Here is a 144,179-nt window from a genome sequence, read left to right as displayed (position 1 = left end):
CAAATCCCAGCTCCGCCAATTGTCAGCTGTGTGAATTTGGGCAAGTCACTTAACCTCTCTGTGCCTCAGTTACCTCATCTGTAAAACGGGGATTAAGACTGTGAGCCCCCTGTGGGACAACCTGATCACCTTATAACCTCCCCAGCGCTTAGAACAGTACTTTGCACATAGTAAGCACTTAATGAATGCTATCATAATTATTATTATTTCCAGGAGCAGAAATGGAAGTTGGTTGTGTTGCAACAGCTCCCTTAAACTCTCCCTGCACCCCACCCCACCTCCAGGGAACTAGACTGCTTGCAGTTGTAAGAACAGGGAATAACTATTAAAGGAAAATTCCACATGACGGGGGCAGAGGGAAACTCTTTTCCATTCTCCACCTGAGAAACAGCTATTCCCTCCTGCCCAGGAGAGAGTCAAGCTTATAATGTCAGCAAGAAAAGACTCCTCAGGCTCCACATATGTAAATTCACCTCCACCCTCATCCTGAATTGATATGATGTACTGAGATTCAAATGAAAAAAACAATGAAGGAATATTGACAGCAAATACACAAAGAGCTTCTCTTTGCTGTCTAAAGATGTTGCTTCATAGTAAATTACATTTTCTTGTGTGTGGCTGAAAGCACTGTGGATCATCTTTAAGGACCCTTACCAAGTTGGGGTGAGACGTGCATGTATTCCTGATTTCAGCTCTTCTGACAAAAGGAGCATCATAATAATGTTGGTATTTAAGTGTTTACTATGTGCCAAGCACTGTTCTAAGCGCTGGGGTAGATACAAGGTCATCAGGTTGTCTCACCTGAGGCTCACAGTCTTATTCCCCATTTTACAGATGAGATAACTGAGGCCCAGAGAAGTTAAGTGACTTGCCCATAGTCACACAGCTGACAAGGGGTGGAGCAGGGTTTACAACCCATGATCTCTGACTTCCAAGCCCATGCTCTTTCCACTAAGCCGAATGAATATCCAAGCAATCATTAATTTCAAGGGAAAACAAATTGAATGGATGACTAGGAACCCAAGAACACAGCCAAGATGAAATCTAGATAATATTAGCCTTTCTCTAGGGAAACATGCAATCAGTTTTCCTTTACTAATATATGAGAAATTAGTCAACTGTTTTTCTGATCTTATTATTCAGTTTGGGCATGATTTCTCACCTATCTCCTATTACCTTCCTAAGCTTTCACTGTGTTTCTATCAGAGTTTTTCACAGGGGAAGGGAGGGAAATCATGTAATCTATTTTGTTCTTTGCTTCTTCCCATCCACTTAGTGAATGTTTTGGTGGAGGGAGAGAAGGTTGAAACTCCCTAGTCGGCAGACTTCTAAGAACATTTGTGGAATCGATGTCTCAATTCTGCCTTTAGCCTGCTAATAACAAAATTTGAATTTCAGAAGGACATTTATTTTCTAAAGGCATATATTATCAGCTCTGCTATACAAGTGAGGAAACTCAAAGATAGGAGGTGTTAAAAAATTTGTCCAAGTTCACTCAGCAAGCTAGGGCAGAGCAGAAACTAGAACTCAGGTTGTCAGTGTTCTTTCCACTAGACCCAGTATTGGAAAACCATGTCTTGAGGGAGATCTTCCTCTTCTTCCTGACAGATGTGATTCCCAACAGAGTTGGTAGGCATGATCCTTGCCAACTAAGGTGTTTACAGTCCAGAGTGGGAGACAGACATGATGATGATAATGATGATGGCTTTTGTTAAGCGCTTACTATGTGCAAAGCACTGTTCTAAGCGCTGGGGGGATACAAGGTGATCAGGTTGTCCCACGTGGGGCTCACAGTCTTAATCCCTATTTTACAGATGAGGTAACTGAGGCTCAGAGAAGTGAAGTGACTTGCCAAAGGTCACACGGCAGGCGTGTGGCGGAGCTGGAATTCAAACCCACGCCCTCTGACTCCAAAGCCCGGGCTCTTTCCACTGAGCCACGCTGCTTCTCTAACATTGGGACATTGGGATAAGCTACATATAGGAGAAATAACTGTGGGAGTCTCTCAAGGCTCAGTTCTGGGTCCCCTTCTAGTCTCCATCTATACTCACTCCCTTGGGGAATTTATTCACTCCCATGGCTTCAACTATCATTTCTATGCAGATGATTCCCAAATCCACATCTCACATTTCCTCTTGACTTCAGGACATCTCTATTTGGATGTCCCACTGACACCTCAAGCTTAACATGTGCAAAACAGAGCTCATCTTCCTGCCCAAACCCTGTCTGCCCCGGGATTTTTCTATCACTTTAGACAGAACCACCATCCTCCCTGCTGCACGAGCATCATAACCTTGGTATTTCCCTCAACTCATCTCTCTTTTAACCCACGTATTTGGTCTGTCACCAAATCTTGTCAGTTCTACATTTACATCAACCAATCATATTTACTGAGCCCTGTGTGCAGAGCACTATACTAAAGCTTGTGAGAGAACAAGATATGAGAGTTGGTAGATGTGTTCCCTTCCCACAATGAGCTTACAGTCTAGAGGGTAGCACTACTAAAATCCACCCTTCCTCTTTAGCCAAATGGCTACCATGTTGATCTACTCAATTACACCCCGTCTTGACTTCTGCATCAGCCTTCTTGCTCACCTCCCTGCTGCCTGTACCACTCCACTCCAGTCCATATTTCATTCTGCTGCCCAAATAACCTTTCTAAAACAATGTTGCCCACATCTCAAGAATGTCCAGTGATTGTCCCTCCACCTCTGTATCAAACGAACTCTTTACTACTTGTTTGAAAGCACTCCATCACCTTGCCCCCCCCTGCTATCCTACCTTGCTGATTTCCTTGTACAATCCAGGACATTCACTGTACCCTTCTAATGCCAGCCTACTCATTATACCTCAATAGCATCTATCTCACTGCCTACCCTTTGCCTGTGGAATTTCCTCCCCCTTCAAATCTGAACTGATGATCAATCACTCTACTTTCAAAACCTCATTAAAATCACATTTCTATCAAGGTGACTTCCCCATTTAAGCCATCATTTCCCCTACTCCCTCTCCCTTCTGCATTATCCTTGTACATGGATTTGTACCCTTTATTCATCCCATTCTTAGCCTCACAGCACTTACGTACATATCCATAATTTATTTTAATATCTGCCCACCCTCTATAATTGTCAGCTTGTTGTAAGCTAGGAACATGTCTACCATCTCTGTTATACTGTACTCTCCCGAGCAGTGTTGAGAGAGTTGGTTAGCATGTTTCTTGCCCACAGTGAGCTTAAAGTCCAGATGGGGAGACAGACATTAATACAAATACATTGCAGATATGTACACAAGTCCTGTGGAGCTAAGAGTGGGGTGAATATCAAGTGTCTAAAGGGTACAGATCCAAGTACATTAGCAGTACAGAAGGGAGGTGAAGTTTGGGAAAAGAAGGCATAATCAGGGAAGATGTCTAGGAGGAGATTTGACCTTAGTAAGTATTTGAAGGTGAGGAGGGGTGGTCTGGCTTACATAAGAGCAATGTTTCCATCTCTGTTGTATTATAATCTGCCAAGTGCTTAGTACAGTACTCTGCACACAATAAGCGCTTAGTAAATGCCATTGATTGACTCTCTTCCTGGTTGCTTAGGCTCACATGGGGGCTTGGATCACCAGCCAGCAATCTTATTGACTCCTATGGCAACTTTTAAATCTGTTTTAAGTTTGTGGTTTGCTTTGAAATGATCCAGCACCTAGCAGCAAAGACAAGGTACGGGATTCATGCATTCATTCAATCGTATTTATTGAGCGCTTACTGTGTGCAGAGCACTGTACTAAGCGCTTGGGAAGTGCAAGCTGGCAACATATAGAGACGTCAGATAGAACTCTTTGGTAGCCTCTTTGGCAAATGTTTAGCACCCATTCAAATTGCCAGCACCTTGGATATCCGTCATTCAGTTGTAATTAAGTGGAGAAAGCAATAGACTGTGGCCATTTCTAGTCTAGTAGCTACTAGGACTTGTCTTGTCTTATGCTGTCGAGTCGTCCCCGACCCATGGAGACTCCATGGACACATCTCTCCCAGAATACCCCCATTTCCATCTGCAATTTTTCTGGTAGTGTATCCATATAGTTTTCTTGATAAAAATGTGGAAGTGTAAAACACTGTTATACAATGAGTAGGCTGTCATTAGAAGAGTACAGTGAATGTCCTGGATTGTACAAGGAAATCAGCAAGGTAGGATAGCAATCTTCTTTCACGCAGTAAACTTGAATTTCCTGCCTTGATTCTTTACCATGCTGCTGCTGCCCAGCACGAGAGCTCAGGTAATAAATCAGGTGCCTAGAAAATGAAAACTGTCAGTCTTCTCATTCCAGCTGCTTTTACCTTTCAACAGTTTTTCTGGATTTCAATCAAGTTATGATGTAAAAAGTAACTTCTATATACAAGAGCTCCTAATCCCAATTTTAGTTTTCTCCCAGAAAAAGGAATAATTACTATTTTCTAGCCCCTATTGGCAATTTCTTGTGCATTTGAATATGTATGTGCAATAGAGAGATTACTGTGGACAATGACTTCACCCCTAAAACGAAATCGGTAGTGAATTTTTTTATGGTATTTAAGTGCTTACTGTGTGTCAAGCATTGTTCTAAGCACCAGGGTACATACAAGTTAATAAGGTCAGGCACAATCATTGTCTCTCATGGAACTCACAGTCTAAGGTTTGAATCCCCATTTCACAGATGAGGAATCTGAGGCACAGAAAAGTTAAACGACTTGCTTAAGGTCAGGTAGCAGCCAAGTAGCTGTTTTATTCCTCTATTTATTTATTTATTTAATTTATTTGTGCATATCTATTCTATTTATTTTATTTTGTTAGTATGTTTGGTTTTGTTCTCTGTCTCCCCCTTTTAGACTGTGAGCCCACTGTTGGGTAGGGACTGTCTCTATATGTTGCCAATTTGTACTTCCCAAGTGCTTAGTACAGTGCTCTGCACATAGTAAGCGCTCAATAAATACGATTGATGATGATGAAGTAGCAGAGCTGGAATTAGAACCCAGATCCTCTGACTCCTAGGCTGGTGCTTTTTCACTAGGCCATGTGTGGCGAGCCCACAGTAAGCTGCCTTATTAGTGACTGCTTGTCATCCCACAAATAACAAGAAGGAAGAGACTTGTGAAGGCACTGATGGGCTCTACCTGAAACAGGTGATTGCTGGTTTGTGAGGGTGTATCAAGGAAGGTGGCATGGCTTTCTCTCCCTGTTCTACACAGTAATGGGCCTGGACCAATCAGTGATTGCCAATAGAGCCACAGCCATGATGCCTAAGGCTTATTTTGAATTGCAAGGAGGCACGCAAAAAGAAGGGAAGCGGCACTGCAGCATGCAGAGGAAAACACCTAGAGCAGAAGAAGAGCAACACTTGGAAGTAGAAAAAGGAAGCATCAGCAGAACGGGCTCCTTTGACCAGCAGACTGGTATTGGACCCTTGATGGAGTGGAGTGAGTGAGAGTGTATATGTGTCATTCCCTTGTATGTTGGTAATGCTATGTAAAACACTTTCCACAGTAACCTTGATGATCAGAGGTGTGGTTTGAACTCTACTACGTGTCACCGACACTTCCCCAGTCCAGGAATGTCCTGGCTGGTGTGAGCCAGGGGGCTTGCCACACCATGCTGCTTCATAGTGGTCAAAATGACCAGTTTCTTAATAATAATAATGGCATTTATTAAGTGCTTACTATGTGCAAAGCACTGTTCTAAGCGCTGGGGAGGTTACAAGGTAATCAGGTTTTCTAACGGGGGCTAACAGTCTTAATCCCCATTTTACAGATGAGGTAACTGAGGCCCAGAAAAGTTAAGTGACTTGCCCAAAGTCACACGGGTGACAAGTGGTGGAGCCAGGATTTGAACCCATGACTTCTGACTCCAAAGCCAGTGCTCTTTCCACTGAGCCACGCTGCTGTTTCTTCTAGGAATGCCTTTTGATCAGAAAATACAGACATCATCTTGTATGAGAATTGAAGAGCAAAAGCTTCCTCTAAGTCATATCTTTCTGTCATTTGTTTTAGATCTACATCTATATGTGGCTGGTCTCCACTCTGACCCATATTTGTTCATGATAATTGCCCCTAGTTCTTATTTTGGAGCATTTGCTGGGATTCATCATTCTCTTGAATTTGCATTTATAAACATATTCAGAATATTGCTAGTATTAGCATTAGCAGCTTTTTCCAAGTGCAGAATATCTTTGAGTTTGAACTTGAAAAAATAAGTAATGCCTCCATTCCTGGGCAAGACCAATGGTCTTCCCAGCAATAGTATTTTGTCCCTGAGAGTGCCAACAAGATGTCTGGAGGAAATACATGCTTTCTACTGCATCATGCTACTTTCTGGCGTTTTGAATTCTTGATTGATAGATTGAAGATGAAATTTAGTGTCATCTTCTGCCTGATGTCTTTTACCTTTTGTATGTTTGGCAACTTGTATGTTCTTTTTCAACTCTATTAGAAACATTGTGGTCTGGTGGAAAAGGTACAAACTTAGAAGTCAGGGAACCCAAGTTCTAATCCCAACTCTAACACTTCCCTGCTGTGCAAATCACTTAACTTCTGCATGTAAAATGGGGATTCAGCACCTGTTCTCCTTCCTAATTGCTTTAAGATAACTGTCATACCTGATTAAGTTGTATCTATCAAGCATTTAGTACAGTCCTAGGCACATAGTAACTGCTTAGCTACTAGGGGAAGCAGTGTGGTTTAGTGGAAAAAGCACAGGCTTGGGGGTCAAGAGGTCTAATCCCGGCTCTGCAACCTGTCAGCTGTGTGACTTTGAACAAGTAACTTCTCTGTACCTCAGTTACCCCATCTGTGAAATGGAGATTAAGACTGTGAGTCCCACGTGGGACAACCTGATTACCTTCTATCTACCCTAGAACTTAAAACAGTACTCTGCATGTAGTAAGTGCTTAACAAATACTATTATCATTATTATTATTATTACCATTAAATGATAACAATAATAATACATTCTTTGAAAGCAGGGTGTTGTTTTTTGCTTCAAGCCCCCTGCCCATTATGGGAACTCATTGAGGATTGTGGATAATGATGATGCAGACATGAAAATTTAATCTTTCAACCACCTCGTTGACTTTTAGTAAACAACAGTACAGACTAAACATCTAGACCAGGAGGCTCAGGTTAGTTGCATTTGTAAAAACATCATACCCTGAAAAGAGTACAGCATAACAAGAACCAGCCCTGACAAAAGCATCAAAGTTATACATTGTGTGACATGTAAGAGAATTCCCACATGTGATTTCCATCCTCATATCACAGAAGGAATGTGAGAAACCAAAGACTGACCTATTTAATGCCATTTTTCCCTTTCATTTTTTATTTTAATTTAAGGAGGACTTTTGGATTGTGACATTAGAGTTAAGTCCCTATCAATTGCCACCTTTGTAGGTGGGTTTTCTGTATGGGACTTCCATGTTCTGAGCATACATAATTGAAGCTGACACTATGACTTGAAAAGACTAAGATTTTCACAACATTCCACATAGACTCCCACTAGCCAAATACTTGAAACTTCTTTTCTTCCACTTGTGAAATCCAACATTGTCCAGACATTTGAAGAGGAAACCCCGCTGAAATGTTTTTTAATACCCAATAAGTTTTTCCTCTTTTGGTTTACAGTCTTTGACTAAGACTTGACTTTGCTGGCACACTTCAAAGTGGAGTCCCAAGTAATTTAGTGATCTTTGACTCCAGCATTACAATTACAGAGGCTCAAGTAGTATTAGCACTCTATCATTAGAAATCCTAAAGCAATAATGACTAATGAGGAAGGCATTTCCTGGCAGTTAATGACTGGCTGAGGGGGCTGAATTCCTCAAGCCAAGCTCAGGGCCCTGAATCCAGCTGGCTATTAACAGGCAAGACATGGCTCCCCCAGGGGGAGTTCAGTAGTGTTAAGCCACGAAAATAGCCGTGGAAAAACAAAACCTTTTTTTTTTCTGCGGTGGCTGTTGGAAAGTTTGAAGCTTGGAGGACTTCTGGCCTGTTCCAATTGGTCCCATTCTGATTGGAGGCTGGTATGATGCTCCCCTTGAAGGCCTCTAACACAATCAATGTATAACATTTGGAAGGGCTTTCAGGGAATGCTTCTTTCAGAAGGAGGAAGTGGAAACAGAGAGAGAGAGAGAGAGAGACTAGACTCTGGCTTTTGCAAAATAGTATTCCTTTGGTCCCTCGTTTACCAGTTGTGCTGCAGCAGAGATCTCCTTATAGCCCTTGCAAGCCCTTAGTACAGTGCTCTGCACACAGTAAGCACTCAATAAATACGACTGAATGAATGATTGAATGTAGCTTCTTATTCAAGAACCCAAGGTCTGCATGCATAAATTTACAAATTAAACCGAAGGAAAGAAAGGTTTGACGAAACTGCCATCTTCCCAGTCTCAGCAGCTCGCAACTTTTGACTTCTGTCATTTTCCTATCCCTAAATAATAAGTATAGTCATAATTGTGGTATCTGTTAGGTGCTGAGATGTGTCCATGGTGTCGCTATGGGTCGGAAATGACTTGCAGCATAGGACAAGACAAAAATGTGCCAAGCACTGTTCTAAATGCTGGGGCAGATACAAGATAATCAGGTTGGACACAGTCCCTGTCCTACATGGGGCTCACAGTCTTAATCCCCTTTTTACAGGAGAGGTAACTGAGTCACAGAGAAGTTGAGGGACTTGCCCAAGGTCACACAGCAGACATATGGCAGAGCTGTGACTTCCAGGACTGTGCTATTTCCACCAGGCCATGCTGAAGCAGATTATTCCTCTGTATACTACACTATGTTCTCCTTTCCCCTCTATTCCTATAATCACCACTGCTATAATCTGAGTATTTATCTCCTCCTGCCTGGATTATTGAAGCCTCTCACTTTCTGGTCTCTCTGTTGTAGTCCCTTCCCCTCTTCAATCTTTCCTATACAGAACTGCCTGGGCCATCTTTTAAAAATGTCATTTAAAGTGCATCGTTCTTCCTCAAAATACTTCAACGGCTACTAATTTTTTCCTCAACAAAGCAACTCAGTCAGTAGTATTTATTGATGGCTCACTGTGTGCTGAGCACTGTACTACCAGGTGCTTGCCTTCAAAGTCAGTCAATCCTATTTGAGTGCTTACTGTTTACAGAGCACTGTACTAAGTGCTTGGGAGAGTACAATATGACAATAAACAGACACAGTGAGGTTACAGTCTAGAGGGGGAGACAGATGTTAATATAAATAAATTACAGATAGATACATAAGTGCTGTGGGGCTGGGAGTGGGGGATGAATAAAGGGAACAAGTCAGGGGGACCCAGGAGGGAGTAGGAGAAGAAAGGAGGGCTTAGGCTGGTAAGGCTTCTATACCACAACCTTCTAGACTGTGAGCCCACTGTTGGGTAGGGACCATCTCTATGTGTTACCGATTTGTACTTCCCAAGCGCTTAGTACAGTGCTCTGCAAACATTAAGCACTCAATAAATGTGATTGAATGAATGAATGAATACCAAATCTCTAAACCAGTTGACTGTTGTGTTATTGGCCTGCTTTCTTCTACAACCAGCTCAAACTGTTTGTTCCTTCCAACTTTACCTCACTCTCAACTCTGGAAAAAACTCATTGTTGTGGCCATGGAACATTCTACAGACTCTGTTGTAGCGTACTCTCCCAAATGCTTAGTACAGTGCACATAGTAAATGCTCCATAAATAATAATAATGATGGTATTTGTTAAGTGCTTACTATGTGCCAAACACTTTTCTAAGCACTGGGGTAGATACTGGGTAATTGGGTTGTCCCACCTGGGGTTCTCAGTCTTAATCCCCATTCTACAGATGAGGTAAATATGACTGATCGAAGGATTGCATTATTCTTGTGAAGAAACAACCATCAATCAATCAATTGTATTTAGCACTTGCTGTGTGCATAATAATAATAATAATGGTACTTGTTAAGTGTGTACTATGTGCCAGGCACTGTTCTAAGTGCTGGGGTAAATACAAGGCAGTCAGGTTGGACACAGTCCCTGTCCCACATGGGGCTCACCCTCTAATCCCCATTTTCCAGATGAGGTAACTGAGGCACAGAGAAGTTAAGTGACTTGCCCAAAGTCACATAACAGAAATGCAGCAGAGCCAGGATTAGAACTCGGGTCCTTCTGACCGAGTCCCTTCCCAGGCCCATGTGCTGTACTAAACACATTGGGAGAATAAAATATAACAGAGTTGGTAGACACATTCCCTGCTCACAATGAGCAGGGAAGTCTAGAGGGGGAGACAGACATCAATGTAAATAAATTCAGTTACAAATATGTTCATAATTGTTACAGAGATGAAAGAGTGGAGCATAAATGGTGCAAATCCTAGTGCATGGGTGAAAGACAATGACACAGAACAGGGGACAGAGCAGTGAAAAGACACGGGACCAATGTCATCTACAAAGAATGGATCAGTAGCCGCTGTCACTGTCATAACTGTGGAAGACTCAAATCTACCTTCATCTTTGGCCTGTGGTGACTATGATGGGAGTTCGAGCACCTGCTGTTTGCATCCTTGTTGGATCGTAAAGTTTTGGTGGAATGGGATCATCTCTACTTTCTATCGTATTCTTCCAAGATTTAAAACTATCCCCTCCAAACTGCCAAACCACATGCTCTCCAATTTTACTCTCCCAAGCACGTTGTACAGTGCTCTGCACACAGTAAGTGCTTAATAAATATGATCGACTGACTTTTCAAATCCTCCTTAAAAGTCACCTCTTCCAGGATGTCTTTATTCTTATCTTTAATCCCCCACCTTTCTGGGCAAGCCCAAGCTATCAGTTACTGTAACACTTATGTATTTGTCTGTTTATTTGTTTACTTTGATTTTATCACTTGTAATATAATTCCTATCCTCTATAAAACTCTTTTAACTCAACCAGCTGAGAGCATCATCAAGAGTCCTTGAATCCTTCATAGGAGCTCCTGTAGGCTGAGTGATTGTTATGGTTTAGAAACCTATATATAAAAAAGGCATATGGTTGTGAATCATTCTTAAAGCAGTTGAGCGCTATCAATCAATAATATTGAGGAAGCCTACCGAAGTAGTAGTAATAGTAATGTAGGCTGAGCATTGTACTAAGCACCGGGAAAGAGTACAGAGGTGGAAATTAGATGGGATGCCTGTCCCTCAGGGGGCTCATGATTTAAAACTCTTAGTGTGGGTTAGGGAGGAAACTGGCAACAGACACAAGGAGAGATGAAACTAAATTAAGACAAATTAAGGGGCCTAGACTGAGCCCCTTCCTTCCTCTCCCCCTCGTCCCCCTCTCCATCCCCCTCATCTTACCTCCTTCCCTTCCCCACAGCACCTGTATATATATATTTGTACATATTTATTACTCTATTTATTTATTTATTTATTTATTTTACTTGTACCTATCTATTCTATTCATTTTATTTTGTTAGCATGTTTGGTTTTGTTCTCTGTCTCCCCCTTTTAGACTGTGAGCCCACTGTTGGGTAGGGACTGTCTCTATATGTTGCCAACTTGTACTTCACAAGCGCTTAGTACAGTGCTCTGCACACAGTAAGCGCTCAATAAATACGATTGATTAAGACAGCATAAAGGAGAAGTGGCATGGCCTAGCGGATAGAACAGGGGCTTGGGAGTCAGAAGGACCTGGGTTCTAATTCCAGCTCCACCACTTGTCTGCTGTGTCATCTTGGGCAAGTCACTTCTCTGTGCCTCAGTTCCCTCATCAGTAAAATGGGGATTGACACTGTGAGAGCCCCATGTGGGCCAGGACTGTGTCCATCCTTGTATCTAACCCATCACTTAAAACAATGCTTGACACATAGTAAGTGCTTAACAAATACCATTGTTACTACTGAGACATGAACAAATACACAAAATAAAAACAAGCGTCATTAGAGAACTGTAGCTATGGAAGCAGAATTTCATACTCTTCACAGCTCAGCAGTCAACAGTGACAACCACAGACACAGTGACTGCTAAATCAAGAGCTGCCATGGTTCATCTGAGGTTTTTTGGAAGCATTCCAGGCTGTGGTTGCTTTGTCTATACTTCCAGGGTAGGACAAGGTAGGGCAGGATGGAGTTTCCTCAGTGAAGTGCAGGACAGGAAATGCGGTATTCCTGGGAAGGCAATATGGCAGTCCAGCAGAAGGACATGCCAAGGACCCTGGATATTGCAGTGGGAGCCAATGGAGGAGCAATGGGAGGGCAGCAGGTTCCCAGAGGATTCACTCAGTTTTCTGAGGGCCATTCTGTTGCGGTTTAAATTCCCGTAGCCCAGCAGGAGCCGAGGATACTGGGAACTGGACTTTGGGAGTAGTGATGGGAACGGGGCAGAGTTTCCCATGGACTTGTTCTACCATCTAGTAGCGAGGGCAGAGTGCCATACTAAATATTTGGGAATCTGCAACAGAAACAATAATGATAACAATTGTGGTATTTAAGTGCTTACCATGTGTCACGCACTGTACTAAGTGATGGGGTTGATACTGGAATGGATACAAGTAAAGCGGGTTGGACACAGTCCCTGTCCCATATCAGTCTCACAGTCTCAATCTTCATTTTACAGATGAGGCCAACTGAGGCAAAGTGAAGTGACTTGCCCAAGGTCATGCAGCAGACACGTGACAGAGCCAGGATTAGAACCCACAAAGCTTCTGACTCACAGGCCCATGCTCTAGCCACTACACCACACTGCTTCTCAGTCCCTGCTCATGAGGATCATCTAATAAAGAAGACAGGCCGGTTCAAATTAATCAGTTTTCCCTTAATGCCAAGGGTATGCACCTGAAGAACCCTGTATTACAGGAGACTGTAATATCACAAGGAACGACAGCATGAGGTTTACACCAAAATAAGAAATGTCCAATCCCTACTTTTATTATCAGTTATGGCAATAGAACGTTCTACCAACTGTAGTGTAGTCTCCCAAATGCTTAGTACAGTGTACATAGAAAGTGCTCAATAAACACTTAGAGTGGCTTAGTGGAAAGAGCATGGGTTTAGGAGTCAGCTCTTGTAGGTTCTAATCCCAGCTCTGCCACCTATCAGCTGTGTGACTTTGGGAAGTCACTTAACTTCTCTGTGCCTCAGTTACCTCATCTGTAAAATGGGAATGAAGACTGTGAGTCCCACGTGGGACAACCTGATTACCTTGTATCTACCCCAGTGCTGAGAACAGTGCTTGGCACATAGTAAGTGCTTAACAACTACCATTATTATCATTATTATTTATAATAAATATGATTGATTGCTTTCCCCTTGTGTTAAAACAACTCTCAATCAATCAATTCCATTTACTGAGCACTTGCTGTGTACACAATAATAATGACAACAATTATTATGGTACTTGTCAAGCCCTTACTATGTGCCAAGCACTGTTCTAAGAGCTGGGGTAGATGCAAGGTAATCACTTTGGACACAGTCACTGTTCCACATGGGGCTCACACTCTAATCCCCATTTTACATTTTATGAGAAGCAGCGTGGCTCAGTGGAAAGTGCATAGGCTTGGGAGTCAGAGGTTGTGGGTTCAAATCCCGGCTCTGCCAACTGTCAGCTGTGTGACTTTGGGCAAGTCACTTAATTTCTCTGTGCCTCAGTTCCCTCATCTGTAAAATGGGGATGAAGACTGTGAACCCTCTGTGGGACAACCTGATCACCTTGTAACCTCCCCAGCGCTTAGAACAGTGCTTTGCACATAGTAAGCACTTAATAAATGCCATTATTATTATTATTATTATTACTACAGGTAAGATAATTGAAGCCAAGAGAAGTTAAGTGACTTGCCCAAGGTCACACAGAAGACATGTGGTGGAGCAGGGATTAGAACCCAGGTCCTTTAGTCTCCTGGGCCCATGCTCTATCCATTGTCTCCTCCTCCCCATCCCCCCTGCCCTACCTACATCCCCTCCCCACAGCACCTGTATGTATGTTTGTACAGATGTATTACTCTATTTTACTTGTACATATTTACTATTCTATTTATTTTGTTAATGTTGTACATTTAGCTTTAATTCTATTTGTTCTGATGACTTGACACCTGTCCTCGTGTTTTGTTGCCTGTCTCCCCCTTTATAGACTGTGAGCACGTTGTTGGGTAGGGACCATCTCTATATGTCGCCAACTTGGGCTTCCCAAGCACTTAGTACAGTGCTCTGCACACAGTAAGCGCTTAATAAATGCAATTGAATGAATGAATGAATTGTCATGCTGCTCCCTAATGTACCATAGCACAGTTATATAACCTAAGGCAACAACCCTGGCCATCTGCCTTGGCACATACACTGCTACCATCAGGAGAATCAGGTGAGTGCATATGTGGGGCTCTGTGCCACCCACTGTTGTTTCTGGCAGAGTGACTGAAAGGTGGGAAAACCCAAGCCAGGGTTTGATGCTAGCAGGCAGACTTGGTTGGCTAAGCTGCTGAAGAGGCAGCAGTACAGTTCACTAACAGCTTGGAGCCCAAGAAGTCCTACGGAACACACTGCTCATTCCAAATGGGAAAGGAATTAGAAAAGGTCCCCTTTAGAATCTGCTTGGCTCCCAATTCAGGTTTCAATAATAATAATAATAACAATAATAATGGCATTTATTAAGCGCTTACTACGTGCAAAGCACTGTTCTAAGTGCTGGAGAGGACTGTGACCGTGAATTCTAACCTGGAAGTTCAAATACAAACCCAAACTGAATCCTTTGCAACACAAAAATCACAGAGAACACAATCATGATCAGCAGAAATGCCTGTGATCAATTTGGCATCATCCTTCCTTTATAATAATAATAATGATGGCATTTATTAAGCACTTACTATGTGCAAAGCACTGTTCTAAGCACTGGGGAGGTTACAAGGTGATCAGGTTGTCCCACGGTGGGGGGCTTACAGTATTAATCCCCATTTTACAGATGAGTTAACTGAGGCCCAGAGAAGTTAAGTGACTTGCCCAAAGTCATACAGCCTGACAATTGGCAGAGCCAGGATTTGAGCCCATGACCTCTGAGTCCAAAGCCCGGGCTCTTATTGCTGAGCCACGCTACTTCTCTTTATCTGATTCCCCCTCGCTTCCCCTCTCATCAGCTTCTGTACCTTTCTGGCTGTAGTCCCTCTCAGCCACACTCATGGAAAATCTATTCATTTCTTCATAAGGACATAAGAACTGGGTCTGTATGACCCGTAGTACAGTACTTAGAAAATAATGACAAATAAAGATCATAATGATTTTTGCCCTCATAAGGAACTTTCAACTTGATATTGCTATTCTCGAATTTTATCTTCATGGTGCAAAAATGCCGAGATGGATTAAGTTTTCACATCCTATATCCATGCTTTCTTTTGGAAATAGGTAGTAAAGCAAATCTAGATACATCTGGAAAAGCAAAGTATCTATGCTGACTAAGATTTTTAAGTGTATATGGGACTCCAATAAATTTGGTTTTTAAAAATCTCAAATACATAGGGACCAAATTCTCTCCACTTTTGTTACAGTAGGCATGGATGTGCTGAAAATCATAATAATAGTGGTATTTGTTAAGGGCCTACTCTGTGCCACATACTGAATTAAGCACTGGGGTAGAAAGAAGTTAATCACGTTATACACAGTCCCAGTTCACATGGGCTCACAGTGTAAATAGGATTTAATCCCTGTTTTACAGATGAGGTAACTGAGACACAGAGAAGTTAAGTGACTTATCCAAGGTCCCACAGCAGCCAATTGGAAGATCCGGAATTAGAACTCAGGTCTTCTGTCCGACTCCCAGGCCCGGGGTCTTTCATCTAGGCCTGGCTGCTTCATTTCATTCTCTTTGGGGTTTCACAGGTCTTCTAATAGAGATCCTGCATTTCTGTGTTTTTTCATTTGGTGTTTAGTCTAGAGCCGTTTCAGTCCTTGTTTTTGGCAGTCCAATGAGGATAAAACTAGATCACATTACTGGAAGTGTCTGCCTGCCAGACGGAGTGGAGAGGTGAAGGTGATGCCTGACTCTTTGTTGGTTTTAGCATGGATTTGTGATGTGCTTCGCGAGCAAGTTTGTTAACCTGTCTTCTCCCCTTTCCCAGGGCGAACTCCGCTTTTCAAGCTCTGGGTCGGTGTTTGAAGGACTGAAGGGAAGCAGTTTTCATTGTTTAGACATGTCACAGTGTTCAGTGAGGGGTCTTTTTGACATCAAGCCCTCAGAGCCTGTGGGTAGGTCAAACAGGAACGTCAGGCTTTCTGCACCCGGTTTTCCAACTGAATTAGTTTAGTTTAAGTGTGACGATCCTCCATGTCTCAAGAGGAAGATCATGATAGCAGGGTCCTCTCCCCCGTCTGCCCAAGGCAGACAAGCCCCCATTTCCCCATTGCTGCCGGTGCATTTCCCCATTGGCCAGTTGCGGGGCAGGTATTGTTTTTTAGAACTGCCTCTTGGTCTCCTGCTTTTCGCCAGAACCTCTGCTCAAGTAGAGCAGTCTCTCTCTGACAGCACTCTACCCAGGCAGGCCTGTGTTGCCACTACTTTCCACAGACAGTTAATGAAAATCTTTAGTGGCATGGGAAGCTTCCTGAGTTTGGATTTGAATATAACTTCAGTTTTCTGGAGGCTTAGTATTAGTCCAGAGGGCCAAGGTGAGTCTGAAGCAATTCCTAATTTGCTGGGGAGTAGGGGGGAGGAATTGTGTGTGTGTGTTTGGAGGAGGGGGTTGTGCGTATATGTATGTACACACATCTTATGTACCAGTATTGGGAATCAAGCATTTTCTCAATTTCTCCTCTTCAAATGCTCATGCATGTCAGGATTGGATCTACCACGGTCTCTCCTTCACTTGGACAGTTATGAGGAAAGGGTCAGACAGGATCAATCAATCAATTGTATGCACTGAGTGCTTACCATGTGCTAAGCACTTAGCACTATACTAAATCTCTGACTCTTCCAGTTGCAGCATCATAAAATAGCCTAAAGAACTTCTGGGGCACCCAAATCTGCTTAGGAGCTACCAGAGCCCAAGTTGTTGATGAGTTGAATAACATCTATGAAAACAATATGAAGTACTGCCCAAAGGTTGCAGCATACCATGATGGATTAAGAATCAGGAGACTCCAGTTCTAATTCCTGCTTTGCCATCATTTTAAGGAAGAACCCCCTCTGGGGGTACTGCTCAGCTCTAACCAAAGCTTCTTTGTCAGCATCATTCATTCTACCCTAAAACAAAATCTTTATTCCGAGTTTTTGTCAGCAACCTCCCCTCCCATGAGTGGTGGCACAATTGCATGGCTGCCACCCAAGACTGACTGAAATGTCAAGTCCACTTCTCCTCCAGGATTAACCACCAACCTGTTTCACATACCCACAGGGCTGCTGGCAGATAAAAATAACAGTGGTATTTGCAAAGAGCATCCTATGTGCCAAGCAATGTACTAAGCTCTGGGGCAGATACCAAGTGATCCAATGAGACACAGTTGTTGTCCCACATAAGGCTCTCAGTCTAAGAAGGAGGGAGAACATTTTTTTATCCCCATTTTACAGGTGAGGAAACTGAGGCATAGAGCAGTTAAGTGACTTTCCCGAGTTCACACAGCAGAAAGGGGTTTAGAACCCACGTCCTCCGACTCCCGGCCTCTGCTCTTTCCACTAGGCCACGATGCTTCCCCATAATACAGTCAGAGTAAAGGGGAAGAAGGTTAAACACTGTCTGCAGCACTGCTTTCCTTTCCCCTTGACCTTGTCAAACGTTTGTGGTTTATTTATCTTTCCGCTAGGGTGGTGAGTCAGAGTGCTATTAGGAAAATAATTGGTGCCACCTGAGCAGACCTCTGTAAGAAGCAGGCTTGATAGATGACAATCTGCAGGTGTCTGGATGTTAACTCTTCCAGGATCAGTGGACATCCACTTCCAAAGAATTGAGGTTACCTGTGAACCTGATTGAACTTCAGTTTATTCCCTGCTCACTTAATGTAACTAAGAGGTGATGCTCCATTATTATCTGCATTCTATCAACTCCAGCCATCTTATCCCAGATATTCCAAGAGGTCATTCAAATGTAGTTTTCAAGTGTGGCACCTTTCAGTTAGAGTAGTCCAGGGGCAAGGACAATGACTCTCCCCACCTTCAAAGCCTTACTTAACACATGTCTCCTCCAAGTGGCCTTCCCTGACTAAGCCTTCCTTTCCTCTCCTCCCACTCCCTTCTTTGTTGCCCTTGTACTTGGAGGCCCACAGCACTTCTGTACAAATCCATAATTTATTTATTTACATCAATGTGTCACTCCCTCTAGACTGTAAGCTTATTGTGCACTTAGGTACTTATGTACATATCCATATTTCATTTATTCATATTAAAGTTGTCTCCCCCACTAGAGCATAAACTCACTGAGGGCAGGGAACAAATCTGTCAACTCTGTTGTATTACACTCTCACAAGCACTCATTAGAGTGTTCCATATATAATCAGCACTCAATCATTTTGATTGTTGATTGAATTGATTGATTGATTGAAGGACCCCAGGGCTGGGAGTCGGAAATAGTTTACATCCTGGCATGGCTCAACACTGTGATCTTAAGCTCATCTTTGTGCCTCAGTTTGCCAAAATGCGGATGATGACACCTGCCCCTCCCAACTGACAGGGATACACTGTGGATGATGACAGTGGATATCCAAACACTTCAGAAAATGAGCTATGAATAATTCCAAGCTATCATTTCTCCTAAACTGGGTAAGCCTAATGCTCTTTTTAAAGCATAACTGATTGGGACTCCATTTCTAGAAGTGCCACACTTTCTCAAAAGGAGAGTGTCCTTTGATAAGCTCCCCTCTAGGCTGTAAATTTGTTGGGGGTGGGAAGGTGTCTACCATATCTGTTACATTATACTCTCCCAAGCACTTAACACAATTATGTGAAATAAATATTAATGATTGATTCTGAGCTCTTCAAGGGCAAGGAACATGATGTCCTTTACTCTGATGGAACGTATCTAAGCACCTAAATAGTTTCCCACAAATATTGCACAACTGATACACTTTCCTCAGCTTAGTGGAAAGAGCATGCATGGGCTTTGGAGTCAGACGTCATGGGTTCAAATCCCAGCCCTGCCAACTGTCAGCTGTGTGACTTTGGGCAAGTCACTTAACTTCTCTGTGCCTCGGTTACCCCATCTGTAAAATGCGGATTAAAACTATGAGCCCCCTGTGGCACAACCGATCACCTTGTAACTTCCCCAGTGCTTAGAACAGTGCTTTGCACATAGTAAGCACTTAACAAATACCATGATTATTATTATTATTATTATTATTATTATTATTATTATTATTACTATTATTATCATAGAGGCCCAGCACTGTGCTTGGTCCCACGCACCCAGGAAAGTGTTCTGTCCACATTATCAACCAATCAACAGTATTAATTGAGTACTTACTGTGTGCAGAGCACTGAACTAAATGCTTGGGAGAGTAGAGTATAACAGAGTCGGTAGATACATTGCCTGTCTACAAGAAGTTTACAGTTTAGAGATCAACATTAAAATAAGTTATGTATATATACATAGGCACAGGAGAAATACCGAGAATAATGGTAATTTGGGGGGAGCAATCAATCAATCCATGCTATTTCTTGAGCACTTACTGTGTGCAGAGCAATCAATTAATCTAATCTATCAAGCCCTTACTGTGTGCAGAGCACTGTACTAAGTTTCTGGGAGAGTATAATACAACAGAGTTGGTAGACACATTGCCTGCTCACAAGGAGTTTACAGTGTAAGTTCCCCTCTAGACGGTAATGATGCACATCTAGCTTTACTTCTATTTATTCTGATGACTTGACACCTGTCCACATGTTTTGTTTTGTTATCTGTCTCCCCCTTCTAGACTGTGAGTCCGTTGTTGGGTAGGGACCATCTCTGTATGTTGCCAACTTGTACGTCCCAAGAGCTTAGTACAGTGCTCTGCACACAGTAAGTGCTCAATAAATACAACTGAATGAATGAATAAGCTTGTTGTGGGCAGGTAATGTGTCTACCAGCTCTGTTATCTTGTGCTCTCCCACGGGCTTAGTACAATGGTATTCACACAGTAAGTACTCAATAAATATGATTGATTAGCAGAGGAGATCATGTGTCTCCCAGCAGTGGCAATTTCCAGCCTAACCACTACTCCCTGGGGATCCCCTGAAGGGGACAAAAACATGTACGGTTTGGTTTGGAAATCTGTCCCAACTCCCAGTGGGTAGTCAGAGAAGAGGCAGCCAGATTATCCCCAGATTGTTCAGTGTGCTGAATGGTTCATGGAGGCTCTGGATCTCTCAGAATACAAAGTGGCCAAATGTTGGCTCCTCATTCAGTTGTGCAAAGAAGCCCACGACTCGCAGTTCTGCTTCTTCAGTTTTGTGTTAACAGCAATTGTGTGCATTAACAACACTAAATTTTTAAGTGTAGAAATTTGGTAGGCTGATAAAGTCACAGCTTCGCCCTGCAGAGCCTGTATTTGAGATTTCTAATCTCTGTCTAAGCACCGAAGTGGCTTGCAGTGGCACTTGAGTCTGGATCAAAGCCTCCTACTGTGGAGAAAAGGAAGCAAGATGTATTTTAATAACCACATTCTTCCACCATCAGAGTAGCACAGCCTGGGGTTTGAAAGGACAAGTCAACCACTTCATTAACTTAAATAAAGTGAAGGTGACCATTGAGGGACAGGGATTGCATCCAACCCAATGACATTATACCTATCCTAGCGCTTAGTACAATGCTTGGCACATAGTAAGCTATTAAAAAATATCATGATTATTATTATTCTTATTACATCTCACAAACGTGCTAGGCTCTCTGCTAAGACACCACAGGACAGGTCAGCCCTGGTTGTACTTGATATGGAACAGACTTGAGAACAATTCTCCAGAGCCTAAAGTTACCCCTCCAGAGTAAAATGGGCACTTTTCTGGAAAATTAATTTCTCCAGAATTGTGTCCACTTCAGGCCTTATGGCAGTGCGTGTTTATGCTGCAATGCTTCCTCCTTGTGGTCTGAAACTTTAAGTTCCCTCCTGCAAAGGAGCAATCCTTCTGCAGGGAGTAAACTCTGTGGGGAGAATCGGGCTTGCTTGCTGCCATTAATCCTTCCTGAAGTTCGAGTCAAAGATGAATGCAACTGGGGCAGCGTCTGGGAATTGAATGACCAGATTGGTATATATAATGTTCCAGGCTTTCTTTTAACAGTCCATCACTATTCAACATACTTCTCCTTACCAATCACTCAGGAAAGAAGACTGGGTGGGAAACCAGTAGGAAAGATAAATCGGTTTGAATAACAAACGATCAGGAAAGTCTGAATTATATTTTGCTAGAAATAAGTGGCATGGTTTTCTACCAAGAGAAGCAGCGTGGCTCAGTGGAAAGAGCACGGGCTTTAGAGTCAGAGGTCATGGGTTCGAATCCCAGCTCCGACAATTGTCAGCTGTGTGACTTTGGGCAAGTCACTTAACTTCTCGGAGCCTCAGTTACCTCATCTGTAAAATGGGGATTAAGACTGTGAGCCCCACTTGGGACAACTTGATCACCTTGTAGCCCCCCAGCACTTAGAACAGTGCTTTGCACATAGTAAGCGCTTAACAAATGCCATTATTATTATTATTACCTAAATAATTCTTGTATCAATCAATCAATCAATCGTATTTATTGAGCGCTTACTATGCGCAGAGCACTGTACTAAGCGCTTGGGAAGTACAAATTGGCAACACATAGAGACAGTCCCTACCCAACAGTGGGCTCACAGTCTAAAAGGGGGAGACAGAGAACAGAACCAAACATACCAACAAAATAAAATAAATTGGATAGAAATGTACAAGTAAAATAAATAAATAAATAAGTAAATAAATAGAGTAATAAATATGTACAACCATATATACATATATACAGGTGCTGTGGGGATGGGAAGGAGGTAAGACGGGGGGATGGAGAGGGGGACGAGGGGGAGAGGAAAGAAGGGGCTCAGTCTGGGAAGGCCTCCTGGAGGAGGTGAGCTCTCAGCAGGGCCTTGAAGGGAGGAAGAGAGCTAGCTTGGCGGAGGGGCAGAGGGAGGGCATTCCAGGCCCGGGGGATGACGTGGGCCGGGGGTCGATGGCGGGACAGGTGAGAGCGAGGCCCGGTGAGGAGGTTAGTGGCGGAGGAGCGGAGGGTGCGGGCTGGGCTGGGGAAGGAGAGAAGGGAGGTGAGGTAGGAGGGGGCGAAGTGATGGACAGCCTTGAAGCCCAGGGTGAGGAGTTCCTGCCTGATGCGCAGATTGATCGGTAGCCATTGGAGGTTTTTGAGGAGGGGAGTAATATGCCCAGAGCGTTTCTGGACAAAGATAATCCGGGCAGCAGCATGAAGTATGGATTGAAGTGGAGAGAGACACGAGGATGGGAGATCAGAGAGAAGGCTGGTGCAGTAGTCCAGACGGGATAGGATGAGAGCTTGAATGAGCAGGGTAGCGGTTTGAATGCACTTGAGAAAGAGGGTCCCGTTTATTTCAAGCTGCCACTTTTCTGCTGTCTAACCTTGGGCAAGTCACTTAGCTTCGTTTTTACTAAATTACTTCATCTGTAAAATGGGGATTAAGATTATGAGCCCCATGTGGGACAGGAACTATGTTGCAGCGTGGCTCAGCGGAAAGAGCCCGGGCTGTGGAGTCAGAGGTCATAGGTTCAAATCCCTGCTCCGCCAATTGTCACCTGTGTGACTTTGGGAAAGTCACTTCACTTCTCCGTGTCTCAGCTCCCTCATCTGTAAAATGGGGATTAAGACTGTGAGCCCCCTGTGGGACAACCTGATTACCTTGTAACCTTCCCAGTGCTTAGAACAGTGCTTTGCACATAGTAAGTGCTTAACAAATGCCATTATTATTATTGGCTTGTATCTACCCCAGCACTTAGTACAGTGCCTGACACATAATAAGCACTTAAATTCCATAAAAAGAGGGAACATGTACAGACATCCTTTCCATTTCCACCTTAACATGCTCCATGTACACTGACAATCGCCTGTTACATATGAAATCACATTTCTAAATTTGTTTGAGTGGCTCTACCACTTGCCTGCTGTGTGACCTTTGACAAGTCATTAAACTTCATTATTTCCCTCTGTTACCTCATCTGTAAAATGGGGATTAAGACTGTAAGCCCCATATGGGACATGGACTGTGTCCAACCTTATTATCTTCTATCAATTCCAGAGTTTAGTACAGGCACATAGTAAGGCACTAAAGTAATACCATTAAAAAAACAAAATTTCTGCTCGATGTTGTTAGCCTCAAAAAGCTTCTTGCACTTTTTGAATCCTTCTCCATTTTCAAAGATAAGTGAAAAATGATGGAATAAAAGGAGTGCGTTGGGAAAAGGAGAGTGAATAAGGTATAAAACTGTGTTTTTGGCAGGAGCGACATTTCTTCTCCAATAATGGTAGAAGTTCCACAGAATTCCAGGCTGGCTCGGTAACAGTACACTCTCAAAATAAATGTACCATCTGGGAATCCAGGATTTGATGTTTCCCACATTCTTTCTCATGTCATTTATCCTTGCGTTTTCCCTGTAAAATAGCTGCTGCGCACAGGAAAACAGACAGCAGGAATAATACTTTCAAGGGTTATGGACAAAACTTAGCCTTCCCAGCCTTGAGAGAGGAAATATGGCTTCATCATGGGGCTCTTTAGGTTTAGGCCTGCAGCTTACTGGAAGAGAAGCAGTGTTTCTGGAGGGCTATTGGGGGCTGGGACTGGGGGAGGGACAGAGAATCTGGAGAGAGATAGGGAAGTGGGAGGAAAAATATACCAGAGCAATAGCCTCCTGTGTACTTTCCATAATCGCATGCTTTCATGCGGGGAAGTTCAAAGCTCTTGACAAAAATTCCTTCAGTTCTCCCCACAATCCTCTGAGCTAGGCAAGTGGCAAGTATAATTATCTTCATTTTTACAGAGGAGAGTGCCATACCAAGGAGAGATGAAGTGACACATCAAGGTTACATAGTCAGGAATGCAATCAAACACCGCACTCCAATTCCTTAGAGCAATTACTGTTATGATTTTGTGTTTATATCACTGTTTCCCTCAGCTTTCTCGTCCACCAGACCGTGCTGCCCCCAGAATGAAGAATCAGGCATTTAGACTCAAAACTATGAAAGAGTGACTTCCACAAATGATGTCATTGAGTGTTGTACAAATCCACTTGAAAGCAGCAGTTGGACCCTCCCCAGCTACTCGGAGCCAAAGTTTCACCCACCTATTTCTGATATCGGCAGGATTTCTCAAGAATGCTCTTTGGATTCTAAATAGATTAACTTTTAGGTTCGGTCCTCAGTCCTGCCAAAATATTCTGAAAGGTGAGTCACCTTCTTGAGGCACTGAGGGCTAACTAAACAAGTGACAGCGTCCCTGGCCCTCTGAGGTATTTTAAATGTATTTGTTAAGCACTAACTGTAATAATAATAATAATAATGATAATGGGATTTGTTAAGTGCTTACTATGTGCAAAGCACTGTTCGAAACCCTGGGGAGGATACAAGGTGATCAGGTTGTCCCACGTGGGGCTCACAGTCTTCATTCCCATTTTGCAGATGAGGTAACTGAGGCACAGAGAATTGAAGTGACTTACCCAAAGTTACACAGCTGACAAGTGGCAGAGCCGGGATTTGAACCCACAATCTCTGGCTCTCAAGCCTGTGTTATTTCCACTGAGCCACGCTGCTTCTCTATTTGCCATGCACTCTTCTAAGCCCTGGGGTAGACACAATATAATCATGCTGGACACAGTCCATGTCGCACATGGGGCTCACAATCGTAATATCCGTTTTACAGATGAGGTAACTAAAGCACAGAAAAGTGAAGTGACTTGCCCAGGGTCACACAGCAAACAAGTGGCTGAGCTGGGAGTAGAACCCATGTTCTTCTGACTCCCAGGACTGTGTTTTATCCATTAGGCTTTGCTTCTGCTCTAAGGAGGAAACTGCTTTTAAGTTAATTAAGTTAATTAATTAAGTTTTAATTACCAGGCTCCAGCCAGAGTCATGGAGGGTCATTATTTTTTAAGGTGTTTGTTAAGCACTTACTATGTGCCAGGTGCTGTTGTAAGTGCTGGGGTAGATACAAAATAATCAGGTTGGACACAGTCCATTTTCCACGTGGGGCTCACAGTCTTAATCCCCATTTTACAGATGAGGAAACTGAGGCACAGAGAAGCTCAGTGACTTACCCAAGGTCACACAGCAAAGAAATGGCAGAGCCAGGATTAGAAAATCAATCAATCGTATTTATTGAGCGCTTACTGTGTGCAGAGCACTGTACTAAGCGCTTAACACATCCTTCTGACTTTTAGGCCCATGCTCTATCCACTAGGCCAAACTGCTTCTCAGTGTTTGAACAATTCCCTTGGGGCCTGCTGTGGTGACATCTTCACCCAGTTTGCTTTTCCCACCAAAGCACTGGGAGAAGGAAATGGTAGCTAAAGGGGAACACCTGAAAATCAATGGAGAAGCAAGACTGTTTCAATTTCCCAGCCAGTAATAGAGACTGGAAACTTTAGGAAAGCCTTATACCGAAAAGACCGTCTAAACATCAACCAAATTTATTAGAGAATTAAAATAAGTGAACTTGTACAGGGGTCAGTAATACAGTGAAACTGTCCCATAAGCATTACCAAAGCTGTTTTTTTTTTATTTAGTTTGTCTTCAAAGTAAAGTTTTGGGGTGAAGGGGCCAGGGCATTCCATTGCATTCAGTTCTGTAATGCCATGTTGACTGGTTATATTACTTCAGATGTGAATATAATATAACATGATATGTTATGATGAGAGAGACTGAAATGAAACACAACCACTTTGCCTTTCATGTCTGTTGCCGTTAAGCACATGGTGCAATAAATAACCAAGCCACGTTTTGGAGGAATGCAGGGTTTAACGTTTTAATGATATGGGTGAGAAGCAGGTTTTTGTTTTTGCAGTAGCCCTATACCACTCAGGAAAATATCATGAGGTCAGTCTTGTCTCTATACAAGTTTTAGCATAAGATAGAATGAAAATATATCTACCATTTTGTCATTAAAGAGTTCATATACGTACGTAAAAATCCATTTCTATGCAAAGCTTTGGATGTTTCAATTAATGGAATCTATATTACTGAATGTGAAGTAGACTTTTTTCCTCACCTGTTTTACAAATTGAAAATTGGAGACATTAGACAAATTAAAGAATGTATTTAAAAAAAATCTAGGGCTTCTTTTACACTGGAATAAAGACACATTTTTGTTTTTCATGTTTATATAAAGCCTAGTTTGCCTTCTTGTTGATATATTTGAGAACTGAGTTTTGAAAGCCCATGATTTTAATAATAATAATAATAATAATAATGGCATTTATTAAGCACTTACTATGTGCAAAGCACTGTTCTAAGCACTGGGAAGGTTACAAGGGGATCAGATTGTCCCACGTGGGGCTCACAGTCTTCATCCCCATTTTACAGATGAGGTAACTGAGGCCCAGAGAAGTTAAGTGACTTGCCCAAAGTCACATAGCTGACAAGTGGTGGAGCTGGGATTTGAACCCATGACCTCTGACTCCAAAGCTCTTGCTCTTTCCACAGAGCCACGTTGCTTCTCTGAAACTGGCCAGAGACTCCTGGGTAACTTGTCAAATGAGATATTGACTTAATAACTTAATAACTTCCATGTGGTAGACACTTTTCCAGGTACAAAATCCTTCATAAATTTTGCAGCTAATTGTTTTGTGAAAAGTTGTATTTGCCTGTCATTCACACTCCACTGTTTTTTATCCACTTCCTAGAGATTTGCAATTAACTTGCTTCTTTCTACCAGTGTCATAAAATTCTTCATTCTTGGAAAAACATAGTTAATGCAATACTTATGCATAATACAACTGTGAAATAAATACAATACCGTTATGCTCTGTTGATAGGAGACTTACTGGAATCTAATTTCCTGGCTTGCTGGAGAGTAATATAATTCTCCTATACTTAATATTCTTTCAAATAAAAGCACTTTTTTCTTCTAAAGAAATGTCAGTCGGTATCAGCACGTTATGAAACACATAGCAACATCGATTACCGTATATTCTGAGTAATGACAATAAATGTTTTATTTCAGGAACAGCTGAACTTGGAAAGTGTTCTTCAAACGTAATGGCAGTCTAGATGTTCAAGGCTTCTTTGGCTGGTAGTTCAAACTCAGCATAATGAAGACAACACTCCATATTTCCCTCTGGTACTTTTCTCTCCAAGTTCCCACCAGATTCACTCAAGTCGTGCCTTTCCTGGTTCCTTTGAGTCAGTCCTAATTAATCAATTTTTACCCTTCATCAGTACTCACCGGCTCAAATCAGACAATGGGATTTATTGAGCACTTTCTGGGAGTAGAGCATGGTACTAATTGCTTTGGGCAAGTCACTTAGCATCTTATTGTGTGCAGAACACTGTACTGTGTATATAGCTATAATTGTGTATCTAGTTATAATTCTATTTATTCTGATGGTATTGACGCCTGTCTACTTGTTTTATTCTGTTGTCTGTCTCCCCCTTCTAGACTGTGAGCCTGTTGTTGGGTAGGGACCTTCTCTTTATGTTGACAATTTGTACTTCCCAAGTGCTTAGTACAGTGCTCTGTACACAGTAAGCGTTCAATAAATACAATTGAATGAATGAATGAATCTCTGTGCCTCGGCTACCACATCTGTAAAATGGGATTGACAGTGAGCCTCACATGGGACAACCTGATTACCTCGTATCTACCTCAGGGCTTAGAACAGTGCTCGGCACATAGTAAGCACTTAAATACCACTATTATTTATTATTATTATTGCAATATAACAGAATTGGTAGACACACCCCAATTTAGCCCTAATTCCAACCATGGTCTACTGAGTAAATTCCTTCCAGGATGTATCATCATCATCAATTGTATTTATTGAGCACTTACTGTGTGCAGAGCACTGTACTAAGCGCTTGGGAAGTACAAATTGGCAACATATAGAGACAGTCCCTACCCAACAGTGGGCTCACAGTCTAAAAGCCTTGATAGAGGCTTCTCTCTCCTTGATAGAGAGAACAGTGTGTTTACTCCATTCCTCTCAAACCCTACCCAGTATCCAACACCAACCTCAATCCATTGCAGAGTTGGGAAAACGCCCAAAATAGGAACATGACTGTTGGGCTAATGCCATCGGTAGCAAAAGTTCCTGACTGAATCAATCAGCGGTATTTGTTGAGTGCTTACTATGTGTGGAGCACTGTACCAAGCGCTTGAGAGAGTGCAATGCAACAGAATTAGTAGATGTGTCCCCTGCTCATCACAAGTCTCCTAAGACATCCCAAGTGATGAGCAGGACCTGCAGGAGTCCTGAAAAAACTGGGCTACATGGAAGCTAAAAAGACAGCAGTGGACAATGAGGGTGGTAGACTGGCAACCATCTCCTGGGCTGCCCTTGAGGGCAAGGATCATGTCAATCATTCATTCATTCATTCAATAGTATTTATTGAGCGCTTACTGTGTGCAGAGCACTGTACTGTTGTATTGTGCTCTCCACAACACTTAGTGCAGTGCTCTACACACAGTAAGTGCTCAATAAATACATGGTGTAGTGGACAGATCACGGTCCTGGGACTCAGAAAGTCTTGGGTTCTAATCCCGGCTCTGCCGTTTGTCTGCTGTGTGACCTTGGGCAAGTTGCTTCACTTCTCTGGACCTCAATTACCTCATCTGTAAAATGGGGATTGAAACTGAGTGCCCCACGTGGGACAAGGGACTGTGTCCAACCTGATTTTCTGGTATCCACCCCAGCACTTAGTACAGTGCTTGGCATGTAGCAAGCACTTAACAAATACCATTATTATTATTATTATTATTATTATTATTATCGACCAACTGATAAGGCACCACAGCATTACATAGGCAATCTGCAGCTGCTTTGGTCATAAGTAAGTGTTGCTTGTGAACACATTGCAGTATGGTGTAATAATAATAATAATAATAATAATGTGGTATTTAAGTACTATGTGCCAAGCACTGTACTAAGTGCTGGGGTAGATGTAATTGGGTTGGACATATTCCCTGCCCCATATAGTGGTCTTCATTCCCCATTTTCCAGTTGAGGGAACTGAGGCACAGATAAGTTAAATGACTTGTCCAAGGTCACACAGCAGACAAGTGGCAGAGAAAGGATTAAAACTCAGGTCCTTCTAACTCCCAGGCCTATGCTCTATCCACTAAGCCGTGATACCCTGCCCGCTATCCTCTCACAGGACTCTGTGCCCCAGTGAGAACACAACTGGTACTGATAAAAGAGTGAAAATAGAACTGTGCAAATCACTAGAACTCTAACCCCTTTCTTCACACAGGCGCCTGGCCTAGAGACTTTGTGACAGGATTGAGGAGCTGCCATCATTTAGGGTGGGAGTCTCCAACATTATCTCTTGGGGCTCTTTCAATTCCTTCATATTCTGCCTCCAAGTATTCTTCCTGCTAGGAATGACCACCCTCTCACAAAATTTTTATTTCAAATCATTCCCGTAGGCTCACCTAACGTCCTGGGAAATACATCTTCTTCAAGTCTTTTCAAGGCAGCAAAATTTTCCTCCATATTTCTGAACCTTTCATGATGCTTGCTACCAATCAATCAGTGGTACTTACTGAGTGCTCACTGTGTGCAAAGCACTGTATTAAGTACTTGGAAGAATACCACAGAACAGAGTTGACAGGCACAATCCTTGTCCACAAGGAGTTTGTAGTCTAGAGGGAGCTATTTTCCCTAAGTGTGTCTCTTTTCCAATCTTATTCCCTCTTTCATTAATTCATTCAATTTTGTTTTTATCTACCTCTGCATCAAACAGACAATCCTCACCGTCAACTTCAAGGCATCCTTCTATCTTACCTTCCTGATCTCCCACCCAAGCTGCACCCTTTACTCCTCTAACACCAAAAAACTCACGGTTCCTCCATCTCATCTGGTTGGCTGTCGATCCTTTGCCCACATCCTCTCTCTGGCCTAGAACTCAGTCCCCCTTCCTATCCCACAGACCACCACTCTCCCCTCCTTCGAAGGCCTTCTAAAATTCATAACACTTCCCGGAGGCCTACCCTGATTAAGCATTCATTTCCCCCATTCTCCCTTCCTTCTGTGTTGCCTAGGCACTTAGATCCATACCCCTTAAGAACTTAATATTCAGCCTAACTCCCAGCACCATAGTACTTAAGTGCATACCTTCATACTTTCTCATTCCTCTGTCAGTAATTTATTGTAATGTCTGACTCTCCCTCTAAGCTGTGAGCTCCCTGTGGCAAAGAGCATGTGTACTGATTAGACTATACTGTTCTCTTCCAAACTCTTAGTACGGTGCCAAGGCGCCCAGTAAGTACTTGATTAATTCCAAAACCGATTGGTCAATAAATGAGCCAAGGCAAAAATCTCAATTTTAGCTCTAGACATGAACTTGCTGCTCTATAGAGTTACTTTGGTGGGAACTCTGAGACATTACATTGCCATAAGAGAGGGCATTGGATTGTAATACACCCAGAGCTCACTGCTGATTAACTACAGTAAACGCAACCTCACCCTATTGTTTGAACATATTGGACACATGTTTTAGGTCCTTCATTAACGGAGAGGGTTAAGGGAGGCTGTTCGTTCAGTTTTTATACCATACGGTGTTATTTTAATTTGCTCTAGCCCCTGTCTGGTATTACCATGGTACCAGACATCTTTATGTGGGGTATATTAATTTTCACACTCTGCTTCCCACTGTCACTCTGCTTCCCACTGTCTTGGCTCCTGCCTCTGAGTTCTATGCTTCGGGAACATCATCCATATTTTCAGGGACCTGGGAAGGAAATAAAATAGCTCTGTAGCAAGAGCAGAGGTCAGTCTCCCAACTGAGGAACATGCTTTGCTTTCTGTCAATTTCTGTAGAAAGTTTCATAGGACAGCATTGTGTTTTAGTGCATAGTCTCTGAAACACATATATTGTGATATGTCTGTTATTTCCAGGTGGACAAGGGGTCTGTTTGTATGGGTAGGACCAATGGTGACCTTATAATATTTGTGGTATTTGAGAAGCCCTCACAATGTGGCAGTCACTGTACTAAGCGCTGGTGTGGATACAAGTAAGTCAGTTTGGACACAGTCACTGTCCTAGGTGGGGCTCACAATCTCAAGCCCCAGTTTACAGATGAGGTAACTGTGGCCTATAGAAGTGAAGTGACTTGCTCCGTGTCACACAGCAGAGAAGCGGTAGAGTTGGGATTAGACCCCATGATCTTCTGACTCCCAGTATCTACTACACCATGCTGCTTTGGCTCCGCTATGTGCTCAGTAAGTGCTCGATAGAAACATCGAGATATGTATTTTGACCCAGATAATCAGAGCCTCTCTCTTCTACTTTGTAATCTGACAATGAGCATCTTGTTCCTCCAAAGCCAAGCTCGAACCCCAAACCTGATGTTTCCCAAGACTCGCTCCCTAACGGCTATTATAAACTAGAATGAAATCATCAGTGGAAAAATGTGGACACATATTCATTCAATTTTTTTCTCTCATCAAGTAGTCTGAAATTACTTCCTGTAGGCCTCTCCTTTGTCAGTATAAGAAGAGTTTGTTATACAATTCATTTTTTTGCTCTCCATTTCTCAGTTACACAAACATGGGTTACAAAATCACTTGCCCAGCACCAAACCCTAGCCTAAAGTCAAATCAGATGTGCTTGTGTATATGAAAATGAAATGATTACATCCAATTTTTAAATTTGTAAAATGAGGATTAAACAGTTGTTTTCCCTTCCTCTAAGACTGGGAGCCCGTTGTATTTTCTACTCATATTGTATCTACCCCAGTACTTACATAATACAGTGTTTGTTATATAGTAAATGCTTAAATACCACAATTATTACTATTGCATAATAATTATGATTATAGACCAGGCCAATGTCTGAACAAAAATGGTATGAACTTGAGAAAAATGATATTGAGTAACTTTAAAAAGCCACTTAGGATAGACAATTTACTGCTTTCTAAAAGTGACTACACCTTTTTAGATGAATGGGAATGGCATTGATTTTTTTTTATTATACTGTTAACACTACTACATTACTAATGGGGAGATAAGAGATGATAGATGACATCACTTAAGCCTGACATTAGGGTGGGTATCTTGTGGAAGCCAGCAATCAGGCGGTGGTGTCCCCAAGTATCCCGTTGTTTCTGGTGGACCAATGGACCATTATTCTGACCCAGTTTTTCGGTTCGGGTTTTAAAAATGTGGTATTTGTTAAGGACTTACAAGCACTGTACTAAGCATTGGGGTGGATACAAGATAATCAGGTGCCACATGGGGTTCACAGCCTAAGTATGAGGGAGAACAGGGATGGAATCGCCATTTTGCAGATGAGGCAGAGAGAATTTAAGTGACTTGACCAAGGTCAAATAGCAGATAAGTGGCAGAGCTAAGTTTAGAGCCCAGGTCCATGCTGTGATAAATCCAAAAAAAAACCAAAAATGTGGCCCCAGATTGTATTTTAGGTGAGCTTGGGCTTTCTGAAAGGCAAGCTCAGCCTTCCCCTGAAGTCCAGAGGACTTTGGACAAGAAAATGAAATTGTAATTGAGTTCTGTGGATCCACTGAGAAACATATTTTGATATCAAATCATAATGCTGCTCTTGGGCTTCTTTGAAATGATGGCCAAGTGATTCTGAGAGGTGGGTGATTGGGAAAGGATAAAATAATCTCTTGCTTTAAATTTATTAAGCAGTTTTCAAAATTAATCTTCTTTTTCCCAAGTTCAAAAAACCCCCAGACTTTTTTTCACTTTCCCACCCACCAGTGGATTTTCTCTGTGCTTGTCAGCACCTGCTGACCTGGAACATACTAGCTGAGTCTGTTTTCATAAAATCCAGTCCCTCTGGAAGGACTGTAAAAGAGCTATTCTCCCTAGATTTACAGCCCTCGATGTATGTGTCCAGAGAAAGTTTAGATAAGCACCCAAACTTTGGGGGCTTAACCACATCAAATTAAGTTCTGAACCATACAGGTTAGGCAATTATAAATGACTCCAAGGAACTAGTGAGATCATTGAATTCACATCTACAAGGTCATAAGACTGAACAAGGGTCTCTCAAAGGTAAAACCCTTTCATGTCTGTACCCTCTATATTGGCTTCATACTAACGACTGAGAAGGAGTGCTGTTTAGTGAAAAGTGCACTGCCCTGACAGTCAAAGCAGCCGGGCATTAATCATTGTAATCACAGCTCTACCACTTGCCTACTTTGTGACCTCAGACAGGTCACTTAACTTCTTTTGTGCCTCTGTTTCCTCATCTGTAAAATGGAGATGAAATACCCATTCTCCCTCCCACCATGAGCCCAGTGTGAGAGAAGGAATGCGCCAGACATGATTATCATGTAAGCTCTTGGTATTGTGCTCTGCAGACAGTAAGCATTTAACAAATTCTAAAATTATTATTATTAACCAATAGATATGGTGAACCGTCCAGTGACCTTCTGCCAAAAAATATACACGCTGCCTCTTCTCCTCAGAATTGGAGGAATAGTGGACTACGGTTACATAAAATGTGTAGGGCCGCAGGCTCTTACTGATATAGCCTTGTCAATTTGTATTTTGGAAGGTCATAGGACACTCCACCCCAAGGCTTGTTCTGGGAATGGCACTTAAAAGGAATGATTTCATAAAGCAGGAATGTTCCCTAATAATGCTCCCTCTTGGACACAGTACTTACTGGAATGAGACACCTGGAGTTCAGGGATGGAAAATGTTGCTCTGTCACTATCGATGTTGAAATTATTTTGTACGTAGAAAAAAACATTAAGACTAGATGGTGAGTAGGGTATTTTTGACAGACATGAAAGTATTTCTATATCTATACATCCATGCACATGTATTCACATGCACATCTATGCAGTTCTAACCAACAATGCCCATCTAGCCAAAAAAGGAGAAAGTCTAATTAAGGCAATCAATCATTCAATCAATTGTATTTATTGAGCACTTACTGTGTGCAGAGCACTGTACTAAGTGCTTGGGAAGTACAAGTTGGCAACATATAGAGACAGTTCCTACCCAACAGTGGGCTCACATCATCATCATCATCATCAATCATATTTATTGAGCGCTTACTATGTGCAGAGCACTGTACTGAGTGCTTGGGAAGTACAAATTAGTGCTTGGGAAGTACGGATACAGGAAATTGACAGAAAATTGTCTCAAACTTCTAAACAAGTGAAGGTGTATAAGACAGCATTGTGAAAGCTTATAAGGCTGCATAGGTAGCTGTAAGATCTGGACCTACCACTTTTATCTCATTAAAGAGTCACCTACATCACACTCATTCATTCAAACCTATTTATTGAGTGCGTACTATGTGCACAGCATTGTAATAAGCACTTGGGAGGGTATGGTATGGTGATAAAAGGGCACATTCCCTGCCCACATGAGATTGCATTCTAGATAGGGGGAGACAGACATCAATACAAATAAATAAATTACAGATATGTATGTAAGTATTGTGAGGCTGGGAAGGGGGGAAGAATAAAGGGAGCAAGTCAGGGCAATGCAGAAAGGAGTGGAAGAAGTGGAAAGGTGGGACTAGTCTGAGAAGGCCTCTTGGAGAAGATGTGCTTAAATAAGGCTTTGAAGGGCAGGGGAGTAATTGTCCACATCAAGTGGCAGGAAAAATAATCTGAAAATGTCCATTTATGCAGTCAGCTCTCTAACACTGAGGCAAGACTGTAAGCTTGTTGTGGGCAGGGAATGTTTATTTCTATATTATTATATAGAAATATTATTAATATATTATATTATTTATTTCTGTTTATTTCTATATTATACTCTCCCAAGCACTTAGTACAGTGCTCTGCACACAGTAAGCACTCAATAAATATGATTAAATGAAAGGTCACACTGCACAAAACTGGCAGAGCAAGGATTAGAACCCAGGAGCATAGATCAGCTGGGCAGGACCTTGGAAAAGGATGAATTTCAGTAGGTTACTCAAAGGATGCTGCAATGAGCAGAAAGGAGGCTCACACAAGCAGGAACAGCAGAAGTAATTATTTAAAGATGTGTGTATGGAAATCACTAAAACTGCAAAAGCAAATCAGCTGCGAGTCCTGCTGCTGGGCAAATGCTACATCCCCCTCTTGCTCTTCCCTATTTTTCCTCAGCCCTGTGCCCTGGGTGAAGGGTTACTAGAAGTCAGTAGTCCCATCTGAGTTTCTCTTCTTGCTCCTCCTCTCCCCCTAGACTGTGACCAGAAGCAGCGTGGCTCAGTGGAAAGAGCCCGGGCTTTGGAGTCAGAGGTCATGGGTTCAAATCCTGGCTCCGCCACTTGTCAGCTGTGTGACTTCGGGCAAGTCACTTCACTTCTCTGTGCCTCAATTACCTCATCTGTAAAATGGGGATGAAGACTGTGAGCCCCCAGTGGGACAACCTGATCACCTTGTAACCTCCCTAGCGCTTAGAACAGTGCTTTGCACATAGTAAGTGCTTAATAAATGCTGTCATTATTATTATTATTAACTTGGTTGTGGGAAGAGAATGAGTCTGTTCATTGTTATATTGTACTTTCATTCATTCAATCATATTCATTGAGCACTTAATGTGTGCAAAACATTGTATTATGCACTTGGGAGAGTACAATATAACAATAAACAGACGCATTCCCTGCCCATAGCAAGTTCACAGTCTGGAGGGGGAGACAGACATTAATATGCATAAATAAATACATAAATAAATTACAGATACATACATATGTGCCATGGGGCTGTAAGGGAGGATGAATGAAGGGAGCAAGTCAGGGTGATGCAGAAGGGAGTGGGAGAAGAGGAGAGGAGGGCTTAGTCAGGGAAGGCTTCGTAGAGGAGATGTGCCTTCAATAAGGCTTTGAAGTGGGTGAGCAAATGTCTGTCTGATAATTGTCTCCCAAGTGCTTAGTACCATGCTCGGCACAAAGTAAGCACTCAATCAATAGGATTGAATAAATGAATGGACCTAGGGAGGCGGTGGGCTGTGGATGTGGGCATGGCCATGGTGGTAGTGTAGGTAGACGCCAGCACAGGGAAGCAGCGTGGCTCGGTGGAAAGAACCCGGGCTTTGGAGTCAGAGGTCACGGGTTCAAATCCCAGCTCCGCCACTTGTCAGCTGTGTGGCTTTGGGCAAGTCGCTTCACTTCTCTGGGCCTCAGTTACCTCATCTGTAAAATGGGGATTAAGACTGTGAGCCCCACGTGGTGCAACCTGATCACCTTGTAACCTCCTCAGCACTTAGAACAGTGCTTTGCACATAGTAAGTGCTTAATAAATGCCATCATTATTGAGAAGCAGTGTGGCTCAGTGGAAAGAGCCCGGGCTTTGGAGTCAGAGGTCATGGGTTCAAATCCTGGCTCCGCCAACTGTCAGCTGTGTGACTTTGGGCAAGTGACTTCACTTCTCTGGGCCTCAGTTACCTCGTCTGTACATCTAAGGCCCTACTGAGAGCTCACCTCCTCCAGGAGACCTTCCCAGACTGAGCCCCTTCCTTCCTCTCCCCCTCGTCCCCCTCTCCATTCCCCCGTCTTACCTCTTTCCCTTCCCCACAGCACCTGTATATATGTATGTATGCTTGTACATATTTATTACTCTATTTATTTATCTTGTACATATCTATTCTATTTATTTTATTTTGTTAGTATGTTTGGTTTTGTTCTCTGTCCCCCCTTCTGACTGTGAGCCCGCTGTTGGGTAGGGACCGTCTCTATATGTTGCCAACTTGGACTTCCCAAGCACTTAGTACAGTGCTCTGCACACAGTAAGCGCTCAATAAATACGATTGATTGATTGATTGATTAAAATGGGGATTAAAACTGTGAGCCCTCCATGGGACAACCTGATCACCTTGTAACCTCCCCAGTGCTTAGAGCGGTGCTTTGCACATAATAAGCGCTTAACAAATGCCATCATCATCATCATCACAGGGAAACTGTGTCCTTAATATTCACATTGGCTGCCAGAGGATGGCAGGGGGTGGAGAACGAATCTGAGATCAATTTTTCAGGAATATTTTATCCTCAGATTTCATAATCTGATTAAGCAAATGTTCCAAACGAATCAAATCCCATCTGCAGGAACCAATCAGAGGACAGGATTCATTAGCAGTTTGTAAATAGAGAAGCAGTGTGGCTCAGTGGAAAGAGCACAGGCTTTGGAGTCAGAGGTCATGGGTTCAAATCTTCGCTCTGCCAATTGTCAGCTGTATGACTTTGGGAAAGTCACTTAACTTCTCTGTGCCTCAGTTACCTCACCTGTAAAATGGGGATTAAGACTGTGAGCCCCCCGTGGGACAACCTGATCACCTTGTAACCTCCCCAGTGCTTAGAACAGTGCTTTGCACACAGTAAGTGCTTAATAAATGCTATCATTATTATTATCATTATTCATTCATTCATTCAATGGTATTTATTGAGTGCTTACTGTGTGCAGAGCACTGTAGTAAGCGTTTGGGAAGTTCAAGTTGGCAACGTATAGAGACAGTCCCTACCCAACAACAGGCTCACAGTCTAGAAGATCAGAGGTGAATTCTGAGACAGGAGATGGCAGGAGAGAGGCTGAGGTCAAGGATATCAATAATAATTGTGGTAATTATTAAGCACTAATATGTGCCACATCTGTACTAAGTTCTAGGATAGGTACAAAATAATCAGGATCCACATGGTACGGTTAAAGAATTCCCATTTGGCAGATGAGGAAACTGAAATACAGAGAATTGAGGTGACTTGCCCAAAATTACAGTACAGACAAGTGGCAAAGGCCAGGATTAAAACCCAGGCCCACTGACTAGCAGGCCTGCATTCTTTTTACTAAACCATGCTGCTTGGAAGCAGGAAACTTAGGTGTAGGAGGAGGGAGATGGAGCTCAGACAACTTTACTATCCTTGGTGGATGCTTTGCTCCCCTAGGTGTGAGATTCCAGTAGAGTCAGCAAAACAGCGTGGCTCAATGGAAAGAGCCCAGGCTTTGGAGTCAGAGGTCATGGGTTCAAATCCCAGCTCCGCCAATTGTCAGCTGTGTGACTTTGGGCAAGTCACTTCACTTCTCTGGACCTCAGTTACTTCATCTGTAAAATAAGGGTGAAGACTGTGAGCCCCACATGGGACAACCTGATCACCTTGTAACCTCCCCAGTGCTTAGAACAATGCTTTGCACATAGTAAGCACTTAATAAATGCCATTATTATCACTAGTAATAGTATTTATTAAGCCTCTAATACTTGCAAAGCATTGACTAAGTGCTGAGAAAAATTACCTAGGTAAGTGCATGTCATGTTTCTCTAGGTGTGTCATTTCTCAGAGTTAGTATATGTTTGGGAGCTGACTGCAAGCTAGTCAGCACTCTGTGAAGTCACAGCTCTGTTTTAGGTATGTGTATGTATTTATATATACATGTGTATATCATTTATATATGTATATGTATATACACATGCAAATAAATACATATGAATGCATATATAAATTATAGATAGAGAGCATGAGTGTATTCAAGTAACTATACTTGTGGGATTCAGATTATATGAGATTCTTATAGAGAAAGATTAGTAATTATGCCTTGAATTTATAAATGACTTTGCTTTCCTAAGTGTCTACACGGCAATGCTCTCAGTACATAATGCATGCTACCTTTGATCATTTTACATACTTCGTGACAATTGTTAGCCGAAAGCTAAGGCTGGCTGTTCAGTCTCAATGAATTAATCAAATGATGCTATTTACTGAGTGTTTTCTGTGTTTGGAGCACCATACTAAGCGCTTGGGAGAGTACATTGCAACAGAGTTGGTGGATGAATTCCCTGGTTCCTTCTCTCATCCTATCCTGCCTGGATTACTGCTTCAGCCTCCTCTCTGATCTCCCATCCTCCTGTCTCTCCCCACATCAATCTATACTTCACGCTGCTGCCCGGATCATCTTTGTGCAAAAATGCTCTGGGCATGTTACTCCCCTTCTCAAAAATCTCCAGTGGCTACCAATCAACCTATGCATCAGGCGAAAACTCCTCACCCTGGGCTTCAAGGCTGTCCATCACCTCGCCCTTTCCTACCTCACCCCGTTCTTTCCTTCTCCAGCCCAGCCCCCACCCTCCGCTCCTCTGCCGCTAATCTCCTCACTGTGCCTCGTTCTTGCCTGTCCCGCTGTCGACTCCCAGCCCACGTCCTCCCCCTGGCCTGGAATCAATCAATCATATTTATTGAGAGCTTACTGTGTGCAGAGCACTGTACTAAGCGCTTGGGAAGTACAAGTTGGCAACATATAGAGATGGTCCCTACCCACTAGTGGGCTCACAGTCTAGAAGAGTGGGCTCACAGTCTAGTCTGGAATGCCCTCCCTCCGCCCATCCGCCAAGCTAGCTCTCTTCCTCCCTTCAAGGCCCTACTGAGAGCTCACCTCCTCCAGGAGGCCTTCCCAGAGTGAGCCCCCTCCTTCCTCTCTCCCTCCTTCCTCCCCCCCATCCCCTCTGCCTTACCTCCTCCCCCTGCCCATAGCACCTGTATATATGTTTGTACTTATTTATTACTCCATTTTACTTGTACATAGTTAATATTCTATTTATATTATTTTGTTACTATGTTTTGTTTTGTTGTCTGTCTCCCCGTTCTAGACTGTGAGTCCGTTGTTGGGTAGGGACTGTCTCTATATGTTGCCAACTTGTGTTTCCCAAGCGCTTAGTATAGTACTCTGCACACAGTAAGTGCTCAATAAATACGATTGAATGAATGAATGAATGAATGAAAGGAGCTTAAATCTACCAGAAGCCTACAAATACTGAAAAAACCTCCAGACCACCGGTAACTGTGCATGACAAACATAAGGTAATACTCTATCCAGTCGGACAAATTAGATGTGCTTCAACAAGGGGTTGTTTCAAATCAAGTCACTAAAATGATGAACTCATAGTTTTGGTTTGTTTTGTTTTCGGCTTTGCTTCGGCTTTTCTTTGTAGCATTTGATCACCATTTGTAAATTTGAAACACAGGAAAAAATGGACATTGGAAATGAAAAGTTAGAAATACTTTTGTCTTTAGCTTATTCTGTCATAATATTTCTTACCAAATGGGAATGTGGGTGTTTGACTTGAGATTGTTTGCAATTGCTTATTCTAGATCTCAGAAGATAGGCTGGACAAATGGTTGGTTATGTAGGGTAGGAGTTTCAATCAATCAATATCAATCAATCAATCATATTTACTGAGCACTTACTGTTTGCATTCATTCATTCATTCAAGCATATTTATTGGGTGCTTATTGTGTGCACAGCACTGTACTAAGTGCTTGAAAGTGTACAATAATAATAACAATAATAATAATAATAATAATAATGACATTTATTAAGTGCTTACTTTGTGCAAAGCACTGTTCTAAGCACTGGGCAGGTTACAAGGTGATCAGGTTGTCCCACTTGGGCTCACAGTCTAATTCCCATTTGACAGATGAGGGAACTGAGGCAAAGAGAAGTTAAGTGACTTTCCCGAAGTCATACAGTTGACAAGTGGTGGAGCCGGGATTTGAAACCATGACCTCCGACTCCATAGCCTGTGCTCTTTCCACTTTCCATTGAGCCACGCTGCTTCTCTACAACAGTAAATAGACACATTCCTTGCCTACCACGAGCTTACTGTCTAGAAGCAGGGGAGACAGACATTAATATACATAAATAAATTACAGATACATACATAAGTGCTGTGGGGCTGGGAGGAAGGGAGGACAAAGGGAGCAAGTCAGGGTGATGAAGGAGTGGGAGAAAAGGAAAGGTGGATTTAGTCAGGGAAGGCCTCTTGGAGGAGATGTGCCTTCAATAAGGCTTTGAAGGGGGAGAGAGTAATTGTCTGTCAGATTTGAGAAGGGAGAGTATTCCAGGCCAGAAGCGGGACATGGGCGAGGGGTCGGTAGTGAGACAGGTGAGACTGAGGCACAGTGAGAAGCTTAGCATTACAGAAGAAACATATGCAGGGCTGGGATGTAGTAGGAGAGTAGTGAGGTGAGGTAGGAGGGGTCAATAATTATTATTAATAATAACAATAGTATTGATAATAATAATAAGTATGTTATTTGTTAAGCACTTACTATGTGCCAAGCACTGTTCTAAGCACTGGGGAAGATACAAGGTAATCAGGTTGTCCCACACGGGGCACACATTCTTAATCCCCATTTTATAGAGGAGGTAACTGAGGCACAGAGAAGCTAAGTGACTTGCCCAAGGTCACTTAGCAGACAAGTGGTGTAGACGAGATTAGATCCCATGTCCCAAGCCTGTGCTCTTCCCACTATGCCAGGCTGGTTCTCAGAGTGATTGAATTAGTCAAGGTGATTGAGTGATTCAAAGCCAATAGTGAGAAGTTTTTGTTTGATGCAGAGGTGGATGGGCAACCACTGGAGTTTTTTGAGGAGTAGGGAGACATGCAGAGCACTGTAGTAAGCCCTTGAGAGAGTACAATATAACAAAGTTGATAGACATGTTCAATAGTGTTTATTGAACATGAACTCTGTGCAGAGCAACAGAAGACTGAACTCCTTGTCTTCCCTCCCAAACCTTGCCCTCTCCCTGACTTTCCTATCTCTGTTGACGGCACTACCATCCTTCCCGTCTCACAAGCCCGCAACCTTGGTGTCATCCTCGACTCCGCTCTCTCATTCACCCCTCACATCCAAGCCGTCACCAAAACCTGCCAGTCTCAGCTCCACATCATTGCCAAGATCCGCCCTTTCCTCTCCATCCCAACCGCTACCCTGCTCATTCAAGCTCTCATCCTATCCCGTCTGGACTACTGCATCAGCCTTCTCTCTGATCTCCCATCCTCGTGTCTCTCTCCACTTCAATCCATACTTCATGCTGCTGCCCAGATTATCTTTGTCCAGAAATGCTCTGGGCATATTACTCCCCTCCTCAAAAATCTCCAGTGGCTACCAATCAATCTGCGCATCAGGCAGAAATTCCTCACCCTGGGCTTCAAGGCTGTCCATCACCTCACCCCCTCCTACCTCACCTCCCTTCTCTCCTTCTCCAGCCCAGCCCGCACCCTCCGCTCCTCCGCTGCTTATCTCCTCACTGTACCTCGCTCTCGCCTTTCCCGCCATCGACCCCCGGCCCACGTCATCCCCCGGGCCTGGAATGCCCTCCCTCTGCCCATCCGCCAAGCTAGCTCTCTTCCTCCCTTCAAGGCCCTGCTGAGAGCTCACCTCCTCCAGGAGGCCTTCCCAGACTGAGCCCCTTCCTTCCTCTCCCCCTCGTCCCCCTCTCCATCCCCCCCATCTTACCTCCTTCCCTTCCCCACAGCACCTGTGTATATGTATATATGTCTGTACATATTTATTACTCTATTTGTTTATTTATTTATTTTATTTGTACGTATCTATTCTTTTATTTTATTCTGTTAGTATGTTTGGTTTTGTTCTCTGTCTCCCCCTTTTAGACTGTATGCCCACTGTTGGGTAGGGACTGTCTCTATATGTTGCCAATTTGTACTTCCCAAGTGCTTAGTACAGTGCTCTGCACATAGTAAGCGCTCAATAAATACGATTGATGATGATGATGATGATGATAACATACAAAGCTCTTAGGAGATGATAACAGAGGTAGTAGAGAGGATCCCTACCCTAAAGGAGTTGACAATCAACCAGTTAAGATGGACATTAAAACCAATTACTGATAGCGGGAAACAACAAATTTAAGGCAGTGTTGCCTAAGTGCTGTGGGGAGTCTGGAGGAATGAATATCTAATTTCCTAGTCAGGGAAGCCTTCCTGGAGGATATGGGCTTTTAGGAGGGTTTAAAGTCAGTCAGGGAATCATATTCATTTAACTCTTCCTATGTGCAGAATGCTATATTAAAGCACTCTCTCCTTCTACAACCCAGCCAGCATACTTCGCTCCTCTGGTGCTAACCTTCCCACTGTGCCTCGATCTCGCTGTCTGGCTGCTGACCCCTGGCCCACGTCCTGCTTCTGGTTTGAAATGCCCTCCCTCCTCAAATCTGACAGACAATTACTCTCCCCCGACCTCAAAGCCTTATTGAAAGCATGTCTTTTCCAAGAGGCCTTCTCAGACTCAGCCCCAGTTTTCCTCATTTCCCACTTCTGCCTCACTCTGACTTGCTCCCTTTGCTCTTCCCCTCAACAAACACATCCCACAGCACTTATGCATATATCTTTAATTTTATTTATTTGTATTGATGTCTGTCTCCACCCCTCTAGACTGTGAGCTCATTACTGGCAGGGATTGTTACTGTTTATTCATTCATTCATTCATTCAATCGTATTTATTGAGCACTTACTGTGTGCAGAGCACTGTACTAAGCACTTGGGAAGTACAAGTTGGCAACATATAGAGATGGTCCCTACCCAACAGTGGGCTCACAGTCTAGAAGGGGGAGACAGACAACAAAACAAAACATGTGGACAGGTGTCAAGTCATCAGAATAAGCAGAAATAAAGCTAGATGCACATCATTAAGAAAATAAATAGAGTAGTAAATATGTACAAGTAAAATAAATAGAGTAATAAATTTGTACAAGCATATATACAGGTGTTGTGGGGAGGGGAAGGAGGTAGGGCGGGGGGTATGGGGAGGAGGAGAGGAAAAAGGGGGCTCAATCTGGGAAGGCCTCCTGGAGGAGGTGAGCATCCAAGCACTTAGTATAGTGTTCTACACACAGTAAGCACTTAATAAATACGATTGAATAACTGAATGAATGAATGAATGAATATAACAGACATATTCCCTGACCACAGTGAACTTACAGTCTAGAGGATGGGAAGAACAGACTAAAGGTGGGGAGAACAGTGATCTCCCTGATGTGAAGGAGGGAGCTTTTATATGTGTGGCAGCAGAACCCAGAAATCCTGTCTAGACACCATAGAGTACCAGAGACATGCTTTCTGAAGTTCTTAAAAAAAAAAGATGGCATTTGTTAAGTGCTTACTATATGCCAAGCACTGTTCTAAGCACTAGAGTAGATACAAGGTCATCAGGTTATCCCCCATGGGACTTCCAGTCTTCATCCCCATTTTACAGATGAGGTAACTGAGGCACAGAGAAGTGAAGTGACTTTCCCGAAGTCACACAGCTGACAAGTGGCGGAGCTGGAATTAGAACCCATGACCTCTGACTCCCAAGCCCGGGCTCTTGCCACTGAGCCACGCTGTTTCTTTTCTTTAAGCAGCCACTCTCTACTCAAAACAAGAATGAGATAGAATTCACACACCAAAAGATTCTACTGCTCTGAGGCTTCACCTCCTCCTCTCATTCCCTGGAAGAAGATTTCCATCAGAAGTGTAAGATTCATAAATCTGTCTGGGCCTTTGCAAGTTCCAAATATCACAAGCTAAGCCAGGCAGGCTCCATTGGGCTGCTTGGGGCAGATGGATTAATCCAAGCCATGCTTTCCCCCAGCAATACACTTTCCAGTTCTGTAGGATTTAAACTATGTGTGAATAACATGATATCTAAACAGAAATAATCCTTCTGTTCTAGTGAAATAATTAGACCTTGTTCCTACAGAGTTCTGTTCTCATGTCCTGGTGGCTCACACACTCCTGCCAAAATTCCTGTTTTCACTGAATTCTCCTCATACAACCTTGTAAGTCAATCAATCATATTTACTGAGTTCATACTGTGTGCAGAGCACCCAACTGAGCGCTTTGAAAGGTACAATATAACAGACCCATTCCCTGCCTACAACGAGGCTACAGTCTCCTTTCTAGCAGTCTTCCATTGGGGTTATTTTTTTTAAATGAACAAATTTGGAGAGTTTGTGCTCTTAAATCACCTACTGTACTCTCCCAAGTAGTACAGTGCTCTGCACATAGTAAGTGCTCAATAAATACTGCTGACATTGATTGGGAAGAAATGAGTAAAATGTGGCACATGTTCATTTGATAAAGTGTTGCCCTACACAATCAGGACTCCTGTTCCAGGCCCCGTTGTTATCTGTGAGTCCTTTCTTATTGCCTGGTCAGATTGGTAACCAGACTTTTCCATATAATAACGATAATAATAATAATAATAATGGCATTTGTTAAGTGCTTACTATGTGCAGAGCACTGTTCTAAGCGCTGGGGGTGGATACAAGGTGATCAAGTTGTCCCACATGGGGCTCACAGTCTTAATCCCCATTTTACAGATGAGGGAACTGAGGCTCAGAGAAGTTAAGTGACTTGCCCAAGGTCACACAGCCGACATGTGGTGGAGCCGGGATTCAAACCCATGACCTCTGATTCCAAAGCCCGTGCTCTTCTCCACTGAGCCAAGCTGAATGTGTAGGAAACTGAGGCAATCTGTCACCTGACAAGTCATCGTCTGCCTGATTGAAAATAATGATAATAATAATAACAATAGTATTTGTTAAGCGCTTACTGTCTGTCAAGCACTTTTCTAAGCACTGGGGTAGATACAAGATCACCAGATAGGACACAGTCCTTGTCCCACATGGGGCTCACAGTCTTAATCTCCATTTTACAGATAATAATAATAATGATAATGATGGCATTTATTAGGCACTTACTATGTGCAAAACACTGTTCTAAGCCCTGGAAAGGTTACAAGGTGATCAGGTTGTCCCACGGGGGGCTCACAGTCTTAATCCCCATTTTACAGATGAGGGAACAGAGGCATAGAGAAGTTAAGCCCAACGATCTGGCCTCCTACTTCATTAACAAAATTAAATCCATCAGGTCTGACCTCCCCAAAGTCACTCCCCCCATTTCTCCAACCCCCAGGCTCACAACACTCTCTGCTACTCTCCCATCCTTCCCAGCAGTATCCTCAGAGGACCTCTCTTCCATCCTCTCAAATGCTACTCCGGCAACCTGTGCTTCTGACCTTATTCCCTCTCATCTCATGAAATCTCTCGCTCCATCCCTTCTCCCCTCCTTAACTTCTATCTTCAGCTGCTCACTCTCCACTGGTTCCTTCCCCTCTGCCTTCAAACATGCCCATGTCTCTCCCAACCTAAAAAAAACCCTCTCTTGACCCCACCTCACCTTCTAGTTATCGCCCCATCGCCCTCCAACCATTCTTTTCCAAACTCCTTGAATGAGTTGTCTACATGCGCTGCCTCGATTTCCTCAACACCAACTCTCTCCTTGACCCCCTCCAGTCTGGCTTCTGTCCCCTACATTCCATGGAAACTGCCCTCTCAAAGGTCACCAACGACCTCCTGCTTGCCAAATCCAAAGGCTCATACTCTATCCTAATCCTCCTCAACCTCTCAGCTGCCTTCGACACTGTGGACCACCCCCTTCTCCTCAACACACTATCTGACCTTGGCTTCACAGACTCTGTCCTCTCCTGGTTCTCCTCTTATCTCTCCGATCATTCATTCTCAGTCTCTTTTGCAGGCTTCTCCTCCCCCTCCCATCCCCTTACTGTGGGGGTTCCCCAAGGTTCAGTGCTTGGTCCCCTTCTGTTCTCGATCTACACTCACTCCCTTGGTGACCTCATTCGCTCCCATGGCTTCAACTATCATCTCTACGCTGATGACACCCAGATCTACATCTCTGCCCCGATGTCTCCCCCTCTCTCCAGGCTCGCATCTCCTCCTGCCTTCAGGACATCTCCATCTGGATGTCTGCCCGCCACCTAAAACTCAACATGTCCAAGACTGAACTCCTTGTCTTCCCTCCCAAACACTGCCCTCTCCCTGACTTACCCATCTCTGTTGATGGCACTACCATCCTTCCCATCTCACAAGCCTGCAACCTTGGTGTCATCCTCGACTCCGCTCTCTCATTCACCCCTCACATCCAAGCCGTCACCAAAACCTGCCGGTCTCAGCTCCGCAACGTTGCCAATATCCGCCCTTTCCTCTCCATCCAAACCGCTACCCTGCTCATTCAAGCTCTCATCCTATCCCGTCTGGACTACTGTATCAGCCTTCTCTTTGATCTCCCACCCTCGTGTCTCTCCCCACTTCAATCCATACTTCATGCTGCTGCCCGGATTGTCTTTGTCCAGAAAGTCTCTGGGCATGTTACTCCCCTCCTCAAAAATCTCCAGTGGCTACCAATCAATCTGCTCATCAGGCAGAATCTCCTCACTCTCGGCTTCAAGGCTGTCCATCACCTCGCCCCCTCCTAGCTCACCTCCCTTCTCTCCTTCTCCAGCCCAGCCCGCACCCTCCGCTCCTCTGCAGCTAATCTCCTCACCGTGTCTCGTTCTCGCCTGTCCCGCCATCGACCCCCGGCCCACGTCATCTTCCTGGCCTGGAATGCCCTCCCTCTGCCCATCTGCCAGGCTAGCTCTCTTCCTCCCTTCAAGGCCCTACTGAGAGCTCACCTCCTCCAGGAGGCCTTCCCAGGCTGAGTCCCTTCCTTCCTCTCCCCCTCGTCCCCCTCTCCATCCCCCCATCTTACCTCCTTCCCTTCCCCACAGCACCTGTATATATGTATATATGTTTGTACATATTTATTACTCTATTTGTTTATTTATTTATTTTACTTGTACATATCTATTCTATTTATTTTATTTTGTTACTATATTTGGTTTTGTTCTCTGTCTCCCCCTTTTAGACTGTGAGCCCATTGTTGGGTAGGGACTGTCTCTATTTGTTGCCAACTTGTACTTCCCAAGCGCTTAGTACAGTGCTCTGCACACAGTAAGCACTCAATAAATACGATTGATTGATTGATTGATTGATTAAGTGACTTTCCCAAAGTCGCACAGCTGACAATTGGCGGAGCCGGGATTTGAACCCATGATCTCTGACTCCAAAGCCCGGGCTCTTTCCCCTGAGCCACGCTGCTTCTCAGCAGATGAGGTAACTGAGGCTCCTCAGTTAAGTGACTTGTGCAAGACCACATAGCAGACTAGTGGCAGAGCTGGATTAGAACCCACGTCCTTCTGACTCCTAAATGCCTGCTCCTATCCACTAGGCCATGCTGCTATGAATCACTCTAACTCTCCTGTAAATCCACTGGCCTGTGGGCCAGTATTACTCCTCTTGGAACCCCTCTTGCATCTCTACCTATTATCACCTAACCACAAGTGCCTGTTTCACTGCCTTGTGAACTTGGAATGCCCTTTCTCCCTCTCTAAATGCAACAGCCATCTACCTTCTGGCCTCATTTTAATTCTGCTCTATTTTGCCACATTAATCCAAGCACTTATCCTATTCTGCCATAATTACCACATCAACCTCTTTGTTGACCTCTCTGCCCCCTGTCTCTCCCATCTCTAGTCCACACTTCATTCTGCTGCCTGGATCATTTTTTTATAAAAATGTTCAGTCCATCTTTCCCCACTCCTCAGGAACCTTCAGTGGTTACCCAAACAGAAACTCCTTTAAAGCACTCAAATCAACTTACCCCCTTCTACCTCACCTCACTACTACCCTACTATGACCCAGCCTGCACACTTTGCTTCTCTAACGCCAACTTACACACTGTATCTAGATCATGTCTATCTCTCCACCGACCTCTCACCCACATCCTGCCACTGGCCTGAAATGCCCTCCCTTTTTATATCCAACAGACAATTACTGACCCCACCTTCAAAGCCTTATTGCAGGCACATCTCCTCCAACAGGCCTTCCTTGACTAGCCTTCATTTCACTTAATGTCCCCTCCCCTCTCCCCTCTCTATACTCTCTATCTTCCCCTATTTGTAATTTATTTTAGTGTCTGTCTCCCCAGTAGATGAGAAGTCCTCTGAAGGAAGGTGATTACTTACTCTATTGTACTCTCTCAAACACTTAGAATGACACTCTGCACACAGTAGGAATTCAATAACCACCATTGCTTGATTGATTGTTTGACTTGATTGATTGGCTTGGTCATGCTGATCATTCATTCATTCATTCATTCAATCGTATTTATTGAGCGCTTACTGTGTACAGAGCACTGTCCTAATCACTTGGGAAGTACAAGTTGGCAACGTATAGAGACGGTCCCTACCCAACACTGGGCTCACAGTCTAGAAGGGGGAGACAGAGAACAAAACAAAACATATTAACAGAACAAAATAAATAGAATAAATATGTACAAATAAAATAAATAAATGAATGGAGTAATAAATACGTACATATATATATATGTATATATGTATACAGGCACTGGGGGGAGGGGAAGGAGGTAAGGCAGGGGGGTGGGGGGAGTAAGGAGGGAGAGAGGAAGGAGGGGGCTCAGTCTGGGAAGGCCTCCTGGAGGAGGTGAGCTCTCAGTAGGGCCTTGAAGGGAGGAAGAGAGCTAGCTTGGCAGATGTGCAGAGGGAGGTCATTCCAGGCCAGGGGGAGGATGTGGGCTGGGGGTCGATGGCGGGACAGGTGAGAACGAGGCACAGTGAGGAGATTAGTGACAGAGGAGCAGAGGGTGTGGGCTGGGCTGTAGAAGGAGAGAAGGGAGGTGAGGTAGGAGGGTGCAAGGTGATGGAGAGCCTTGAAGCCGAGAGTGAGGAGTTTTTGCCTGATGCGTAGGTTGATTGGTAGCCACTGGAGATTTTTGAGGAGGGGAGTAACATGCCCAGAGCGTTTCTGGACAAAGAAAATCTGGGCAGTGGCATGAAGTATGGATTGAAGTGGGGAGAGACAGGAGGATGGGAGATTGGAGAGGAGGCTGATACAGTAATCCAGACGGGATAGGATGAGAGCTTGAACGAGAAGGGTAGCAGTTTGGATGGAGAGGAAAGGGCAGATCTTGCAATGTTGCGGAGGTGAGACCGGCAGGTTTTGGTGATGGCTTGGATGTGAGGGGTGAACGAGAAAGCTGAATCGAGGATGACACCAAGTTTGCAGGCTTGTGAGATGGGAAGGATGGTAGTGCCGTCAACAGTGATGAGAAAGTCAGGGAGAGAGCAGGGTTTGGGAGGGAAGAAAAGGAGTTCAGTCTTGGACATGTTGAGTTTTAGGTGGTGGGCAGACATCCAGATGGAGATGTCCTGAAGGGAGGAGGAGATGCGAGCCTGGAGGGAGGGGGAGAGAGCAGGGGCAGAGATGTAGATTTGGGTGTCTTCAGCATAGAGATGATAGTTGAACCTGTGGGAGCGAATGAGGTCACCAAGGGAGTGAGTGTAGAAGGGCCAGTTTTTCCCTGCCTCAGTACAGCCAACTGATGCATTACAGACAGTTGTCCCACATCATATCTGTCAAAGATTGTTGTTTAGTGCCCTGTAGTACTTGTAGTGTGTTTTGCTTTATTCATTTCTCCCAAGATGTCCAGATTTTCCCAAAGTCTCTGCTCCAATAGAGTCCATTTCCAAACTGCTGAACATTGGTCTGGAGTGCCTTATGCTGTTTTCACCCAACTAAAGACCGCTAGTGTTTATTGCTTGAGGTTTTGCATCATTTTATTAAAATGGTATTGTCTGCCCAATCTGTTAACTGTTTCCCCATTTCAACTCACCGAACAGCAGCTGTGTGGCTATCTGGCTGATATGCATTGTATTGTAATAGTGATAATAATAATTGTGTTATTTCTTCAGCACTGACTATGTTCCAGGCACCATACTAAGCTCTGGGAAGGATGCGAGCAAATCGGTTTAGGCATGGTCTCTGTTCCATGTGGGGCTAACAGTCTTAATCCCCATCTTGCAGATGAGGTAACTGAGCTCCAGAGAAGTGAAGCGACTTGCCCAAGGTCACACAGCAGACAAATGGTGGGGCTGGGATTAGAACCCAAGTTCTTCCAACTTCCACCCCAATGCACTCAGTACAGTGTTCTGCACATGGTGAGCACTCAATAAATGCCATTGATTACCTGCAACCTAAAGCTGAAGAATTGTATTGTGTGAAGGTAACATTGGTGGAAATGCTGCAGACGTCAAATATGGTGTTTGTGGTAGGTCCAAATCTCCCAGAAAATAGATGATATAGTTTGACACCAGTTTCCTTGTTGAGTCTTTGATAATGATGTTGATTAATTCTAGCAAGACCCACACTGTTACACAACTTATTCCCTGCAAGCAATCTGGCATAGTGGATAGAGCATGGGCCCGGGAGCTAAAAGGTCATGGGTTCTAACCCTGGCTCTGCCACTTATCTGCTGTGTAAGACAAATCCCTTACCTTATCTGTGCCTCAGTTACCTCATCGGTAAAATGGGGATTAACACTGTGAGCCCCATGTGGGACAAGGACTGTGTCCTATCTGAGTTGCTTGGATCCACCCCAGAGTTTAGTACAGTGCCTGGTACACAGTAAGCGCTTAACAAATACCATAATTATCTATTATTGTGGGGCATGGATCTCCACAAGAATCCTTCTCATTGTAGTCCAGTCAGCATGGTAGGGCAATATTAGTAGGATCCTGATGAACTATTCAGACTAACCAAATCATTGAAGGAATTGCCATAATCAGGTCTACTGATGGGATCACATGATATTTCATTCTAACATATTTACTGAAAACTTACTGTGAGCAGAGCAGTGTACTAAGCACTTTGTCTCTCACCTGTTTCGCCACTGACCCCCGGCCCACATCCTTCCCCAGGCCTGGAATACCCTCCCTCCACACATCCGCCAAAGTAGCTCTCTTCCTCCTTTTAGAGCCCTACTGAGAGCTCACCTTCTCCAAGAGGCCTTCCCAGACTGAGCCCCATTTTCCCTCTCCTCCTCCCCATCCCCCCGGCCCTACCTCCTTCCTCTCCCCACAGCACTTGTATATATATATATTTGTACAGATTTATTACTCTATTTATTTTACTTGTTCATGTTTACTAGTCTATTTATTTTGTTAATGATGTGCATATAGCTTTAATTCAATTTGTTCTGACAATTTTGACACCTGTCTACAGGTTTTGTATTGTTGTCTGTCTCCCCTTTCTAGACTGTGAGCCCGTTGTTTGGTAGGGACCGTCTCTATATGTTGCCGATTTGTACTTCCCAAGTGCTTAGTACAGTGCTCTGCACAGAGCAAGCACTCAATAAATACGATTGAATGAATGAATGAACTCTATGAGCACCATATAAACGTGCTGGTGTGGTTCCCTACATTTCTTCTCTATGAAAAACTAGAGAAACTCTCTAAATTCACAAGTTTGCTCTAGCATCTTATCTAGGTGCATTATGCAGCTGTTTGTGCATTATCCTACCCTTTGCCGGTCCTTCTTGAATACGAATTATAGGAGGACAGGAAATTTATCTGTCTTCCTTCTTTGGCATCTGACACAGTCATTCATTCAATCAGATTTATTGAGCGCTTACTGTGTGCAGAGCACTGTGCTAAGCACTTGGGAAGTACAAATCGGCATCATATAGAGACAGTCCCTGCCCAACAATGGGCTCACACCATATACACATGTTTTTTCTTAATAAAAGCTGTCTGATGGGAACAGTTATAAATTTCCTATCCAGTTACTTCTAAATTAAATTAACTATAAGCACAAAATGCATATTTTTATTAGCAGCAATATACATAGCAGCTCTCTGGAGAGGGTGACTATTTAGCCCTGGTATCATCACATTACAGTATCTCTGATCAAAACAGCACCTGCTTAATATTGAGAAATTATAGAATGAAAATTTTTATACCATAGCAGCCAAGTGCCATGAACATCGATTGATTTAATTCCTCAAATCAGATAACCACCTCTTGGCACTGAAAATGATTTTCTGTTTGTATAAAATTATGAACCAAGAATACTTGAATTCTAATCCCACTTGATAGACTTAGATTCTTATTCTCCTTAGCTTGAAAGCAGAGATCACACTCACTTACTCCCAGGGAATTCTGAGGCTTATTTGTCAAACAATCAGTCAATAATAATAATAATAATGGCATTTATTAAACGCTTACTATGTGCAAAGCACTGTTCTAAGCACTGGGAAGGTTACAAGGTGATCAGGTTGTCCCACTGGGGACTCACTCTCTTAATCTCCATTTTACAGATGAGGTAACTGAGACACAGAGAAGTGAAGTGACTTGCCCAAAGTCACACAGCTGACAATTGGCAGAGCTGGGATTTGAACCCATGACCTCTGACTCCAAAGCCCACGCTCTTTTCCACTGAGCCACGCTGCTTCTCGTATTCATATTTATTGAGGCTTTCTGTGTGCAGAGCACTGTACTACTCACTTGGGAGAGTTCAGTATCACTGTTGGTAGACAAGCTCCCTGCCCACAGTGAGCTTACAGTTATTCAGGAATTTAGATGATGAACTTTATAATGAGTGTATCAAAAATCCAAGCAGGCTCTAAGGTTAATTTTGTTTTTCACCAGAATTTTGCTTATCACCAGAAAGTGGAAAAGAACATTTCCACCCCCATCTTCCACCAATCTCTAGACTATAAATTTATTGTGGGAAAGACTTGTGTCTGTCATATTGTTACATTGTACTCTCCCAAGCACTTAGTACAGTGGTCTGCCAAACAGTGAGTCCCCAATAAATATGACTGATTGATTGAGTGATTGCTTAGTAAGAAAATCTGAAAGTCATATGCAATGATGGTCCAGGGAAATTGGGTGAGTGAACAGTAGTACCTGATGCTGTTGAGGTATCAGAGATATTCAGTTCTGTTACCACAGACTGCACTCATTCTCCTTATTATGGGAAGCATTGCGGCCTAGTGGATAGAGCACTGGTCTGGGATTCAGAAGGTCATGGGTTCTAATCCCAGCTTGGCTACTTGTCTGCTGTGTGACCTTGGGCAAGTCACTTCACTTCCCTGTGCCTCAGTTACATCATCTGTAAAAATGGGGATTGAGACTGTGAGCCCCACGTAGGACAGGAACTGTGTCCAACCCAATTTCTTTGCCTCCACCCCGGTGCTTAGTACAGTGCCTGGCACATAGTAAGTGCTTAACAAATACCATTATTATTATTATTACCATTATTATTATTATTATTATATTAATAATAATAATAAACTTTTCAACCTTATGTGTCATGGGGCTCAGGGAAGTAAGCTAAAGAGCTGGGTGGCTCAGCCCAAGCTAACACTCTGCTAGAGCAGTTCACACCCATATCCTGCTTGAGGTAAGACTGTGAGCCCATTATTGGGTAGGCACTGTCTCTATATGTTACCGATTTGTAATAATAATATAATAGTAATAATGATGGCATTTATTAAGCACTTACTATGTGCAAAGCACTGTTCGAAGTGCTGGGAAGGTTACAAGGTGATCAGGTTGTCCCACGGGGGGCTCACAGTCTTAATCCCCATTTTACAGATGAAGTACTGAGGCACATAGAAGTTAAGTGAATTGCCCAAAGTCACACAGCTGACAATTGGCAGAGCCGGGGTTTGAACCCATGACCTCTGACTTCAAAGCCCGTGCTCTTTCCACTGAGCCACGCTGCTTCTCTAAGTGCTTAGTACAGTGCTCTGCAAACAGTAAGCGCTCAATAAATATGACTGAATGAATGACATACCTTTCTCTGACTTTCATTATATGTAAATAATCTGTGTCTATTTCTCCCATTGAATTGTATGCTCAAGCCCAAGGGTGATGTTGCACTAATTTTGTAATGTTTAGTACAGTATTTAGCACTATTGTGGAATTTTAGTGCAATGAAAATGAAAACTCAAAATCCACTGAATTTATGTATTTAAGAGTAAGGCTGCACTACTTCCAATGCCAACAAAAAGTTGGGAAAACTGTGATTGCAATTGGATTCTAAATTAAAATGCACACTGTCCTCCTATTTCATGGAGATGCATTCTTGCAAAACCTGGAGTTATAGAAAGCTTGCACTGTCGTGCTCCTCCATTCCAAAACTTCACACATGTGCCCAAGGCATTTCTTCTGACGTTGTGCTATCTGCACAAGTTTGTTTTGCAGGCAGGAATTTCCCTAATCACCAAACAGAATTCTAGCCAAAATGTGGAGAGAAAACACATGCTATGGTAGAACTGAGTATATTACAATTTTACATAAATATACTGAGGTCTGAGAAAGCTCATCAGCCCAAAGCATTGTTTTTATTTCACAAATCTAAGGCTTAGAATTCCTTTTGCACTGAATTTGGACTGGGGCATCCAGGATTATTTGGGATATTTAGTTTCCTTGTCTTCAGTTCTTTCTTGTTAATTAAAAAAACTGGAAAACTGGCCTCTGACAAGTGGGAGTGGCCATTTAAATGCCCATAAAAGCAGATGTCTTTATCAATATTTAATTAAAAACCTCAATATCCACACTATCATTAGGTAATGGAAGTTCCTCTTCAGAGCAGAAAAGTTTTGATTTGACAGTGAGTGTTAGGTATTCTTCAGCAGCTTTTAGATTGTTAGGTGGTGACTGTCACATAAGATCATACATAACAAATCCTCAGGCCGCAACAATGCAGTGCTGGTCAAGAATTTATGACGGTGGGTCATGCCATCTCTAAGTCTTCATTACAATGTTAATAATAGCAATTATGATATTTATAATCACATGAAGTGGTGTTTGTACAAGATAATCACGTTTGAGAATTGCAGGTTAAGTATACAACTCCAGTGGTTGCCCATCCATTTCTGCTTCAAGAAACCCCTCACCATTAGTATTAAGGCACTCAATCAACTCTCTTCACTCATCCATCCTCGCTCCTCTCCCACTACAACACAGTCCACACACTTCACTCCTCTAACATGAATAAACCCACTGCTCCTTGACGCTCCCACCATCGACTCTTTTCCGCCTGCATGTCGTCTCCATTCATATCTATCAGACAATCACTCTTTCCACCTTCAAAGCTCTATTGAAACTTATATCTCTCCCAGGAGGCCTTCCTTGTCTCATTTCTTGTTTCCCCACCCTATTTTCTTTCTGCGTCACCTTTGTACTTGAGTCTTTACCCGCTAATAATAATAATGATGGTATTTGTTAAGCACTTACTATGTGCGAAGCATTGTTCTAAGCGCTGGGGGGGGATACAAGGTGATCAGGTTGTCCCACATGGGACTCACAGTCTTAATTCCCATTTTACAGATGAGGTAACTGAGGCACAGAGAAGTCTAGTGGCTTGCCCAAGGTCACACAGCTGACAAGTGGCTGAGACGGGATTCGAACCCATTACCTCTGACTCCCAAGGCCATGCTCTTTCCACTGAGCCGACAACTAAGAACTTTGGTAGTAACTCTAGTGCTGCACATATGTACAGATTCTTGAATTCCGCTGCTTCTCCTACCTGGAAATTATTTAATGTCTGTCTCCCCTACTAGATTGTCAGGTTGTTGAAGGCAGGGATCATGTCTACCTAATCTATTGTTATGGTCTCTGAAGCAATCAATAAATACCCTTGATAAATTCAACTACCTCGAGTTACATTGTGTCTGAGAGTAGGAAATACAGCCAGCTACCTGCTTGGTCTTGGAGTAATCCCGTATTTTGAAAGGAAGAAGACTGGATCCGATGATGCTTTAGATCCTTTTATACACTTGGATCTCTTTGATCAGTTCTCTTTATGTAAGGTTTCCTGCATGCTCTTCTGAAAGGTGTATGTGATCAGCTCAGATCTGAGGGATAGGTTTAATTTATGCTTTAGCCTAAATTCTGCACATGCAATTAAATACTATATTACCAATCTGTGATTCATATTCCCTTCACCTGCTGCTTTGGAGGCTAAATTTTACTGAAGCCTTAATCACAGGCCAAACTTAACACATTATGTGAATTGGGAAGCAGAGTGGTCTCGTGGAATGAGCACCGGCTTGGGAGTCAGAGGATCTGGATTCTAATCCCCTCTCTGCCCCTTGCCTGTTTTGTGACCTTGGACACATCACTTAGGGCCTCAGTTTCCTCAAATAGGGCTTCAATATCCCTTCTCCCTTCTATTTGGACTGTGAACCCCAAGTGGGACAGGAATTGGGTCCAGCCTGATAGACTTATAACTTCCCAAGTGCTTAGAAAAGTGCTTCACTTTGTAAGTGCTTAACAAATACCATAATTAAATTAAATTAATCGCTAAAAAAATCAGAGAGAAGAAACTCAGAAGGACTTGGAGATTGGCCCAAGACAAACAATTAACTTGAAACTTGAAAAGCTGGAAACTACTCACATGTTTCAATTACCTCGGTGTGCTCGGTGCGATGCACAACATAAAAAAAAAGGTGTTTCAGTTGTCATAGCCCTTTAATTAGTTTTATTATATGAAACTGTGTAGTAGCCAGCTGAAAATTGTATTGTAATTCCTTGTCACTGCTGTCATTCTTATTTTCTTTGGTCAGATTGTAACCTTACTTCTAGTAGAATTCTGGGTTGTGTCCTAAAATACTCTGGCAGAAGGGTTTCAGGGTATTATAGTCACATGCCATCAGTTATTTCAGAAAACCAAACCAAATAAAATCCAAAGACAAGAAGAGCTGGGTAGCAATAGATTAAAAGGAATGAATCATAAGGAAAAGTGGAACAAGGCCTCTTCTCTTATATAAATGGCCCACGGGGTTAGGATCTAATTAAAGTGTACCGAATCCAAAGTGGAGATAATGTAGGTGACTTTTTTTTCGCTCAGCTCGCACTGCACAAAGGGTCTTTAATGAAAGTTAAAGAAAAATAAATTCAGAACAGACATAAGGAAGCACTTTTTCACTCTGCAAGTAATAAATGTTGGAAACGGCCCCCGGCAAAGGTTCTCGGGTGAAGGACACTGGGGTTACTCACAAAACAACTGGATGCCTTGCTGCAGTCAAGCTCCAATCTGCAGGGCTTTTTTTAATTCTTTAAATTTCCTTAGGTTCTTACGGGCATATAGTCAAGCAATCATTTTCAAGGCCTAATTAAAACCAAGCCGACATGAAGGATATGTACAAGGAAACATACGGGACAGATGGCAGGAAATCAGGGATCTCGGTGTGCACGCTTGCAGTCCGTTCTCTACTACACAAATCCTTTTTTGGGGAGACAAATATCCTTTTTCATGCAATTGCCATACCAGTCAAGCAAAGCCAACATCACAGGCCAGCTCTCTGGGAGCTAGATGAAGTTCTCGTGGCTCAATGGTTTGCTTGCTGATGTTTTCTGGATCTGGACCCCTTAGTTTTGATAATAATAATAATTATTAGTATTATTATAGTACTTGTTAAGCGCTTACTATGTGCCGACCACTGTTATAAGAGCAGGGAGTAGATACACATCAATTAGGTTGGACACAGTCCCTGTCCCACATGGGGCTCACACTGTTAATCCCCATTTTACAGATGAGGAAACTAAGCCCAGAGAACTTAAGTGTCTTGCCCAAAGTCACCAGCAGATATGAGGCAGTTGCCTTGGAACATATAGACGGCTGTGTGTTACCCCTTTGGAGTCATCCTCAACCATACACCAGGGCTGGGAAACTGGTGGTGTATATCTTGGGCTCAAGTTCTCAGATGTTGTATTTCACGTTCATCTCAGTGACCCTTGAACCCCACCACCAAAAGCCCAAAATATTCATGAAGAGGGGTGGCGGTTAGGGACACTTCTCCTGTGTTTCACACATTTCTTAAAGGACCAAATCTTCCCTTGGGTTAATCTCTTATATCAGTCTTGCCCTTGTCTTATCACCAACAAATGGTATTCATTAAAAACAGACAAAAGGAGTCAGCCTTCAGATTTGCATTTCAGTGACGTGGTCCACAGCAGTGTACAAAATACCGAGTCTAGCACTATTTGACAACTAGGAGGCATGGGAGGAAGTTCTGACATTATTGTTATTATTATTATTAATAATAATGATAACTGTGGTAATTGTTAAGCACTTACTATGTGCCAAGCACTGTTTTAAGCCCTAGGTAGTTACAAGGTAATCAAATTGGACATAGCCCTTGTCCTTAATGGGGCTCACATGCTCTGGGCATGTCATTCCCATCCTCAAAAATTTCCAGTGGCTGCCTATCAACCTTCACATGAAGCAAAAACTCCTCACTATCGGCTTCAAAGCTGTCCATCACCTTGCCCCCTCCTACCGCACCGCTCTTCTCTCCTTCTACCACCCAGCCCGCACATTCCACTCCTCTGCTGCTAACCTCCTCACTGAGCCTTGTTCTTGCCTGCCCCACCGTCAACCCCTGGCCCATGTCCTCCCCCTGGCCTGGAATGCCCTCCCTCCACACATCCACCAAACTAGCTCCTTTCCTCCCTTCAAAGCCCTACTGATAGCTCACCTCCTCCAGGAGGCCTTCCCAGACTGAGCCCCCCCTTTTCCTCTGCTCCTTCTTCCCTTCCCATCACCCTCCCTCCCTCTGCCCTACCCTCTTTCCCTCCCCATAGCATTTGTGTATATTTGTACATATTTATTACTCTATTTTATTAATGATGTGTATATAGCTATAATTCTATTTATCTATTCTGATGGTATTGACACCTGTCTACTTGTTTTGTTTTGTTGTCTGTCTCCTCCTTCTAGACTGTGAGCCCATTGTTGGGTAGGGACTGTATCTGTTGCTGAGTTGTACTTTCCAAGCTCTTAGTACAGTGCTCTACACACAGTAAGTGCTCAATAAATACGATTGAATGAATGAATGAATGAATCCTCATTTTACAGATGAGGTAACTGAGGCACAGAGAGTTTAAATGACTTGCCCAAGGTCACACAGCATACATGCGGCAGAGCTAGGATTAGATCCCACAACCTAATGATCCCACAAGTACAACCTCTAACTTCCAGGCTTGTGCTCTTTCCACTAGGCCATGCTGCTCAAATGTTGCAGTTAACTGAGCCCCCTGGGTTGCCTTGAATGAGGTTTTGCCTATCCTACAGAGACCTAGCAGGAAATGGATGCATAATAGGAGTAAAGTCCCTATTGAAGCTTGTTAGCCTGAGGATGGACCATAAAACAAATAACAGCAAAAGAAGGAAATTCCTTGACTAGCTGAGCTCTCATCATGCTTAAATTCCGGTATCCGATGAGTTGTCATTCCTGGAAATCCTATCCTAACATCAGGCACTGAAACTCTCCGCTAATAAGATTAGCAAAACTTTTCTGGGGACCCATCCTCTGCTGTCCAAGACACCTGGCATAGAGCTGAACTTAATCAGTGTCTTCCTCCCACCAGAAGAGGACTCCAATCAATCAATCATTCAGTGGAATTTACTGAGCACTTATTGTGTGCAGAGCACTGTAATGAGTGTTTGGTAGAGTACAACAGAGAAGTTATAGACGATCCTTTGATCATTTCAAACACCTTCTGTGAGAAGAGACAACCGTAAATTCATTCAATCGTATTTACTGTGTGCAGAGCACTGCGCTAAGCGTTTGGGAAGTACAAGTCAGAGACATATAGAGATGGTCCCTACCCAACAACGGGCTCATAGTCTAGAAAATAACCCTTACCCATGGTGAGAGGGAAGAGGCATGCAAGAGAAAAGTACAATAAAACTCTCAAGCACTTAGTACAGTGATCTGCACATAGTAAGAACTCAAAAAATATAACTGATGATGATGTTGGTGATGATGATAGTGACAGGATTCTGAGAAAATTAACTTCACAGTATGAGGACTGAAGCTATATACCAGTGATAAGTTTTGTCTTGTCTTATGCTGTTGACTCAACTCTAATAGCGACTCCATGGACATTTCTCTCTCAGAACTCCCCACCTCAACTGCAATCATTCTGGTAGTGTAACCATAGAGTTTTCTTGGAAAACATACAGAAGTGGTTTACCACCGCCTTCTTCCACGCAATAAATTCTAGTCTCTGCCCTAGACTTTCTCCCTTGCCGTTGCTACCCAACACGGGCAAGTTTTCTCTTGTAACAGTAATTATTATTATGGTACCTCTAAAGCACTTACTATGTGCCGGACACTCTGCTAAGCGCTGGGGTGGATACAAGCTAATGAGATTGGACACAGTCCCTGTCCTTTGTGGGGCTCACAGTCTCAATCCCCATTTTACAGATGAGGTACCTGAGGCCCAGAGAAGTGATGTGACTTGCCCAATGACACATAACAGACAAGTGGCAGAGGCATGATTAGAACTCATGACCTTTTGACTCCCATGCTGATTGCCTTCCACTCGTTAGCCACTGACCAAGCTAGGAATGGAATGGGTTTGTCCTCTGCTGGAATCTCACTCCTATAGCCGAGACTGGAGAAAACTGGAAACTCTCCAGGTGCAATCCTGAGACAGTAGTGATGAATTTGCTTATATCCTTATGATAGAGACAGAATTCTTTATTGTAAGAATGATCTTAATCGAGAAACGGTATTCATTGAGACTTACTGTGTGCAGAGTAGCGTACTAATCCAGTTTGACTGAAATATAAAAGGGGTAGGAAAATAGTTGTTTACCTCAGTTGCTCTTCATTTGGCAATAAATCCCCCCCTCACAACGGGAGAAGTCAAGTCAGCATGATGTGTCAATCATTTACCTGCTGGCCACTCCTAGACTTAAAGGGAAAAGCCAAACAGGGAGGAGATGAAGAGTAAGGGACATGGGAAGAAGGCAGGAAAGGAGGAGAAGAGAAATGGTATGACTTTGATTTTTGAGGAAGGGAGTTCTGCTCTAAAGCCCCTGCCTTCCCTCCTTCCCTCCCCCACAGCACCTGTATATATGTATATATGTTTGTACGTATTTATTACTCTATTTATTTATTTATTTTACTTGTACGTATTCTATTTATTTTATTTTGTTAATATGTTTTGTTCTGTTCTCTGTCTCCCCCTTCTAGACTGTGAGCCCACTGTTGGGTAGGGATGGTCTCTATATGTTGCCAACCTGTACTTCCCAAGCGCTTAGTACAGTGCTCTGCACACAGTAAGCACTCAATAAATACGATTGAATGAATGAATGAATAAAGGAGAAGCTGGATTGATCGGTAAATCCAAACTTTGTCAAGTGTTCCTGAAAGAAGGAACCAGAATCTTGCCGTGGTAAGTTGGTTGTTGCCAAGAAAGCCACAGACTGCAAAAATGAACTGTCTAGGGATTACCCTGGAAGGGAAATACCTCATTCTGGAGGAGTTAGAAGAAGGAAGAGTTAGCCCTCATTAACTATCTAATCTAGATTAAGGCGACTTGAATTTGAATCATTTTTCATTTTTTATCCTCACCAAGAACTTCACTATGTTTTGGCCACTATGTATTAAGGACCAATTGATTATACCCCAACAGGGTGTTGTAAATGTACCAGTGAGGTGAAAAGTGGGGAGGGAAGGCTTAACATTTATTTACTATTTATTTTATTTGTACATATTTATTCTATTTATTTTATTTTGTTAATGTTTTGTTTTGTTGTCTGTCTCCCCCTTCTAGACTGTGAGCCCACTGTTGGGTAAGGACCGTCTCTATATGTTGCCAACTTGTACTTCCCAAGTGCTTAGTACAGTGCTCTGCACACAGTAAGCGCTGAATAAATACGATTGAATGAATGAATGAATGAACAAGATTTACAAAATGCCAATCGCAGTCTTCCAGAGGGCCTTTTTAATATTTTTTTTCTATTTTATTGTGTGTCATTAAACCTGCTGCCTGTGATTGGTCAGTGTGCTGCTAGGTAACCTTGGGCAAATCCTGTGCCTCAGTTTCCTCTCCTGTAAAATGGGGAATAAATACCTGTTTTCCCTCCTCCCTTAAGAACGTGAACTCCATGTGGGACAGGGACTGTGTCTGTTTGTTTTATGGCACTTGCTAAGAATTTGCTATGTGTCAAACACTGTTCTAAGTGCTGGGGTAGGTACAAGTTAATTAAGTTGGATGCAGTCCAAGTCCTGCGTGGGCTTCACAGTCTTAAGTAGGAAGGAGAACTGGTATTGAATTCCCATTTTACGATTGAGCATACTGAGGCACAGATAAGTTAAATGATTTTCCCAAGGTCACACAGCACCAAATTCATTCATTCATTCAATCGTATTTATTGAGTGCTTACTGAATGCAGAGCACTGTACTAAGTGCTGGGGAAGTACAAGTTGGCAACATATAGAGACGTTCCCTACCCAACACTGGGCTCACAGTCTAGAAGTGGGGAGACAGACAACAAAACAAAACATGTAGACAGGTGTCAAAACCATCAGAATAAAGAGAATTATAGCTATATGCACATCATTAACAAAATGAATAGAATAGTAAATATGTATAGGTAAAATCAATCAATCAATCAATCGTATTTATTGAGCGTTTACTGTGTGCAGAGCACCGTACTAAGTGCTTGGGAAGTACAAGTTGGCAACATATAGAGACAGTCCCTACCGAACAGTGGGCTCACAGTCTAAAAGAGGGAGACGGAGAACAAAACCAAACATACTAACACAATAAAATAAATAGAATGGATATGTACAAGTAAAATAAATAAATAAATAGAGTAATAAATATGTACAAACATATATACATATATACAGGTGCTGTGGGGAAGGGAAGGAGGTAAGATGGGGGGGATGGAGAGGGGGACGAGGGGGAGAGGAGGGAAGGGGCTCAGTCTGGGAAGGCCTCCTGGAGGAGGTGAGCTCTCAGTAGGGCCTTGAAGGGAGGAAGAGAGCTAGCCTGGAAGATGGGCAGAGGGAGGGCATTCCAAGCCCAGGGGATGACGTGGGCCGGGGGTCGATGGCGGGACAGGCGAGAACGAGGCACGGTGAGGAGATTAACGGCAGAGGAGCGGAGGGTGCGGGCTGGGCTGGAGAAAGAGAGAAGGGAGGGGAGGTAGGAGGGGGCGAGGGGATGGACAGCCTTGAAGCCCAGGGTGAGGAGTTTCTGCCTGATGAATAGATGAATAGATGAATAGAGTGATAAATCTGTACAAATATATAAAAGTGCTGCGGGGAGGGGAAGGAGGTAGGGCGGGGGGTGGATGGAGAGGAAGTGAGGTAAAAGGGGGCTCAGTCTGGGAAGGCCTCCTGGAGGAGGTGAGCTCTCAGTAGGGCTTTGAAGGGAGGAAGAGAGCTAGTTTGGCGGATGTGGGGAGGGAGGGCATTCCAGGCCAGGGGGAGGACGTGGGCCGGGGGTCGAAGGCGGGACAGGCAAGAATGAGGCCCACTGAGGAGGTTAGTGGCTGCAGAGGAGTGGAGGGTGCGGGCCGGGCTGGAGAAGGAGAAAAGGGAGGTGAGGTAGGAGGGGGCGAGGTGATGACGCCTTGAAGCTGAGAGTGAGGAGTTTTTCCTTGATTTGTAGGTTAACAGGCAACCACTGGAGATTTTTGAGGAGGGGAGTAAATGGCAGTTTTTTGATTAGAACCAAGGTCCTCTGATTCCCAGGCCCAAGCTCTTTCCATTAGGCCACACTGTTGTGTATGCCCAGATTATCTTTCACAGCCCCCAGTGCTTAGTTGAATTCCCAGCACTATATTATCATTTCATTATTATTGTTACTATTAGTATTATCATTATTATTATCATCTTCACCATCATCATTAACAATAATTTATTTCAGCGACGGGATTTAGCTCTGTGTCGATAAAATGCTGGATAGCACAGCTTTTACTAGGTGTGGTATCTTGCATCTCTACCCCAGTGCTTAGTACAGTGCCTGGCACACGGTTAGCATTATCAAATACCGTAAAATAATGGTGTGTAGGTGGGACCCTGTCTATGCATTTAGAAATTAAATACATTGGAAAATCCCAACGTTCAGTTGCAACTAAAACACCAAACTGTACTGCCTAAGCAATTTTAGGGGATTATCAATCAATCATATTTATTGAGTGTTTACTGTGTGCAGTACACTGTACTAAGTGCTTCAGAGAGTACAACATAACAGACACATTTCCCTGCACACAATGATCTAAAACTCTGGAGGGAGAAACAAATATTAAATAAATGAATTAATTATGTTTATGTATATGAATGCTATGGGTCTGGTGATGAGGATATTCTGGTGAATAAAGGGAGCAAGTCTGGGCAATGCAGAAAGGAGCAGGGAAAGAGAATATAAGGGCTTAGTCAGGGAAGACCTCTTGGAGGAGATGTGCTTTCAATAAGATTTTGAAAATAGGGAGAGTAATTGTCAGACATAAACAGGAAGGGTATAACAGGACAGAGGCAGAAAGTGGGTGACAGGTCAGTGGCATGATAGAGGAGATCAAGGTACAGTGAGTAAGTTGGCATTTAGAGAAGAGATGTGTATGGAGAAGCAGCATGGCTCAGTGGAAAGAGCATGGGCTTTGGAGTCCGTGGTCATGGGTTCAAATCCCAGCTTTGCCAATTGCCAGCTGTGTGACTTTAGGCAAGTCACTTAACTTCTCTGGGCCTCAGATACCTCATCTGTAAAATGGGGATGGAGACACACGTGGGACAACATGATCACCTTGTAACCTCCCCAGCGCTTAGAACAGAGCTTTGCACACAGTAAGTGCTTAATAAATACTATCATTATTATTATTATTATTTTGGGCTTGGTGGAGAAGCAGCGTGGCTTAGGGGATAGAGCCTGGGCTTGGGAGTCAGGAGGTCATGGGTTCTAATCCCAGCTCCACCATATGTTGATTGTGTGGCGTTGGGCAAGTCACTTCACTTCTCTGGGCCTCAGTTACCTCATCTATAAAATGGGGATTAAGAGTGTGAGCCCTATGTGGGAAGGGACTGTGTCCAACCTGATTAACTTGTACCGATCCCAGTGCTTAGTACAGTTGGCACACAGTAAGTGCTGAACAAGTGCCATTATTATTACTATTATTGTTATTATCATTAGGAGAGTAGTGAGGTGAGGTGGGAGAGGGCTAGGTGATTGAATGCTTTAAAGCAGATGGTAAGGAGTTTATGTTTGATGCGGAGGTGGGTGGGCAACCACTGGATTTTCTTAAGGAGAGGGGAAATGTGAACTGAATATTTTCACTGATGAGTGATTTGTGAAGCAGAGTGAAGTATGGATTGGAATGGGGAGAGACAGGAGGCCGGAAGGTCAACAAAGAGGCAGATGCAGAAGTCACGTCGGGATAGGATAAGTGCTTGGATCGGCAACATAAATGTGTCATCCCCAAAAGACAATAAATGATCCCCAAAGCAGGATGCCATTAATGAACAGTATTCTTTCTGGACCCTTTGATCCCATAAAGCCACTATTATTCCATGTATAATTTGTCTTTGTTTAATCAGAGAGTAGGATAAGGGTATTTTCAACCTAGCATCAGACCTATAGTTGGCTGTGCAAATGATTATTTTTGGTTTAACTTTCTCAACTGTAGTTTCCCCATACAGGAATGGCCCAACCTCATCCCACTTCCTGCTTTGAGTCACAAAGCAGTCAGTGGCATTTCATTCGTTCGTTCATTCATTCATTCATATTTATTGAGTGCTTACTGAGTGCAGAGCACTGTACTAAATGATCGACAGAGTACAGTACAACAATAAACAGTCACATTCCCTGCCCACAGTGATTTGAAAAGCAGCGTAGCTTAGTGGAAAGAGAATGGGCTTGGGAGTCAGAGGTCATGGGTTCTAATTGTCTGCCGTGTGACCTTGGGCAAGTCACTTCACTTCTCTCGGCCTCAGTGACCTCATCTGTACAATGGGGATTAAAACTGAGAGCCCCACATGGGACAACCTGATTACCTTGTATCTACCCTAGCACCTAGAACAGTGCTTGACATATAGTAAGTGCTTAACAAATACCATCATCATCATCATCATCATCATGTCTGTCTCCCCCTCTAAACTGTGAGCCCACTGTGGGCAGGGATTGTCTCTCTTTATTGCTGTATTGTACTTTCCAAGCGCTTAGTACAGTGCTCTACACACAGTAAGTACTCAATTAATGCAATTGAAAGAATGAATGAATGAATGAATGAATGAATGAATGAATGAAACAGCTAGGAAAGCTCTACCCCAACCCTGGTTCCTCTGTCACTCTCATCACCACCGTTCTGTTGGGCAGAGACCCCAGTCCCAGCTGCTCCAAAGCAGGATTCTATACTTGCTGCTGTGTGACCTTGGGCAAGTCACTTCACTGCTCTGTACCTCAAGTACCTCATCTTTAATATACAGATTATGACTGTGAGCCTGATGTAGGACGGGGACTGTGTACAACCTGATGTGCTTTTATTCCCCCCAAGCACTTAGTACAGTGCCTGGCACATAACCTTTAACAAATACCACAATTATTATTATTATTATTTTTATGGGCCAAAATCCAATTGACTGGGTTCTGGTTAATACAGTATGTCTAGCCTTTTAACATCTGATTGGAATGCAGAATTAGTCCTTCATGAAATATCAGAGGCAGTGCAGCTGTGATCCTCCTGCATTAGGCCGGCCAAGTCATAGGAAGACTACTCTCTAGTACCATGAAGAGGCCAGTTTAGAAAGCTCTGTCACATAAAATCCTGTTTGCTTCACTATCTCTCGCTGCTCCCAGACCACGTTGACTTTGCTGCACAGAGATTTCTGGAGGGATCCTAATCTCAGGAGTAGGAAGTCTAGCAAGGGAATGGCTCAAAGAATTCAGGCATGGCTGAAGAAAATGTAGAGTGCTCTTAATTTGTGATGAAGGCCCCACTAGAGATACTAGTTGTACTGTGTACTGTGCAACTCTCTATGGCTACAGTCAAGAGTCCATCAAAGTGAGGCCAAGGGGGCAGTTATGTGTTTACATGACCATGTATTGTTTAGTGTTTTTATCTGGGGGCTACAAAACTCATAAAGGAAAACACTGGTTCTGATCCCGGCTCCGCCACTTATCAGCTGTGTGACTTTGGGCAAGTCACTTAACTTCTCTGTGCCTCATTTACCTCATCTGTAAAATAGGGGTTAAGACGCTGAGCCACATGTGGGACAACTTTATTACCTTGTATCTACCCCAGTGCTTAGAACAGTGCTTGGCACATAGTAAGTACTTAACAAATATCACCATCATCGCCACCTGATCGAGGGTAAAGAAATCATCTTTTCTTTCCTATTCTACACAACCACCCCCTCGGTTTCTTTGACTGTTTTTTCATGTTATTTTTTCCAGTCACTTCCTCAGAAAAAAAACAGTAGAAATGGTTCATCCAAGGACAGTCTAATGGCAGAATGGATCTCCACTTCTTCTAAAAAGTGACGTCTGGCCTTTATAGCAGTCACACGGTATTTTCAGGGGAGCAGTAAAGGAGACCAATTCAGAAATCTGGTTGTCAAGGAAACCATTCTAGTAAGAAACCAAAAAGGATCATCTCAGTGTCTAGGGGTAGAAATTGTGTTCCAGCTTCTGCCACCCCTCTGATCATTGGGGCTGGTGAATGTCATGTCTTCGCTTGCATTTAGAGCAGTGCTTTGCACGTAGTAAGTGCTTAACAAATGCCATCATTGTTGTTGTTGTTTTGTGACAGACCAACTACTCCCATCTACTCCTTGTCTGATGCTGATCGCAAAACTGGATGTACGTTCTTGCGGTGAACTGATTCCTCTTGCAGCCTTGAACTTGCCTCCCATGTGTTTTGAGAATTACCAGGAATGACCTGGAGACATTTCTGAAAATTTCTACTTCATAGGGACGCATTTCTGGCTTTGTTCTGGGTACCTTAAAGAGCAGGGCTATGGTATCCTGTTGTTGTTTTTTTCCCTCAGATCTCAGTGTGAGCCATATACCAGGGTCTGAAGTTGTGCAGGGAATGAATGAGAACAGGCGGGTGATGGGCAGTAATCACAGCCGGGATTAGCATGAGACATGCTCCAAATATAAGTGATGTGGCTTTTATCTGATTAATTCCTCCAACCCCATTGCCCGTCAAACCAACTGCCATCCTTAGCACTTATGTATTCATAGCCACACTTGACACATATATATCTTGATTTATTTATGTTACTTATTCATTCATGTATTCATCCATTTCAACTTTTCTTTTTCCTGCTACCTCCTGCTGTATCCCTGTGCTTTCTCCTGTTCTCAACACTTGTAAATGAATTTCCATCTGTCTGTCTCCATTAGATTGTAAGGTCTTAGGGGTCAGGCCCTAGTGTTTCAAATGCATTTTCCTAAGTAAATAATAGGGGGAATTGCACAGAGAAATGCTCCGTAAATACTACTGATTGATTGATTCTGGTGTGTGTGTCCCCTTACACACACACACACACACACACACACACACACACAAATGTTGAAACATCCCATAGCTCATCTTTGTCGATTCATTCATTTTTTCTAGATTAGATTTATATATAGAAAAATTTGCTATCCCCCCACATTAGTATAAATGTCAGTATAGTCCAAATTATTTTATGAGCAGGAAAAACTATGAAAAAAATAAAATTGATCATGTCTGGAACAAATTCTCCACCTTCATGTAAGGAACATTCAGAATGAAAGTCTATTGCGAGAAAGAATTTCTAATTCATAATCTGCCTGTTTCCTACTTCCTCTAATAGAAGAGAAGACTTGTATATTTAAAACCAAAGCCCTGAATTTTCCTTTGTCAGGAACACTGCTCTGCTTTTCATCTCTAGTATAATGGGGAATCACCAGTTTTTTTGAGTAAAATAGTAAATTAACACCTTAGTGATGGAATAATAATAATTCCTTATATTTAGAGCTACTATTTGTCCAAGATGCTTTGAAATGATGTATCTCATTTATCATCCTTGGTAGGTGAGATAAACAGCATTGCATAGTGGATAGAGCACAGACCTGGGTGTCAGAAGGTCATGGGTTCTAATCCTGCTGTGCCACTTGTCTGCTGTGTGACCTTGGGCAAGTCAGTAAAACTTGTCTGTGCCTGTTACCTCACCTGTAAAATGAGGATCGAGACTGTGAGCCCCATGTGGGATAGAGACTGTCTCCAACCCAATTTGTTTGTATCCACCCCAGTGCTTAGTACAGTGCCTGGCACATAATAAATGCTTAAAAATATCATAATAATTTTTATTATTATGATGATGGCGATGATAGTAGTTAGTAGTAGTAGTAGTAAAGGTATATATTGAGAGCCCACTGGGTATAATGTACTGCATTATACCCAGTATAATACAGTACTGGATTACTGCATCAACCTCCTCTCTGATCTCCCATCCTCGTGTCTCTCCCCACTTCAGTCTATACTTCACTCTGCTGCCCAGATTATCTTTGTACAGAAAGGCTCCGGGCATGTCATTTTCCTCCACAAAAATCTCCAGTGGTTGCTCATCAACCTACAAATCAAGCAAAAACTCCTCACTCTCAGCTTCAAGGCTCTTCATCACCTCACCCTCTCCTACCTCACCTCCCTTCTCTCCTTCGACAGCCTAGCCCGCACCCTCTGCTCCTCTGCTGCTAACCTCCTCACTGTGCCTCGTTCTCGCCTGTCCCGCCATCGACCCCTGGCCCATGTCCTTTCCCTGGCCTGGAATGTCCTCCCTCCACACGTCCACCAAACTAGCTCTCTTCCTCCCTTCAAAGCCCTACTGAGAGCTCACCTCCTCCAGGAGGCCTTCCCAGACTGAGCCCCCTTTTTCCTCTCCTCCTCCCCCTCGCCCCCCACCTCTGCCCTACCTCCTTCCCCTCCCCACAGCACTTTAATATATTTGTACATACTTATTACCCTATTTATTTTACTTGTACATATTTACAACTCTATTTTATTAATGATGTGCATATAGCTATAATTCTATTTTATTCTGATGGTTTTGACACCTGTCTCCATGTTTTTTCTTGTTGTCTGTCTCTCCCTTCTAGACTGTGAGCCTGTTGTTGGGTAGGGACCAGCTCTATATATTGCCAACTTGTACTTCCCAAATGCTTAGTCCAGTGCTCTGCACACAATAAACGCTCAATAAATATGATTGAATGAATGAATGAATATAATGTACTGTACTGGGCAATTAAGCAGGTATTTTTTATCATCTCTATTTTAAAAATAAGGAAATAGAGGTACATAAAATCTAGCTTACCATAGCAGGCTCCCTGTTAGTTAAGCAACTCAGCTTGCTTCAGGTTGGCAAGTAACATGTCAGTTTTTTATTCTATGCTTCCCAGGCACAGAAGACCACACCAGATAGATACTTAATAAGCACTATTACTATTGTTATTGTGAATGGAGCTAGGACTAGCATCCATGTCCCTGGATTCCCTGCACTTTCCACTAGACTATGCTGTTTCCTAAACCAGACAACATTCTCTTTTCCTATAATGGTATCAAATAGCACATTTAATAGTCTTTGAAGCATACAGCCTAATTACAACTTGTTAACAGAATGAAAAATCTACACTTCTAGTCCTGGCAGTGCCTCTAATTCACTCTGTAATTTTAGCTCAATCTCTTAGCTTCATTCTTTCATTGTAAAATAGATGAGATGATTAACTAAGATCACCTGGTTATACCAGCCATCTTGATTCAGTTTACTACCGCTTTTTCCATTTCGGACCATGCATTGCTTAGGAAGCAGAGCTCAGTGACGGCTTTTAACTGGGTGTCACCAACGGAGACAGTTGGCAGTGACTAAGGTCTCCAGATGCAGGCTGATACACAGCCTCGGTGATTTTGAGGTGAATTGTGGTTCAGAGCACTTTGCTGATTCCGAGAATCTGTTCAGGCTCACCAATGGCCTTTATTATATGTGTACCTCCTGAGCATAGTAGTCAGCATACAGGTGCTCCACAAAAGTGGTTTGAAGATTTTCAGAGCTGCTTTCAAACAGTTGAGTCGAGTTTCCCAGTGGACCAGAATCAAATTCCTCATTAAGCCTGTGAGCAGACTCTATAGAATAGAGTGAATGAGACTGTACCTAGTACAAAGCAATGGTTCGCTCTCGGTTAGGGGAAAGGATCTGTAAAGGGCCCTAGTTCTGACGTGGCTGGCCATATCACAAAGTAATTGTAGTATCTTGACAAACTTCTCAAAGTTTCTGAAGTTCTTTGCCAAAGCCCAGGTCTACTGATGGAATCAAATGCTTCTGAAAGTTATAGGAACCCCACAGGGAGGTTCTGAGATTTTTGCTTACATTTCTTCTCTGTCTGACAGGAATCAGCGTGACCTAATGGATAGAGCTCAGGCCTGGGTATCAGAAGGACCTGGATTCTAATTCAGGCTCCGCTACATATGTGCTGTGTGACTTTGGGCAAGTCACTTAATTTATCTGTGCCTCACTTTCCTCATCTGCAGAATGTAGATAAATACTGTGAGTTCTATGTGGGACAGGGACCCTACCCAACCTGATTTAACTTGTATCTACCTCAGACAGTTAGTACAGTTCCCGGCACATAGCAAAAACTTAACAAATACCATTAAAAAAGAAAATAAGAAGGAGAAAACGTGTATCCTATGCCCTGTTGTTTTGCAACTCTGGAATAGCATGGTACAAGATGTTTGTCAGTTGTCAGTATAGGTTTCTGGCCAAGAATTCAGTCAATCCTCCTGCATCAAAGCAATGTTAATTTATTGAGAAGCAGTGTGGCATAGTGGAAAGAGCCCGGGCTTGGGAGTCAGAGGTCATGGGTTCTAATCCCGGCTCTGCCGCTTGTCAGCTGTGTGACCTTGGGCAAGTCACTTAACTTCTCTGTGCCTCAGTTACCTCATCTGGAAAATGGGGATGAAGACCGTGAGCCCCAGGTGGGACAACTTGGTTACCTTGTATTTACCCCAGTGCCTAGAATAGTGCTTGGCACATAGTAAGCACTTAACAAATACCAACATTATAATTATTATTATGTCACACCATTCCTGAGCTGGACTTGGGACTAGAATGGACAGCAGCAGGAATTCCAAAAACTTGCTCTGTGGAGAACTAAAATGGGAAACTAGGAAAAAGGGTGGACCAAAGGAGCATATGAAGACACAACAAAGTGAGTCCTGAAAGAGATGGTGAAGCAGTTGGGAGACAACAGGTGGAGACAGGTTGGCTTGGTGGGCAGCAATCAGAAATGGGCCAATGATTTTGGAACAGAGGCTTCAGAAATATCTTGTCACTACCTGGAAGAAACATCAGCAGCATCGTGCACTGTGGATTACAAGCGCAAGTAATTGCCCAAATGTGATGGCGATGGGAATGTCAGTCATGCATTTAATTTCACAGCTCAATTCCAAGTATTGATGAAATCTCACTGCTAGTGGTGTCATCATTGATCCCAAAGGACAAAATATATGCACACGTATATGTGTGTAAATGTAGTGAATTATGTACCCTGATATAATCACAAATTTTACCCCTCATTCTTTTCAGAGGTTATAATCTGTAGGACTACCACAGGAATTATTATTACACCTTTATGGGAAATCAGATTTACAGTGAACATTGATCAGGATTTGGTGCTTTTTATACATAACAAAATTATGAACCTTGAATAGGAATCTGGTTATGTTTTCATTTGTGTATTTATCTGTATGTTAAATTCTTTAACTATATAACCAATACGTTTTTACTTCTTTCCATTTTATCCTTGTTCTTTCTCCCGTTTCCACTATTTGTAAATAAGTTTTGTCTTTCTGTTCATTCCATCAGATTGTAGGCCCCCTGGAAGGCAGTTATTGTATGTTTTTCATCTGTTGTACTCACCCAATAGTTTAGCACAGTGCTGGTCACTCAATAGGAGCTTAATAAACATTACTGATGAGATAATGATCATTCTATGAGGCCATAGTGCAGACAAAGAGATCAGCGAGCCCCAATTTATGCATCCAAAAACTCTGACCCTTGGTGCCTCCTCTTCCTCTAAATTCCACCTTGGTTATGCTGACAGCAGCAACAAAATTTGACTAATGGCCAAATGTCTGAAGTGTCAGCACAGAGCAAATTGTGCTCCATAAAGAAATGTTTCATTAAGGAGAGAGGGGAGACCTGTCAAGAGTGTTTAGCCCCCAGGGGCCTTGTAAAGCTAAGTCTAGCAGAGAGGGTTTTATGTGGCCAAACTAGGTTGTTGGCCATGTTTAACTTGGCTGTTTTGAGCTGCAGGTTTTGTTTCTTGTTTGAGTCTATTTTCTTTATAGGATGTTGCGAGCAAAAATGTAAAGAATTAGAAAATGCCACTCAGTGCCAAAGCTAATGAGTTTGAGTTGCAGAAGGATGTTCCCTCATCTGTAAAATGGGGACTAAGACTGTGAGCCCCACGTGGGACAACCTGATTACCTTGTATCACCCCAGCGCTTAGAATCGTGCTTGGCACATAGTAAGTGCTTAACAAATGCCATTATTATTATTATTAATTATTTGGTTTGCAGGATGCCTCCTGCAGGGAAAGCCAATTCAACTCCACTTTGTTCCCTTTGTTTCCACAATACACTAGCTCAGACTCCTAAGAGTTTGAAAGGATTCAGGTGGACAAGCAAAGTGAACTCATTAGTCCAAGACTGTTGGAGGCTGGGAGAAGACACAAGGAAACGAATCTCTCATGGATGGCTCCAGCCATTTTGCAACTCTCAATGCCAAAGGCTGAATAAAAGCTGGGAAAATGAAACCAGAAGACCAAATAGGTTGAAAAATGCCACGGCACAAAGGAAAACAGCATGGCCTAGTGGGTAGAGCATGGGCCTGGGAGTGAGAAGAACCTGGGTTCCAATCCTGGCTCTGCCACTTGTTGGCTGTGTGTCCTTGGCCAAGTCACTTCATTTCTTTAGCCCTCAGTTACCTCATCTGTAAAAGGGGGATTAAGACCCTGAGCCCGATGTGGGACATGGATTGTGCCCAAACGTATTAGCTTGTATCCATCCCAGTGCTTAGTACAGTGCCTGGCCCTTGGTATATGATTAACAAATATTAAAAAAAAAAGGAGGATCAAATTAACTTTCTAAAATGTATCATGGCAGGTTGTGTGCCAGGAAAAACTATGTTGCTAATGTGCTGAGGACTCCAAGTTAAATGGGCAGCTCTTGAAGTGAATAAAAAATTAATAGCCAGTATATCTGAGATTGTAGTCACTCAGCAAATGTTAGTACAGCAAAGCCACAAAATTCTATTTAAGTAAGTGTGAAGCTGAAAACTCCTAACCAAAATAACCATTACTTTACTTCAAACTAGACAAACTGGCCATTGTGTACTATATATTCCGTATGGAATATGGACTTTTTAAAGATGTCCCTGATAATGATAAAATCCTCTTGGTGTGCTATAGCATTTGCCTCATTTAGGGCCCATCTCTGTTTCTGAGACTCCATCTTAGAATTCTAGTCTTTGTAAAACCTTCACTCAAGAGCAACCCTCTTCCATGCTGTTCGATCTGCTTCAGGGGTCTCCCTGCAGGATACTGATTTACCAGTTTTGTGGGAGACTATGCTTCACTGTGTACTTAAATCATTTATTCTGCCTCTGTTTGCACCATAAATCAGTTACCTGGGGATCTTTTTGCTTTTTCAGGTGCCACCCAGGAAAACTGTTGGCATGAGTGTTTACTCTATGTTAGGGTTCTGAATGTATCCCAGGATCTCATTATTGGTGATTCTGTCCTACTGTTTGCTGTTGAGTCTCGGTGGTTGATGAATCTCAGGAAATGGCTATAAGAGCTTGATTCCCCCTGTAGACTCATAGTCATATTGAATGTTGTACTCTCACAACTTCTTAGTACAGTACTCTGCATAAGGTAAGCACTCAATAAATGTCATTGATGATGAGGATGGGTACCATCACAACCTTGTAGATCTTCAAGTTGACATGAAGCTGGTTGCCCTGTTTTTGCCCACCCTTTTGATCTAAACCACATTGGACTCATTGATTTGGTTTCTTACTTTGTGGAGGCTTCTTGCAGAATAGCTTAAGGATTTGGGTGAACTTCTCTGGGCAGCTGAGTTTGGTAGTTCCCAGGTTGGTGTCAAATGCTTTTGCAAGGACAATAAAGACTCCAAGCTCCAACTCACTGCTGCCACTTGGCTGTATGTTACCTGAGTTTCTTGCCTCTTCCTGCACCAGTGAAAAGACACACCCGGAATTCTTGCCAACGAGTGAGACCACAATGGTGGTATTCTTGCTTTTACTCTTAAACTGCAGCTGCCCTTGGCACTCAGAGATCTGGGCCTCTGTGCATGTTTGTGTATGAGTGAATATCGGCACAAGACGCATCTGGTCATTTCCACCTGAAATTAGAACAATCGTAATGTGATGTTTAGTTAGACCTAGATCTATTTTCCAATCATTTTGGATTCAGCAAAACATTCAAACCTATTCTGTCAAGGACTATTTCTTTTCAGAACAGCCAGGATTGAAAGTTTCAGGAAGTTTAATCTGTATGTTTCTAATTCATTTACACTTAATCCACCAAAATGGTGTCTTTTTCATTCAATCACATTTAATGAGCGGTTAGGCTGTGTGCAGAGCACTGTACTAAGTGCTAAGCACTGACTAAGCGCTTATAAGATACATCCAAGCAGCGTGGCTCAATGGAAAGAGCCTGGGCTTTGGAGTCAGAGGTCATGGGTTCAAATCCTGGCTCTGCCAACTGTCAGCTGTGTGACTTTGGGCAAGTCACTTCACTTCTCTGGGCCTCAGTTACCTCATCTGTAAAATGGGGATGAAGACTGTGAGCCCCGCGAGGGACAAACTGACCACCTTGTAACCTCCCCAGTGCTTAAAACAGTGCTGTGCACATAGTAAGTGCTTAATAAATGCCATTATTATTATTATTATCCAGCAGGAAAGAGGGCTTACATATGGGTTTTTGTTTGCTCATTTTTTTCTCAAGTCAGGACATAAAGGTTTTGCTGGAAAAAAGTGGAACTTAACAAAAAATAGATGTTAAAGCTCACTGTTAGACTTTTAGCAGCCAAGGGTTAGGAAATCACTTTTCACAGAATGAGAAATAGCATGGCCTACTGGATAGAGCACAAGCCTAGGAGTCAGAGGACCTGGGTTCTAATCCTGGATTCACTATGTAATCTCAGGCAAGTCTTTTGACTTCCCTATGCCTCATTTACCTCATCTGTACAATGGGGATTATGACAGTGAACCCCATGTGGGACAGGGACTGTGTCCAATCTGATTACCAGGGTATCTACCCCAGCGCTTAGAACTATGCCTGGCACACATTAAGCACTCACCAAATACCATTTAAAAAAAAAACAAACCTGACACATAAAGCTATAAGTATAGAATATAAACTCCTTATGATAGGCTTTGAGGCACTCAGTCAGTTCTCGTCCACCTTCCTTACCTTACTGATCTCCTACTAAACACAACTGACATACTATTTACTATGGGACAGGGACTGTGTCCAACCTGATTACCTTGTATCTATCCCAGTGCTTTCAACAGTGCTTGGCACATAGTAAGCGCTTAACAAATACCACACATTATTATTATTATTACTACTTCTACAACTACTTAGAGAAGCAGCATGTCGAAATGGATAGAGCCCAGGCCTGGGAGTCCGAAGGTCATGGGTTCTAATCCTAGCTCTGCCGCCTGTCTGCTGTGTGATCTGTGGCAAGTCACTTTACTTCTCTGGCCCTCAGCTACCTCATCTGTAAAATGGGGATTGAGATTGTGAGCCCCAGGTGGTATCCAACCCTATTTGCTTGTATCCAACACAGTGCTTAGTACAGTGCCTGGCACATAGTAAGCACTTAACAAATACTACCATTATTACTATTTGCCTCAAATGCCAACCGGTTCTCTGTACCACAATCTCTATCTATCCTGCCACTGACCTCTTGTCCACTCCCTCCCTCAGACCTGGAACTCCCTTCTCCTTCCTACCTGATGGTCCATCACTCTCCCCACGTTTAAAACCCTCCTATAAAACCACATCTCCTCCAAGAGGCTTCCACTGACTTCATTTCCCCTATCCACCCTACCCTCTCCATCATTCGTTCATTCATTCAATCATATTTATTGAGCACTTTCTGTGTGCAATACACTGTACTAAGCACTTGCGGAGTGCAAGTTGGCAACATATAGAGACAGTCCCTACCTATGCACTTAACTGGGTAACCCTTTAGCACTTTGATATTTACCTCAACCCCACAATACTGATCCACATATACTCTACTATTTCCCCTATTTATAGTTTATTTTAATGTTGTGGTTACTATGTGCCTAGCTCTGTTCTAAATGCTGGGATAGATACCAGAAAATCAGGTTGGACACAGTCCCTGCCCCACATGGGGCTCATAGTCTAGGTAGGAGGTAAGAACAGGTTTTGAACCTCCAGTTTACAGTTGAGAAAGTTAAGAAGTTAGGGTCACACAGCAGACAAATGGCAGAGCAAGGATTAGAAGCCAGGCCCTCTGTTTCCCAGACCAGTGCTATTTTCACTGGCCATGCTGCTTCTCATGGCCTAGTGGAAAACTGTAGACTGTAAGCACCTTATAGGCAGGCATCATGTCTATCAACTCCTTTGTACTGTATTTTCCCTAGGGTTTAGTACAGTGCTCTGCATGCAGTAAGTGTGCGATAAATAACGTTAATTGATTGATCGATATGTCAAGTAAGAGAGGAAAAAATAAATACGTATTTCCAAAGTCTTCCACCAGAAAAGTCCCCATGTTACCAGAAGACTGTAGCTAGAAAATTAACACTGGAGAAGTCCTTTTCTTCTGTAAAATGGAGCTATTAGTCAGACCTGTGTTGCAAAGAGTAAGATGCACTTATCCCTTCCTGAAATCATGCTGTAATTACAGTGACTAAGCCTTTCTGTCTGGTGCTCCTGTGTATTTTGTCAATACATGAATCCTGCCCACTTCTCCACCCTAATCACCACCAAGAGTCTTTCCCCTTGCCATGGCACCACATCTAAGAATTAACAGTGACTAGTAGCAGGAATGGCCAAACCTCATGAAGCGTAGAAACGTAAGATACAACGCCAGCAAAATTCTAAAAGGAGTTTATGGGATCTGGAATAAAAACTGCTAAGTTCTGGCTAGCTAATACCTCCAGAAAAAATGGGTTTAAAATGATTTGGCATCTTTTAGAATCAAATAACCCAGAGGCAATAAGGATTATAAGGGTTCTCTGTACTTATCAGATAAGAAGGTGTCTTTTCATAAATCAGGTTTTGTTAATCCACCAGTTATTTTTATGGAGGAAAGATATGCTGGCACTTGTCAATATGAGACGGTGATATAATTTCCTTTACAATATCTACATCAAAAATCCACTTCTAGTGGGGGTGGTGAGAAATTAAAAATAGAAACAAACACCACCTCTTCTGAGTAAATGATAACCAGTTGTGGAAAGATTTTTTTTTAAAGGAAACAACGGAAGGATGTAGAATTATCATATCACAAGAAACTGGTACTAAAGATAGTATTATACAGGATGCCACTACCTAGAGTGTCTGTGACTTGGTATCAACCCCTGGTATGTCATGCCAACAAAGGGCTTAAAATGTTCACAGAGAATGTAAGATAAGAAGAGCGGGGTTATTATTGTCAGACTAGTGTTAGAAATTGAACAATATAGGTCCCCCACTTGACAGTCTACCATTTGTTTCATCTGATTCACTAAATATCAGAGCAACTATGTAGATATTGTGCCTATCTATAAAAGGGCAACTTATTTAATGATACTAGTAAGAGTAATCGTAATAATAATAACAATATTAATAATGATGATTGTTAAGTACTTACTGTGTGCCAAGCACTGTACTAAGATACAAGATAATCAGGTTCAACATGGGTCTCATAGTCTAAGCAGGAGGGAAAGCTGGAACTGAATTCCCATTCTGTAAATGAGGGAACTGAAGAACAGAGAAGTTAAGTGACTTGCCCAAGGTCACATAACAGGTAAGTGGTGGAGTCAGGTTCAGAACCCAGGTCCCCTGTCTCTCAGACCTGGTTTCTTTCAGCTAGACCACTCAGTTTCTCTAATTTATTTGAGCAATTATGGGGCTAATTAAAATTCTCATTTTTTATTGAACATGACACAAATATTTTAAAAGGGTTTAAAGGTTGTAAAGTGCTTTTTCATTTCCCACCCTTTGTTTTAAACTTAAATCAGCCCAACAGAATTAAAGGTTTATCATTTTAGCCTATGGAAAAATAATGATTTATAAATGGCTATGGCTTTAATCCACACACACATGTATAAGCTTGTGTGCATATAAGCATACATTTTTTACATATGTATATGTCTATAATCTATTTATGACACTATTGATGATAAGGTCTTACTCATCCATGCAGTAATGGCTGAGAAGTCCAATGCATGGCCAACATTCCCTTCCACAATTTTCACACATCAATCAACTCTATCCCTTTTACCTTACCTCACCAATCTCCTACTACTACCCAAGCCTCTCACTTTGTCCCTCTAACTGAATCTCAATCTTGACTGGCTCAACAATGACCCGTTGCCCACATCCTCTCTATGGCCCGGAATTCCATCTCCTTTCATATTCAACCGAACGCTAGTCTCCTCACTTTCAAAACCCTACTAAAATTAAATCTCCACAAAGAAGCTCTCACTGAATAAGCCCTCATTTCACGTATTTTCCCTCCCTTCTGCTTTACCTATTTGGATCTGTACCTCTTAAGCACTTTTTAATTCACCCCACCTTAGTTTGACAGCACATACGTATATATTCTTATGCTCTGCCATTTCCACTATCTGTAAAGTTTAAAGGTCTGTGTCTCCATCTAGATTCTAAGTTCCTTGTGGGCCGAGATAGTGTCTACCAACTTCATTTTATTGTAGTCTCCTAAGCACACAAGCACTCAATAAATTCCATTGATTGATTGTTGTTGGTTTTTTTTTATTTTTGATGGATCCTTGTTCATTCATTCATTCATTCAATCATATTTATTGAGCTCTTACTGTGTGCAGAGCACTGTACTGAGCGCTTGGGAAGTACAAGTTGGCAAGAAATAGAGACGGTCCCTACCCAACAGTGGGCTCACAGTCTAGAAGGGGGAGACAGAGAACAAAACAAAACATATTAACAAAATAAAATAAATAAAATAAATATGTACAAATAAAATAAATAGAGTAATAAATATGTACAAACATATTTACATATATACAGGTGTAGTGGGGAGGGGAAGGAGGTAAGGCGGGGGGATGGGGACGGGGAGGAGGGAGAGAGGAAGGAAGGGGCTCAGTCTGGGAAGGGCCTCCTGGAGGAGGTGAGCTCTCAGCAGGGCCTTGAAGGGAGGAAGAGAGCTAGCTTGGCGGATGGGCAGAGGGAGGGCATCCCAGGCCAGGGGGATGACGTGAGCTGGGGGTCGACGGCGGGACAGGCGAGAACGAGGCACGGTGAGGAGATTAGCGGCAGAGGAGCGGAGGGTGCGGGCTGGGCTGGAGAAGGAGAGAAGGGAGGTGAGGTGGGGGGGGGGGCGAGGGGATGGACAGCCTTGAAGCAGAGGGTGAGGAGTTTTTGCCGGATTTCCTTGTTGTGGAAATGAGTTTGTTCCATCTCCGTTTATAAACCTGCTTCTTATGAATTTCATGAATCCTTTACAGGAGGAAAGGAACCCTCCCTTGATTGATCTATACACTTGTTTTGACACTTCACTATGCCTTTAAAACAGTTTATTCTGCTCTCCCAGTTTCTTGAGCACCATATGTTCCCCATTCAGCAGCTACCTGGATCTCTATCCCCAATCATTCCCTCTCCTCACATGTCCCATGGCAGAGCTATTTTGCTTTGAGCATTGCTTCAGTGCTGATGAGATGACTGCATTATATTTCTAAATTGTTGGGAATTCTTTCCTGTCACTGAGTGTGTTTCAAAAATAATGCTGCTGAAACTGCTCAAGAAGTGTGGATGAAGCCAAACACACCTCACCCCCCCACCTCACCTCCCTTCTCTCCTTCTACAGCCCAGCCCACACCCTCCGCTCCTCTGCCGCTAACCTCCTCACTGGGCCTCGTTCTCGCCTATCCCGTCGTCGACCCCCGGCCCACGTCCTCCCCCTGGCCTGGAATGCCCTCCCTCTGCCCATCCGCCAAACTAGCTCTCTTCCTCCCTTCAAGGCCCTACTGAGAGCTCACCTCCTCCAAGAGGCCTTCCCAGACTGAGCCCCCTCCTTCCTCTCCCCCTCCTCCCCCTCTCCATCCCCCTTGCCTTACTTCCTTCCCCTCCCCACAGCACCTGTATATATGTATATATGTTTGTATGTATTTATTATTCTATTTTATTTGTACATATTTATTCTATTCATTTTATTTTGTTAATATGTTTTTTTTGTTCTCTGTCTCCCCCTTCTAGACTGTGAGCCCACTGTTGGGTAGGGACTGTCTCTATATGTTGCCAACTTGTACTTCCCAAGCGCTTAGTACAGTGCTCTGCACACAGTAAGTGCTCAATAAATACTATTGAATGAATGAATGAATGAATACCTTCAACTTGCTATAGAGCCTTATACTCCATTGCCCATTTCCACCATATTCTCTCTTATGAGATGTCAAGGGCCACCAAGGCCTCTTTTATTCTGTTTTCTGTGTCGTTGTCCATCATCAGATAAAGTCCTAAAAAGCAAATCTAGTGGCAGATGGTAACACAAAAAGGAAGCAGCCAGACAATACCTTCCCAAGTCGGTCCCTTTGTAACTTATGTCAAGGATGCTGTGGTGAGCTCTCTGAAGGCAGGGAATGTGTCCAGTAACTCTGTTGAATTGTACTTGCTAAAGTTCTTAGTACAATGCTCTGGACACAGCAAGGGCTCAGTGAATATCACTGATGGATTGATTGAAGGATCACTCACCTTTTCAAAGAGGTCAGTGTCACTAACCTCCTCAAAGATGGTTGTAGGATGGAGGTGATCTGTTAGAAAGGTATAATTTGAGGTTGCAGAGCTCAGTTCCCTGGGTGCTCATCCAAGGAATATATTTAATAATAATAATAAATAATTATGGTACTTAATAATAATAATAATGGCATTTATTAAGTACTTACTATGTGCAAAGCACTGTTCTAAGCACTGGGGAGGTTACAAGGTGATCAGGTTGTCCCACGGGGAGCTCACAGTCTTCATCCCCATTGTACAGATGAGGTAACTGAGGCACAGAGAAGTTAAGTGACTTGCCCAAAGTCACACAGCTGACAACTGGTAGAGCCGGGATTTGAACCCATGACCTCTGACTCCAAAGCCCATCTCTTTCCACTGAGCCGTGCTGCTTCTCAAAGTTCTTGTTAAGCACTTACTATGTGCCAAGCACTGTTCTAAGCACTGGGGTAGATGCAAGTTAGTCAGATTGGACACAGTCCCTGTCCCACGTAGAGCTCACACTCTTAATCTCCATTTTACAGATGCCCAGAGAAGTGAAGTAACGTGCCCCAGGTCACACAGCAGACATGTGGTGGTGATGGGATTAGAATCCATGACCTTCTGACTTCCAGGCTTGGGCTCTAAATACTACACCATGCTGTTGGTAGTGAAGGAACACTCTTCTGCCAAATGTTGCCACTTTGTGTAGTCAGGGCACATTGTGTGTGAGCAAGGTATGATGAGTTGGTGCTATGCGGGAATGTGGTGAGACAGTTCTCTTGACCCTGTCCAAGGGTGGCAGAGTGGCTGATGCCGACCCTCTCGCCTTGATAGCAAAATTTGTTGACAGCATTAGGTTTTATTTTGCCCATGAACATCTTTGGTTGTGCGTAGGGTTTTCCGGGTATAGCCTGAAACATAGGCTCTGTCTTCATCAGACATTTTCAGTCTATAGCATTCTGATAAATCTGCAACATCATTCATGGCTATTTGTATGTCTTCTTGACTATGTACCTCAAGAGCTCAGTCACCTGCATATTGCAGGTCCTGAACCACAGTTTCAGTGACGTCTGATGATGCTCATAGTCATTTAAACTGGAAGAGTTTCCCTCTGCCTTGGAGCTTTCCCTCCAGCTCCCAAATCTTCATTGGTATCTTAATGTCTGTCTCCCCCTCTAGACTGTAACCTCACTGTGGGCAGGGAACGTGTCAACCAACTCTGTAATATAGTTATATTGTATTCACCCAAGTGCTGAGTACAGTGCTCTGCACATAGTAAGAGCTCAATGTATAGGATTGATTGATTGATTATCTTCAAATATGGCAGCACCAAATATCAATCAATCAATCATATTTATTGAGCGCTTACTGTGTGCAGAGCACTGTACTAAGCGCTTGGGAAGTACAAGTTGGCAACATATAGAAGACAGTCCCTACCCAACAGTGGGCTCACAGTCTAAAAGATTGAACAAGATTAGACCATATTTCTGCCTCACCCCATTGGGGATGGGGAAAAGGTCAATTAAGACACTTTGGAGTAGGTTAGAAATAATGAGGGAATATCTCTGGGACCCTCTAATATACTCAACAATTTCCAGTGCCTGATGCATTGGTGATGCCAAATGCTGTATAGAAGACAGAGCTCTTAGTGATGTTCTCTGCACATTTCCTGCAACAGCTTGTAAAGAACACATCTGCTGTGCGACAGGTAAGTTGGAAGCCACATCTAGCTGAGTAGTACATGTCCACTTAGAAGGATTCTGGTTAGAATCTTGATGCCATTGTGAGCACAGAGATTCCCTGGTTGTTTCCACACCAAGTCTCTCCTTTCTCTTCTTAAATAAAGTAGTAGTAAGAGTAGTAGTAAGAGTAGTAGTAAGAGTAGTAGTAGCAGTAGTAGTAGTAGTAAATATTTATTAAGCATCTATGGGTTTTCAAAGGCAGTGCTGAGCATTGGGAAAGATGATACTGGTGAGAATTAGACCCAATCATTACGCCTCAAAGGGGTCATAATTTAGAAATGAAGGAGAGAAGGGGCCGGTGACACATTTATTAGGAAAAATGAAATAATAAAAACACTAAAACAACATAAGACAAAATCAAGAATGAAAGCTGTCTCACTGTTTTCCAATTTTTAAAAAATAATCAATTAATGGTATTTATTGAGCACTTACTACATGCAGAGCACTGTTTAAGCACTTGGGGGCATACAATACAGCAGAATTAGAAGACATGTTCCTGCACCATAACGAACTTTCAGTCCAAGTGGCAATAGTATTCCTATGAGGAGCAGCGTAGCTCAGTGGAAAAGAGCACGGGCTTTGGAGTCAGAGGTCATTGTTTCAAATCCCGGCTCGGCCAATTGTCAGCTGTGTGACTTTGGGCAAGTCACTTAATTTCTCTGTGCCACGGTCACCTCATCTATAAAATGGGGATTAAGACTGTGAGCCCCACATGGGACAACCTGATCACCTTGTAACCTCCCCAGCGCTTAGAACAGTGCTTTGCACATAGTAAGTGCTTAATAAATGCCATCATTATTATTATTATTATTATGAAATCTAATCTGACCCTATCTAATGTAGCCCCACTTTTGCCAGGACAAGAGAAACAGACCCGAAGAGAAAGCATTCAGCCATTTGTGAATTAGTCTCCTGTCTGACATTGTCGCCATTTCTAGGCCTAGTATGTGGGCCCAGAAATTGAGACCTTAACTTCACTACAACCATTTGTAGACCTGACTCAGTAATAATAATAGCTATTGCTATTATTATGGTATTTGTTAAGCACTTACTATGTGCCAAGCAGTGTTCTAAGAGCTGGGGTAGATACAAGGTAATCAGGTTGGATACAGTCCCCGTCCCTGTTGGGGCTGACGGTCTCAATCCCGAGTTCACAGATGAGGGAACTGAGGCCCAGAGAAGTGAAGTGTCTTGCCCATGGTCTCACAGTAGACAAGTGGCTGAGCCAGGATTAGAACTCATGACCATGCTCTATCCACTACAGCATGCTGCTTTAACTAAACCAGAAGTGCACCCCCATCTTCACACCCCAAGTTCTCTCTCTTTTGAGGTTCTACCTCTTCTCACCCAACTCAAACTCTCAGGGAAAACATGAACCTTTAGCTTTGTCTCAGATCCCCATCCACCCAAAGTAACCTTAGCTGAAGACCTTAACTTTTAGCAGTGATATGGCTAGGCTGCTGCTCTTTAGTATTGGGCTAATGGGTTCTCATCATAGAACTCTCCCTTTTAGGGAGATTAGATCAAAACCTCTAACAATAGAGATACACAAGAATTAAATTGATGATCATTTGAGAATGTGGTATGGAACTTTAATTTTGCTATTCTGGAAGGGAGAATTGGTTCCGGCTACAAGCCTGGCCTTGGAACACCGATTCACCCTAAATTAAAAACATGCAATAGGTCAATTCCTACAAAGAGGTCATTTTGGTTTATTGGCTTGAAATAATGGTGCCATCTTAGTTTAGAAGTAAAACCAGTAAATAAAATGTTGTCTAATGCTATTTAGTAGACATCAAAATCCACAAAGAGCTCTGATCTGGTTATTTTTGTTTTGAAAATGCGTTTGAACACCTCAGAGCTTGACTCCACACAGACTCTGATCTCCCTCTACACTGTAAGCTTGTTGTGGGCAGGCAATGTGTCTGTTTATTGTTGTATTGTACTCTCCTGAGCACTTAGAACAGTACTCTGCACACAGTAAGCGGTCATTAAATATGATTGAGTGAATGCATAAATGTTACAGTGTATCTTGACTCTAATATCCCTGTGGGAAGGGAACGTTCCTACCAATCATCATGATCATCAATCGTATTTATTGAGCGCTTACTATGTGCAGAGCACTGTACTAAGCGCTTGGGAAGTACAAATTGGCAACATATAGAGACAGTCCCTACCCAACAGTGGGCTCACAGTCTAAAAGGGGGTACCAATAATACTGAACTGTACTCTCCCAAGTGGTTTAGTACAGTGCTCTGCACGCAATGGGCTCCCAGTAAATATCACTGATTGATTGGTTGATTGATCCACCATTCCCACTGCCCATGTGGACAGGCTCAGCAAACTCTCCTTTGACACTAATGGTCCCAGAAATCATAGCTGCATGGAAATAGGTGGAAGAATATAGGGCAGTAGCACCATCTAGTGAATATTTTATAAAGCATGTTCTTCCTCTTGCTTGTGTGTATAATTCATCTATCGGGAATGATTGGGCCTCCTCAACTGTATCAAGTGGCAAAGCATTAGAAATGATCAAAGTCAGGACTTGAAAGATAGATTGCACAGTGCTTTCTGTACTGTACTCTATTTCACATCCTTCCTCCATGGGTGTCCTTATTCTTCATGCTTCCACTATGGATTTGTACTTCCCAAGCACTTAGTAATAATACTAATAATAATGATGGCATTTATTAAGCGCTTACTATGTGCAAAGCACTGTTCTAGGCGCTGGGGAGGTTACAAGGTGATCAGGTTGTCCCACAGGGGGCTCGCAGTCTTAATCCCCATTTTACAGATGAGGTAACCGAGGCACAGAGAAGTTAAGTGACTTGCCCAAAGTCACACAACTAATTGGAAGAGCTGGGATTTGAACCCATGACCTCTGACTCCAAAGCCCACGCTTTTTCCACTGAGCCACGCTGCTCTGCACACAGTAAGTGTCAATAAATACGATTGAATGAATGAATGAATGGATGAATGAATGAATGAATGAATGATCTTTCACAAGAGCATGAATCAACCCTTTCCTTCTGGTGTTCGCCGACCATCTTTGCATTAATCAAGAATTCTGTCTTATTTATTGAGCACTTAATGAGAAGAAGTGTGGCTTAGTGGGAAGAGCAAGGGGTTGGGAGTCAGAGGTCATGGGTTCTAACCCTGGCTCCACCACTTGGCAGCTGTGTGACTTTGGGCAAGTCGCTTAACTTCTCTGTGCCTCAGTTACCTCATCTGTAAAATGGGGATTAAGACTGTAAGCCCCATATGGGACAACCTGATTACCTTGTAACTACCCCAGCACTTAGAACAGGGCTTGGCACATAGTAAGTGCTTAACAAATGCCATTATTATTATTATTATTATTATTATTATTATTATCTACAGAGCACTATATTAAGCTCTTGGAAGTACAATAAAATAGAGTTGATAGACATGTCCTCTGCCTGCCAGGAGCTTCCTGTCTAAAGAAACCCTGAGAAGCCCCTCCTCCTCTCCAGGTTTTGCAGCACACTGTCCACTGCTTACAGCAGTGCTCAGGGCTTAGAATAGTGCTTGGCACATAGTAAGTGCTTAACAATTACCATAATTATAAATTATTATTATAATCACCAGTGCCAAGAGTCACCAGTCATTAATTTCCTGGGGAAGCAAATTGGGAAGCTGAGGAAGTAGCACAAAGTGTTTTCATTTGCCTCTGAAGGTATTTCACTTTCTCCCAAAGAAGTAATGTGTGCATTAGAGAATCTATTTCACTGTCATTTAAAAAATCCCACCTTCAATCCTACCAATATTTTTAGTGTTCATATATTTTGCATTCAGTCAAGTATAAAAAAAGCAGTAATTATGTGGAACACAAGCCAGAAACATGAGAGGACTGATGGTGAACTAGGATACCATTTAGCTTTCTCAATGATTTTTCAACCTCCAGGAAACATGTCTTTATGAAAATAGAGGTAGTTCCCTCTCCTGAAGGTCTCAGGAAATCCTTTTTAACCCCAAGCATGGGAGATCATTTCTCCATTGCTTCCCCTTGCAGGTGACAGGAGTGGGGAGGTTAGGTAGAAAAGAGGAGAGTGAAGGATCCTTCTTGCTTTCCCGTTGGATAAAGAGCACCTCATTCCTTGATCCTAACAGAAAGCACCTGGGTGGAGACTGGTCCTGAAGACAGGCAGATTGGGTAAGAACTTTTTATTCATTCGTTTATTTTTTATGGAATTTGTCAAGAGATTACTATGTGTCAAACACTGTTCTACGTGTCTGGGTAGGTACAAGTTAATTTGGTCGGACAAAGTGCCTGTCCCACATGGGGCTCACAGTCTAAGGAGGAAATTGGCTACTTCTCACAGGATTTTGGGGCTGGGGTCATGAGACAAAATTCTTGAGGGAGAAGGAGGAAGAGGAGAAGGTTCCTGGCTCTTTCTTTTCCCCTCTCTTTTTCCTTCCTGCCCCTCCTAATTTACCCATCTTCTCGAATCTTTATTCCTTGATGATTTCAAATTCAACTCTTGCCGATAATTAGTAATAATAATGGTGCAATTGTTGTATTAGTTAAGTGCTTACTATCTGCCAAGTACTGTACCAAAAGCTGGGTAGATGGAAGATATTCAGGTCAAACATAATTCCTGTCCCACCTGGGGCCCACAGTCTTTGATTATATTTATATGTGTCACAGTTCAATGCAGAGGCTTAACGCTCAATCAGAAGGACTCATCAACTATGTACTGTATGCAAAGGTGTTGGGAGAATATAGAGAATGTATAGTAACAATAATAATGGTATTTGGTAAGTGCTTACTATGTGCCACGCTCTGTTCTAAGCGCTGGGGTAGATACAAGGTAATTAGGTTGAACATGGTCCCTCTACCACATTGGGCTCACAGTCTTAATTTCCATTTTACAGATGAGGTAACTAAGGCACAGAGAAGTTAAGTGACTTGTCCAAGTTCACACAGCAGACAATATCTGAGCCGGGACTAGAACCCATGTCCTCAGATTCCCAAGCCCATATTCTTACCACATGATCCTTGTCTTCAAGAGTTTTACAATCAGCGAGAAGCAGCGTGGTCTAGTGGAAAGAGCGTGGGCCTGGGAATCAAAAAACCTGTTTTTTTCCTGACTCTGCCACTTGCCTCCTGTATGACTTTAAGCAAGTCACTTAACTTCTCTGTGTTTCCAATTTCTCATCTGTAAAATAGGTATTCAATACTCATTCTCTCTCCTACTCAGACTTTAGGCCCCATATGGGACAGGGACTCCATCTGACCTGATTATCTCATATCTACCCCAGTGCTTAGTATTAAGCGAGTAACAAATACCACAATTATTTTATTATCACTGGAGAAAATCAATGCACTAGAATTAAATAAAACACTGTATTTCAGACTCGTGTGTCTCAAACCTGGAACTTGGTTTCATGGAGAATTCAGAATGTTTTAGGAGAGGGAAATTTATCTAGTGTTTCCTGTCAGCAGGGAGTGCCCTGCTACTTGCTCTGATTATAAAGGCGTGCTATTCAGTCTGATCCCAAGGACCCAAGGTTCTGGGGCCTTAGTTTGCTCCCCCTTTTTCTCTGCAGGCATAGACTAGTAAAGGTGGTGCCTGGAGAGGGTATAATAATTGTGGTATTTGTAATAATTCTAGTATTTGTTAAGTGCTTACTATGTGACAGACAGTGTACTAAGCACTGGGGTGGATACAAGCAAATAGGGTTGGACACCGTCCCTGTCCCAAGTGGGGCTCACAGTCTCAATCTCCATTTTACAGATGAGAAACTGAAGCAGAGAGAAATGAAGTGACTTGCCCAAGGTCACACAGCAGACAAGAGGAGTGGGATTAGAACCCACTGCCTTCTAGGCCCCTGCTCTAACCCAGATTGAGGAGTCAGTACATCTGGGAATCATTAACAATAGATAATCAAGTGCCAGCCAACACCAAAGGAATCAGAGGATGAGTGTTTCTCTCAATGGCTCTTTCTTTCTCCCTTTCTCTCCTTCTTTCCTTCTCTCTTTCTCTCTTTTTTCTTTTCCTATAGAAACCATCTGGGCAGAGGCAAATGGGCTTAATTGGTGGATGGAGACCTTGTTCTATTTGAACTTTAAATCCCAGGGCAGTCAAAGCTCTTGTTTGACATGTAATCAGTTGATCAGTGGTACGTATGGAGGGCTTACTGTGTTTAGAGCACTGTACTGAATGCTTGGGAGGTACAGTACAACAGAGTTGGTAGATGCAATAATAATAATAATGATGATGGTATTTGTTAAGCGTTAACTATGTGCCAAGCACTGTTCTATGCACTGGGGTAGATACAAGGTAATCAGTTTGTCCCACATGGGGCTCACAGTCTTAATCCTCATTTTACAGATAAGGTAACCAAGGCACAGAGAAGTTTAGTGGCCTGTCCAAGGTCACACAGCAGACAAGTGGTGAAAGTGGGATTAGAACCCACATCCTCTGACTCCCAAGCCCGTGCTCTTTCCACGAAGCCATGTATTCCCTTCCCACAATTAATATAAGCTTGGGATGGAGAACTCCATCAATCAATCAATCAATCAATCATATTTATTGAATGGTTATTATGTGCAGAGCACTGAACTAAGCACTTGGGAGGGTAGATTCTAACAGAGTTGCTAACATTTAGGTAACGGGATGGAAATTTCAGGTAACATTACCTGCCGACAACAAGTTTACAGTCTAGAAGAGGAGGCAGACATTAATATAAGTAGGATGGCCTAGTGGAAAGAGCATGGGCCTGGGAACCGGAGGACCTGGGTTCTAATCCTAGGCATGCCACATGTCCTCTGTGTGATCTTGGGCAAATCATTTAACTTCTTTGTACCTCAGTTCTCTATAAAATGGAATTAAATCCTACTCCCTCCTACTTAGACTTTGAGATCCATATGGGACAGGGACTGCATCCATCCTGATTAACTTGTATCTACCCCAGTGCTTAGGACACTGCCTGGCACATAGTGAGTGCTTAAGTCGTTAATTAAAGATATTTAATTATCAATATTAATGATAATAATGATAATTATTATCATAAACTATGTGTATGTACATAAGTCCTGTGGGGCTGAGGCAAGGGTGAAGAAAAGGTTCAAATCAAAGTGCAAGGGTAACACAGAAGGGAGTGGGAAAAGAGAAAAGGAGAGGAATCCCTCATGGAGGAGATGGGCCTTCAGTAAGATGCAACAATGATTCAGTTCTCTCTGCCCAGGATACATTGAGCTCCAAAACACGAACTCAGGTTATAGCCTGCTATTGGGATCACCTACTTTCCCAGTATGTGTGGGAAGAGAAATTCCAGCTACTGAGGCTTATGACTCCAATGTGGATCTGTGGGCACATTACTTCATGTGCGCTGTTCATGTGACTCAACTGTTCTGCCTGGCAAGAAAGAGCGGCAGTACTTCCCATTACCTGACAATGCAGGGGGTTAGTTGTCATATGACAGGAAATGTTCTGCAATAAAAATAGAAGAATCTTCCTTAGGTCTTCTGGGGCAACTGAACGTGAACGTGTCAGGGATTCAATTTGGCTATCTTCCTTTGGTCAGTCCATCAGTCCAGTGGTACAGGGGACAGTACAATACAACAGAGCAGGCAGGATCCTACAATATAGTGGAGTCTTTGTTTAGTTAGTTAAGATTAATCCCAGTCTCGCCTAATAATCATTAAGGTAGCTGGGTCCTACATGGACTGAGTTTCCTAAACACAACAAGCTCTGGGGTCCAAGGAGCAGCCTACCCCATTTCTGTCCAACCCGTGGAAGTGAAGCCTGTAGCAATCGTGCAGCATATCCTAGTAGTGAAAGCAAGAGCCTGGGAGTCAGGGAACCTGGGTTCTAATCCCAGCTCTGTCGCTTGTTTGCTGTGTGACCTAGGGCAGCTCACTTTACTTCTCTGTGCCTTAAATTCCTCATCTGTAAAATGATACTTTTTCCTACTTAGGCTGTGAGACCCATGTGGGACAAGGACTTTGTCCAACCTGATTATCTTGTATCTACCCCAACACTTAGAACAGTGTTTAACAGGTTGGCAGTGTTTAAAAAATATGTTGTTATTATTATTATCTCTTAAAAGGGTGGGTAGGCTATGGACAGAGTCTGCTTTCTTCGCTCCTCCAAGGGCAGGAATCTGGTCTTCCAAATCTATTTTACTCTTCCAAGTCCTTAAAACAATGACTGTGTACAATAAACTCAATTTTTTATTGATTGTTTGCTAATGATCAATGACTGTGGCCTGAAGCGGTGAGAAGCCTGAGAACTAACCTGTCTATGCCCTGTTTGATGGTGCAGTTTTCTATGTGCTCTTATTAGTAATTTGTTTTGGTAAATGATTTATTCCTATGTTCTATGCTTCTGTCCACTCTGCCTTAGACTGTGTTCCTTTTGAGACAGAATCGTGTCTGAATTGCTTTTATTTTATATTGACCCCAGAACTTAGTACAGTTATCACCACAAAGTAACACTCAGTGAACACAATGATGACAACAGTGATACTTTGATACTTTAAATGTAATACTGAGCAGTCTTTCATCAATCAATCAATTGTATTTATTGAGCACTTACTGTGTCCAGAGCACTTTACTAAGTGCTTGGGAAAGAATAATATAATAGATTTGGAAGACATGTTCCCTGCTTACAATGAGCTTAGGGTATAGAGGGGCATACAGACATTAAGAAAAATAAATAAATTTTGGGTATGTATATAAGTGTTTTGGAGATGAGGGTGGAGTGAATAAAGGCTGTAAATCCACGTGCTAGGGTGATGCAGAAGAGAGAGGAAGTAGAAGAAATGAGGGCATAATCAGGGAAGGCCTCTTGGAGGAGATCTGTTTTTCATAAGGCTTTGAATGTGGGGAGAGTGATCAACTGCCGGATATGAAGAGGGAGAGTGTTCCAGGCCAGAAGCAAGATGTGGGCAAGAGAGGTCAGTGGTGAGATAGATGAGATTGGGGTACAGAGAGTTGGTTGGCATTAGAGGAGCAAAGTGTGTATGCTGGATTGTAGTAGGAGAGTAACGAAGTGAGGGAGGGAGGGAGATACTATGGTAATGAGTTTCTGTATAGGGTGGAGATGATTGGGCAACACTAGAGGAGTGGAGAAACATAGAATGTTTTGGAGAAAATAATCTGAGCAGCAGAGTGAATTATGGACTGGAGTGAGGAGAGACAAGAGGCAGGGAGGCTGATACCTTAATCGAAGTGGGATAGGATAACTCTTTCATTTACTGAAAGTCTGATGACCTATTCTAATATCCTTCTCATTTATTCACACTCATTCTTAAAGTACAGAGTAGTCTTAAAAGTATCCCCTCTAACGACAGCATCCTAGCGACTTAGTTTACCTGTCTGAAGGCAGGCAGTTTCCTCCTAAAAATATCATTACTCAATCTTTTATGAGATAAATTGGGTGATCATCTGCTGCCCCATCATGACCACCCAACAAAAATAAAAGCCCACTCTGAATAATTCCTTAACATGTCACATATCATCAATGGGTGGTGAATGGGCAGCATGAGGTAAAATTTCTTAAGTTGTCATCTTGTGCCAAAACAGTAATCCCCAGTTTTAGGAAAAATGAAGGGGAAGAGGGCCCACCACCCTGGTATCCGGTCTCAGAAAACCCCATCCCATGTTCTGTCCCAAAAATTCTCATGAGTGGAGCAAAACAGTCTCTCTTTAGGGGGAAACCATGTCATCACAGTCTGAGTGAACTGAAGCAATACTGAACAGTCTACAAGGGTCTCCTCATGTCTTCTATCATAAGAAGCTACTGAATGATTGGGAAGGTACTGTGAGCCCCATATGGGGCAAGGACCGTGTCAAATCCTCTATGTACCCTAATGCTTAATACAATGCTTAGCACATATTAAGAGATTCATAAATACCATAAATACCACAGATTATTAGTGTGTGGCAAGATTGTGATGGATTATTTTTTTTTTTAAAAGAACTCAAGTGTTTTCTCTCCTTCAGACTTTATAAGGATTCATTCAGGATGTGGTCTCTTCCCTCAGCCTCATTATTTCCTTTCTGAGAATGGGAGTTTCTTTTCATCAATTTCTGCTGTTGTTGTTGCTTGTTTCTTGTTTTTTATGGCATTTGTTAAGTGCTGATGATGTGTCAGGCACTGTACCGAAAGCCAAGGTAGATACAAGAAGATCAGGTAGGACACAATCCCTATCCCACATAGGGTTCACAGTCTTAATCCCTACTTTTTAGATGAAGAAACTGAGAGATGAAGAAGAGAAGTTCAGTGATTTGCCCACGGTCACAAGCAGACAAGTGGTGGAGCCGGGATTAGAACCCAGGTCCTTTGACTCGCAGCCCCATGCTCTGTCTACTAGGTAACTCTGTTTCTCATGAAAATAAAATAGGTTAAAGTGACTGGAGATTGAGATGGGAAAAATCTAACTCTGTGTTTGTTTAGACAGGAATCAGATTTATTCATTTTTCCTCAGGGGTCCTTGTGACCATTTTCCAGTAAATTACCTAATGTATTTAGCAATCCATTGATTTTTGCTTTGCTTGAATTGATCCATCACGATACACCACAGACTGCCACAATGCTTTCCTGTTGGCCCGAGCTTTCTTGTGTGAGGGTGATTCAGTAAAATGTCAGCTGGAATTTATTCCTCAGGATAGTCTTGGTTTACAGTTCTGAATATGAAAACAATCAAATTAGGCCCAACAAAAAACTCTGTGTCCTCATTTATCCTGGTGTTATCTTTAAATTGTACCCTTTTGTCTCTTTAAGCAAAATTTATTTTTCAGGGTCTTATGTAATTAACTTGACCTTACGCAGTTCAGTTTTTGAGTACCAACTCACGTTCATGTAGCCACAAACTAAATATTGATATCTTACAGATTGTTTTCTGTGGCAGTAGAGTCATGCATAGAGCAGAATTTGGGACAGACCGTCAACTCATATGCTCCAAGCTTACACTGCCCTTAGAACAACTGTACCAAAAAATGACTTCCAAACAAACAAAAAAGCTGATAGTTACGGTTCTAGAAAACAAATACATTCTCATGTACTTCTGAAGCAACATCACAAAGAGCTCTGCTGAAATAAGAAATCAAATCACAACCCCTAATATCTGCATTCAATAGGCATTTCTCCATGTTGATTTCCGAAGGATGATGTATTTCTAGGATTAAGCATTTCTGTTCACATTTTTGTTCCTAGCTCTAGACTTTCTCATTTCCAATACCTGCTCATACTTTTTCCCAGCTTAGAATTCCCTCCCTTCCCCAAATCTACAGACTATTGCTCTTTCCACATTCTTAACCTTCCTAAAATCTCACTCCCTCAAAAAACACCTTTGCCAATTTTTAATTTCACAGCACCTCAAGCCACACAAACCCATCAAGAAACCCTATTACTTTTGATCCTCAGAACTGTTGTCAATAGGTCTAGTCAAATATGCATTCAGTTATTTATTTTGACTATGCTGTAAATATTTTTACTTTTGCCTCCCTCATTCCCTCTCAGGATCACACCTGGAGAGTTTCAGTACGTGGCTTAGTGGAAAGAGCCCGGGCTTCGGAGTCAGAGGTCGTGGGTTCTAATCCCAGCTCCGCCACTTGTCAGCTGTGTGATTTTGGGCAAGTCACTTAACTTCTCTGTGCCTCAGTTATCTCATTTGTAAAATGGAAATTAAGACTGTGAGCCCCACGTGGGACAACCTGATAACCTTGTATCTAACCCAGCGAATAGAACAGTGCTTGACACATAGTAAGCACTTAACAAATACCCCCATTATTATTATTATTGTTACCAGTCTTGGCTAAGGGAAAGAGAGTCAAGCAGAGGCATATCCTTTCCATTCCTAGCTTGGGCAGTGGCTAGGGTAAGCAGGGCAATCTGCTTCAAGTCAAAACTCACCTGTTCTAGGCAGCAGCGGCATGGGAGAGAATTGAGGGTGGAGACTAAAGTTTACGTCATGGGAAAAGGCAGTGGTAAAACACTTCTGCATTTCTACCAAGAAAACTCCATGGATATATTACCGGAATGATTGCAGATGGAGGTAGGGCGTTCTGGAAGAAATATGTCCATAGTCACTATGGGTCAGAGGCAACTCGACAATATAAGACAAGACAAGCTCCCCTATTACAGTGTAAGCAGCATATGGGTAAGGTATATGTCAACTCAGGCTTTCTGTCCCTGATGTGTGTGTGTCTCTTTTGCTCTCTCTCTCTCTCTCTCTCTCTCTCTCTCTCTCTCTCTCTCTCCATGACAGGTAGATTCAAGATCATCAGATTGACCACAGTCCATGTACCTCATGGGACTAACAGTCTTAATACCTATTTTACAGATGAGTTGACTGAGGCACAGAGAAGTCAAGTGACTTTCCCAAGGTCACACAACAGACAAGTGGCAGAGCTGGGTTTAGAATCCAGGGAGGCCTTGACTCACACAGGTCAGCAGAGGAGAGAGGGGGTGCTATGATATCTTCAGAGGAGTGTTGGGGGCAGTGACCAAAGGGGGGCTTAGCTCAAGAACACTTAGGACTTATCTCATCCCTGGCTTAATGGGAAAACCCTGGAGATTTGAAAACTAGGACTTGTCTTGGGGACCTCAGAGGTAAATAGGCTGGAAAGTACCACGGAATTCCAACAAACCACCATCTCTCTGTACATTTTTATTGTTTTCTGTGGCGAAATCAGATTCATTTGACATTTTCTTAAAGTCCCACTTTTCTGGGTCCTTTAATTAAGCAAAGGCTACCTATAATTGTCCCACTGTCTACCCTAATGGATCTAGTCCTTATAGCACTTTGAAGGGCCCCAGAAAATCTAAAGCCTCAAGCTAGTGGAATGATTTGAGCTGTTTAAGTGCAATGACAGCAAGAAAGGAATAGAGCATTTCAGAGGGAATCAAGTGAACTTTTAAAATGGCACCTTGGTAAATCCTGGGTGTGGCTTCCCATAAGGCCTCATTGTGTTCCGTCCCCACTCCTGGCTTTGTCCGAAAGATAAGAGCAGTTTAAAGAAAGTAAAGGAAGAAAGGAAGAAATGGATCTAAGTGCAGGTTGTGATTCCTTTAATTCCACAAGAAATACACCCTGCTGCTTAAGAATAGTAGGAATAATAATATCAATATAAATGATAACAATAATTGTGGGATTTGTTAAGCACTTAACTGTGCCAAGAACTGAGCTAAGTACTGGGATAGATAAAATCTAATCCAACCAGGGTTAGTCCCTGTCCCATATTGGGAGCATCCCTCTAGACTGTAAGCTCACTGTGGGCAGGGAATGCGTCTACCAATTCTGATTTCTTGTACTCTCCCAAACACCTAGTTCAGTGCTCTGCACACAGTAAGCGCTCAATAAATATGATTGAGTTACTGATGGATGGGGCTCACAATCCACGTGGGAGGCACAATAGGTATTTCATTTCCATTTTGAAGATGAAGAAACTGGAGAAGAGAGAAATTAAGTGACTTTCCAAAGGTAGGCAAGTGGCAGAGCTAAGATTAGGACACAGGCCTCCTGATTGCCAGGCCTGTTCTCTTTCAGCTAGGTCAAACTACTTTCCAGATCCCTTTCTGCTGCACTTTTCCAATGTTAATCCTGTTTCAGAAGGCCATTCTTATCATTCTTCCTTTGCCTCTGTCACCATTCTACATGGTCTCCTACAGTCCCGTTACTCAGAAAGTCTGTCCAGCTGTAAATTTGTTTGGGACTGGTCTATTAGCTTTTATCTTTCCCTTTGGAGGAGTGGGGGAGATGGTTTGAAAAAATAGTTCCATCCCCCAAGCTGCCTGTTTTAGAATTGACTGTTCACTGTGATCAAAATGAAGATTAATGCCGTAGTTATTTGGCATGGGGGAGAGATAAACAGTGAACTAGCTAAAGCAGGCAAAATCCATTTATTCAGCTGTTACCCATTATATTTCTGCCCAATCAACTCATGGATGTCTTGAGTTCTGAATCAGGAGTTCAACTAGCTGCTAACAGAAAGCAGAATGTTTTCAGGCTGTAATTGTGATATACTTCTAGCATGTTTTAATGATGCATTGACCCAAATTCATGGAAACAGTCCTAGTATGTTGTTTATTGTTGTGACAAGTGCCCTAACCACAGTATTGAAGTTAGGAATGATCTGAGGTTTTATTAACTTGCTGTAAATTTAGAAAATCACATGGTTTGTGTTCAGAATCCACATATGCAGCAAAAAAAGCAGAAGAATAAAGAGAGTAGCCAGAAGAAATGTATTTATGGAAAAAAAGACGGTTGGTATTATTAAAACAGCACTTTATAAATCTATATGCGACCATGGTGTTTCAATAGGAAGATGCAACATAGCTGATAAAAATGTATAATGGGAAATAAACGTATGCGAGTAACAGAGAAAGATCTGCAAATTCACCCAAAAAGCAGTTGTCATGGGATTGTTGGTTTAAAAATGTCACAAAGGGAAGAAGTGGAGAGAAAACAAGAGAGGATACGTAAGTGGTGGGAGGGGGAGAAGGAAAGAAAATGTCAGCAAATACAATTAGAGTTTCACTCGGGAAAGGGTGAGGTAAGGGTGAGGAAAGGAGAAAAGAGAGAATGGGAGACAATGATCTGAGAGGACATCAGATCCATTTGTTGGTGAGTATGGTTTTTAGATGGCAGTGGTGAAACTATTCCAGGATCTGCATGTACCTTTTAAATATTCCAGGGCTCCCAGCGATGCGATAGGTTGGACACCAAATTCAATCAGTCTGTGCTATTTATTGAACACTACGTGCAAAGCATTGTACTAAGTGCTTGGAGGAGTAATGCAACAAAGTTAACAGAATGTCCCCTGCCCACGACGATAGCCTCAGAGACTTGTACAGCCTTAGAGACCTCTATACTGAGTTATGGAAAGGTCTTAACAAGAGATCCTGAGAAATGGCATGGTTTAGTAGAAAGACCACAGATCTGACTGTCAGAGGACTTAACTTCCAATCTAAGCTCTGCTACTCTCCTTCTATATGACCTTGGGTTGTCACTTAACTTCTCTGTGCCTCAGTTTCCTCATCTGTAAAATGGGGATTAAGAATACAAGCTTTATGAGGGGCAGGGACTGTGTCCAACCTGATTATCTCATATCTACCCCACTGCTTAGAACAGTGCTTGGCATGTAGTAAATGCTTCACAAATACCAAAAAGAAGAGATCTGCACACAGAATCTCCTCATGGAAATTACTAGAACGGCTGATACAGGATTGAGCAGTTACATAATAGCATTCAGATATTGTGCCCTAATGGTCCTCTCTCAGGATCACTTATTAATGTACATTTCCCTTTTTATTAGCAATTTATTCATTCATTCATTCAATTGTAATTATTGAGCGCTTACTGTGTGCAGAGCACTGTACTAAGAGCTTGGGAAGTACAAGTTGGCAAGATATAGAGACGGTCCCCACCCAACAACAGGCTCACAGTCTAGAAATCATATATCATGATGTAATTCATGATATCATCTTGTCTTTCTAGACTAGTTTATCGTGAAACACATTTAGTAGCTCTTGGATTTCACTTCAAAAATGTCTTCAGATAATAAAGTTTTCTCTCTTTTAAAAAAAAATTAATTATAGTACTGTCAAATAACTCAATGATGCATAATAACTAAAACTTACCACAGAAGAGCAATTAACTTGTGGTGGGTCAAAACACGTTTGGAGTCTAAAATAGCTCTTTGAAAATATTCATCCTACAAAAAGAAAGATTGTGTGCGACAAATCATTAGCAGTAAACTGTTTTATTGTTACGGGACTATTTAAATTCGTTTATTTAAATCTCTCTAGACTATAAGCTCCTTGTGAGCCGGAATGTGTCTACCAACTCTGTTTTATTATACTCTCCCAAGTACTTAGTACAGCATAGAAAGTGTTCAATAAATACTACTGATGGATTGATTGATTGATATCCCAATAGGGCTGCTATGCTTTATTCCTGGAGTTTGGGCTGTCAAAGTTAATGTCATTTTGAAAAAAGTTTGTTCATTGATACTTCAGTGATTTCAATTCCAGGAAAGGGATGTTCTGTTATTATTCTCACCCAGAGTTTGTGAAACATATGTCATTCACTGGTCAAGTAGATGTAAGTGCACAATAGTACATGTTTTGATATGCAAAGTGCTCGGCACTATCTCTACCCTGTGGGAGTATGGTAAACATGTCCAATGAAAGTATTTTCCTTTTTCCAGAAAATCCATGGTATGAAAGGTTGATTACTCAGTATTTGGCCCCTGGTTCAAATGAAAATCAAATCCTTATTTGGTTCTAGTTGGACATTTTGTTGATCCCAATCGTGATCATGTTTCCTCCTGAGTATTGTAGAATTTTAAGTTTAATAAAGATAGTTTACTAATATTTACTTGGTGCAATATAAATAATTTCATGCTTAGGTGGCTGTATGAAACAACAGAACTTTTCTGTTCAACTTGGTTTTTTAAATGAACACAAACTACTTTAGCATCTTAAAGCTTAATTTAAACAAATGTAATAAAGGTTTTGGTTGGAATGGGGACGATGAGTGTTTCTGATTTTTTCATTCAAAATTTTTTCCATGAAAAAAACATCCTTAAATGTTGTTGTTTGGGGAAAGGAGTTAATGATAATAATGACATTTATTAAGCACTTACTATGTGCAGAGCACTGTTCTAAGCGCTGGGGAGGTTACAAGGCAATCAGGTTGTCCCACGGGGGCTCACATTCTTAATGCCCATTTTACAGATGAGGTAACTGAGGCCCAGAGAAGTTAAGTGACTTGCCCAAAGTCACACAACTTACAATTGGCAGAGCTAGGATTTGAACCCATGACCTCTGACTCCAAAACCCGGGCTCTTTCCACTGAGCCACGCTGCTTCTCTACTACCTTCTCTTGTTGCACAGATCGACAACACTCAACAGCACCCTCTCCAATGAACTCAACGCCCTTACTCCCCTGTCCCTCCAGTGGTCTCATATAACTAACCCACAGCCTGGATCACCTTCACTTCAGACTTGCTCTGTTCCTGGGTCCGAGCTACAGAGCGCTGTTGGTGGAAATTCAGAAATCTCTCTGACCTTGTCCACCTTAAATTCACAATTTTCTGCTTCACATCATCCCTCTGCCCAACAACAATACTTCTTTCTAATTCACACCCATACACACTACCCCCACCGGCTGTTCCAGCCATTTAACTCCCTCCTCAAACTTCCTGTCCCCCAGCTCCTAACATCTCTTTTCCCTAATGACCTGGCCACATACTTCATCAACAAAATTGAAACCATCAGGCATGATCTCCCTAAAATCTCCTCTGCTCCTCTTTGATCCCCCGCAACGTCCTCCACCCTCTTTGACTCTTCCTACATTCCCTGCAGTAACTCAAGAAGGTATCGGTCACCTCCCCTCTAAATCTACTCCCTCCACTGTGCTTTTGACCTCATCCCTTCACACCTTTATAAAGCATTGTCCTCCTCTCTTCATCCCTCCCTAACTCCTATCTTCAACTATTCACTTTCCAACAGCTTCTTCCTCACTGCTTTCAAACATGGTTATGTATCCCATATCCTCCCCAAAAACACCTCCCTTGGCCCCATGACTCTCTCAGTTTATCACCCCATTTCCCTCCTACCATTTCTCTCCAAATTACTTGAGAGATGTTTAATTCTGCTGCCTCAACTCTCTCCTCTCTCCTTGATACCTTCGAATCCACTGTCCACCTTCTTCATTCCACAGAAATAGCCCTATCTAAGGTAATCAATGTCCTTTTTACCAAATTTGACATCCCTTACTCTATCCTAAACCTTTTAGCTGCCTTCAATACTGCATACCAACTCCTTCTCCCTGAAACCTTATCTAATCTTGGCTTCACTGACACTGTCCTCTCTTGGTCTTCTTATCTCTCTGAACAGTCAGTTTCTTTTGCTGCAGGTCCCCTTCTATTCTCCATCTACACCCACTCCCTTGGAGAACTCATTCACTTCCATGACTTCAACTACCATCTCTATGCAGCTGATTCCCAAATCTATCTCCATCCCTGACCTCCCTCCTTCCCTGCAATCTCAAATTTCCTCCTGCCTTCAAGACATCTCAACCTGGATGACCTGCCAATACCTTAAACTAAACATGTCTAAAAAGGATTCCAAACCCTGTTCTCCCTCATCTTTCCCATCACTGTAAACACTACCACCATCCTCCTTATCTCACAAGTCCATAACCTTAGCGTTGTCCTTGACTCATCTCTCTCACTCCACCCAAATATTCAATCTGTCATCAAATTCTGTGTGTTTCAACTTTCTCAACCTTGCCAAAATACCCTCTTTTCTCTCTATCCAAACTCCTACTATGCTGATCCAAGGACTTCTCCTACCCCACCTCAACAACTGGATTTGCCTCCTTGATGACCTCCATGCCTCCTGTCTCTCCCAACTCAAGTCCATACTTCAGCCTGCTGCACTGATGATTTTTCTAATAAAATTTTCAGTCCATGTCTCCCTATTCCCCAAGAACCTCCTATGAAACTCTGTACCACTGGATTTAAAGCCCTCAATCAGCTCCTACCTTACCTCCCTGATTTCCTATTTCAGCCCAACCTACACTGCCTCCTCCTTTAATTCCAGCTTACTGACTGTGCCCCAATCTCATCTATCTTGCTGGTGACCCCTTTCCCACATCTTCCTCCTACTCTGAAACTCCCTCCTCCTTCACATAGGCCATGACCACCACTCTTCCCACCTTCAAAGCCTTATTGAAAGCACATCTCCTTCAAGAGGCCTTCCCTGATTAAACTAATCAATCAATCAATTGTACTTATTAAGCATTTATTGTGTTCAAAGCACTGTACTAAGAGTTGGTAGAAACCTTCTCTGCCCACAATGAAGTTTGAGTCTATAGGGGAAGACAGCCCTCTTTTCTGTGACTTCCTCCTTTTCTGTCCCATCTGTGCACTTGGATTTGTGACCTTTGGGCATTTGATTAATTTGTACTTCCCAAGTGTTTAGTACAGTGCTCTGTACATAGTAAGTGCTCAATAAATACGAATGATGATGATGATGATGATTTGATATTCACCCCACCCTCAACCCATAGCACTTCTGTACAAAGCTTTAAATTATACATTATAAATTATTTATTTATATTATCTGTCTCCTCCTCTTAGATGTACTCATTATCATCATCATCAATCATATTTATTGAGCACTTACTGTGTGCAGTGCACTGTACTAAGCGCTTGAGAAGTACAAGTTGGCAACATATAGAGACAGTCCCTAAACAACAGTGGGCTCACAGTCTAAAAGGGGGAGACAGAGAACAAAACCAAACATACTAACAAAATAAAATAAATAGAATAGATATGTACAAGGTAAAATAAATAAATAAATAAATAAATAGAGTAACAAATATGTACAAACATATATACATATATACAGGTGCTGTGGGGAAGGGAAGGAGGTAAGATGGGGGGATGGAGAGGGGGACGAGGGGGAGAGGAAGGAAGGGGCTCAGTCTGGGAAGGCCTCCTGGAGTAGGTGAGCTCTCAGTAGGGCCTTGAACTGTCCCAAGTGCTTAGTACAGTGCTCTGAGTATAGTAAGTGCTCAAAAAACACTACTGATGGATTGGTTAAAAAATTAATTTTTCTTTGGTCTCCCACTTGGTCCCTCTTCTTTCAAAATGGATGTCAACAATAAATTATTGCTATTTAGAACTTGCTGTGTGCAGAACATTATACTAAGTGCTTGTGAGTATACACTACAATGGAGTTGGTAGATATGTTCCCTGCCCACAGGGAACCCACAGCCTGGAGGGGGAGCAGACATGAAAATTTCTAGATTGTGAGCCCATTGTTGGGTAGGGAATGTCTTTATTTGTTACTGAATTGTACTTTCCAAGTACTTAGTACAGTGATCTGCACATATTAAGTGCTCAATAAATATGATTGAATGAATGAATTAAAATTCATTATGAATAGGTACCTAAGTGGTATGGGGCTGAGAGTGAGGTAAATATCAAGTTTTTGAAGGGCACAGATCCAAGTGCAATGGTGACATGGAAAGAAGAGGGAGTTGGGAAAATGAAGGCATAGTTGGGGAAGGTCTTTTGGAGGAGATGTGATCTTAATATGGCTTTCAAGACTAGACAGTAAGCTTGCTGTGATTAGGGACCATGTTAGCTAACCCTGTTGTACTGTAGTCTCCCAAGTGTTTTGTTCAATGCTCTCCATGTAGTAAGCATTCAATAAATACCATTGATCAATTTGAAGTTGGGGAGTGTTGTGGTCTGTTGTATATGAGGGGGAGGAAGTTACAGACCAGAGAGACGATATGGGAACAGGGCCAACACTGAGACAGATGAGGGAAAGTACAGTGAATATGTTGGTTTTAGAGGAGTGACGCATACAGGCTGGGTTATAATAAGAAATCACCAAGTAGGAAGGAGAGAGCTGATTCACTGCCTTTAAACCAATGGTAAGGAATTTCTGTTTGATACAAAAGTGGATGGGCAACCACTGGAGGTTCTTGAGAAGTGGGGTGATATGGACTGAATGTATTTTTAGAAAAATGATCTGGAGAGCAGAGGGAAGAGTGGACTTGAGAAGGGAGAGATGGGAAGTCAGGAAGGAAGCTGAAGTCAAGGCAGAATATGATAAATGCTTGGGTCAGAGTAGTAGGATTTTGAATGAAGAGGAAACGGTGGATTTTTTTAGCAATGTTGTGAAAGTAGAACCAACAAGATTTGGTGATGGATTGAATGAAAGAGATAAATTGAGAATAATGTCAAATTTATGGGCTTGTAACACAGTGAAGATAGTGGTACAGCCTACAGTGATGGGAAAGATATGGGGAGAACATAATGTGGGTGAGAAGATAGAGAGTTTTGTTTTAGACGTGTGAAGTTTGAGGTGTTGCCAGGAAGGACATCCAAGTAGAGATGTTCTGAAGGCAGGAGGTAATGTGCAGAGAAGGAGAGAGAAGGACTGAAGATGTAGATATGGGAATCATCCACATAGTGATGGCAGTTGAAGCCATGGGAGAGAATGAGGTCTTCACGTGTGTAGATGGAGAATAGAAGACCTAGAACTGAGACGGTGGAGTGCGGGAGGCAGAGGAGGAGCCTGTGAAAAAAAAATTCCAAAAGAATGACTTGAAAGATAGGAGGAGAAGCAGGAGAGTATAGTGTCAATGAAGCCAAGGTTAGGTAATATTTCTGGGAGAAGGGGGAAGTCTACTGCATCCAAGGCAGCAGATAGGTTGAGGAGGATTAGGATAGAGCAGAGGCAGTTGAATTGGGCAAGAAGGACAAGAATGTATAGAGGTCCATTTCTGTGGAGGGATGAAGCTGGAAGCCAAACTGCAGGGGGTCAAAGAGAGGATTATAGCAGAGGAAGTGGAGGTAGTAGGTGTAGATAACTCAATCAAGGAGTTTGGAAAGGAATGATAGGAGATAGAGAAATAACTGGAGGGATCTCTGGGAGTACAGGGAGGGGGTTTTTTAGGACAGAGGACACACGAGCATGTTTGAAAGCAGTAGGTAAGGGCCATCGGAAAGTGTATGATTGAAAAAGAGAGAAGAGAGGGGGTAATTTTTTTCATAATATGGGAAGGGGTCAGAGTGGCAAGTGGAGGGGAACAATCTTAAGAGGAGGTGGAAGATCTCCTCCTGAGAACTGCTGGGAAAGATGGGAAAGTTGAAGAAGGGACAGGTGGAGGAAGGGACTGGAGAAGACCAGGGGAGATTTGACGGAGGTTATGCCTGGTGGTTTCTATTTAATCAATTAAGGAAATGGGTAACAATATTAGAGTCAAGAGTTGGAGTGTGGGGAAAAGGGGTTTGAAGAGAAAATTAGATGTCTGAAACAGCTAGCATGAGGAATGGGCATGGTGCTCAATCATGACACAAAAGTGTTGTTCCTGGGAGGAGGAGAGGACAAAGTTAGAGCATAGGTTCCAGAATCCACCAGTAGTGCTCCACAGCCAGTGCCAAAGAAGGGGAACCACACTTTCGAGGTGATCCAAGGCTGTGGGCTGATTGCATGAGAATGGCAGGGAAGCAAGGCATTCAGTGAGTTGAGTTTAGTGGAGAAAGTGGTGTTGTGGTTGTGAATTTGTGTACCAACAGAAGGTAGGTTGAGTATGAAGATCATATGGTCATATCGACTTTAGAAAATTGAAAGGGGCCAAAAGATCGGAGGCCTATGTAGGGAAACATTACGGGCAGGGAATGTGTCTGGTATTTGTTGTACTATACTCTTCCCAAGCCCTTAGTACAGTGCTCTGCAAACAGTAAGCACTCAATAAATACGATTGAATGAATGATTGAATGAAACAGGACAGATGTATGGGGAAGGGATTGTGTGGGGAGAAAATGCATGTTCAGGGTTTTTACCAGAGTGAAATTTTGGAGTTGGTGAGGTTGGAGATTGTATAGTCACTAGGGAGAGGTGGCCTGAAGCTTCTTGACATGTGATTAAATCAATTCTTCTTTAAAAAAGAGGTTGTGATTACCGTCCTTTCATAGGCTACTTGTAGTCTACATTTTCAAACAGTTTTAAAAATTGGAGTTTCTGTGGAACGCCTGATCAGACACCTCCTTCTGGTCTCTCTCCACAGTCAGGGCTGAGACAATATCACTGCAGGGTAATTATAAGTACATGACACACCGACCACCTGTGAGGCTCCCACAAAGGACATCCTCTCTGGAATATGAGTTAATATAAGTAGAGGTCTAAGGAACACCCAGGGAGTTGGCTCATATTCTCCTTTCGAAATAAGTTCAGAATACATAGGATCTCATTCATATCCTTCAGTTGCTACTATGTGAAAAAGCAAGCCACAGAACTCAGAGATCTCCTTACCCCCACATTCCTACAGAAATACATGAAAAGAAAATGCTGCCCAGGAAATAAAAATAGCATTTTCTTCTAACAGCCTATTATCTGGGTGGTCCATACCTCCCTCTCCCCCACCTCCGCAGCACTGGCCATAATAGGCAATAGGCCTTCCGCAGATGTTAATTACTCTGGGACCAGTTTGCTCTGACCCACTCTGACTCATGCAGAAGCTAAACTTCCTTGCAAACCCTCTCCTGCCCCCGACTACCATATGGACTCTGAACTTTCTGCAACACAGGGGACTGAAATAGCCAGAATGATTGAATTTCACTTCACTTTATTCAACAGTTTCATCCTCATCTGCAACCGAACCTCATTGCAAGAACAGCCAAGAGAATTTGCTTGAATTTTATTTTTCTCATTTTTCTCTTGCCCACCCTCTAATATGAGTGAGGAGGTCATTGTGGGGAGCCACAGGAGTGAGGAAGAACAAAGGGGTTGGAAAATCTACCATGGAAAACTGGAGATTAGGCTCTGGAAAATTGAAATCCATGCCAAACCATGGCAATGCAGAGCTGAGATCTGTGGGAATTCCAGTTAAAGTTGCATTATTCAGTAAAGATAGAACAGCTGAAATATTAGAAAGGACACTTCTGGTCAGGCTTACTATCTTTACTCATACTAGTTTGTGAATAGTAGTAGTAGTAGTAGTAGTAGTAGTAGTAGTAGTAGTAGTAGTAGCAGCAACAGCTGTGGTAATAGCAACAACAGCAACCTATACTAGGTGCTTCAGAAGTACAGAATGACAAAGTGATATGTTCCCTGCCCAGAAGGAGCTTCCACTCTAATGGTAAAGACAAACTTAATAGCATTCACAACTACAGAATCAAAAATGAATTAACAACATATACACATACACATATGCATGCATATATATATATATATATATATATATATATATATGCATATACATGCACTATATATACATTGCTACATATATAAACAGAGGGTAGAGTGGGTTAAAGGGATACTATAACTCAGTCTTGTCTTATGCTGTCCAGTCGTTTCCGACCCAGAGCAACTACATAGATGTATCTCTCCCAGACGACCCCACCTCCACCTGCAATCGTTCTGGTAGTGTATCCATGGAGTTTTATTGGTAAAAATAAGGAAGTGATATACCAATGCCTTTTTCAGTGCAGTAAACTTGAGTTTCCAACCTCAGTTATCTTCCATGCCTCTGCTGTCCAGCACAAGTGAGTTTTGACTTGTAGAAGATTGCCTTCCACTCGCTAGCCACTGCCCAAGCTAGGAATGGATAGGGGTAGGCCTCTTCTTGACTCTTCCTCCCATAGCCAAGACTTTCAGAGCACTGGAAATTTTCCAGGTGAGATCCTGAGAGGGGAATATAACTCAGGGTACTGGGAAATTAATCAGGAAAAGCTGGGAGATGTGGGATTTTGAGAGAGATTTAAACCTGGTCTGTTGGATGTGAAGAGATAGGGAGACAGTAAAAGAAATTACTGGTATATACTTAAGTTCTGTGAGGCTGAGTGTGGGATAATATCAAGGACTTAAAGGGTGCAGATCCACCCAGTCACTCAATCATATTTTTTGAGCTCTTAATAAGTGCAGAGAACTGTACTAACAATAAAACAGGCACATTCCCTGCCCACAGTGAGCTTACAATCATGGCTCAGTGGAAAGAGCATGGGCTTTGGAGTCAGAGGTCTTGGTTTCAAATCCCGGCTCCGCCACATGTCTGCTGTGTGACCTTGGGCAAGTCACTTAACTTCTCGGAGCCTCAGTTACCTCATTTGTAAAATGGGGATGAAGACTGTGAGCCCCACGTGGGACAACCCGATCACCTTGTATCCCCCCAGCTCTTAGAACAGTGCTTTGCACATAGTAAGTGCTTAACAAATGCCATCATTATTATTATTATTATAGTAAGTGCTTAACAAATGCCATTATTATTATTATTATATAAATAAATTACAGGTATGTATATAAGTGCTCTGGGGTTGGGAGAGGGGCTGAATAAAGGGAGCAATTCAGGGTGACATGGAAGGGAGTTGAATAAAAGGAAAAGATGACTTAGTAAGGGAATATATCTCGAAGGAGATGTGCCTTCAATAAGGCTTTGAAGGGGGAGAGAGTAATTGTTTGTCAGATATGAGGGAAGGTGTTCCAGAGCAGAGGCAGGACAGGAGTGAGACGTAGGCAGCGAGATAGATGAGATCAAGGTACAGTGAGAAGGTTAATGTTAGAGGAGCAAAGTTTGTGGAGTGCGTTGTATTAGAAGAATAGCAAGGTGAGGTAGAAGGGGGCAAGGTGATTAAGTGCCTTAAAGCCAAGGATGAGGAGTTTCTGTTTGATGTGGAGATGGATGGGCAACCCCTGGAGGTTCTTGAGGACTGGAGAATCATGGCCTGAACATTTTTGTTGAAAAATGATCTGGGCAGCAAAGCAAAGTATGGAGTGGGGACAGACAGGAGGCAGGAAGGTCAGCAAGGAAGCTGATGCAATAATCACAGCAGGAAAAGATATGTGCTTGTATTAACATGGTAGAGGTTTGGATGGAGAGGAAAGGGTGGATTTTACCAATGTTGTGAAGTTGGAACTGACAGGATTTAGTGATGAATTGACTATGTAGGTTGAATGAGAGAGACGAGTTAAGGATAATGTCAAGGTTATGGGCTTGTGAGACAGGAAGGATACTGGTACTGTCTACAGTGATGGGAAAGTCAGATGGAGGACATGGTTTGAGTGGGAAGATAAGAAGTTTTGTTTTGGACTTGTTAGGTTTGAGGTGACAGGAGGACATCTAAGTAGAGATGTCTTGAAGGCAGGAGGAGATGTGAGACTGCAGAGAGGTAGAGCGATCAGGGCTGGAGATGTAGATTTGGGTATCATCTATGTAGAGGTGGTAATTAAAGCCATGGGAATGAAAGACTTCTCCAGAGGAGCAAGTGTCGATGGAGAACAGAAGAGGGCCCAGAACTGAACCTTATTTTGGTACAATTATTTTAAATGCCCAAGAAACAGACTCCAAAAAAAGTTTTGATTGAGGGGGGCAGCATTTTTTCAGTAAAAAATGTATTTTGGCATAGAAGTGAGTTTATATGATACTTTTCTTCAAACACTGTCAAATGTTGTTTATCAATAGGCATGAGCTCCATAGAGTCACTTTGGTCCAGTCACTAGCCATCCTTGTCATTTCATCACTTCATTTGGCCTTCTGGGAGATTGTGACTTTGTGTTGATAAGCTGTTCTAGCACCTTAAAGATTTTACAGTCCGATTTTGATTTCTATGCCATTCTTTTTGATTTAAAGACTTCATTTGAGTCCACTGCAAACCTGAGTGCCCATTTCACAGTGTTGCCCCTCAAATCATTGCTCAGCTGCAGTAATGGATGATTTCATTTCCTTACTCTATAGATGGAGCAGTGAACTCTCCTTGGTTTACTGATGTTGAGAAAGTATGGCTGTCACTTCATGATAGAGATGCTCAATATTATCGAGTCCTGACTGCCATATATTCAGGGAGCTGCTTTGAGATGGCCCAACTTGTGCAATGTAAAAGCTCCTATTGGATGGTCAAGTGTCATTTTCTATCATGCTACAGTCTTAAAATACTCCAACTGGAATTTTTATAGTCTTTAATGGAAATGTGGTAAGACACGCTATTCATAACCTGTCAGGTAGGGCAAATCATATCCAGCTCGCTGTGCAGACTCCAACCGCAAAACCTGCTTTCCGTTTTTACCTTCCTGGATTTTTTATAAATGAATATAGTGATTGAACTCTATTATTGACGGATACAAAACTAAGAGGAAATTCATTGACGAGGGAACCAGCAGCATCCCAATAAAAAAAAAAAAACCATGGTGAACTCCTCTTAGGACATGACCATAATCTAATATAGCCCTGCATTGAGAATGAGAGCCTGATTGTAGTTTTGTTCGGAGGGTGTCAAAGTAGAGATCCACTAAAAAACCAGCGTGGGCCATCATTCCTTACCAAGAAGCAGGTAATCTCTTTCTTAACATTTTTGCATGAAAGAGAATGGGGTGTCTCACTCAAGGAGAGCTAGGAATGTGGTGGTCTTTTCTCTGGTTGGTTTCTGAGGCCTGTGGTCCATTCTTGCTGCTTATACTGTGGAATTTTGTCAGAAATCTAGCCATCCTAACACTTGCAGTTTCTATTTTCATAATCACCCAAAATTCCTCCTTCCTTATGATTAAAAATTATTTTTGGAAAAATATGAAGCTTCTGTGAAAGGAGAGTTCTACTTTAAAAATTCATGAAGGTCTAGAGAAAGAGGAGTTTTACATGAGATCACTACTTGAAATATTGAATTCTGTGCTATTCCAGCATGTTTAAAATGACTGAAGAATACAGCTGGACCACTGTCAAGTTAACAATGAGGTGAAACAGCAGAGGCTTTGCGTTTTCACACCCCTGAACATCGATTATAAGAAAGCTTTCTACCATTCCTTTATCACTAAATGGTAAAAGCAACTACCATCAAGCAGTTAATAAGAATGTGAAAAACCAGATGGCTTGTATTACATATTAAACTTGTTGAAATAAGAAGTGAATCTATCTGCCAATAATTTCCATGGAAGTTTTCCACAGTCTCCTTAGGTGACCTTGTTCAGTGCCTTGAATATTTGAGGTTCAGAGAAATATAAATATTCAGTCCACAATGACTCACTCTCACTGGGTAACTTTAAGAATAATTCAAGTTAACCATCAATGAACATTTTGAGCACTGGGCTCCTAAAACTGTTCAGGCCTGATAGACCAACCACTTTTCTTGATGATTCTAGTTGTTCAAGATAGCCGTCATTCAAACCATCCCCTAAAAACATTTAAATGAAAAGTTGAAGTCCCTATATTCTATTCAAATGCCAAAGTGTTTGGAATTTGTCATTTCGGCAGATCAGAAAAAGTGGAAGCTCAACAGTACCTACAATTTCCTAATCTTCTATGCTGCTGCAGGCTCCATCTTGCTCTCCATGTTCTCCTTTATCATCACTTTCCCCATTCACTGCTCTCTCTCTCTCTCTCTCTCTCCGTCTCTCTGTCTCTCTGTCTCTGTCTCTCTCTGTCTCTCTGTCTCTCTGTCTCTGTCTCTGTCTCTCTCTCTCTCTCTCTCTGTCTCTCTCTCTCTCTCTCTCTCTCTCCTTTATAATCCCTTCTTCCCCTTTTGTTATATCCACAAATACACATTAGAAGGAAGAGGAAAAAAAACCTCCCTAAATAATGACTCTTAAAAAATACGCGTGCACTCTGAATTGACTTGGAAATTTGCATTATGGTCAATGCTACCTTTACTATTTGTTCCCTAGAAATGATTGTCTCTATTCCTATCTTAATGTGTCTTTCTAGACAGTAATGTTTCTGAGGTTGGGTGGGAATCTCTCTCTTATTGTATTGCTTCATGCCTAAGTGCTCAGAACAGGGTCAAGCTCAGGCTGATTACTCAGTACTGATAATCATTAACTCATTGTGGGCAGAGAATGTCTGTTTATCACGATATTGTACTCTCCTAAGTGCTTAGTACATTACTCTATACTCAATAAGCACTCAATAACTGAGATTGACCGACTGACTGGTGATTATTAAACAAAATAATTTATACAACCGTATAAATTGACATAGTCACTATTCCACTGGGGGTTCACATAACCCAGATAAGGAAACTGAGGCCCAGTAAGTGACTTGCTACTGATCACATAGTAATCAACGCTATTTATTGAACACATACTGTTTGCAGACCACTGTACTAATCACTTGGGAGAATACAAGATAATATAGTTTGTGATGTGATCCCTGCTTACAAGGAGAAGCAGCATGGCTCAGTGGAAAGAGCACGGGCTATGGAGTCAGAAGTCATGGGTTCAAATCCTGGCCCCGCCACTTGTCAGCTGTGTGACTTTGGGCAAGTCACTTAACTTCTCTGTGCCTCAGTTACCTCATCTGCAAAATGGGGATTAAGACTGTGAGCCCCCCGTGCGACAACCTGATCACCTTGTAACCTCCTCAGTGCTTAGAACAGTACTTTGCACATAGTAAGTGCTTAATAAATGCCATTATTATTATTATTATTATTATTATAGATAGACCAGTAGCAGAGCTGGTACTCAGACACAGGTTTCCTGGATCCCAGTACTGTGCTCTTTCCACTAGTCCAAAGAACCTCAAATATTTGTGGCAGATAAGACTGGAGATGCCCAAATGAAAATTCCTTCCAATCAATCAATTGTATTTATTGAGCCCTTACTGTGTGGTGAGCACTCTACTACACTCTTGGGAGAGTACAATATAAAAGAGTTTATGGACAGGTTCCCTGCCCACAATGAGCTTATCATCTAGTCTGCTTCCACAGTAGATTCCCTGGTGGTGTTGGGTCAGGGTACAACACTACCTAGAAGTAAATGCTTAGGGTGAGGGTTTGAACAATTAGTGTTGCAAAGTTCCATTGCACTATGACTCGATCTCCTAAAAAGATCTGGGACTTCGCCCAAAAGGTCCAAAGTCTACTTTCATTTAATTACCTATTCCCTAGGGGAACTCGGCCTGGTCATGTTTTCACAAACTCTGCAGGAATGTGTGTGGGGAGGGTGGAGGGGTAGAGATATCTATGTTGCCATGGTGATTAGGAGGTATGAAGTTAGTTTCAAGGAATAGTTCACTAGTTATGAGAAAAAAATCTAATGGATCTCTTACTCCTTAGAGCCTCAAAGTGACCTCTAGTTGAATGAACAATAGTGTACTCTTTGGCTCAAAAAACAAATCACATGAAACATGTTTTAAATGTAAATCGAGAGCTCCGCTTTCTTGGGAAATAGATTTCTTAGCAATTTTCTAAATGAAGTTAATGGGAGATTTACCAAATCCAACCGAATCAGATATGAATAGCTTCAAACAATGTTCATCACGATGTCTTTCTGAAGCCTTGGATTCAGAGTCATTGGTTTCAGATTTCCCCAGAATGTTGCCTGATCTCAAAGTTCAGTCAGTCAGTTACTAACCAAAAGGGAGAGAGAGCACCAGAAAAGAGAAAGAGATGTGCACTTACTGAGACGATCTCCTCAGACAGCCCATTCAACACAGTAGGAGAAAGATGGAGTTGACTTAACTGTTTTCCATCCATGCCTAACACTCATTTCCTTAAACAGATTCAAACTGTTGCCAATCTGCGAGGGATGTTCTCTAAAGAACTGCTTCCCGAGAGACCTCTAGATGCGGAAATCTAAAAAAAAAAACCCAGAAAAATGAAAAGCAACATGACATAGTGCATACCACAGGCCTGGGAATCAGAGAGACCTGGGTTCTAATTCTGGATCCTCTACTTGTCTGCTGCTTGGCCTTGGATAAGTCACTTAACTTCTCTGTGCCTCAGTTTCCTCATCTGTAAAATGGGGGTTAAGCCTGTGAGCCCCAAGTGGAACAGGGCCTGTGTCCAACCTGATAATCCCAGTGCTTAGTACACTGCCTAGCACACAGTACGTGCTCAATAAATACCATTAAAAGAATCCAAACTGGGGAGCTCTAGAAGTCCCCCAGGAGTGGGAAATTTTGGCTCCTTTAATCGGGATCAACAATATCCACCAAAGCCAGGCTACTGCAGACAGGAAGCTGTTTAAATATAGCATGATGAGCTGTTTTTTGAAGGTTTCTTAGTAGCAGCCTGAGTCAGAAAGGGGACTCAAACACATCTAACTGCTTTGTCATTCACTGCCTGACTTGTATGCCCTGCCTGCAAGCTGCTAGCTGATTATACAGCCCTCCCTAAAACCTCCATTTTCTGAGGGAAGAAAGGTAAAAGAAAGCACCTCAGAATCATATGATGTCTTAGGTTCACATGCGTTTGTTCTTTAGGATGGGGTCAGGGCTTAAATGTTTTAATAGCTCAGTTTATCCCAATATCTCTGAAATGAATGAAATTTGAAATCATATTTATTGAGGGCTTACTGTATGCAAAGCACTGTACTAAGCACTTGAGAGAGCACAGTATAATGATAAACAGACACATTCCCTGCCCACAATGAGCTTACAGTCTCTAGAAGTTAGTTTCATTTACATGGAATCCCGTGAAGTCTTAGGAGAGTGGGCTGTAGTTATTCATGGCCTCTGGTTCTCAGCTAGGCAATGAACCTGTCTAAACCAGTGCTCTGCTCACATAATTGCAATAAATACTTCTGATTGACTGGAGTGTGATGATAAGAACACTGTGTCAGTAGAAATTTTAATCTAATATGAGGCAATTTGCTGAAGTTGCACACTTCTTGACCCATAATATTAGGAAGTTGAGGCTTTCCTATTTGAGACTACTTTATCAGTTTCATTAGCACTATCTGATGATACCACCTCTAGGCAGATGACTCCCAAATCTGCAACTTCAACCACAACTCCTCTCTTTCTTTGCAATCTCCCATTTTCTTCTGCCTTTAGTTCAGCTCTACACAGATATAACACCATCAGTTCAAACTCAGCATGTCCCAAACTGTACTTCTCATTTTCCTACCTAAGCCCTTTTTTCTCTCCAACTTTCTCATTTTTCTTGACAACAGAGCTATCATCCCTCTCCCATGAACCCAACAGCTTTGGCATTATCCTTGACTCATTCCTCTCCTTCAGCCTGCACATTCAGTCAACCACCAAATCCTGCCTGTTTTATCCTCACAGCGTCTTCAGAATCCACCACTTCTTCTCCATCCAAACTGTAAACAAGCCTCCAAGCAGCTGTGTCACTCCCCTCACTGATCTCCCTAGCATCTAGTACACATTTCACTCTACTGCCCAGATTTCATTTCTAAGAAATCATTTTGTGCCTGATTGTCCATTGTCCACTCCTCAAAAACCTCCAATGGTTGCCTTTCCCATCTTCACATCAAGCAGACCAAACTACTACTACTACTACTACTACTACTACTACTACTACTACTACTACTACTACTACTACTGATGGTATTTGTTAAGCACTTACTATGTGCCAAGCACTGTTTTAAGCACTGGGGTAGATGCAAGGTAATCACGTTGTCCCACATCAGGCTCACAGTCTTCACCCCCATTTTACAGATGTGGTAACTGAGGCACAGAGAAATTAAGTGATTTGCCCAAAGTCACACAGTTAAGTGGCAGAGCTCAGATTAGAACACACAACCTCTGACTCCCAAGCGCATGCTCTTTCCACTACTACTACTAGTAATGATAGTTATAATAATAATATTTGTTAAGCATTTACTATCTGCTAAGCACTGTACTAAGTGCTCAGGTAGGTACAATACAATGAAATCAGATACAGTCCTGTCCCATACAGGACTCACAATCTAAGTAGGGTGACTGTGAGCCCACTGTTGGGTAGGGACCATCTCTATATGTTGCCAACTTGTACTACCCAAGCACTTAGTACAGTGCTCTGCATATAGTAAGTGCTCAATAAATACGATTGAATGAATGAATGAATGGAGAACAGGTAACAAATCCCCATTTTACAGATGAAATCTGAAGCCCAAAGCAGTTAAGTGTCCTGCTCAAATCACATAGCAGGCAAGTGGCAGAGCTGGAATTAGATTAACCTCGGACTCCCAGGCAGGTGATCTTTCCACTAGGTCATACTCCTCACTATCAACTTCAAGCTACTCTATTGACTCATTCTCTACTTCCTATTCTTTCTTCTCCCCCACTACAATCCAGCCTACACATTTAATTCCTCTAATACCAACCTACTCACAGTGCTGCACACTCATTCATTCATTCATTCATTCAATCATATTGATTGAGCACTTACTGTGTGCAGTGCACTGTACTAAGCACTTGGGAAGTACAAGTTGGCAACATATAGAGACAGTCCCTACCCGACAGCAGGCTCACATTCATCTCTCATTCCATCAAGCCCTTGATAATAATAATGATGGTATTTGTTAAGCACTTACTATATGCAAAACACTGTTCTAAGCATTGGGGTAGATGCATGCTAATCAGGTTGGACACAGTGCATGTCCCACATTGGGCACACAGTCTTAATCCCCATTTTCAGTTGAGGGAATTGAGGCACAGAGAAGTTGAGAAGCTTGGTCAGGGTCAGACAGCAGACTAAAGAAGCAGCGTGGCTGAATGGAATGAGCACAGGCTTGAGAGTCAGAGGTCACGGGTTCCAATCCCACTTCCACCAATTGTCAGCTGTGTGACTTTGGGCAAGTCACTTAACTTCTCTGTGCCTCAGTTACTTCTTCTGTAAAATGGGGATTAAGACTGTGAGCCCCATATGGGACAACCTGATCACCTTGCATCCTCCCCAGTGCTTAGAACAGTGCTTTGCACATAGTAAGTGCTTAACAAATGCCATTATTATTATTTTTATTATTAAGTGGAGGAGTCAGAATTAGAGCCCATATCCTCTGACTCCCAAGACTGTGCTCTTGCCACTAAGCTCTGCCCTTCTTCGTGTCTGGATCCCCTCTCACTTAATACCCATCATTCTCCCCTTCTTCAAAGCTGTACTAAAATTATATCTCCCCCAGGAAGCTTTCCCTGATTCATTTTTCATTCCCCATCCTATATTCCCACAATACTGCATTACCTAGGCACTTGAGTCCATACTCACAAAGCATTTAAGTGGTCATATCCTAATACTAAGTTGGTTCCCCTAACTTAATTTATGTGAATATCTGTCTACCCCATTGGATTGTAAGATCTTTGGGAAAAGGATTGTGTCTACCTACTCTCCCAAATCTTTAGTATAGTGCTCTCCATACATTAAGAGCTCAATAAATATCATTGACGGATCGATTGATTTAAAATGAATGTTAAATCTCTACTTTACCATGCTATCCAAAGATTTCCTTCCCAGTCCTTCTTCCTGGGCCAGTTAGAAATATATGATTAAAAGAAATATATTGTTATATTTTGCCCAAATTAAATCTTGCTATTATCACAATAGAGTATCTGTTATGAACAGTATGTGCTATTGCAGTTTGTGCTGTGACGGGACACTATACAGTCATTTTTTTTTTTAATTCCCTGCTCTCTAGGAAGTTGTCTATCAACATCTTCTGCTTCTACTTAATCCCCTTTGTCCTGCCAGCCTGCCAGGCATTTATTTTATGGCTAATTTATGTATCAAGCATAGGGAGGTGGAAAAAGAAGCTTTGTCTGGGAGGCTAAAGCCATTGAATAAGAGCAGTGGCTTAGAAAAGTGTTTAGACTAGTGCTTAGCACATATTAAGTGCTTAACAAATACAATAATAATACCATTAATAGCCATAATAATAATAATAATTATATTATCAAGAGGCTCCTTTTCTTCATGTCACCTTTATTTCCCATATCCATGGATGACCACAAATTGATTCATATGCAACATGGTTTCAACTTCTTTGTTAAAGTCACTACCTGAAAATCTGCTACTAGATCCATTGTTCACACATCCAATTTTAGCAGTTTCAATGTCACCAGTATAGAGTATAATTCGCATTATTCTTGTTGGCCTTACTTAAAGAGAACTCATGTTTCCACCAACTCTGGAGCTCTAGTAATCTTTCCTGCATGCAAGTTCCAGTTCATTTCACTTTCCAAATAGACAGAATTGTCTTGGCCTCACCTCTGCCCCAAGGTGAATAATAATTTTCAGGAAAACTTCAGAACTCATCAGCTAGAGATCGTTAAAATCAATATGAGAAGGTAATTCCATTTCATGCACTGTCATTGGAAACACTTTGCATTTTATTACTTGCTCCCTGCTACTTCCAAAGTCTCTTTTTAAAAAATAGAAGCTTTCCATCTGCTCTGAAGGATGACTTGCCTGACTAATGCAGGAGAAGTATTTACCCAGCAGATTTATGGGGCTTTAATAGGATGGATGGCACAACATTTTCATATTCATCAAAAGTCTCCTGTGTGTTTCCTTTTCTGAGAAGCATCAACACAGATTGTCATTTTGATGGTTCTGTAGGAGTAGTTAGACACTGGCATGTCTCTGAATAGAGCTTCCTTTTTTTCCCTTTCCTAGTTGTCTTTTTATGTTTTCCCCACATTAGGAATCAATTCATCGATGGGATTTATTGAGCACTTACTGTGTGCAGAGCACACCAAACATGACGGCACAACAAAGGACAGTCAGTGTGGGAGTGTGTATGCATGTGGTGTTTACAGCAGGATCATTCATTCATTCATTCAATCATATTTATTGAGCACTTACTGTGTGCAGTGCACTGTACTAAGGACTTGGAAAGTAAAATTTGGCAAAAAATAGAGACAACCCTTACCCAGCAACATGCTCACTGTCTAGAAGGGGGGAGAGAGATAACAAAACAAAACAAAACAAGTAGACAGGCATCAATAGCATCAATATAAATAAATAGAATTATAGATATATACACTGAGATCGAGGATCTCAGGATCGAGACTTAGAGTCCCACATTGGTCTTTTCCAGATAGGTCCCTATAGGTGAACTTCACTGTCTAGTTTCACCTTTAAGTAATAATGATAATCAATTAATCAGTCATATTTATTCATTCATTCAATCGCATATATTGAGCACTTACTTTGTGCAGAGCACTGTACTAGGCACTTGGAAAGTACAATTGAGCAACAGAAACAATCACTGCCCACAACAGGCTCACAGTCTAGAAAGGGGGAGACAGAAATCAAAATAAGTAAACAGGCATCAATAGCATCAGTATAAATAAATAAAATTACAGATATGTACACATCAAAGCAAGTAAACAGGCATTAATTATAAACAAATAGAATTATAGATATGTACATATATACGTAAGTGCTGTGGGGTGGGGTGGAGGGGTCGAGCAAAGGGACCAAGTTGAGAGGAGGGGGAGGGGAAGGGGAGATGAGGAAAGGGGCACTTATTGAACACTTACTATGTGCAGAGCACTGTACTAAGTACTTTGGAAGGTACAATACGGCAGAATTAGCAGACATGTTCCCTGCCCATAATGATGACAATAGAAATGACAGTGTTTGTTAAGCACTTACAATATGTGTTCCCCCTCCTTGTACTAAGTGCTGGGGCAAATATAAGATACTCGTTGCACATGGGACTCACAGTCTAAGTTGGAGGGGGAACACATATTGAATCCCTGTTTTACAGAGGAGGGAATTGGAGCCCGGAGAAGTTAAGTGACTTGCCCAAGGTCACACAGCAATTGACAGAGCTAGGACTAGAACCCAGATCCTCTGACTCCCAGCTCTCTGCTCTTCCTATTAGGCCACTCTGTTTCTAGTAGGAAGAATATCTATCTTTGTATGGGGGGCCATGTTACAATTGGAGGAAGCCAGATCTGATCCTTTGCCCATCACAAAAATAAGGTGAGGCTGTGCATTATGTCTAGTCTTATTCATCTTTCTCAACACAGCCATGTTCAAGAATGCAGCAGGGAATTTGGAAACAGTAGACAATGTGGCTGCAGTCCCAAGCTCATAAAGTACAGTGCTCTGAACATAGTAAACACCCAATAAATACCATTGAGGATGATGATGACTAAGAGACTGGAGTTCTTAATGGCCCAGTTATTACTATTTGGCAAGTCACTTAACCTCCCTGCATTTCAGTTTCTTCATGATGATGATGATGATGATGATGGTATTTGTTAAGCACTTACTATGTGCCAAGCACTGTTTTCAGAGCTGGGGTAGATACAAGGTAATTGGGTTGTCCCACGTGGGATTCAGTCCTAATCCTCATTTTACAGATGAGGTAATTGAGGCACAGAGGGGTTAAGTGACTTGCCCAAGGTCACACAGCAGACAAGGGTAAGAGCCAGGAATAGAACCCAAGCCCAGGTTCTTGCCACTAAATGGGTATATGATATCTATACTCTCTCTAGCTCTTAGATAATAATAATAGCAATAATAATTATTACTATTATGGCATTTGTTAAGCACTTACTATGTGCCAGATACAGTACTAAGCACTGGTGTGGATACAAGGAAATTGGGTTATACACAGCCCTTGTCCCACATGGGTCTCAGTCTCAATCCCTATTTTACAGATGACATAACTGAGGCACAGAGAAGTAAACTAACTTGCCCAAGATCACATAGCAGACAAGTGGCAGAATGAAGATTAGAACCCATGTCCTTCTGACTCCCAGACTCACTGCTGTGCCTGAGCTTAAAAGATTTAAGGGCAAACAAGGTGGACAAATGAATGTCAAAAAAACACGATGAAACAAGGCATCTGATGATGTGACAGAGAAGTGGAAAGGTGAGAGAAGAGCAGATAACTGGTTAGCCTGGTGGGAAACAAGGGGAAACGGGACAACTGTTTGGGAGTAGAAGCTTTGGGGAAAATTGAGTTTAGCGACGGAGAAATGAAAATAGCACAGGGCTCCGTAGCTTTCATTCATTCATTCAGTCATATTTATTGAGCGCTTACTGTTGTGCAAAATGCTCTACTAAGCACTTGTGAGTATGCAGTATAACAATAAACAGATACACTCCCTGCTCACAATGAGCTTACAGTCTAATAAGTGAAACAGTGCAGCAAGAGGTGATGTTTGCTCATGTACAATGTGGGAGGGTTAGTTAGCAAACATTCTATCATATTTATTGAGCGCTTACTGTGTGCAGAGGACCAAGTTTATCAGCCTCAACTGTATGCACTGCTACTAATTCAATCAGTTGTTTTGTCTTTAACCCTGACAGCCAGCCAGATTTAACTGAAACACATCATAAACCTATACAATTAATAGCCATAATAATAATTATGTTTTAAGTGCTTATTTTGCACCAAGCACTGTAATAGGTGATGGGATAGATACTTTATAATGGGCAGGGAATGTGTCTGTTTATTGTTGTATTATACTTTCCCAAGCCCTTAGAAGACTGCTCTGCACACAGTAGGCGCTCAATAAATAAAATTGATCGAATAAATCAGACATATTCACTGTCCCACCTGGGGATCATGATCTAAAATGAGAGAGAACCGATGTTTAATCTCCATTTTACAGATTACAAGGCTGAGAAAGAGTTATCAATCAATCAATCAATCGTATTTATTGAGCGCTTACTGTGTGCAGAGCACACTTGGAAAGTGTGGGGAAAATGCTTGGGAAGTACAAGTCGGCAACATATATAGACAGTCCCTACCCAACAGTGGGCTCACAGTCTAAAAGGGGGAGACAGACAACAAAACCAAACATACTAACAAAATAAAATAAATAGAATAGACATGTACAAGTAAAATAAATAAATAAATAGAGTAATAAATATGTGCAAACATATATACATGAAGTGACATGAAGTTATGAAGTGACTTGCGCAAGTTTACCCAGCAGACGAGTGAAGAAACTAGGATTAGAACTGAGGTCACCTGACTCTCAGTCCTGTGCTCTTCACCTGGCCAAATTTTAAAATTTCTCCCACCAGAAGAGACTGTGCAATAAGGGAGAATTATCTCATGGGTGCACTCTTAATTTCCTCATTTCACCCATCCAAGAATACTCGTTAAACTTAGTGATGCAACTTATCCTCGGAGGAAATTGGTATGTCAAATGCATTCAGAATAAGGAGACCAGAGAGAGGCGGCTTCTGACTTTGTTACCCGTGACCTGAAAATTGGACCGGGGAAATTGGATCTGTCGGTCTGGAGAGGGTAAGTATGAACTCCTCCATCCCTCCATTCAGAACTCCTCCATCCTTCCATCTGCAGTGCCATCACATTTTTCCATTAGGCCTGTTGTCATCTGATAAGTGCTGCTAGCCAACATTCAATACACTCAGCTCCTAAAGAACTTGTCAAGGTTTATTTTCACTACGAATGTATCAGACCCTCAGCCTAGGACTTCTGTTTGGCAGTCAGCTGGCACAATATACAATAATTCAATAATTCATCAATAGTGCTGATAGTTAAGTGCTTACAAGAACTGTATTTAGCTCTGGGGTAGAAACAAGATAATAGAGTCAAATACAGTCCCTGTCCCACAAAAGGGGCTCACAGTTGAAGGGGGAGGGAGAACAGGTATGTAATATTCATTTTACAGAGGAGGAAACTGAGGCTTAGAAATGTCAATTGCCCAAAGTCACACAGCAGGCAAATCCTAGAGCTGGGATTAGAACCCAGGTCCTCTGACTCCTAGACCTACACGTTTTCCTCTAGGCCACTCTACTGCTCTATTAAAGCCCAGTAAAACTCAGTTTTGCAAAACTTGCATATTCCTTTATTATGAGCCCACATGATGAGGGGGTATCTTCATTGACAGATTCCCCTCCCTATTTTTATTGCTCCTCCCCATTCCTACTCCCCTTCCTCCCAATCCCAGAATCTTGGCTTTTGCACTCTAAGCACTTTCTTCTCCAGAGTTAGAAAACCAAACTGCCAAGATATGGAGTTTTCTTCAAATTGAATTTACAATTAGGTACAGTAGAATTAGCTGTGTGCTTGCTCCATGAATGGAAACTTTGTTTTTGGCAGCAGGAATAAGGGAAGTGACTGGTGGAAAGTAAAAATAAATTCTTCACTCCCTTGTTTTGTCCCAGCTCCTTCCTTCCTCCATCCCCTGCCAAAGGTCTCCTTCTCTTTCAAAGGGAACACACGGATGGCGATGTATGACTTGATGCTATGATCTTGGGCAAGTCACTTAGCTTCTCTGTACCCCTCAGCTTCCTCATCTGTAAAATGGGAATTCAATATCTGTTTTCCTTCCCACGTGAGCCCCATATGAAACTAGCACTGTGCCTGATCTGATTATATTGAATATACTCCTGTGTTCAGTACAGTGCTCGGTACCTATAAGCACTTAACAAATAACATAATTATTATGTAAGTGGCTTTAGGTTTGAGTTTCAGGGTCACTGTCTGGGCTCTCTTGGGCTTGCCCGTGGCAAATGGGTAGTTCTTGTTTGAAATCTTGAGCCCCTTTCAGAGTCTTCCCCAAACTGAAGAAAGATAGACCAGTGGTGGCTCCTTGCCCCAGTACTTGTAATATTGACATTTTTTTCAGCATAGAAAAAAAAAAACCAAGACATGAAAAGAGATTGTGGAGAGAGAGTTACCAGACCTGGAAATGGAACTTATGTGGTTCAGAGGAGACTGTAACCACTCAGGGCTGGAATACTACTACTATCCATACTACAACAACTACTATTACTAATATTAATAATGATATTTGTTGAGTGTTTATTTGTGGCAAGCACTGAACTAAGTATGGGGTAAACACAAGATACTTAGGTTAACACTGAAATGTTTAGTATTATATCAGGCTCCTCCTCCCCCTCCCATCCCCTTACTGTGGGGGTCCCCAAGATTCAGTGCTTGGTCCCCTTCTGTTCTCGATCTACACTCACTCCCTTGGTGACCTCATTCGCTCCCACGGCTTCAACTATCATCTCTATGCTGATGACACCCAGATCTACATCTCTGCCCCTGCTGTCTCCCCCTCTCTCCAGGCTTGCATCTCCTCCTGCCTTCAGGACATCTCCATCTGGATGTCTGCCCGCCACCTAAAACTCAACATGTCCAAGACTGAACTCCTTGTCTTCCCTTCCAAATCCTGCCCTCTCCCTGACTTTCCCATCTCTGTTGACGGCACTACCATCCTTCCCGTCTCACAAGCCTGCAACTTTGGTGTCATCCTCGACTCCGCTCTCTCATTCACCCCTCACATCCAGGCCGTCACCAAAACCTGCCGGTCTCAGCTCCGCAACATTGCCAAGATCCGCCCTTTCCTCTCCATCCAAACCGCTACCCTGCTCGTTCAAGCTCTCATCCTATTCCATCTGGACCACTGTATCAGCCTTCTCTCTGATCTCCCATCCTCATGTCTCTCCCCACTTCAATCCATAGTTCACGCTGCTGCCCGGATTGTCTTTGTCCAGAAACGCTCTGGGCATGTTACTCCCCTCCTCAAAAATCTCCAGTGGCTACCAATCTATCTGCTCATCAGGCAGAAACTCCTCACCCTGGGCTTCCAGGCTGTCCATCACCTCGCCCCCTCCTACCTCACCTCCCTTCTCTCCTTCTCCAACCCAGCCCGCACCCTCCGCTCCTCTGCCGCTAATCTCCTCACCAGGCCTCATTCTTGCCTGTCCCACCATCGATCCCCGGCCCACGTCATCCCCCGGGCCTGGAATGCCCTCCCTCTGCCCATCTGCCAAGCTAGCTCTCTTCCTCCATTCAAGGCCCTACTGAGAACTCACCTCCTCCAGGAGGCCTTCCCAGACTGAGCCCTTTCCTTCCTCTCCCCCTCGTCCCTCTCTCCATCCCCCATCTTACCTCCTTCCCTTCCCCACACCACCTGTATATATGTATATACGTTTGTACATATTTATTACTCTATTTATTTATTTATTTATTTATTTATTTATTTTACTTGTACATATCTATTCTATTTATTTTATTTGTTAGTATGTTTGGTTTTGTTCTCTGTCTCCCACTTTTAGACTGTGAGCCCACTGTTGGGTAGGGACTGTCTCTATATGTTGCCAACTTGTACTTCCCAAGTGCTTAGTACAGTGCTCTGCACACAGTAAGCGCTCAATAAATACAATTGATTGATTGATATCATAACTGGTTTGACGATGGAACCAAGGTTCATCATGGCCCTAAATCTACCTGTTGAAACCCTTTGGAGAGAATTCCACTGTCTACAGTAGTTGTACAGTGCAATAGGAGTGCAGCCAGGAATTTTAAAATTCTGCTTGTTCGGTGGCCTATTCCCAGCAAGCTTGGGGTATTCTGCCCCGACACAGAATCCTAGTCACACAAATGAAGCATTTGTCACGTTTCAGCCTCGAATGGATTTTTACAGTTGTATTTTCATTCTTAAAAAAAGGAGCTTCTTTGGACATGCTGATAAGTCTAACCTTCAGTAATGTTGATGGGGATAAATAATAAAATATAATAATAACATTTGTTAAGCGCTTACTACATGCTAAGCATTGTTCTAAGCGCTGGGGAGGATACAAGGTGATCACGTTGTCCCACGGGGGGCTCACAGTCTTCATCCCCATTTTACAGATGAGGTAACTGAGGCACAGAGAAGTGAAGTGACTTGCCCAAAATCACACAGCTGACATGTAGTGGAGCCAGGATTAGAACCCATGACCTCTGACTCCCAAACCTGGGCTCTTTCCATTGAGCCCCGCTGCTTCTTGCCCCAGTCTCCGGGTACCACTGACCCAATGATTCTTGTGGTGCATGTGAAAAGAAAGATCCAGGAACTCCTTCCTTTGCTGACAAAGGGAAAGGGCTAGGGCCATTTGTGAATAAAAGGTTAAAACTCAGAACCTAGTAGGAGGCACCATGAGCAGAGGTGGCCAAATGTTTGGGAACCTCTAGGGGCCCAGATGAATCCCGAGGGCCATCATTTGCTTTCTTCACCTTCTCACCCCCACATATGTCCATGCCCTAGAGCCTCTTGGAAAAAATGTGACCCCGTGGGGTTTAGTAAATACAGCACGGGCCTGGGAGTTGGAAGGACCTGTGTTCTAATCCTGGCTCCTCCACTAGCCAGGAGTGTGACTGTGGACAAGTCACTTCACTTCTCTGGGCCTCAGTTACCTCATCTGTAAGATGGGGGTTAAGACTATGAGTACTTGTGGGACTGTAAATTCTAGACAGCAAGCTCTTTCTGAGCCCCCTTTCCCAGACTGAGTCCCCTTTTTCCTCTCCTCCTCCCCAACCCCACTTCTGCCCCACCTCTTTCCCCGCCCCACAGCACTTGTATATATTTGTATGGATTTATTACTCTATTTTAAATGTACATATTTACTACTCTTTATTTTGTTAATGATGTGCATATAGCTAAAATTCTGTTTGTTCTGACGATTTTGACACCTGTCTACATGTTTTGTTTTGTTGTTTGTCTCCCCCTTCTAGACTGGGAGCCCGTTGTTGCGTAGGGACCGTTTCTATATGTTGTAGACTTGTACTTCCCAAACATTTAGTACAATGGTCTACACACAGTAAGCACTCAATAAATATGATCGAATTTATGAATGAATGGGCAGGGAATGTGTCTATCATTATGTTGTGCTCTCCCAAGAACTTAGTACAGTGCTTTGCAATACAACTCAGTGAATGAATGAATGACAGGGACTGTGTCCAACCTGATTACCTTGTATTTACCCCAGCTTGTAGAACAGTGTTTAGCACATAGTAAGCCCTTAACAAATACCAAAATTATTATCATTATTATTATGTCAATGCCATAGATGCAGTCTTTTAGCCTAAGCTTGGGAAAAAAAAAATTCATATCATTTCCCAAATGCCTCATCTTCAGCAGTGATGGAAACTACTCTTTGAAATGATTTCTGTTTACTCTAGGCAGGGAGAAGTTATATCAACAACGTAGACTCTAAGCTCTTCTAGACTGTAAGCTCATTGTGGGGTGGCAATCTGCCTGCCAACTCTGTTGTGTTGAACTCTACCCACTCCTAGTACAGTGCTGTTCACATAGTAAGTGCTCAGTAAATGCCACTTATTGATTGATTAATAGTCACACTGCTGTGAAGTAGAAATTTGTGTTTCTTATTCAAAGTCTCCTTAATCACCCATCTGGAGAAGAAGCAGCTCTCTTATTTCTGAAAGACATGTAATCCTTCCTGCTTATGCACTGGAAGAAGTAGGCTGTAAGAATCACCTCTGCCCTAACTTCATTCATTTTAATATTCTGGATTGTCAGTTATGGTCCATGGAGTGCTGTAGTGTTGAAACTGTAGATAACAGTATACTCTCTTCCTTTAGTTCTGCAGTTTTGGATGTGACCATTGGCTGAGCAGATATACCCTGACATATGTACTGAAATACATTCTTGGTTAGTGCAGGGATGAAATATTGAACTAGCTGCTTGAAATTTGTCACTTGGGTCTCCAGTTCTGCTACTGACATAATTGGTTATCCTGAAGGTGGGGTGTCTCAGCATTCATTTTCAAAGTATAGGTGTTTCCTGTAGGTAAACATTATCTTCTTATTTGAAAAATGACTAAAGGCAGAAATGTCAACTCTACCCTGTGTCCTAATTAAAATCTTAAGTACTCTCTCTCACTCTTTCTTGTGCTCTGTCTCTCTCTGTCTCTCTCTCTCTCTCTACACACACACACACATATAAAAATGGATAGTTAGTTGTTAAGATTTAGTCATTAGTGAAATAATACTTTATAGAGTTTATAGCTATGAGTCATAGGGATGAGAAACATGTTGCTACTGAATATTGTTGAATAGTAGCAGTGAGTGAAATACTCTTAAGGAGGTGGACAAAAAAGCAGGACAGCTATCCCCCTTCTAGACTGTGAGTCCGTTTTTGGGTAGGGACCATCTCTATATGTTGCCGACTTGTACATCCCAAGCGCTTATTACAGTACTCTGCACACAGTAAGCACTGAATAAATACGATTGAATGAATGAATGAATAAAAAAGCCTAAGGACAATTCTGGAGTACGGGCAGGCATGGCTTGATCAGATGGGATGTGGTTAGAAGATGAGATTATGGAGGAGAAATATTTAGGAGACCACACAGTGAGCAGTGGAAGGCATTTCAGGGGTAAGCAACTCACTTTTCCTACTTGCTTTTAATCTCCCAGGAATGAGAGATGTGTATAATTTAGGTTGCTTTGAAAGGGCAACAGATAAGTTCCTAGGATAGGCAAAGATAACTGTGGGCTTCATGGGGAATTGCCCATCAGAAGTCATGTAGTCAACTCCTTTCCTATCAAGCGATGAAAAGCTAGCCCTGCCCCCATGCTGTATCTGCCTTCCTCCTCCCACCCTGCCTGGTCTCTGCTTGAGCCAAAGTTTTGTGGTTTCTTTCCTCCTTCAAGTGTATATGGAAGGACTTGAGCAGAGTCCGGCCACGAGCAACCTTCCAAAGCGCTGTGTTTTCTGTTATTGAGTTGATTGTCCACCAAGGTCTTGTTTACAGTTAGAGTCTGAATGCCACTGTGTGCTCTGTCTGGCTCCTGAGCTTGCTGAGGCCAAAGAACACTTCCATAAACTTCACACTATTAAAAAAGCATTGGTTTTCTCCTGTTCCTTTGTTTCTCTGCATATAAACAGAGTGGCCTACTGGATAGACCCCAGGCCTGGAAGTCCAAAGTAATTGGGTTCTAATCCCAGCTCCGCCACTTGTCTGATGTGTGATCTTGGGCTAGTCACTTCACTCATCTGTTCTTTGATTACCTCATCTGTAAAATGGAGATTCAGACTGTGAGCCCGATTTGGGATGTGGACTGTGTCCGACCAGATATACTTCTATCTACCCCAATGCTCAGTACAGTGTCTGGCACATAAGAAATGTTTCACCAGGAGGTCTGGACCATCCATCTTGCAGGCGGATGGTCAGAGCAGGGGCGAGTGGAAAGGAAAGCCCAAATCCAAGCAGGCCTCTAAACCACAGAATGCAAACCTGAGTGTCCTATGAATGCACAATGGTGCTGTTCTCTTTTCAGCAAAGAAATCACTCTCAAGATAATTTGGTGGCTTCTTGGAATTCTGCCATAATTGCCTAGTCATGAATTCCATTTGTGAGGGAAATTTGGAAAGAACAGCAATAAAGCGATTGTGAGTACTTGAGCCCCTCTGAAATGGGTGAGCTCCTTTGCGATCCGTGAGTGCCACTGCACGGGGTGAAGAACCAGCAATGGTCCATAGCTCTGCAACACGAGAAAATCCCTGGGATGCATAAGAAGCCCTGCAGTGGGTGAGAATTCCTGAGGTGCCAGGCTTGTTCAGCGACATTTGATCTTTCATTCGCCCATGTGCAAGATGAATGTCAAAGTGCCCTGGATCCATTTTCTTGACAAATCACTGGACCTTCCATTCGAAGGCAAGATGAGGATTTTCCTTTCCATTATCAGAAGGCTGTGACCAATCCTTAGACAAAAGAGGAGGGAAACTACGTGACAGAGTTTAAATTTTTCCTCCTGGAGGAGGTTGGCTCTTGCCTTTGTTTAATGAGGTGGCCTGAGGAAGGTGGATTCCACATTTGTGGTTTCTGCTTCCATCTTTAAGTCTGGATATTGCCATTTATCCAGACCTCACTATAATATCACCTCAGACCCACTTTCATTTCAATAATAGAGAAGCAGCGTGGTTCAGTGGAAAGAGCACGGGCTTTGGAGTCTGAGGTCATGGGTTCAAATCCCAGCTTTGCCAATTGTCAGCTGTGTGACTTTGGGCAAGTCACTTAACTTCTCTGTGCCTCAGTTACCTTATCTGTACAATGGGGATGAAGACTGTGAGCTTCCTGTGGGACAACCTGATCACCTTGTAACCTCCCCAGCGCTTAGAACAGTGCTTTGCACATAGTAAGCACTTAATAAATGCAATAAAAAAATAATTCAAACAATCAATCATATTAATGAACATTTACTGTGTGTGGAGCACTGTACTAAGTGCCTGGGAGAGTACCTGCTTGAAACCCCAAGTATCTTTGGATAAGGTTAATTGGGTGATTTTCTTGCAGAGCAAGGAAACCCCAATATTCCTTAAAAGTTTTATTCCAACAGCAGCAACTCTCCCTCAAGTGTTTACGATGAAACCATTTGGATTTCAGCTTTTTCCTTTCTCAGAAAGCAAGAACAGTATACCCAGCTGCAAAATAATATTGGCAAGCACAGAGCTGAATTTCCACTGAAAAATCCAAACATTGAATGTGTTGTGTTTTTTTAAAGAAATCTCCTTTTGTGTGAGATATGTAATGCCCTTTTGTACCCAAATGGTTTAGCATAATAATAGTCCTCTTCAGCTACCAAAGTCACGTGAAAGAGTCACTGCACAAACTAGACAGTAACAACAAAAAAAGAAAGAGGCCCGTTTTCCCCAAAATGGTTCTTTTTTGTTCAGCAATTTTGTCTTTTTAAATGTAAATACTTGTAAGGGCTGAGAAAGGGTATCCAGTTATTAACATTTCAGGTATAATTGTTACTTTTCCTAAGCTCTACCTTCTTGACTGAACATTTATTCTTAACAAGAAGTATTATTACCTTCTATTTATGTCTGCCCTCAAACACCACAAAATAAATGTCTCGGGGGGTGGGGGGTAATCTCTGATTCTAAAGCCTTAACTGAAATAAATGTGACTAAAATAAGGTGTGAAATAGCATAGAGTGGCATAGCACACTAGACCTGTTGACGAAGGCTTATGAAGTTACAGACTATTTGTTGGAATAGGGACTCTTTCCAACATCTTTTAATAGCTTCAATCTTGCTGCTAATAAGAAACAAGGCATGTGCAGTTTGTGTTGGAGATATGTGATCAGGAATCCAGTGAGAGAGCCATCGACAATAACGGTAAGTGTGATAATGCAGCTGTGATGATGGGGGAGATGCATGACACGTTGGTTCTTGCTTCAAGCTGAAGGAAAATGTTTTTGATAGGAGACAGTGAGATCCTCAACCTCAGGCTCTGAACCCAGAGAATGTGTGTGATCTTCTGAGTTTCGAACCGAATCTCCCTAAAATCGTTGTAGGACTGTGGGAAGGCCGAGCCAGAACTTGCTCTGCCTCCTGAAATGGTTGTTCCCAGCTCCCATTGGGAATCCATTTTCCACAATAGAGACCGTTGCTCACATTTTTGGAGCACAGCACAATGACCCAGCAGCACCGGTGTGGAGAGAAAAAAGTGAGCTGGACACCAAGCCTCTTAATGGCCTTGGGCTAGGCTACCCTAGCTACTAGAGCTACTAGAGAAGCAGCGTGGCCCAGTGGAAAGAGCATGGGCTTTGGAGTCATAGGTCATGGGTTCAAATCCTGACTCCACCACTTGTCAGCCGTGTGACTTTGGGCAAGTCACTTAACTTCTCTGGGCTTCAGTTACCTCATCTGTAAAATGGGGATTACAACTGTGAGCCCCACCGTGGAACAACCTGATCACCTTGTAACCTCCCCAGCGCTTAGAACAGTGCTTTGCACATGGTAAGTGCTTAATAAATGCCATTATTATTATTGCTATTAGCAGGCTCACCAAGACAGGGCATCTAGCTAAGTTATGTTTCCAACAGCAACGAGACTTTTACTGTGCTGTCAATAAACCATGTGACATCATTCTTGTCAGCATACCTCAACTCAGCTCTCCACACCCCCTTTCTTCCTTTGACCCACCCTGTTTGGTTCCTGGCCTGAGGCTTTCCAGTTCTTCCCATCTCCCCTACCCTCAGTGTTTCCCTTTTATCCTGTGACTTTTCCAATTATTTTCCCTTTTCGCTTGTTCTTTAATTGCTCCCTAAGCACTAGTGCTGCTGCCACTGCCATTCATTCAATCGTATTTATTGAGTGTTTACTGTGTGCACAGCGCTGTACTAAGCACTTGAAAAGTACAATTCAGTAATAGAGACAATCTTTGCCCACACCAGGCTTACAGTCTAGAAGGGGGGGAGACGGGTTGCCTTTCAAACCTCTGTATCAAACAAGAACTTCTCACTATTGGCTTCAAAGCTCTCCATCACCTTACCCCTTCTTACCTCAACTTCCTTTTCTCCTTCTCCATCCCAGCCCCCACACTCCGCTTCTCCGGTGCTAACCTTTTCACTGTGCCTCCATCTCACCTGTCCCGCTGTCGACCCCTGCCCCATATCCTACCTCTGGCCTGGAATGCCCTCCCTCCTCAAATCTACCAAACGATCATGCTTCCCTTCTTCAAAGCCCTACTGAAGGCTCACCTCCTCCAAGAGGTCTTCCCAGACTAAGCCCCCTTTTCCTCAACTCCCCCTCCCTTCTGCATCACCTTGACTTGCTCTATCTGCTCTTCCCCCTTCTCCCTGCCCCACAGCACTTATGTATATACGAATATATCTATAATTGTATTTATATTGATAATAATAATAATAATAATGATGGCATTTATTAAGCACTTACTATGTGCAAAGCACTGTTCTAAGCGCTGGGGAGGTTACAAGGTGATCAGGTTGTCCCACGGGGGGCTCACAGTCTTAACCCCCATTTTACAGATGAGGGAACTGAGGCACAGAGAAGTGAAATGACTTGCCCAAAGTCGAACAGCTGACAATTGGCGGAGCTGGGATACCCATTGATGCCCATTTACTTGTTTTGACTGATGCCACTACCATCGTCCAATACCACCACTACCGATACCTTCTCTGAGGTTAGGTTCTCACCATATGGGGCTACAGAGGCAGGGGTATAATTAATCAATCAATCAATCGCATTTATTGAGCGCTTACTGTGTGCAAAGCACTGTACTAAGCACTTGGGAAATACAAGTTGGCAACATACAGAGATGGTCCCTACCCAACAGTGGGCTCACAGGGCTGGACTGGTTTTGTGTGAAGAAGGGTAGGTGGCTATAGCAGTGGCAGGGTGGGAACTCTGATACTGGAATACACTTTTTTAAAAAATCTGTAGTAGTTTACCCCTTACTGTGTGTCAGGCACTGTACTAAGCTTTGGGGTAGATGTGAGTTAATCAGGTTGGACACAGTCCCTGTCCCACACAGAGCTCTCAGTTTTAATCCCCATTTTAGAGGTGAAGTAACTGGGGCCCAAAGAAGTGAAGTGATTTGCCCAAGGACACACAGCAGACAAGTGGCGGAGCTGGGAAAAGGACCCAGTTGCTTCTGACTTCCAGTCTCGTGCTGTACCCACTAGGCCATGCTGCTTCTCCCTCTCAAGTTTCCACTGCCTCTGCCTTCTCCTCCATCCTTAGATAGCTTCTTCCTTTCTGACCAACACAAGACATGAGTCCCAGAGGACCAGCGTGGCTCAGTGGAAAGAGCCCGGGCTTAGGGAGTCAGAGGTCATGGGTTCAAATCCCACTCTGCCGCTTGCCAGCTGTATGACTTTGGGCCAGTCACCTAACTTCTCTGTGCCTCAGTTACCTCATCTGTAAAATGGGGACTAAGACTGGGAGCCCCATGTGGGACAACCTGATTACATTGTAACTCCTCCAGTACTTGGCACATAGTAAGCGCTTGATAAAAGCCATCATTATTATTATTGCCCTGCAGGAACCATCAGAACTGAATGCAGGCTCAATAGGCTGCAATGGTTAATAATTCAAGATGTGTGCTTAGTGACTTTGTTTTACATTATTAACTTACATTGCTGATTTTGAAATTTACCACTGTTTTATATCTCACTTGGCCTTGTTTTATATGTCTGTTTATCCTCATTTTGACTGTGAGCCCCACAGGGGACAAGGGTGGGGATTAATTCATTTTAGTAATGACCCCCTTGCTTAGTAGGGTACTTCTCACATAGTCAAGTCTTAATAATAACATTTCAATAGCAGCTTATTTTAGTGAAAAAAGAGCAGGCCTGGAAGTCAGAGGACCTGGGTTCCAACCTCAGCTCTGCCCCTTAACTTCTCTGGTCCTCAGTTTTCTCATCTGTAAACTCCCTCCTACTTAGGCTGTGAGCCCCATATGGGACAGGGTTTGTGTCAATTTGATTATCTTGTATCTATTCCCGAATTCAGTACTGTGCTTGGCACATAGTAAGCATTTAGTCATAATCATAATAACGCTAATAATAATTGTGGTATTTGGTGAGCACTTACTATGTACTAAGCACTGTACTAAGTACTGGGGTAGATGGAAGATAATCAGGTCCCACATAGGGTTTACAAGTTTATTCCCTATTTTGCAGATGAGGTAACTAAACCCTCCTGTTCTGGGCAGCAGAGGCATGGGAGACAGTCAAGGATGGATACTCAAGTTTACTGCACAATGGTATACCATTTCCATATTTTTACCAAGAAAACTCTGGATACACTACAGAATGACTGCAGATGAAGTTTGGGTGTTCTGGGAGAGATAATGATAATAATAATAATAATAATAATAATGGCATTTATTAAGTACTTACTATGTGCAAAGCACTGTTCTAAGCTCTGGGGAGGTTACAAGGTGATCAGGTTGTCCCACTGCGGGCTCACAGGCTTAATCCCCATTTTACAGATGAGGTAAGTGAGGCCCAGAGAAGTTAAGTGACTTGCCCAAAGTCACACAGCTGACAATTGGCGGACCTGGGGTTTGAACTCATGATCTCTGACTCCAAAGCCCGTGCTCTTTCCACTGAGCCACGCTGCTTCTCTGTGTCCAAAAGACAAGACAGTGGTAAACTTCAAAATCAAACAGTGTAGGTTAATAATGTAAAACAAAGTCACCAAGCATATATCTTGGATTATTAACCATTGCAGCCCATTGAGCGTGCATTCGGTTCTGAAAGTTCCTGCAGGGCAATGGGACTCATGTCTTGTGTTGGTCAGAAATTAAGCAGCTACCTAAGGATGGAGGAGAAGGCAGAGGCAGAGGAATCCTGAGAGGGAGAAGCAGCATGGCCTAGTGGGTACAGCATGAGACTGGAAGTCAGAAGCAACTGACACAGAGAAGTTTACTGATTTGCCCACTCCCTTGCCCTTACCACTTGGCCATGCTTAACAGATATCATAATTACTGGTATTCCTTCTCCTCCTCCCCCTCCTCCCTGCCCCCACCACCCGAAGCAGATTTTCTCAACTTGTGAATCTCCTTTCCTATTACTGTCACTGATGGAGGCAGGGAAAGCTTTATCCCAGCACCAGGTCATTAGGATGGTTGAAACGGAGATGTCTCATTGTCTGTTGGCTGGATATTATCACCATAGATTCGCAAGCTTCCCTGCCACTGGAGCACCGTACTCCCTCCTTTCAGCGTAATCCAAAGCAGAAGTTCCAATGTTGTTAAATCTTTATGGTATATGCTATGTGCTCAAAGTGGAGGGAAGATTCTAGAAAAACGGATCAGAGTGGTGGGGGAAATGGATTGAGGAAAATGGCTTGGCTTTGCTGAGGTAAAAAGAGCAGTATTCTCCATCCTTTCTTTTGCTTAGCCATGGACCACCCATCTGACTCGTCCTTCTCTGCTGAGATAATAATAATCATAATAATAATAGCATTTATTAAGCTCTTACCATGTGCAAAGCACTGTTCTAAGTGCTGGGGAGGTTATAAGGTGATCAGGTTGTCCCCCGGAGGACTCACAGTCTTAATCCCCATTTTACAGATGAGCTAACTGAGGCACAGAGAAGAGAAGTGACTTGCCTAAAGTCACACAGCTGACAATTGGTGGAGTTGGAATTTGAACCCATGACATCTGACTCCAAAACCCATGCTCTTTCCACTGAGCCATGCAGATCGCAAGGATTCTGGTGAGGGCCACTCTGCTCTTCACTGAATTAAAAATGAGAATAATAATAATAATAATAATGGCATTTATTAAGCACTTACTATGTGTAAAGTACTGTTCTAAGCACTGGGGAGGTTACAAGGTGATCAGGTTGTCCCAAGGGGGCTCACAGTCTTCATCCCCATTTTACAGATTAGGTAACTGAGGCCCAGAGAAGTTAAGTGACTTGCCCAAAGTCACACAGCTGACAAGTGGCGGAGCCAGGATTTGAACCTATGACCTCTAATTCCAAAGCCCGTGCTCTTTCCGTTGAGCCATGCTGCTTCTCTAATGAATGAAATCTCTCTCCGGACTACTTCAAAAACCAGGGCCTAGAGATGCGGAATTATAGCAGGTTGTATACTATTTACCCTACTCTTAATTATCTTACTAAAATCTTTCTCCAAGATGGCAGTAGTAGTAATAGTAGCAGGAGGAGGAGGAGGAGGAGGAATAATAATAACAATTATGTTAATTGTTAAGTGCTTGCCATGTGCTAAGCACTGTTCTAAGTGCTGAGGCAGATACAAAGTAATCAGGTTGTCCCACGTGAGGCTCACAGTCTTAATCCCCATTTTCCAGATGAGGTGATTGAGGAACAGAGAAGTTAAGTGACTTTCCCGAGGTCACACTGGAGACAAATGGCGGAGCTGTGATTAGAACCCAAATCCTCTGATTCCCAAGCCAGTGCTCTTGCCACTAGGCCATGCTGCTTCCCTAGTAGTAATATAGGAGAAGCAGCGTGGCTCACTGGAGAAGCCGCATGGCTCACTGGAAAGAGCACAGGCTTTGGAGTCAGAGTTCATGGGTTCAAATCCCGGCTCTGCCAATTGTCAGCTGTGTGACTTTGGGCAAGTCACTTCACTTCTCTGGGCCTCATTTCCCTCATCTGTAAAATGGGGATTAAGACTGTGAGCCCCCCATGGGACAACCTGATCACCTTGTAAACTCCCCAGCGCTTAGAACAGTGCTTTGCACATAGGAAGCGCTTAATAAATGTCATCATTATTATTATTATTACTACAACCCAGCCCACACACTTTGCTCCTCTAAAGCTAAGCTTCTCACTGTACCTCGATCTTCTCCGTGGCTCCGCCATCTTCTCACCTACATCCTGCCTCTGGCCTGGAATTCCCTCCCTCCTCCAATCTAACAAACAATTACTTTCCAACCATTCAAAGACTGATTGAAGGCACATTTCTTCCAAGTGGTCTTCCCTGACTAAGCTCTCCTTCCCTCCTCTCCCACTACCCTCAGCATCACCCGGGCTTGTTCCCTGCATTCATCTCCCTTTCTAGCCCCACAGCACTTATGTACATATCTGCAGTTTATTTATTTATATTAATGACTGTCTCCTCATCTAGACTGTGAACTTGTGGGCAGGGAATGTGTCTGTTATGCTGTTGTACTGTACTCTCACAAGTGTTTAGTACAGTGTTCTACATGCAGTAAGCAGTCAGTAAATATGATTGGCTGACTAGTAGTAGGAGCAACATTTATCCAGTGCCCACGTGGTGCTGGTTCATATGTAGTCAAGTTAGAGAAGCAGCATGGCTCAGTGGAAAAGAGCACGGGCTTTGGAGTCAGAGGTCATGGGTTCAAATCCCGGCTCCGCCAATTGTCACCTGTGTGACTTTGGGCAAGTCACTTAATTTCTCTATCTGTAAAATGGGAATTGAGACTGTGAGCCCCCCGTGTGACAACCTGATCACCTTGTAACCTCCCCAGCGCTTGGAACAGTGCTTTGCACATAGTAAGTACTTAATAAATGCTATCATAAAAAGAAGTTAGCTTTATGGAGGATTTGGCTCGAGGTGCTGGGACATTCACTGGGAAAGACTTGGAGGAGGTGAGACTGTAGGAGGGATTTGAATGTGGAGAGAGTTGTGTTCTGTCTGATGTGGGGAAGGAGGGGATTTCAAGCAGGAGAAACAATGTTGGTAAGGGGATGGTAGTAGGTCTTGAAAAAGGGGTAGAATCAGAAGGTTTGCTTGGGAGGGATGAAAACAGAGACTTAGGGAATTGTGAGTAGCGAGTGCAGATAGGTTTGGTGGGACCAGATGGTGGAGATGCTTGAAACCAATGTCATCATCATCATCAATCGTATTTATTGAGAGCTTACTGTGTGCAGAGCACTGTACTAAGCGCTTGGGAAGTACAACTTGGCAACATATAGAGACAGTCCCTACCCAGCAGTGGGCTCACAGTCTAAAAGGGGGAGACAGAGAACAAAACCAAACACACTAACAAAATAAAATAAATAGAATAGATATGTACAAGTAAAATAAATAAATAAATAAATAGAGTAATAAATATGTGCAAACATATATACATATATACAGGTGCTGTGGGGAAGGGAAGGAGGTAAGATGGGGGGGATGGAAAGGGGGATGAGGGGGAGAGGAAGGAAGGGGCTCAGTCTGGGAAGGCCTCCTGGAGGAGGTGAAACCAATGTCCTGCCTCTGGCCTGGAATGCCCTCCCGCCTCGAATCTGATAGACCATTTGTCTCCCTCACTTCAAAGCCTCATTGAAGGCACACCATCACCTCCAAGAGGCCTTCCCTGACTAAGCACCCCCTTTCCTCTTCTCCCATTCCCTTCTCCCACTCCCACTCCCTTCTGCATCACCCTGATTTGCTCCCTTTGTTCTTCCCTGCCTCCAGCCTCACAACACTTACCTGCCTCCAGCCATGAGAAGCAGCGTGGCTCAGTGGAAAGAGCCCGGGTTTGGGAGTCAGAGGTCATGGGTTCAAATCCCGGCTCCACCACTTGTCAGCTGTGTGACTTTGGGCACGTCACTTCACTTCTCTGTGCCTCAGTTCCCTCATCTGTAAAATGGTGATGAAGAATGTGAGCACCACGTGGGACAACCTTGATTACCTTGTATCCCCACCCAGCGCTTCGAATAGTGCTTGGCACATAGTAAGTTCTTAACAAATCCCAACATTATTATTATTATTATTATTAACACTTATATACGTATCTGAAATTCATTTATTTGCATTAATGCTGTCTCCCCCTTCTAGACTGTAAGCTCACTGTGGGCAGGGAATGTGTCTTTTTATTATTATATTGGATTCTCCCAAGCTCTTAGTACAGTGTTTAGACCAGTGCTTGGCACATAGTAGGTGCTTAAAAAATACCATTATTATTATATTACAGTGCTCTGCACACAATACATACGATTGAATGAACTGAATGAATGAATGAGGAGAGAAGAAAAAAGAGATGGATGCTTAAGGAAGATGATCTGTGCAGTAACATGTAGTATAGACTAGAGGAGGAAGAGACGGTGGGCCTGGTAGACCAGCAAGAAGATAAAAACAATATTCTAGCCACAGCAAGACCAGGTAATATTCGTTTGCTGTGACATGGCAGAACCAAATCAGTGGAAGTTTGTGCAGGAAAACCATAGCTGGAAAGCTAATGAGTCTTTCCTTACCCTTTAGATAAAGGTGATTTCCAGTTTTCCTCTAGCCCGTAAACTCACTGTGGGTCAGGGAACGTGCCTACCAACTCTGTTACATTGCACTCACCCAAGCACTTAATACAGTGCTCTCAATAATAATAATTATGGTATTTGTTAAGCACTATGTGCCAAGCACTGTTCTAAGCACTGGGGTGGTTAAAAGGTAATCAGGTCATCCCACGAGAGGCTCACAGTCTTCATCCCCATTTTACACATGAGGTAACTGAGAAGCAGACGAGTTGCAAAGCCGGAATTTGAACCCACGATCTCTGGCTCCCAAGTCCGTGCTCTTTCCACTAAGCCACGCTGAACATAGTAAATGCTCAAGAAATAAAATTGATTGATAGATTCCAACCTGGATCAGGAAGAATTTACCCTGAACTGGGAAATAATTCTATTTTTCCACTGAAGCTTCCTGAACTGGCCAGTATAGAGGACGGGTTTTTCTACTGCATGGGCCATTTACCTGTGCTGGCTGTCTAGATCCTGGGACTCTTCTAATGGGCTTAGAAGATATAATGAACAGTTCTCAAGTTAAAGAAACCCTCTTTGGGTCAGCAAAGGAACCATTCGATATAATAATAATAATGGTATTTGTTAAGTGCTTACTATGTGAAAAGCAGTGTTCTAAACGTTAGGGAGATACAAGGTGATCAGGTTGTCCCACATGGGGCTCACAGCCTTAGTTCCCATTTTACAGATGAGGTACCTGAGGCACAGAGAAGTTAAGTGACTTGCCCAAAGTCACACAGCAGACAAGTGGCAGAGCCGGCATTAGAACCCATGACCTCTGACTCCCAAGCCCGTACTCTTTCCACTGAGCCACGCTGCTTCTCTTATCTGCAAGATATCTACAAATGAGTTACCCAGATTTAGTCCATCTGAAAATGTCTCCAAACATGAAAAATGATCTCTCACTAGAGAAGAGATGAAAGGAAAATCTGGGACCATATTTCCTTACAGTTCAAAGTTTCATGATTTAATAGTCTCTTGTGCTAACTGGATTTTACAAAGAGAAGGACGCAGCAAGCATTTCACTGATTATTCAAGCAAATAAGGGAAAACTGTTATGATGAAACTCCAGACTTTATTGTGTTTTACACAGACATTTGAAACATATGTAACTTATTATGCACAAAGCTGGCCAAAATTCATATCCCAAAATACATGGTGCGAAGACATAGCATTCATTACGTTGAATGTACCCGTTAGATGTGGTTTAACGCAGAGTGACATATTCCCTGGAGATGTTGTTATTTTCAGTCCAAGAGGCTTGTGGTAGTTAAAGAGCACGAAGATGCTTGGGTGTCTCCATTTACCCTTCCTCTTCCCCTGCTTTTTCTCTGGGCTTAGCCTTGAAGGATTAGTGGCTCCTTCCTAGGCAACATTAAATCATCACACCACTTCGTTTGCATAATATAAGTCCTAGTCCCCCCTTTCTGATAGGGATGAGAAGAGACTACCAGAAAAAAAGGTTGAGTTGAATGGGAGGGAGAATTTATGGATGTCAATCGATAAATGGTATTTATTAAGTGGTTCCTGTAGCAGAATACTGTACTAAGCACTTATGAGAGCACCAAACAATAAGGCTTGGTAGACACAATTCCTTTTCATATCTTTATATTTATGGATGTATCCTTATACTCTGTTCCCTTCCTCTATCTGCAATTTATTTAAATGTCTGTCTTCCCCACTAGATTGAGAGCTCATTGAGGACAGGGATTGTGTCTACCAACTCTGTTGTACTGTATCCTCTAAAATGCTTAGTACAGTGCTCTGCACATAGTAAGCAATCAAAAAATACAATTGATTGATGGGTAGGACAGGTTCCTATTCTGGACCTGATGCTCCGCACTGGGCAGAGACATTCATTCATTCATTCAATTGTATTTATTAAGCGCTTACTGTGTGTAGAGCACTGTATTAAGAGCTTGGGAAGTACAAGTTAACAATAATAATAATAATAATAATAATAATAATGACATTTATTAAGCACTTACTATGTGCAAAGCACTGTTCTAAGCACCGGGGAGGTTACAAGGTGATCAGGTTGTCCCACATGGGGCTCACAGCCTTCATCCCCATTTTACAGATGAGGGAACTGAGGCCCAGAGAAATGAAGTGACTTGCCCTAAGTCACACAGCTGACAAGTGACAGAGCCAGGATTTGAACCCATGACCTCTGATTCCAAAGCCCAGGCTCTTTCCACTAAGCCACACTGCTTCTCCAAGTTGGCAACATACAGCGATGGTCCCTACTCAACAACGGGCTCACAGTCTAGAAGGGGGAGACAGACAACAAAACAAAACACGTGGACAGGTGTCAAGTCATCAGAATAAATAGAAGTAAAGCTAGATGCACATCATTAACAAAATAAATAGAATAGTAAATATGTACAAGTACAACAGAGTAATAAATCTGTACAAACATATATACAAGTGCTGTGGGGAGGGGAAGGAGGTAGGGCAGGGGGGATGGGGAGGAGGAGAGGAAAACATTCACTCAATCAATCATATTTATTGAGTGCTTACTTTGTGCAGGGCACTATACTAAGTGACCGGCAGAGTAAAATATATCAGAGTTGGTAGACACATTCCTTGCCTAAAAGGAGCTTACAGTCTAGAGAGGAAGACAGACATCAGTATGAAATAAATAAATAAATTATAGAAAAGTACACAAGTGCTGTGGGGCTGAGGGAGGAGTGAATGAAAAGAATAAATTAGGGAAAAACAGAAGGGAGTGGGAGAAGAGGAAATGAGGGCTTAGTCAGGGAAGGCTTCTTGAAGAGATGTGCTTTTGATATGACTTTACATGTCTCTATATGTTGCCAACCTGTACTTCCCAAGCACTTAGTACAGTGCTCTGCACACAATAAGCGCTCAATAAATACAATTGATTGATTGATTGATTTGCAGGTGTGGAGAATAATTGTCTGATGGATATGAAGAGGGTGTGCTTTCCATGCCAGAGGCAGGATGTGGGTGAGAGGTCAGCAGTGAGATAGACGAGAACGAGGTACAGTGAGTAGGTTGACATTAGAGGAGTCAAGTGTGCACATTGGGGTGTATTAAGATAGTAGTGAGGTGAGATACGAGGGGGTATGGTGATTGAGGGCTTAAAGCAGATGATAAGGAGTTTCTGTTTGTTGCAGAGGTGGATGGGCAACCACTGAAAGTACTTGAGTGGAGAAACATGGACTGAATGTTTTCATAGAAAAATGATCCCAGCAGCAGAGTGGAGAATGGACTGGAGAGTGGAGAGACAGGAGGCAGGGAAGTCAGCAAAGAGGCTGCTACATTAATCAAGTCAGGATAGGATGAGTGCTTGGATTGATGTGGTGGCAGCTTGGATGGAGAGGAAAGGGCAGATTTTAGAAATGTTGTCAAGGTTGAACTGACAGGATTTGGTGATAGATTGAATATGCAGGTTGAATGAGAGAGAGGAGTCAAGGATAACGCAAAGACAGCAGGCTTGTGAGACAGGGAGGATGGTGATGCTATCTATAGTGATGAGAAAATCAGGTGGAGGACAGGGTTTGGGTGGGAAGTAAGGAGTTCTTCATTTTGGACATGTTAAGTTTGGGGTGTCGGCAGGACATTCAAGCAGTATTCAAGCAATACTCCTGAGTATGGCTTGGATGTTGCCTTCCCAATTCACCTGAAAGACAGAAATAAAGGATGGCAATTGTTGAGATCCAGCTTTCCTCTGCAGCTGCCAAGGCTATAGTAGTCACCCAGCAGCTCAAACAAAAATAATGATAATAATAACAGTAATTCATTTATTCATTCAAATGTGCTTACTGTGTGCGCTTGGAAATTACAATACAGCGATAGAGACAATACCTGCCCACAACAGGTTTACAGTCTAAAGGGGAGGAATTGTGGTATGCATTAAGTACTTACTGTGTGTCAAGGAATGTTCTAAGCACTGGGGTAGATAAAAGATAATAATAATAATAATAATAATAATAATAATAATAATAATAATAATAATTGTTAAGCGCTTACTATGTGCAAAGCACTGTTCTAAGCACTGGGGAGGTTACAAGGTGATCAGGTTGTCCCAAGGGGGGCTCACAGTTTTAATCCCCATTTTCCAGATGAGGTAACTGAGACACAGAGAAGTGAAGTGACTTGCACAAAGTCACACAGCTGACAGTTGGCGGATCCGGGATTTGAACCCATGACCTCTGACTCCAAAGCTCGTGCTCTTTCCACTGAGCCACGCTGCTTCTCTAATAATAATAGCATTTATTAAGCACTTACTATGTGCAAAGCACTGTTCTAAGCGCTGGAGAGCTTACAAGATGATCAGGTTGTCCCACGCTCACGGTCTTAATCCCCATTTTACAGATGAGATAACTGAAGCACAGAGAAGTTAAATGACATGCCCAAAGTCACTCAACTGACAATTGGTGGAGCCTGGATTTGAACCCATGACCTCTGACTCCAAAGTCCATGCTCTTTCCACTGAGCCACCCTGCTTTTCCAATCAGGTCCCTTGTGGGGCTCACAGTCTAATTAGAAGGGAGAACGGGTATTGAATCCTTATTTTTCAGATGAGGGACCTGAGGCACAGAGAAGTTAAGTGTCTTGCCCAAGGTCACACAACAGGTGAGTGGAGAAGCAGAGGGGTCTAGTGGATAGAGCATGGGCCTGGGACTCAGAAGGATCTGGGTTCTAAACCCGGCTCCGTTACTTGTCTGCTGTATGACCTTGGACAAGTCACTTCACTTACCTCAGTTACCTCATCTGCCAAGTGGGT

The sequence above is a fragment of the Tachyglossus aculeatus genome, chromosome 4 (assembly GCF_015852505.1).
Source record: "Tachyglossus aculeatus isolate mTacAcu1 chromosome 4, mTacAcu1.pri, whole genome shotgun sequence".
NCBI classification, from domain to species: domain Eukaryota; kingdom Metazoa; phylum Chordata; class Mammalia; order Monotremata; family Tachyglossidae; genus Tachyglossus; species Tachyglossus aculeatus.
The sequence above is the reverse complement of the archived record's forward strand: the minus strand, read 5'-3'. Positions refer to the sequence as shown.